Source organism: Anser anser, assembly GCF_964211835.1.
Source record: "Anser anser genome assembly, chromosome: 3".
NCBI lineage: Eukaryota > Metazoa > Chordata > Aves > Anseriformes > Anatidae > Anser > Anser anser.
In genome coordinates this window covers 69,752,802-69,884,716 of record NC_139722.1, presented here as the reverse complement: position 1 = coordinate 69,884,716, position 131,915 = coordinate 69,752,802, and the positions used below count along the sequence as shown (strand labels likewise).

General features: G+C 42.6%; 3 protein-coding genes across 7 annotated transcripts in view; all 3 read left to right on the top strand.

The window, feature by feature from the left end:
- The first annotated feature begins 12,294 nt into the window (after window positions 1-12,294).
- On the top strand, window positions 12,295-74,584 carry IYD (iodotyrosine deiodinase). 3 transcript variants are annotated; one of them, XM_083828438.1, is made up of 6 exons: window positions 57,413-57,562; window positions 57,855-57,998; window positions 67,560-67,754; window positions 69,756-69,915; window positions 71,799-71,955; window positions 73,962-74,584. In XM_083828438.1, the coding sequence occupies exons 1-6, from the start codon at window positions 57,550-57,552 to the stop codon at window positions 74,142-74,144; spliced, it is 852 nt and encodes a 283-aa protein (XP_083684564.1). In that variant the 5' UTR covers window positions 57,413-57,549; the 3' UTR covers window positions 74,145-74,584. The 3 variants fall into 3 exon arrangements, with proteins under 3 accessions (XP_083684566.1, XP_083684564.1, XP_083684565.1); XM_083828440.1 differs by lacking the exons at window positions 57,413-57,562; window positions 57,855-57,998 and adding an exon at window positions 12,295-12,618; XM_083828439.1 differs by lacking the exon at window positions 57,413-57,562 and having other exon boundaries at window positions 57,674-57,998.
- Window positions 23,482-57,285, top strand: LOC310896291 (uncharacterized protein). The gene is made up of 5 exons (XM_083828441.1): window positions 23,482-23,486; window positions 30,961-31,059; window positions 34,870-34,958; window positions 55,381-55,559; window positions 55,812-57,285. The coding sequence occupies exons 2-5, from the start codon at window positions 30,993-30,995 to the stop codon at window positions 55,840-55,842; spliced, it is 366 nt and encodes a 121-aa protein (XP_083684567.1). The 5' UTR covers window positions 23,482-23,486; window positions 30,961-30,992; the 3' UTR covers window positions 55,843-57,285.
- A 43,550-nt stretch (window positions 74,585-118,134) lies between the features above and the next one.
- Window positions 118,135-131,915, top strand: part of PLEKHG1 (pleckstrin homology and RhoGEF domain containing G1) — a 159,729-nt gene continuing 145,948 nt past the window's right edge. For 2 of the 3 annotated variants that reach the window (XM_083828423.1, XM_083828430.1), the window contains exon 1: window positions 118,148-118,285. In XM_083828423.1, coding sequence (XP_083684549.1) covers window positions 118,228-118,285 — 58 coding nt within the window. In that variant the 5' untranslated portion in view covers window positions 118,148-118,227. Of the gene's footprint in view, window positions 118,286-131,915 lie in introns of all 3 variants that reach the window. The other variant, XM_083828434.1, reaches the window with a different exon arrangement.

Genomic DNA, 131,915 nt, shown 5'->3' with positions numbered 1-131,915 from the left:
GCAGGAGCCGACTGTGTGATGTCTTCCATGGTTGCTCTTCCAGTTGGCTTAGAAAGAGGAGGAAAGTGCCCGTAATTGTGTTCAGTGCTCCCCGTGAGGCTGCAGTGACAGGACAGTGTATTCCTGTGGGATACAAGAAAGAAGATGAGCCATTCTTCTGCCAGCCTTGTTTTTTGCCCCTTCTCCCCAGTTATTCCTGCGGTGGGTTTTACTCCTACGGTTGCCGTTTGTGTAGGGGGTGTCTGGGGAACGCATGGGAGGGAAAGGACCTTGAATTTCTCTATTCTTCGAGAAAATGACCAGGAAAGATAGGAGTGAAACATCTGCTCCTCTTGTGCACTTTGAACTTTGACGCTGTGAGCCTCGGAAAGGCCTTTGGCAGCTTACCCTGGTAGCGTGTGTGAAAATGGAGCTACTCGGCAATCTACTTCTAAGGTGGTTTGGCTGTATTAAGACAGCCTTAATGCAATCATGCAGCTCTAGGGAAAAAAAATCCCGTGGGCCACCCCAACAGAGTGCTTGTCGCTTGGGAACTGGACGAAGGTACAGGTCTCGTTCTGTACGAAGAGTTGAACTTGGACTCCTGGTGAAGAGCTGCGACACAAGGATACATTGATTCTTGGCTGCTTAAGGTTTGCCATTGCCAGCATCCTCCCCAGACGCTAAACAGGTACTGAATTACTGCGTGCAATGATTTTTAAAGGATGTTGAGATTTTGAGAGGGAGAAAGGAGTTCAAGTACTAGGAAATCTAGAAAATAAAATCACTAAGGAAATTGCCCTGTTATATCTTTAGCTATTAAGAGGACTGAGAAGAGTCTTGTGCTGTTGCATATACTTCTGTATAGAGAGAAAATGAGAAATGTGTTTTCATTTATTGGAGAAAAGTATGAGGAGAAGGAATGCCTGGAAGATAAAGAAGAGGAGCTTGAGGTAAGGAAGGAGATGGCACACCTTGGTGGTGAGCGTGAGGAGCCCTCTGAGCCCACTACTGAGGGGATAAATGAGACCACCACTTATTAGTAGCCTCAGATCGAAATTGGATGCTTTTCTAGGTAAGTTCTTATTCAGTTCAGTCAGGATGATCAAAGACCTTAAAACTCTAAACATCTGCTTCAAATATTTTTTTTTGGAATTGTACAAAGCAGAGGAAATGAGACAAATTGATTCGTATATTTGTGTATTAGGCTTACACAGTGGCCAAATCAGATTACTAGTATCAATTATATATATAATACACAGGTCCGCGGCTTTTTACTTGACTTCCATGTTACTTCTTCCTTTTTCTTTATGGTAAGAAAATAGCAGGTATGAGTGTAATTAATGCTGCTATCAAAAGCTAGAGAGAAATTGAAGTGAAGAAGAGAAAATGTGCTTGGAAAGCACGTAGTGCTGCAGAATTTGTTCTTGTCACTCACTGGAGGACTCTGCCATCAGTGTAAATGCAGAGTGTTTCTGAAGTTTTGAAATTGCTCTTTATAATTTATTTAGTGATGGTGGGATTTTTTTTTTTTCAGCTTTATTTTTGTGGTAGAAATAATGACCAAGTTCTCTGAGCTATTATCTTATACTACTTATAGACTTTTCTGGTTTTCCAACAAAAGTTGACATTAGCTATTTAAAACTGAAGAAATCAAGCTATTTGGAAAGTTAGTTTTAAAAATATATCTAAGAATGGAAGTAATTTTGGAGGTGCAGACAACATATTTTGTTTGGTAGTACCTGGACAGCTCTCTGTGGGCAGGGAGTGATGGTGTGCTGCCTCATGACTGTGGCGGACCCCACAACTTGTTTGAGTTGGGCTCAGCCTGTGCTAGAGTGGGCCCTCAAAGCAGTTTCTCACCTCGTTCTTGCAACTAATGATCTTCAGCGAACTGCATGTCTTCTGTGTCTCTCCAGTCTTAATTCCAAGCTTACCAAAACAGTAGTTTTAGCGTTCGTTGCCTCCAGTACTGTCACGATGCACTTCTTTATAGGCTGCATTAATATTCCTCATTCCTTCAAGTTCAGTACCTTGATTATTTCTCTTAAGGACCTTTTACTGTGCGGTGGAAATGGGAAATGTGTCGCCTGATGCTATTTCTGCCACAGAGGCTCTGCTGCCAATACCAAATCAGTCTGAAAGACTAGAAAGGCTGCTGCAAATTCAAGTGTCTTATGAAATATGGCCTCATACTGATGAGACATATTCACTTGCTCCTTTTTTTCTTTACTTCACTTTCCCAAGTAAGTCTTCAATGTGTAAGTGCAACTAAGCCACATGCAGTAAGGAGAGAACGAAGCTCCTGGAACTGATTGCATGATTTCTCTTACATTCTGGGGAGAGAGAAGATAAATGTGGCCGTTGTTTTTTTTTTCATCCCCCGATATCTGAAAAACACTCCAGCAGCAGTTGCAAAAGGCCACAGAAATGGTCTTGTTTGGAAACCTGAGGGTGTAGGACAACTGAAAACAAACAAACCACCAAGAAATAACGGGTGGCAGGTGCACGAACTTGCCAAGTGCAGACCTTCTTTGTGTCCTTCAGAAAAAAGCCATCCGTGTCTCCTGAGCTCGGCACCCGTGAAGATGAATGTCCTCCCACCAGGCTCCACTGAGCTTTGTGCGGGGCCCAGGTAGCAGACCAGTGGAGAGGTGAGTACCAGTGCTCCAGGAGTAATGCAGATATAAGCACGTTTGTGTAATCACGTACCAGCTAACCTGCTCAACCCTGAATGCAGTGCCTGGGCTGCTAATAAGCCAGCGTGTCAGGCAGGTCGTTGGTAGGATGCATCACCCTTTGCCATCCTGCAGTGGCTGTGATGCGTGAAGTCTTTGCTCTTGCTGCTAGTGAGGAATATTGCAGCTTTCCAGCCTTGATATTAGAAAAAAATATGCTCTTCATTTGAAAGGGACACGAGTTTGTTGCCAATCCACACTTAAACAACTTGGATCCTCCAACATAAGTACCCAAAAACGAAGTATCTTGAATACAGGTATAATTGTACATATGCTATTGCCAACTGACAGCTTCTGTTTTTGATAGAAAATGAAGTTGTTCAATGGTTCTTTTGTCTGGACCTGTTTAATTCTTGCCTCCTACACTCCAGCTGTCCTTTTAATACAGCTTTCCCAGTCATCAGAGAGGCTTTAACATATTTCTTTTGAGAATTTTTCTGGTCCTGGTTTAGATCTAAAACAAGCACCAGATGATCCTAAGTTGGAAAAAGGCTGCCTGAGCTATAACTTGTTGCTAAGATTCCTCTATTTATACTTGTCCAAGGTGTTTCTGTTCCCATATCAACAATGTACCTCAGTAGTGCATGTTGTATAATGGTAAATCCTTCGAATGTTAATGGTCTACCTCAGTGCCTGCTCTTTCGTCTTCCTATGTGTCTTGGTCAAGAGTTGCCACTTAGCATATTATATTGATTATTGCTTCATCTATGAAGCTGTACATTGAGCTCAGCACGTAATCAGTCTGAGGCTGGCTTTTCTATCCCTGGCACAAGGACAAAGTGTTTAAAAATATGTCAGCTCTTGAAAAATAAGCAAGTAGTTTTAATGCCAGGGTTGAGTGAAGTGATGATTGTTTAACATTTCACCTTCTGGTTACCTCTCAAATCTGAAAATCTGAATGCTTTCTGAAATTAGTATGACTTTTTCAGCCTGATCTTGTTAGCTGCTTCCTAATTCTCTTAGTACTTATTTCTTACAGCTTTTATTTATGGCTGCAGTTGGTTCTGATCTAAGAAGCGTTCCCCCTCCCTCAGAATTTCTCTGTGTTGCTCTCATCCCTTTTGCAACAGAAATTCACGTGTCAAAATTATACCACCCCTGCAGTACCAGCAAAGATAACTAGGGAGGGGTTCAAGAGAAGTTAAATACATCAGACTATCCCACAATATTTCTGACTCTTCTTTGCTAAGAAAGTTAGGTTATCATGCCCAGCCCCAGTCCTGAGTTTCACATCTTTTCTTTTGTGCAAAACCATCCATAAGAGGGTGGGAAGCACCTGAAAGGAAGTACTTAAAGCCCTGGGAGTTGGTTCAAAAATCTCAGAGTGGGCTTGTGCATGAGGCTGTCTTTTAGAAAAAGAAATAAATTTATATATACTTAGAAGAGTGGGACCATCTATCCAACCACCTTTCCAGCTTTTCTATCCAACCACTGACTCTTGTTAATTAGAGATTGAGGAGCAGCTGTCAAATAGGCATCAGGGCTGGGAGCCCAGATCAAGTAGCAGATATGGCACAACAGTACGCTCCACTTCCACTTCTTCGAAAGTCTCTTCCATGTCTGAACTTTGCTCGTCTCAAATGCTCAAAAATCTGAGGTAAGTGATGCAGGCACTCTGAGGCTACCTACTCCTGGATCTTTCATAATGCATATTGGTTTGTGCGCTTGTTTCTTGAGATGGTTTCACAGGGGCCACTTGTGATTCTTTTCCTCTGCTGCTGATGGCCTGAAATTTCCCTTTAAATGAAGACTGAGACTTTCCTGTCTCCAGCAGTTTCAGGAACAGGAATCCTAGGAAGGATGTTGGGCTCATGATAAAAACATTAACGTCAGGAGCAATTGGGAAAACACATTAGGAGTTGCTGTGGTGCCCTTCTTGGTGTATCCCACATAGCCTGTGGAGGATCCCCCCGCACTGGTCAGGTTGTGCACAGAAACCCATGAGGTAGACAGGCCGGATAAAATGGAAATGTGCTGGCATCACTGGGGTTTCGAGTTGTAGTTTACCCTCTGTCTGGTTTAATGCAGGCTACTTGTTTATTTCATTCAGTAGATAGTAACCTTTCTTTAAATTCAGTTTAGAAATAGATGGCTTTTGTATTTCACTGCTGTGCTTTGTCGCACTCCGTAGGGACCTTGGTGGACAAAATGGTTCTTGGGTGGGTGCTGGAAACAAGCAGCTCATTTTTTGTGTAAATAATTGAAGACAGAAGCAAGCTGGTTTAAACAATGTGTTTATATTGCAAGTGTGTCGCAGTGGAGCCTAGCTAACACCCCGACCAATTATACTTCCAAATTTTGCCCTTTGGGGACAGGAAAAGGCTGTCAAGTGCTGGACTGTCTGCAAATCATAGAAGCCTTTGAGTTCTTCTCATTGTTAAAAGGGTCACTTACTGTGAGCAAACAACTCATAAATCAATGGTAGTTGACACTCAAAGTTTGGCAGGAGTTTTTGGAGCTGTGTAATGGCATCTGGGAGATGGATCCACAGCTCCTTGTGCCCCGCGTCTGTGGGCCAGGGGGAGCGAACTGAAATGGCAGCTCTTCATGACAGCCCTTTTCTGCAAGTGCCAGAGGAGGCGTGCAGATCAGATACCCACATGTCTTTCCCACATGTGTGCTTTTCCTTTTGGTCATGCAAAATCCTTCTCTCTCTTTCTGCTTTAAGGAATACCACAATTAGACCAGAAGGGATAACTGCAACTGTTCGTAATTTACCAAGGACTGCAGAGGGAAAAGACGGGCAGCCACTGCTTGCTTACTGTGCAGAGAGCTTCGGCCGTGGATTATCTTACACAAGAAGTGTGTGACTGCCACGGGGAGTTGTTCAAAACCAGCAACAGCTTATTCGGAGCCCCCTCTCAGGGTAGCACAGGGCATCAGAGCGGCTGCGAGGAAGGAGCAGGGCCACGGGGAGGGGGAGGTGGTCCCACCTGCCTTGTGTGCCTCGCGACTTGCAGCTGAGCTCGGTAAGTGCTTCATTCCTTTCCACGGAAGTGCACAGAAGTGAGCTCTTACACTCAAAGTAAATGCCACAATCATTTTTCCCTTACCTGTTGGCATTAATTAAATGGAAATGGGTTTTCTACTTCATCTATTGTTTTGATGCCCACTCGCCTGCCTCAGTCTGAATTTTTTTTTCCCCTCCAGCCTGTTGTGACCTCAGTGTCTCTCTCTCTGTCGTTTTGTTGTCTGACTGTTCTCTTCCACTTTGCAGATCTTGGAAAAATGTTTTCCCCCGAAGGGTGTAAGGCAGCACGTTGCGCTAACCAGCTGCCACGACAGAAACTGGCTGTGTCATCCCTCTTCTTGCCCTGTCCCCGCTTGGCTGATGGCAGTATGCTTTACCTTTTATCCATCACTGCGTAGGGAAAGAGCCCTAGGGGTGAGCACAGCATGCCTGCCTGTTCCTCCTGGGGCTCAGGTAAAAAGCACAGAGCCTCGCACGCTCATGCAGGAGCTGCCTGAAGTGCTGCCAGCGAGTGCCACAGCCAAAAAATCCTGGACACGGGTGGTGCTGCCTGCCCAAGCACTTCTCGGAGGGACGTGTCACCGGTGCTCAGTCAACAGCAGTGTCAGAAGGCAAGGCGCAGCACTAACAGTGGATGCACTGAAAGGTTTGTGTGCTGCACAGCCTGCTGCCCTGAGGAAAACGAACACGCTCTCCTGCATCCAGTGTTAGGCCGCATTGTATAAACAGATTGTGGTGATTCTCTCCGGAGAAGGGAAGGAGAAGTCTTGAGCTCAACCCTCAGTGCCCTTCACAGCTTAGGTAGCAGGGCTTATCAGCACAGCACCTTCCTAAACACAATGCTGCAATTATCTAATGGAATATCAGTATGTTTCCTCCCCCATTCCCTTTTTTCTAGTTTCCTAAAGGAGCGGCGTCAGTCCTTTTAGCAGCTGCCATGTCAAAAGCATCCAGGAGGAGACTGCAGGAAGCTGGCAGTGCCTGGGAAAAATGAAGCAAAGCTGTGGGGAGCCTCCTGGCTGATTCAGTGGCTTTCTAACATCGTTCCCTACCAGCGCTGCCCACTCCCTCTGAGCTGGACCAGCCTCCTGGCAGCAAAGGCCCCGTCCGAGCTGCTCGCGTCCCAGGCAGAGTCAGCACGCTGACCTCTCCGGTTTGTGAGGATCAGTGCTTTCCCCGGCTCACTGTGTGCACCTGGCCTTGCTAGTGCCTCTCCAGCTCTCCTTCTCTTCTCCATCACTTCTCAGTTGTTGACTGACAGGTGTCATAGAGACTGGTAACAGTTTTAAAATGCCTTTGAAAAAATAATTGATGTGAACTGTGTGGCGTGAGATTGCTGGTGAGGAACGGCTGTGGCAGATGTAGCGAGTGGGAACCCTGCTGAGGGACCATTGTTGTTGTCTGGGTATAGTTCAAAGGTTTAAATAGGATTAAGATATTGACGATTAGTAACAGTAAAATAATCTTTATCTCTCCAGAACATTAGTGGTGCCACAGAGGAATACTGTATGGGTAAACACAAGCTTCCTGCAGTCTAAATAGTCCGGCGTGAAGCTCACCCAGCCTAGCTGAGGATTTTCTCATCACTAACGCTACACACCGCTTATTCTGCTGCACGCTTGCTAAGGCCAGAGGCTGGGACGCCCATAAATTAGCTACTGGTTTGAAGGGCCTCGATTGTTCTCTGTTCCTGCATGGACATTTAAAAAATACCTTTATTTAAAAAATAACATAACTCTCTCTTCACAACGCTTCTCATCTGGAGCACTGTGAAGGCGAGGCTCCCAGACTCACTGCCCATTGGTACTGATAATGTGGATGAACAGTGGGCACCTGGTTAGGCAGTGGCTGTGAGTGCTTAGTGCCATAGCAGTAAGGAAATACTAATAACTAAAAAAAGACAGGCTTTATGGTTACATAAACTGTCATTTGCTGGAGGGACAATGTTAACATTATCTGATTTGTATAGTGGGCAGTGGGCTTTTTTCTCCTATAAAAGCAATGGTTTGAATTAGAAAACCTCCCAAACCACCCACTGTTACCCCAACAAGTCCTTTTCAAATGCATTTGCACTTGATAGTATTTGATAGATAGCACTGGGGCCACACGGTGCGTTTCTGAACTAGTGGTGAGGTTCAGAGGATGCCGGGGTTGCTACCAGATCTCAGGATGCTGCAGCTCGAGCGAAGGCCAGCTTCAAACAGTGTTTGCTGACAAGTGTGTGGATGTATTTCTGTGTGAGTGGGCACTAATGGATGTGAATGAAATAGGAAGCGTTGAATCCCATGCCTTATGATGGGTTTTGGTGTGAAGCAGTTAGCTCTGGGCTCTGCTGCCCGCTGGCTGGGAGGTGGCAGAGCACTGCAGGGCTCTCTGACCTGGCTGCGGAGGAAGGAAAAACCAGAGCGTGCGCCCTGCTGCAAGGTTTCCAGCCCAGTGGGCAACCTGAAAAGAGACGAGTGATTCAAATGTGTGAGGGAAACACTGCAGCTGCTCTGGGAAGGATGTAGCGTGTGCAGGATGTCTTGGGTGCCTAATCTGTTTTTAGCCTTGTGTATTGCTCTTTTTTTTTTTTTTTTTTTTAACTGGCTACCTCACGCTGCTTTGGCACCTCTCCTTTCAGATGGTGCCAGCCTATGTTGGACTGGGGCTTGGTCCAGCTCAGGAGGAAGGCCAGGCAGAACTGTCTTGCAAGTGGGGTTGGCTGGAATAGAGAAAAAACATAGCTGGTGAGGGACTCCACATGCCGAGATTTAAACTTGCTGTTGGGCACCCCATGAGACATTGAAAAGCCCCTTCTGCACGTTGGACCCCCTCAGCAATGTCCTAGGGATGATTTTGTCCCGGGGGTGTTATCAGGATAAACACAGGTGAAGCAGGGAAATAAGGCAGTGGCACGAGGCACTTGGCTGTCTTGTGAGGCAGGCAATGAGCAGGCCGCGTAAGTTGCCTGTGGAGCTTCACCTCCGTGGGGTGAACTTCCTCTGATCGCTTCAAAACTGTGCTGATGTTTTAATGTGGAGAACAAAACCAGACCCAAAGTCCGGTGCGCAGAGACGAGAGAGGTTATTTTTAACAGTGTGGGAAGTGCAGTACTTACAAGGCTAATGCTACCTACAGCACATGCCTCGCATTTTACTCTGCAGAAGCAGAGCCCTCTCGGGTTACAGGGCTAGAGGGGAATAGCAAGCCCGTGTGCTAATAATTGCCGTGTTACTATTTTTAAAGTTCTGCCTGCGTTGTTCATATCATTGTTGCCCAGCAGTGCCTCCCTTTACCAGGTTACCTGAGGCAACGTTGGGGTTTCCACTTAAGTGTCTGCATTGTTTTCCTGGGTTTTGTTTGCTTTTTTTTTTACCTCTTTCCTTGTACATAAGTACAAGTATGATCTTGTATTTATAATGATGATGATAATAATGATGATGATGGTAATGATGGTGATGATGGTGAAAATAAAAAAAAATATAAAATAATCTTGTAGCCAGGAGACTGATTTTGAGTTTTTGTTGTCTGGCTCAAATAGTCAGAGTTGCACTTGTAAAGGCATGGGGCATCCTCCACCTGCCCTTGTAACCTCAGCCTAGCAGGAGATGGCTTCTGTGACTCCCAGCCTGATGGCTCAATGTTTTCCTCATCCACTTCCACATGCAAGCAGTGCTGGATGCACACGGGCAGGCTGACAGGTCATGTAATGGTAGGCACCAAGCTCCCATTTGGAGGCCACCTGGCTGCTGCTGCGATGCTGCAGCGACAAGCAGGCATCCCCTCTGCATGGAGCAGACACAGCAGGGGGGAACAGGCTGGGCAGCTCCTTTTCTGCATCATGACTGCATGTCTGATGGACATCTGGAGAGGCAGAAGGTGTGAGAGAGGCAGCAGCAGTGGGGGAGGAGGGAGGTGGGCCGGAAGGTCTCTGCACCAGGAGCCGCCTTCCGTGTCCCCTGCCATTGCCTCCATGTGCCTGGGCAGAGGTGGGATAGCAAGGTTAAACCAATACACCACTGCAGGCTTCATTTTTATTCCAGGCATTTTTAAATTATTAACGTGCAGCACAGCAGTGACTGAACCTGCTGTTAGGCAGTGCGTCGCAAGCCCATTTTAAATATTTAGTACTTACTAGCAGAGCAAAGCAAACAAACAAGAGTAACTAAAGTGTCGGGGACGCACTTAATTTTTAGGCAGTTAAAAGCAAATTAGGCAGCACTTCAGCAGGCAACAACACCAAGGCTGTCAGCTGCGTGCAGAGCAGGAGCCCATCTGGCTGCTCCCGGCATCGTCCGGGACTGCCTGACCAGCGCTGTGTCGGTGCGGCTGGTACGGCGATCCTGCAAGGTCAGCTCTTCTGCAGCCCCTGCTTACCTTCTCTGTCCACCACCGTGGGAGCTGTGCACTTTCTCCCACCTTTCTTCCTTTCTAGAGACGCATCTGCTGTGGGCAAACCTCACTGTGGTATGTTCTTGCAGCCCTGGGCACCTCTCTGCCAGCTTCCCTCCATTGTCCCTTCTGCATGGGTGGATGTTGCCAAAGCGAACGGATAGCAAGCGCACTTCCCCCACGGCAAAGAGAAGAGAAACCATTCCTCAGAGGCTTGATTGATTCCTTATTCTGAAGTCTTGCTTGTCTGATCAATACTCATGCCGCTCTATATACTTTTGGGGTATCTCACAGGCTGGTGGGTGACTAAGTAGGGGCAGGAAAGCACCAGCTTCCCAGTCAGCTGGACCTAGAATCACAGAATGTCCCAAGTTGGAAGGGACCCACAAAGATCACAGTATCACACAGTATCACAGATTTCTAGGTTGGAAGAGACCTCAAGATCATCAAGTCCAACCTTCGACCTAACACTAAGTCCTCCACTAAACCATATCGCTAAGCTCTACATCTAAACGTCTTTTAAAGACCTCCAGGGATGGTGACTCCACCACCTCCCTGGGCAGCCCATTCCAATGCTTAATAACCCTTTCGGTAAAGAAGTACTTCCTAACATCCAACCTAAAACTCCCGTCGCAACTTTCGCCCATTCCCCCTCGTCCTGTCACCAGGCTCGTAGGAGAACAGACCAACCCCCACCTCGCTACAGCCTCCTTTAAGGTAACTGTAGAGAGCGATAAGGTCGCCCCTGAGCCTCCTCTTCTCCAGGCTGAACAAGCCCAGCTCCCTCAGCCGCTCCTCGTAAGACTTGTTCTCCAGACCCCTCACCAGCTTGGTCACCCTTCTCTGGACTCTCTCGAGCACGTCCATGTCCTTCCTGTAGCGAGGGGCCCAAAACTGAACACAGTACTCGAGGTACGGCCTCACCAGAGCCGAGTACAGGGGCACAATCACTTCCCTAGACCTGCTGGCCACACTGCTTCTTATACAGGCCAGGATGCTGTTGGCCTTCTTGGCCACCTGAGCACACTGCTGGCTCATATTCAGCCGACTATCAACCAGTACTCCCAGGTCCTTCTCTGCCAGGCAGCTTTCCAGCCACTCATCTCCCAGCCTGTAGCTCTGCTTGGGGTTGTTGCGCCCCAGGTGCAGGACCCGGCACACTTGGCCTTGTTGAACTTCATGCAGTTGACCTCAGCCCATCGCTCCAGCCTATCCAGATCCTCCTGCAGAGCCTTCCTGCCCTCGAGCAGATCGACACACGCACCTAACTTGGTGTCATCTGCAAACTTACTGAGGGTGCACTGGACGCCCTCATCCAGATCATCGATAAAGATATTAAAAAGGGCCGGCCCCAGTACCGAGCCCTCGGGGACACCACTAGTGACCGGCCTCCAACCAGATTTGACTCCATTCACCACAACTCTCTGGGCCCGGCTATCCAGCCAGTTTCTAACCCAGCAAAGCGTACGCCAGTACGATCATCGAATCCAACTCCTGGCTCTGCACAGGACCACCTGAAAATCAGACCATATGTCTGAGAGCATTATCCAAATGCTGACTTGTTGCTCTCCCTGGTTTCTGCCACGGGAGCTCGGCCTGGTGTTCCTGCCACCGCCACTGGCGGCACCCACAAGATGTCCGCCGGGAGGAGTGGGCCTGGCTCCACCTTGCCCAGCTGGGGCCTGCTCCCTCCCCATGGCAGCGGCAGGGTGCTGAGCGGCTCTGGATGGTGCTGGAACAAAAGGGGTGTCAATGAGAGGTGGGTCCGGCCAGAAGAGGTGTGTCTGAGAGGAAGGATGGAGATGGGAACTGACTGCCTGTAAGAGCGAGAGGCAGGGAGCAGTGTGCATATGGGAGAGAGGAGGGGAAACGAAGGGAGAGGGAGCTTGAGGTCAAGGGAGAAAAAGTGGAACAGAGTACAGGCAAGTGATATTAGTTACAATAAAAGACCAAATAGAAAACTCAGCAAGAGCTGGAGAGCATAAAATGAGGTGTGGCTGGGGAAAACGAAGATTAAAACCATGGAAATAGAGTAAGAAAGACTAGGGCTGCAGGAAGAGTGGAAGGTAATACATTAACCAGAGAAAGTGCACACTCATTTACTAGCATATATCAATGCTGTATTTATTTAGGTAACAGATACACATCAGGGTTGCTTAAAAGGATTGCATGGCTCTGGCCAGAGCACAGTGAGTGCTGGCTGTAATATGTGACAATAAATGATTATAGGTGGGAAGGGTAGAGTTACTAATTATTAAGATTTCCTGACCCTGCTCATTACAAGATGCTAGTTTGAGTTACTTACAGCTGAGAAACTGTGACGGGCTGTAATTTTCCATACCAGCTGTCTGCCTCAGGCTGACTCTTTGACAAACAGCATTTCAAGAAGACTGGGACAAGACTGGGAGCTCGCAGCAGATGGAAACAGGGACATGCAACAAAAGAGGAGCATAGAGGCATCACTTGTGTGCCTACGGACAAAATCCAGAAGACCAAAGCCCAGCTGGAGCACAGACTTGAGGCAGACTTTAAGGGTATCAAGAAGAAATCCTGCAGGTATGTTAGCTGATGAAAGAAAATCAGGATAAGTATGGGTCTGCTCACAGATCAGGGAGACAACTTAGCCATGCCTGACACAAAAAAGGCTGAGCTGCTCAAGTACTTGAAGAACAGTCACAGCAATGATGGACCCAAAAATCCCCTTTAGTAGTGCTGGCCCATATATCAAGGGGCAATGCCCAAAGGCTGTTCAGGAGGAACCTGAGGAACAAAGGGAGTACTGCAGCACAGGAAAGGTGTCAGAGAGGCTCTGGAGGTTTTTGGGACTGAGTTAGACAAAGCCATGGCTGACCTGACGTGGCTTTGGTGATAGCTCTGCTGTGCGTGGGAGGGCGGCCTTTGGTTCTGTGGAGCTGCTGGAAGTTGTTGCTGTGACTATGCCAGAAAAAAGTCCAGTTACTTTCTGAAGTCACTTTTTGAAGTGACTTTTTGATATGAGAAGCTTTAGTATCTCTGTACTTCAGCTTTGAGAAGCGAAAGAGGTTGAATATTATTAGGTCATGGGTAGAGGACCTAAAGCACTGTCCATCAAAGCAGCCTTTACTCCTTAGCCCACAATGAGAACCCAAGATTTTCTCTTTTGCTGTTCCTCTGCGGTCAGGAGACACGTTCGAAAGCCTCGGGCAAAATGTCCCATCTTCCCTGGTGCCAGAGATGATGAAACAAACCAGGCTCAGCTCCCGGTCATGCTTCTGTTTTGAGTGGCAGCAGTCAACTGTGTGTCTGAACTCCGGGTGTGTTTGCACATATTTTTCCCCATTTGACACGTGAATGTTTCTGACATGCTCAGAGATCTGATAGGGATGACAGCCTTGAAAAGAACTGGAGGAAACAACTGATTCTTCCTTCAGAGCAGTATTAAATTTTGCTCCATACAGAAATATAAAGGGAAAAACAAAATATTGTATAACTGTTAAGTGAAACCCAGCTGCTCCACACAGTAAAGAAGGCAACAGTCCTTTGGAGGAAAAAAAAAAAGGGGGGGACATTACAAAGACCATATAGTAAAAGAGAGGACCTGCCAGAACTGATGTCTTTTTCTCCCCGGGATTTGCTCACCCATGCTGTGCTCAGTTCAGGCAGGTCTGAGCAGGAAGGATCTCTGCAGCAGCCTTTCAGGCCAGGGTCTCCTTTGCCCCTGACACCAGGCGAAGAGCATCTTGCTAGCAATGCAGCGGTACATTTGTAGCCACCCCTTTTAATTTAGCAGGCAGTCGGTATGTGAGGAATGGGTGCAGGCAGACAGCCACTGTATCCGTGTATCTTTTATCTGCAGGGCAGCAATGTTAGTGATGCGGTTACAGGAATTCAGAGATGTGGTTTTGAATGCAGTGTGTGAGAGACACTGAGCCCAGCAGAACAAGCTCCAGACCCGGAGTCTAGCACAGAGTAGGGAATACAGACTTGCTGCCTCCAAGAGTACCCTTCGTGCCCTCCCCACAGGAAGGAAAATCCTTACATGGCTTTAAAGTCAGGAACAAGGGCAGGAGAAAATGTGCAGTTCTTGCAGTGCAGGGTTATCAGCAGGGGACTCCCTGGGAATCTGTGCAGTTCAGCACATTTATATGTGACCTGGAAAAGGGGGTCAGCTACGAGCTGCCAAAATTTGCTGATGGCCTTAAATTGTTCGTATTAGTAAGGAGCAGGAAACCAGCTGTGAAGACATGCAGAAGTGGGTGCCAAAAGTTCAAGGGATACTGAAGTTGAAAGGAGGGGAACCACTGGTTACTAAAAAAAGATAAACTCTGATTTGGGACAAGCTGGAGTTGGAACAAGTGAAGAAGTGGGACTGTCTTAGGGAGAAGAATCATATGTGCTTGTCTTATTCCTGTTTTTTCCCTAGGCATCTGCTTATAGTGACTGCCAGGGAGGGGTTCCTGGGCCAGGTGGCTCTTGGTCTGATCCAGTCGGTCAGATCTTACCTCCTGGAGACAGCAGTTCAAGGGGCAGGGCTGTAGGCCTGTTACAACTTGCCATCTCACTGTAGTGTATGAATTTCTCATGCAAAACGATGAACTGGTTAAAGAACTATGCTAAATATTTTTAAAATTATGTTTTGAATTGCTATTTTGAAATGTCTTAACTAGGTCTAAATGTTCCTGATCCTCTTAAAAGCACATCTGTGTCCAACACTCATTTCATGACAAAACAAGCTGCATGGCCCTCGTTCCAATGTTATGTAGGCAGCAAATATGGTACTTTTACTGCAAATACTACTTGATAAAACAACACTTTGTGCTCTGACCTTCATTAGACTGGTGTTTTCCTAGACTTTTCCTTGGGGGCTGGATGATGAGTGTTCACAGTCCTTGTGTTGTCTCCTTGTTTGAGAGTGAGAATGGGGAGGGCTAATAAAGGAGATTTTTCTTCACCTGCTGTATCCTCTTGGTTTTTTTTCAGTATGGAGAAGAACCTGTTCCTAAGCCAAAGGAGGCCATTTTTGCTCCATGAAAAGAAACAACATGAGCCCTCCTACAAGCACTGTGAAGGGGAACTCAACAGCCCCTACTCTAGTGCATCTCACTCCAAAAACTGTCAGGTTTCCTGTTGGTTGCAGTAAGGTCAATTCAGCAAAAACTAAACTCAGAGTGAGGCTACAGCTCAGGATGATCTTAGAAGACAGTAAGAATCTTCATTTTTTGTGATGGACATACAGCTGATGCAAGGCAGTCAGAAATGGTCAGGTGTAATGAGAAGGTATTGGAAGAACAGGCTTAAATAGCTGTACTGGAAGGAGTACTTGGAGGTCATTTAATCCAACTGCCTGCTGAAAGCAGAGTGAATTTCAAAGTTGTCTGGTTGCTCAGGGCCTATTTGTGATTCATTGACTGCTTTGTGCAATTTGTCTTTCCAGGCTCAGCCCTGGCAAGTCCCAGTGCAATGATCTGTGGATCACTATGTCTTAGTCTTGGTTGTGAAGAAGTCATGAATGTTGCAAGGCTGGATATTTTTCTTGTATTCACTCACATTACCTGCTTTTCACTGGGGCTGGGATGTTGCCAATTCACTCAAGATGTTGGGATAAAGGGACAATTACGCTGCCTGTTGGAGTTGGGAGAGTCAATGACAAACACGTACTATGAGCTGACTATTTGCGACACTTGAGCCTGTTCTCTCTGAGAAGTGATTGAGTAAGACTGATCCCAATTGCGTTGTGCAAGGCCAGGGAAAGTTAACAGCCTTTCCTTACCATAAGAGCTGGTTGCTGCCCAGTCACTGGGTGGAACTAGGACTCTGACTGGATCCAGACTGATTGCCCCGAGTGTTTTCTCTGTTTGCCTTGAAATTGTCATCCCTAATAGAAATAACCTTGGGCCTTGCAGTCTCCGTAGGTGAAACTCCTTAGAAGGCTGAAAAGGCCAGACTTTGCCCCATCTGGATCATTAGCAAGCTCCACTGCTGTTGTGGTGGTCCCTACTTCCAAAGGTAGGTTTGTTTTGTAAGCGAGGGAAGGTGTATGTGTGGGCAGGATTGAGTGGCTGTTCAAAGGCAGTGAACGCATGACTGTACCTTAAACACTTCTTTTGGCTGCTTTCTCCACGGTGTGTGGAACAGGATGAAGAAGCACGATGAAATCCAAGCACCTTTGTCATGATGTTTTTCTCCCCAGTCCCATAACGTGGCCTCCCCACTGAGCTCCTTCAGCCTGTGCTGGTGAGCGCTCTCGTGCTGTGACCCAGTCTCCATGCCGAGTGCACTCTTTGGTCCTTCCTCATTACACATGAAGAAGCGCTTGATCCTTACAGGCCACGCTCTGTAACAGCATGGGAACACTAAAAACACTAGGTCTGACCTTCTCTGCCTCCTGGTGTCAGAATTTCAGAGACTGCCATATTTCATGACCTGGAAACCCTTTTCTGGGGAGTGAACATGAGACAGCTCGGGAGGCCTGAGGCTCTGGTCTTCTAATCCTGAGTGCTAGCAGGGTGGTGGGCTTGTACAGCCAGGTCATGGCTGTGGATCTTGTGTGGCTGAGGGTGGTGGCAGGACAGCGTCCAGCCTGCTGCTGGCAGCTCCGGGCTTCATTTTGCTGTGGTGGCTCAGCCAAGAGCTCACGGGCTGGCGTTAGTATCTGTAAGCTTGCCGCCACCTGCTCCTGGAATGAAAAATTAATATGCTTATGCTCTGACCAAATTATGCTGTACTCTTAATTCCTGAAGAAAATGTTGATAAGAGTGCTTTTGAGAAAGGCTTTTTAATATCCTTTGCAAATGACTAAAGGAATTCCAATTAGACCTTACATGTCATTTTCATTTCCCTTGCCATTGCTGTCTAATTCTAAAAAATGCTCCCGTTTCTACTGCTTTCATGTATCATCTGCTCTTCTTATTTGTCCACCCGGCCATAATCCTGGTGGGTGACATGACAGCTACTTCCATGGCAAGAGCATTACAAATTCTAATAATATCTTTCACTGAAGTAGCACTTTTATCCTTGGTAGAGCTGTGCAAAATAAAGTTTGATATACATATTTTCACTACTTTGTGTGGTTTTGTAATCTCACATCTTGCAGCTTCTGGTTAGAATATTTCACTTAACTTGGAGAAAAAAAACAAAAACACAACTTTTTTTTTTTTCCTTTGTGCTTTTGATTCAAAGAAAAGTCTCTCTGGTATAAAAGTAGGATTTATCTAGTTTTTGGATGGGAAACAAGTCTATTCAGTGTTTAAAAATAATAAGGAAGTGTTCCTATGTGCTAAAATAGGCTTATTTTGCTTTGTGTAACAAAAAGTAAAACCCAAACTGACCCCTCTGAGTTTTAGCCAGTTGGCTTTGCATTTCATTACTGCTATCCCATGCATCTTCACTCTGAAAAGGTCAAAAAACCATTTTTGTTCTGAAGCTTTTACATTAAATACTTGTTTCATCTGCCACTGAAAGAAACACGACAATTTTTTAATTTTTTTTTTTTGGAAGAAATGTGGCCAGTGCTCAGCACGGTGCTGCAGCATTACAGGGTGCTTTATGGGATGCAGTGGCGGGAGCACAATGCCCAGGCGTAGTGGCAGGGAGGGCTTGTGTGGGCAGAATGCTAATGAGTCGGTGTGCAGTTTTCCCAAGATACGAAGGTTAACTTCTCTCGGCACTGAGGACAATGAACAAGGGATCTTCTGCTTCCTCTCCAAATATCTTGGCTTTCGAACAGCACAGATGCAGAGGGAAGGGTGCTGCTGAACCACTACCACCATTTTGGTTTTTGTTTTCTATTTTTTTCAGTACCTGTGATTTTTTTGTCCTTGCTAATGAAAAATATGCCCGTGAAATGAAGGACTGATGAAAAACTATCCAATGACTGCTTTGGATGGTGGCTTAGGGCAAAAATGATATTTCCTAGACTTCTGTAATTAGGTCTTTAGTCTATTCAGTGCCTGAATATGTGTTGTTTGAATTGCAAAACTCCTATCGAGGCTATAGCTCATCTGTTGAAACTCTTTGCTGTTACGTTTGTTCTTGTACATACAGGGCCCACCCTTGGCCAGATTAGTGTTTAATTGATGTTGATTGGGAATAATTTCACAGAAGTCAGAAGACTGATGCTGCAATATAGTTCAAAGGAGGACTTAGTCCCATTGTGCATTGCTATATTAATTATAATATGCCTTCTCGGAAGCTGAGAATATAGTCTGAGTCAGTAAAATGTCCAGTGAGTCACTGCCTCATAGCCCCAGCAACTTTCCAGGGGTGGCTGTGCAATTTATATTTTATCCCCAGAGAATCTGTGAGCTCAGTCATATTCAAACCAAAAGCGCTTGCATATTTAGTCCATATTTAAGTCCACTTTTATTAATCCATATTTAAGTATAGATTGCATTGTATTCTGTCGCATTACATCATTTGAAGGAAAACTTTTATTTTTAGCTGTCCTATATTTTGCAATGTATGGCTCTGTGTATCCCATAATGGGGCTATTCCACAAGGTAAAAGTACAAGCTTCTTTTTAAGGACACCCACAAAAGACACCAGTCAATAAAGTGCCACAAATGTAAAATGAATGCTCCGTGAAATGCTGGGAGAAATCCCAGCAGGATCTTTCTGCAGCTCTCACTGGCCTTGGAGACAGACTGCAAGAAAAACCCACGTGGTAATGGAAAATGAAAGACACAGTATAGGAGGGTGTGTTACAATGCACTGTGGCACTAGACAATGTCCTTGATCGTGCAGAAGAGCATTTTTGTATGGAAAACCAATGCATTTTCAAATTTGTATTGTATTTGGAAGGCACATGCAGAAACTGTAGCTGCATGAAAAAGCAAGGCAAATTAGATTACATGTTCTTCAGCAAGAGTGTCTCCTTTTGATTCTTCTGTGTAGAAGTTAAACACCTCTGAAAGCACAGAAGTTATCCTACAAAGCCCTCAGTCACTGTGTACTGGAAATTAGGGCTTTGAAGGACATTTAATTATGAGGTTAGAAATAATTATCTCTAATATTCTATTTGAGATGCTTCAGTTCATGCCTAAAACAACATACAATGTAAAAGAGACTACAAACCTCGTGGCAAAGAATTTGGGGCTAAAAAAAAAAAAGTGTAGCATATAACACCCTTGATCACAAGGTTATAAAACCTGCTGGAAAGGAATAATGAAAACTCCAGTTTTAAAACTCAGAACATTCTAGGGTTCCCCAAGGGTTTGGGGATGTTTTTCACCATTTTTTTCACTGCTCAGAAAAGCTGATTTCTGCCAGGAGGTGTGTACTGGGGGCAGCCCAAAAAGAATGCACCAAGACCAGAGCCTTTGGCTGCTTTTTCACTCCTATTTCCATTTTCCCTGCTATCACAAGACTTTTTTTTTTTTCTTAGCAGCTGGCTTTGCATCAAGTTGATCAAGATGAATCTCTCTGCTATGAAAAAAAAAAGAATCTTTAATTCTTATTCCTCCTTATTTTCCTCAGCGGAAGTAACATCTATTGTATGCTATAACTAGCTGTGCCAAAGCATGTCTCTGTTTCCAGCTTGGGATCCTTTCTCTGCTCTTCGAGGCCAAATCTGACATTCCTGAGGCCCTCAATTCAGTTGCCTAAACAACAGCCAGCTAATGCTGCTTGAGTGCCTGCGGGTTTCTAGCAGGTCTCGCAGCACTGGCAGAGGTGGCGTGGAGCCCAGCAGTGACCTGTATGCCACCGAAGGGCAGCTGGAGCAGGGTGGGTAAGCCTGGGTTACTTTAAAAGCAGTAGGTGAGCAGCTTGAGGGTGCAGCAAGCAGGGGAATTGATGCCGTTGAGGATTTGGTTTTGAATTTCTCAGGTTAGCATGGCCCCTCATCCTCAGCTGGGTGCTGCCTAGCTTAACACGGGCACAGTAAGGTATAGAGAGAGCACATTAATCAAAGGAGAGAAGCTAAATTTCAATAAGCTTTCAAACCCAAACAGACCTTAAGCTGAAGGTGCAGGAAGAAGGCCAGGAAGAGAGTGGCGGCTCCCCATGAAACTGTACGGCCTGCCCTGTGGGTGATCACCTCCTGGAGCAAGCAAGTGGATGACACCGGATGGGTGGGTGAACTGCGTCGTGACCTGACTGCCACGCAGAAAGGTAGGGGACCTCGCCCCTAGGGCTGTTCACCAGGGGTCCTAGGGGAAGCTGGTGGTTGTGGTCCCCACTGGAATCAAGAAATGGATGTTCTGGGGCCTGCCTTCAGGCTGGGAGGCAGGAGGCTGCTATCCCAGACCTCTGCGGTAATGCTGCCTGAAACACTGCCAGGGCCATAAACAGGGCCTGGGAGGCAGGCAAAGAGACAGTGCCCCAGTGCACAGGCACAGAGGTAGCGTTAAAGCATTTGGGGAAATTAGGAAGCTCCTGGGATAAGAGGGACCTGTACAGCCTGTATGGATGTACCACGGCTAAAATGAAGCCAAGCTGTGCACCTCTGAAAGGGCGAAAGGGAGAGGAAAGAAATGAAAACAGTTCAATTGAAATAAACAAGGAAAATGAGACTGCCTGTGGTCACCCTTGGGCAGCAGTGCTGAGCAACAGAGCTTGGGAACACATGCATGTGCCTTTACAGCAGTTCCTTGTGCCTAAAAAATAGGAAGGGCATGTGAGAATGCCTGGGTTCAAATGGCAGTCCTGAAGCCCAGGGACACAGTGGGAGGAGGATAATCAGTGGGATATGGTGTTGCCAGGCTACCAACCTTGCAGGGATGAGAAAACAGGACATATTGGCGGGGGAGTGCCACTGTGTTTGAAGGGTAATACTGAGTGTAACAGCATAAAAATGCTCCAAGAAAAAGGATGAGGACCTTTGGGATGAGGACCAGTAATCGTGACCTGACCATGAAATGTTACATGAGATGGGAGGAGATGCAGTTGTAAGACAGACAGCAAAGTGGGTAGTTGTAACCTCTGTCTATAGTTTGGATCGATGCTGTGTTAGGGCAAGGTGTAGAGGTAAACATTTTTCGCATTCTGTGTGGCTGCGTCCTGGAACAACCTGCAAGAGAAGGTGCTGATCTGTACTTGCTCCCAAGTGGTGCATGGGACCCACTTCAAGAGGTATTCCTGAGATAGATGCTCTACAGCAGCTGTCTAAACATGATTAAATTTCAGGGACGATAAGCCAAATGAATCCAGAACATGAATATTCAATTTCAAGAAAGGCAACAGTAAAAATGTGGCTTTTTTTTTCTTTCAAAAAAAGAACAAAACCACCTTGAAAGCAGTAGTCTAGGAAGTGAGAAAATTGGAGGCTTCTCAAAAGTGCTGTATTAGAAGCTTAGGTAAATTTTTCAATGAAATTAAAAAAAAGAACATAAGTCTAGTAAAATGCCTTCATGGGTTAATAGAAGAGTCAAGGCTATCATAAGGAGAGGTTCAGTATTAAAAAATGGAACCATGGTTCAAATGAAGAGAGAATAATTTATGGCAGGTCAATAATAAACAGGCAATTAGGAGGACTAAAAAACTCTCCCCCAAAGAACTACTTAAAGAGAGCCTTACAAAGGATACTTGAGCTGCTAGCAAAGAGTACTTCAGCTGCACTGGAACTGGGAAGCCAGACACGGAGTTGGTGGGACCACTTGCTGGCCAAAGGTGAAAGGTGCTCTCAGTGCTTCTGTGTGCTCTGTGCTCTGTACCTGAGAACCTCAGTGTATTTGTATTGGCCTTCTCTGCTGCTGAGGAGATTCCTACAGCCAACATTTTCTTCACAGCAGGAGGGTCAGGAGACCCAAATCAGGTTAGACCAAGCAGGTAAGTTAGTAAGTCCCTGGGTCCAGATAGCATGCAGCATGGGCTTCTGAAGTAACTCTGCGGTGAAATTACTGAGTTTATGCCTGTGCAACTCATCGTTGCAAGTGGCCACAGGCAGCAGATTAGTGGATTACCACTGTAATTCCTACCTACAAGATTGGGCTAGAAAGGATGCAGGGGAGTACAGAGCAGTGAGTCTGATTTCCACCCCTGGCCAGACAGTGTAAGAAAGAGCAAGGTCAGTGAAAGCACGGATAAACACAGTTGGCTTGGAAAGTCTCCATCTCTGCAGTGAGATCCTGCCTTGCTTTTCTTCTCAGGTTTTATACATGCATCAAAGGACATGGACTGGGGGCTCTAGCTGGCGTATTGCAGCGTGGATGTTCCAGACTCGGCGTGCTGACCTAGGTGGACCATCGCTCTAATCTACTGGGGCATTTCTTTGGTCCCGGACACAAGATTTAAATCCTTGTGACTCTTCACAAGTAGAATGAAGTTGATGATTCAGTGCATGGTGTAAAGTGAAGAGCTGCTGTGGGTTGGTGATATGATGCTGCAGTCTGTCTTCTCTAGTGTCTACCTGCTCATAGAGCAGATAAGTGTTTGTTCTTGCTCTCCTCCTTTTTGTGCTTTCTAATGACAGTGTGCAGAGGAGAAACTAGATCTCTTTCTACAAATTTACAGCTCATTTCCCCAGACTGGCAAATCACCAAATATAATTTGCCTGTTGCTAACAGATCACAGAGATGTCCCAGCAAAAGTGAACTCACAGATTAGTCAGAGCAGGATGTGGTGTTAATGAGGGTTTAGTTACCCAGACACTTGTTGAAAATAAAAGATGACAGGTCACAGATGGTTCATCCAGTTTTTAATGTGTGGGGGAAAGTTTTTATACAGAGGTGGCGAAAGCAACCATGATGGAAAGTCCTTGCAGATTTATTTCTAACTAGGAGGGAGAAATGACAATTTCATTGTGGAGAGCAATTTATGTAATGGTGATCATGGAATGACACAGTTCACAGTCCTCTGGAAGACAGAACAGTCAGGGAGGGTCCTAGACAACTGGAAAATGACAAGCGTGATGATTAACAATTAAAAAAAAGGGGGGGGGGGGCGGAACAGGAGGAGAATTATTTGTAACTAGTAACTTCATTTAAAAAAAAAATCTGAAACAGTTAAATGGTATTATTATAGGCACTCTTGAGGAAACAAGGAAGTCTGTAGCATCCATTATGAATCTGTCAAGAACAAAGTGTGCTAAGCCAATATAAAATCTTTTTACAAAATGGTAACACGTATTACAGGTAGGAAAGAATCAGCAGGAGTTGGCATTTGACATTATCTCAGATACTGTAATAAGTAAGCTAGGGAAAAACGGTCAAAATGAAATCGTTGTAGTGTAGGAGCAAAACTTATTGAATACCCATTCTGTCAGGTGGTGTCAATGGTTTGTAGCCAAAGTGGAAGGACAGATCAAGCAGGGTTTTGGGTGGTATGTATTGGGATTTCTTCCTTTCAGGATCCAAAATGACCCTGGTAAATTGAAGAAATTGCTGGTAAACAAAAAGAGGGAGATCAATAGGAGCAGGTGCGAAGTACTGCCCTGAGGTAGTTAATAAGTGGGAGCAATCAGTGTTTGCCTGGAGGCAATCAGTCAGCGTGTGCAGGAGGTGATGCAGGTATGGGAAGGGAGGCCAGTGCCAAGGGAGCAGTCTCTAGGAAAGGTCTGGGGGTTACAAAGGAGCCCAGGCTGAACAGGAGCCAGCACCTCCATGGGGAGAAGACAAAGCTTGCAGTCAGTGCGGGGAAGAAAGGGACACACCAGGAACCAGCCAGCCACCTGCTGCTTTGTCTGAATTGGTCAGGCCTGGGCTAGGGCTTTGCAGCTCATTTTGGGCAGAAAGATTTAAGAAAAATGAGGAGCACCTGGGAGGATGAATGTGAAGAAATGGAGAATGATTCGGAGGGCTAGAAAACATCACCTGATGGGCTGGAAGAAAGAGGTTAGCCAGTCTACAGTAAGGGGATGGAGAAGGTAGCTGTCTTTTTATGTGAAATGGTTGTAAGGAAGAAGAGAACAAAATATTTCCATAGTCATGGTGGTGAGGGCCAGAGTTAGTGGGTTTGACTGTACTGACAGCGTGGGAGAGATGATTCAATTCAGACATTAGGATAATCTTTCTGAAATAAGGATAGTAAAGGGTTGGGATAGATTCCAGAGTGGCAATGTTGTCAAGGCTTCATCATTGGAAGTGTTTAGGATTTAGCTAATCTGTCCTGGAGAAAAAAAAGAGGTACAATCAATCCTTCTGTGGGACAAAATCATCCTGAAGTTCCATTTTCTTCCTGTACTGTGTTGTTCTGACTTAGTATTTTTAGATTCAGAACCTTTCCTGAACTGTTTTTCCTTCTTTTGTGCTTGCAATTGCCTTGAAGAATAGCTCATAAATAAATAGTTAAGGCACCAGAGTAACTTTCAGTATTGGTTTTCTAGGTGTCCCTTCTTGTTCTTAGGATTTTACCCTTTGTATATTTTGACCCTCATCTCTTCTACCTACCCTTGCACTCTGTTCTCCAGAGCCAGTATGTTTATTGGCAGGGAATTTCTCAGTCCCTGTACTTGTGCAGTCCCATTACCTCTCCTCAAGCACTCTGCTGCCCTTAGAGCTGCCCTGGCTAAGCAGTGGAGCAAACCAATATGAACAGTCAGTGATGTTGGGCAGATCTTTGTTATCCATAACCAGGACTGTAGCTTAGCTGTTTATCCATCTAACTTTCCTTCTGCTCAGACATAAACGTGGCAAAGGCTTGTGCATCAGTTTATTCCCAAGGTGATATTTTTCCCTTGGCCAACTGTTATATGCCCACCCACTCTCGCCGTCCTTCTTGTCAGGAGAAGCTGGTCAACGTGTTCATCTCCTGCAGGTAAGTGCTGGGTTTTCCACAAGTCTTGCTGTTATGAGGCAGTATGGTGGAGTATCCGTAGCCTTTTCCATCACCATAACCTGGATTTTTTGTCTGGGAAAGTTGTCTCTAAGTCTCTCTATCCATTTGGTTCTGCTGGAGCTTATGAAAAAGGCTTTCAGCAGTGAGACACAGGTAACATGTTAAAGTTCGAGATGGACTATGAAAAAGCAATGGAAGGGTGTCTTGCCGCTCAGACTTTGCCTTTCCTGCTTAAAGGATGAAATGTGAGTGGGACTGATGCTTGTGAGTAGAAAGTGCAGCAGCTCCAGGGGAGGATGAGCAGACAGCTGGGCAGAGTGTAATCAGAAGTAATTTTTGATCTGCTAAAGGCCATGAAAAGTCTTGCCTTTGTCCTGAATGTAAATTCATGAGGAGGTTACCCTATCACCAGAAAATCCCTCCTCCGGGGCTGTTGTGGGCAGCATTCCCCATTAGGCTTGGAGTGGCTGGTCAGGTACACTGCTGTTGTTTTGGTGGAGCAGCTTTTTTGAAAGGTGTGCATGGGCTGGAAAGGGGTTTTATTCTCCACTTGGTACCTTTGTGGAGCAGCTACTACAGGAGGCAGGCCAAAACATTCAGCAGAGCAGCTCTGAATGGAGAAAGGGCTCTGATGTAGATATATGGTTGCATCTGCTTAGTCTTCACGCTGCAGTGGTAATGTTCATCAGGGAGCGTGAACTGGCTCAGCAGATGCTGTTGTCGTGGAGAGAGCATTAACACCGATGCCCTCTTATTTCTAGCTTAGATCAATGATTTCAGTAATAAAGGAGGAATCGGTGCTTACCTATTGATATTCTGCTGCGGAGAGAAGTATGAAAGACAGATGATAGAGCTTGGTGGGCAGTGACATTCATTTTCCCTAGTAAATGCAAATTAATTACATTCCTCACCCAAAGGCAAACTAAGAGATGAGGTGCCTGAGGGAAATTCTTGTCTCCTTGCACCCCAGGGTGCACAGAGAACAAGTTGCAAAGAACCTGAGCACCTGGGCTGCTGCTGGTGGGGGTGGGGAATTGTGGTGTGGGGCCAGGGTGGGGTGGACATGTTGATGGAGCTGGGGAGATGGGAGCAGGGAGGCCAGGTTGCTGTGAGCTACTGTGGAAGGGGGTAGGGCTCTTCTGTGCTCTTCTGGCTGTTTCTGGCTCTGGGGGAGCATGGCAGTCAGAGTCAGCGGAGATTAAATCACTGCGTCCTAGGATCACCAAGGAGCATTTGAAGTGAGTTCTGAGGCTGAAATCCTTATACAGAGCGCAGCTGGCATCAAAATGTCCGTGTTTGGGGAAACAAGAATTATTTCTGTGTTGCTTAGTTCTCTGTGACAGGGATTTTGCTTGCTTAGGTCTTCAAAATAAACAATTCCCCTCGCTTTGAACAGCATCATTTTAGCATAACGTATTTCCCTCCGCATAACCCTATTGCTCAACGAGAGGCTCTTCTTTCACAGGTGATATTTTAAGTTTACTGTGCAAGAGGCATGTTAAGGCATTTTCCCCTCTGATGTTCATGATTTAATAAGATTTAAATTGACTTGGTAAACCATTCTGTGGACTTTTCAGCACTGAAGCCTCCTATTTTATTTTTGTCTTGAGAGGGGAAATACCCCAGATCACTCATGCGTTATAACAAGACGTTCATTCAATGATTTCAGGCAAGCAAGTGCCCCTGTTCTGTGCTCTTGCTTTGATTAGCACCTACAACAATACTTCTGCGCATGAATGCGTTACGTCTTCCTCTAGCCCTTGAGAATCTAACGTTGCTCAGGCAGTGCTGTAAGAAAGCACTGGACCTTTTCTTTCAGTGTGTGCACTGAACTAGATGGCAGTGATTTACAGCATGCCTTAGAAAACTAAGAAGCCAAGGGACTCTGCGGATTGCATTCATAAAACTGCTGGACTGGCACTTCGTGGTGCTCCCTTCTGGGGAGCTTCCATTGCAGCTCCAGGCGTTACCCTTGCTGCTGCAGATGTCATCCTGTGTGATTTAACTGGATCTGCTCCTACGCCAGGCTGAAATCTGCCTGTTAGAAAGGAGACAGGCTTCAGAGTTCAGATCTGAATCCAGCCCCCTTCTCCCCTCAGAGCAGGGGCTGATGCAGGGAATGGGGGCACGCAGCAAAAAAAGGCTCCATACAACAGGGGAGGGACCTGTGTGCTGTGTGGGCAGGTAGGAAGGAAGCAGAAACAGCCACTGGTCTTGTGTGGGGATTGATGCATATCCAGAACTCTCTCTTCATTGACCTTGAGAAGCACCGAAGGAGCCTTGAGGCTTTTTCTTCAGAGGAGATCGCATAGCTGAGTAAATGGGCAGTACTACTTCTGTGCATATTTCATTGCATCCAGACAGATGAACGGTGCAGCAGCTTCTACCAATTCAAACCACGAGAAATGATGCAAAGTTCATATCACCTTGTTGGTTGCCTTTAGCCTCTCCCTTTCAAGTCCCTGTATCTTACTTATTTCTCCACTAAATGCTCTGCTGCACTTCCCAGCTGAGTTGTTGGCCAGTTCAGTGCATTTTTCATGATAACAAGAACAGTGTTTTAGACTAAAATATATGCTCTGAAACCGTGTGAGCTATATATTGAGTTGATGACTGCTAAATAATTGAGGCTGCACTACCCTGCATAGTTAGTGTGAGTTATTCCAAATTCTGCACAGCCAACTGAATGCTGTGCTTCAGGCTGAACTTGGTGCAGAATGTGCGTGATAGACAATGGCATTATTAGAGCAATTAAATGCTAGTAATAGACTGGCAGCGTAATTATGGTTGCTGGTTGCTCTTAAAAAAAAAAAGAAAAGAAAAGAAAAAAAAGTGACTTATTTTGGATGGAAATGTCTGCCTAACAACACTTTCTAGCTTCTTGCAGATCTTGAAATCAGAGCTGCAAGGCAGGAAAGTGTGTTGGGCAGAGTGTTGCTCAGGCACCTTGCTTACAGGCTTCTGTTAGTGTTTTTTGCTTTGACATCTGGAGCAAGCATGGTCTGGAGCCACTGGAGCTCTGTGACAGCGGTGCTGTGGTGCTCTGGCAGGGCACTCGGAGATGCTCTCTCATCTTGCTTGTTTGGCTGGTAAGCTTTTGGTGTCTTTTTGTGAATTGATTTGTATCAGATACTGTGTGTGAGCACGAGGCTTGAGTGTGAAGGAAGTGAGACTTGCATGAAGCATCCAGAGATGTGCTCTCTGTGGGTTCTTGCAGAATACACCTGTTCAAAAGTGAGTGTGAGGCTGTTTCCTGGGCCCATGATCCACATGGGGATCCCCTGGCTCCTATATTCAGCTGCATCCTTCTTAAATCCTCTGCCTCCTCCTGCACCATCCTCTTCCTTGCTAGCTTTAAGGACCTGAGACAGATCAGTTTCTGGCAGGAATAACCAGGTTCTGCTGGGAAGCCACCAGCAACGCTGCATTTCTCAATGCAGCCAGTAGTGAAAGTGTGTTACACAAAGATCTAAATTTGAAAGCAGTTACTATCACTGTTCTTAAACAGTCCTTGTGTAAGACCATTCATTGCTTTTCATGACTTCAATTAAAGCAATAGTCAAGTGTTGCAAAACCCGAAAGGCTGAGGTGCTGCACCTCAGGGGAAGGCTCACGGGCTATGTCAGGCACTGAGCTATACAGACTGTCCCAGACAGCTCTGAATGATATCTGTTTGCCTAATCTTCATCCATTTTTCCCTCTTAATGTGAAAACATTGGGTTCCTGCTGCACTACCTAGCTTGGATTTCTCCTTCCTTCACTTATGTCAGTTACTATGGGAACTGCTAATGGGAGAAAATTTGGTGCTTTCTGCCAGTACGATATGAAGTCATTTCAAAAGTTATGTTCACGTTATGCGTAGAATATCTTGGTTACTGAAGAATGGATATATGTGAGGACTGTTGTGTGAACAGCTTGTAAATTACAAGTATGTGGAGCGTTGCTCTTGCCTTCAGTATACCAGAGGCTGACTGCCATCATAAGTGTTCTAGTATTCTTGTATCGACACGTCTGCCATATAGTAGAGGGGTTTGTTTATGAAGTCACAGTTTACCTAAATCTAAAATATTTACAAAATGCATATATATCATCTAGTTAGCCATGACTGGCGTTTTCAGGGTACAGTAACAAATCCTTTCAAATTTCAAAGACATCTGGCATCTGAGTCTCTTCACATATAGTATTTTAAGTAAGTTTCTCCCATCATAAGCAGATCCGTGAACAGGAAGCAGACCACTACTACACATCTCCCAAGCATGTTCAGACCTTATCCAATGGCTTTTTTTTGACCAGAAGCAAGGCAAGAGACGGATTCCCAACACATCCCATTAGTGAGGTGTGAATTGCTGTTACATGGGGTCATTCACTGCATGGCACCAGGCAGCAGTTGAGGCTCTGAAATGAATTTTGTTTTATTTTTTTTTTCAGTAGATATTGCAGACAATAGAGATTTCAAGTGCCATTTCTTGATCAGTGCTAAGATTTTGTTCGTAGGTGCTGGTTTTACTACAGAGGGTAAGTTACATGGAAAGAGAGAAGGTGCTACCAGAATGAGTTCTCAGAGCTGCCCAGCACCAAGGCTTTACCAATTTGCTGGGACTGCTGGTAACTTGCATAGGAACTGTGGCTTCCAGGTGCCACCAGCAGGTCACCCTGTGCAATGGGTAGATAGCAGGGGACACAGTTCTGCAGCTGTTTGCCTGCCTTCTGCAGACCCACGTTGCACTGCCACAAAGCAAGGTGCAACCCTCTCTTGGCAGTGTCACCTTTGTTCAGGATCTGGGCGTTGACTTTGAATAAGGTGCAGGCTCAGTGTGGGTGGAGGAAGAAGAGGCGTGTGTTTTCAAGTGCTCTCAAAATTCAGCTTGCCCTGGGGATGCCTTAGACATTGGTTTCTGCTCTACGTTTTGCAAATGCTACCTACATGACTAAAAATTCCCCCTTCCCAATCCCAGAAATTGCATGTGCACAAAAAGAAAAGTGAAATTTGTACCCCTCCTTTTTTTTTCCCTTGTATAACACTGGTATCAGAAAAGGTGTTTGGGAGCTCTGTTCCTTTCCAACTGACTGGAAAATGTCAGCTTTATCTGCTCAGCCCTGTTTCAGTTCTGCATTGGTTATATTCCTGACCTTTTCCAAGTTAGCATTTAGGTATTAGGAGGGTTTTTAAATCTTGGAGAGTCTCTCACTTTTATCCTCTCTTCTTCTGTCAGTTGTTTCAGGTGGGGGTGGCTAAGCCTACATGAGTGCTTTTTCTTCCTCAGACTAACCAAGGTAACTAAGAAGAAAAAGCTGAAAGTCCTGCAAAATGGTGTTAACTAGCTCAACACTCAGAGTGCAAGGCCCTACAGGCCAGGCTGTGTGGGAAATGAAGAGTAACCAAGTTGCAGCAGGAGTCAGGATGACCCAACAGCCTGAGCTCACCACAATGAGGAGCAGGAGGCTGGGGGGAAGACAGCCCCGCAGTGCCCCTGGCATGGGGAATGCGCAGGCTCACCTGAGTACTGTGTGCGGTTCTGGGCACCACAGCACAAAAAGGACGTTAAACTGTTGGAGAGTGTCCAGAGGAGGGCTACGAAGATGGTGAAGGGCCTAGAGGGGAAGACGTATGAGGAGCAGCTGAGGTCACTGGGCCTGTTCAGCCTGGAAAAGAGGAGGCTGAGGGGAGACCTCATTGTGCTCTACAGCTTCCTCACGAGGGGGAGTGGAGGGGCAGGCACCAACCTATTCTCATTAGTGACCAGCAATAGGACCCGAGGGAACGGTGTCAAGCTCCGACAGGGGAGGTTCAGGCTGGACATCAGGAAGAGGTTCTTCACCGAGAGGGTGGTCGCGCACTGGAACAGGCTCCCCAGGGACGGAGTCACAGCACCAAGCCTGTCAGAATTCAAGAAGCGTTTAGACTGTGCACTTAGTCAAGTGGTCTAAATTTTTGGGTAGACCTGTGTGGAGCCAGGAGTTGGACTCGATGATCCTTGTGGGTCCCTTCCAACTCGGGATGTTCTATGATTCTGATCTCCTTGAACACCCCCAGGGATGGTAACTCGATCGCTTCCATGGGCAACCTGTTCAAATGTCTGACCACTCTTTCTGAGAAGAAATGTCTCCTAATTTTTTAAATTGTTGAAGACTAGTGCTCTTTGTTCAATTTTTTGTTTTAATTGTTGAAGACTAGGGGCATGATGTTTCCCTTTTTCCACTCACCAGGGACATTGCTCGACTGCCAGGACTTTTCAACTATGATGGAGAGAGGCTTGGCAACTACATCAGCCAGTTCCCTCAGGACCCTGGGATTCATGTCATCAGGTCCCATAGACTTGTACCTGTTTAGATTCATCAGGTGGTCTCGAACCTGCTCTTCACTTACAATGGGTGGGACTTTGATCCCCCAGCCTCCATCTATGGGTTCAGGGAAATGAAAGACTTGGGAAGCCCGTCTACCAGTGCAGACGGAGGCAAAGAAGTTGTTGAGTACCTCAGCCTTCTCCATGTCCGTCGTTACCAGTTACTCAGCTATAGAAACTCACTCCTAATATGAGAAATTAGACACCTATAATTGCTTACGCACTACTATTTTCACCCCTCAGTCTATTTTCACAAATGTTAAAGGTGCATGGTGGCCCTTGGGGACTCCTCCTGTCACCCCAGCACAGCAGCCCAAAAGAAGCTGGGTCCTCTCTTGTGCTCTTCCTTGAGTCTCTGTGCAGAAGGGATGCCACCTCTCGCACAAGGGCTGGGGGATGGGAAAGAAGCACTCGTGCAACCCCTGAGAATCAACAACAGAGTTCTTTATTGCCAGGACATCCCGCAGGTAAGCCGTGGTGTTTGGTGGCTCCAAGCTAATGCTAGGGATGGAGCCTGCTCAACGAGTAGGGAGCTCGCTGGGCACTCCTGAGACGCTGTTGCTGTGCTCGGATGGCAGAGAGCAAAGACGTACTGGGGTAGTCGCAGGTCTGATCTGGCCGAGGTGGATCCACTTCCATTGGTTCCTCCACATCTTTTGGTGGATCCACATCCATGGGCTCCATGGTGTTTGGCAGAAGGACAAGCCCCTCCTTGCCGGGGACTGCCCAAGCGGGATTCCTTCCATCAGGAATATTTTCAGGCCAGGGTGCCGAACCAGGGGGTCGGCCAGTTCCACCCCTAGGTCCCATGCCACTGTCTGATTTCCACCTGTGGGTCTCATGCTGCTGTCTGCATTACAGCCGTGGCTGGGTCCCACACTGTGTCCTGGACTATGGGCATGCCTCTGCTCTACCTGGCTGCCTGCCTGACACTCCTGCCTTTGCTCCATGCCACCGTTGCACCAACGGGAAGGCCCAGGCCCCCTGTTGCTGTGTGGCTGAGGGGGCGGCCTGTTCCCTGCATCATTGCGGTGCCAGTGGTACTGCCTGTAAGTGTCTGTGGGCTGCGTGCCAGAGGTCCCCTGGGCACTGGTGTCTGTTGTGCCGCAGGCGCGATCCCTCTGCCCATGAGACTTCTTCTCATTAAGTGCTTTCCTACTCAGTGCTTCCTTGGACAGCATTGCTATCCTCACACCGAGGAGGCCTGCCACTTGCCTTGCTGCTTCTGGACTTCTTCCTGCTGCACAAGCTGGCTGTCAGAGCACCTAGAAGCTGAGCGAGTGGTGGGCCAGCTGCGGGGGTCCTCTTTTATAGGGCCCCCAGCGAAGGTGGGGCAGTGGTGGCCACTGTGACCTCGGCAAGCCTCTGTGATGGAGAGACCCACGCGTGGCCAAAGGCGGCCATGTTGGGAGCGGCCTGGAAGATGCCCTCATGTGGACAAGGAGGAGGAGGGTTGGGGGGGCTGAGAGTCCTTTCCTGGGGCTGGCTCCCCTGGGCCATTTGGCTTGCCAGAGAGAAAGGCTGCCCCTTGGCCATAGGGACTGTCCTTTACCTCCCACCCTGTGCCTTGGTTTATTGTTAACACTGGTTTTTAGGTAATTTCGTTCTATTCTTTATGGAAAAGAACAGAAGCAAGGTGCATCTTCAGCCCTAATTCCCATGTGGGCTTTGTGCTCTGAGTGAAGAATTTCTTCCCCACATCACATCTAATCTAAATCTCCCCTCCGTTTGTTCAAAGCCATTATTCCTTGTTCCGTCGCTACACTCTCTGACGGAGTCCCTCTCTACCTTTCTTTTAGGTCACTTTTACGGGTTAGGTTAGGTGGCAAAACTGCAGGACCTTGCAAATTGCAGCCTTATCTGCCTTGTTCCACATGGCCTTCTCCAGCTCAGGCTCTAGCTTCTCATCAGTGTAACATAGAATCATAGAAATATTAAGGTTGGAAAAGACCTCCAGGATCATCTGGTCCAACCACCCCCCTACCACCAATGTCACCCGCTAAACCGTGTCCCTACACACCAGGTCCAACCTTTCCTTGAACACCCCCAGAGACTGTGACTCCACCGCTTCCCTGGGCAACCCGTTCCAATGCCTGATCACTCTTTCTGAGAAGAAATGTGTCCTACTTGTTTTAATGGTTGCAGAGCAGTGTTTACAGTGAGTCAAGGACTTTTCAGCTTCTCACACTGCCCTGTCAGTGAGGAGGCTGGGGGTGCAGGAGGAGCTGGGAGGGGACAGAAGCAGGACAGGTGACCCCAGCTGACCAAAGGGATATTCCGTACCATGTGGTGTGGTGTGCCCTGGTTTCGGCTAGGATAGAGTTAAATATCAGAAAAATAAAAACTGAGTAATTATGATAAAACAACACAGTGATAGATGGATAGTACACACAGATGATGGAGGCAGGGATAAAAAGTGACGATAAAAGAAATAGTGAGAAGCATAATTGGAAAAATGATAACACAATAAAATATTGGAATTGTTTCCCGGTACCAACTGGAACAGTTACCACTGTGGCAGGCTCCAGTGTAGCTTTGTCATGATCATCCTGGGAACTTTTATTCAGGAAAGTGCTTCACTTCTTAAATTCAGTATTGCGTTATTTCCCCCACTCAGCTCTAGAGCAGCACATGCTATTGCTGACCAAGAACCAGGAACTGCCTGGAAACGTGATCTCTCGCTTTTTATGCCCACTTAGCTTTGGGTGTAAAATAACCTCACAGGTGCTGTGAGAAGAGCTGGGTCAAGGATCCATTCGCTTCCTTGCCTACGTATAGTCAAACTGAGACAAGCAGCCCTCCAGAGCTTGCTCTTTCACTCTTCATCTCTTTCTGTTCTGCTTACCATGAAACAGTGACACTACTGAGGTTTTTCCAAAGCCTTTTGTTTTGACATGGAAGGCCCTGTTCCCAATCTGCCTGCATTTTTGGGGAGCCCTGGCAGCTCAGGCTGCAGTGTTACTGCTGTGGCCATGGTCATTGATGCGCAATGAGGTGTCCTCCTCTGCTGTGCCTGCTGTGGCAGGGCTCCACCTATGGCATCTCAATGCCTGAGAGGCTGCAGTGGGACCGAGACCTTTGGACTTTATTCCTGCTTCATTCATGCAGAATGAGTGTAACCCAGACCCTGCATCTCATTTTCTGCTAATAAAAAGAAAATCTGAATTTTGCAAGAGCTAACCAAAGTCACAGTTTTATTTATGCACAAGCAGTTCCCCTTCCCCTCTCCTTTTGAGAATGCTTCCTACTGCAGTTCAGCACAGGGAATTTTCACTTCCGAAGAAAGTCATCCCAAAGCACTAAAATCTTGAAGAGATACTTCATCTGCCCCATTTATGGTAGGAGAAGATGTGCTCTCAGTGGGTGTTCTCCCACCGTGGGTAGTGATTGAGCAAATTCCGAGCCACGAGTTCTTTTATGACCCTGGCTTTGCCCAAATCTGGATAGTTTGAAGGGATCTTTCAAAAGAACTATGACATATGGTTTGCTTTTTATTATTATTACTGCATCTAATGCAGAGAAACTTGCTGTTGCTTGCCTCTATTATTGACATAAAGCTGCACTAGGGTTTTCTAAATGCATCGTCTTTCATTTATATATAGTAAGAATTAATTCTGATTGAATACTTTGCTTCACTGAACTGCAGATAAGATGAATGGGGAATTGCTAGCTAAAAAAGGGCTCACACAATGTGATTCAGACCTCTGTGTCCCTGGGCACTTGATCTATTGATGGGTTTTGTAATGCTGTTATCCTGCTGTTCTTGTTGCAGGATTTTACCTCACACTGCAGAGCATCCGCAGAAGAAAAAAGGGAGGAAGGACTGGTGGTGACCTAGTTTTCCACATGCATGCACACAAAGTATGTCCTGGATACCCTCTGAGTCATTTTGGTGGACAATGTTCCTTAAGCTGGGGCTGGTCCTGAAGTTTGATACTCCTACTGATGTCTGTGAGGAGAAAGCAGCAGGACGGAGCCTACGGTGTGCTCTGGATTTGAAGCATGTCCTGAGAAGTTTTATTTGGAAATGCTGGCAGCTGTGGTCTTGGTACTGCCTTGCAGTCTGAGTCCCAGCTCTAGTTTTTCATCTCTGCTTTAGCAACAACCTCAGACATGTCTCTTGAGGCTTAATACCCCTTGTTTGGGGCTGTGCATAGTGAGGGAGATGACCAATTTTAAGTCCTCTTTAAAATAAATAAAAATGGTGGCTAACTCTCAAAATCTTAATGCTGGAGCTTCATTTAGCTTCTTCCAAATGTTTTCTTAAAGTATAAGCTTAATATTCACTTAGAGGGAAACCAGAGAGATGCTTAACTGACGAGACTAGGCTGCAGGGAATGCATGTTTAGCCTAGGATTATGAGCGCTTGGTGTTACTTCTTGGCTTCAGCCTCCCTGAAGGGAATCAAAAGTTATTTGCTTTGTGCTTGTATTGTTACAGCACCACAGCACCACTAACTATCCCGTTACCTTCCATTGTTCTCCCAGGCTAAATATTTCTTTAAATCTGTGACCTACAGGGCAAGAGTCCCCAGTAATGTGCCACTTCATCAAACAGCGGAGAAAATCCAGAATGTCAACTGCTAACATGACATGCAAATTTTGCACAAATCTCAAATGTTTTGTTCATGTCCCAAGCAGGGGCTAGCGTGAGTCTGACCCTGCTGTGTAACCTATGTGGAAAATAAAAAATTACCCATGGCCCAAAGTAAGATCCCGTTCAGGTTCATGGCAACCCTGCCACTGATGTCAGTGGGGACAAAGCTGCAGGGCTGAGGTATAGCTTCTGTGCCTGTCAAAATTGCTGTGGATTTTTTATTTTTTTTCTGTCAGATATGAAAGGTGCTTGATACATACCCCAGCTCCTTCAACAAATTGTCACAGCTGGTGTGTGTGTGTGCACATATATCAATCCTTTCTAGTAACTGGATGGCTGCCCAAATCACTGAATAGAGCTACAGCCCTATTTGAATTTGAACACAGGTCTTGGCTCCTCTGAGAGAATGCTAAATAAGTCATGAGCAGTTGGAACAGTCAAAATGGTGCTCATCAACCCGCTTGAGAGCAATACTTGGCATTCTCCAAGACTTCCCAGGACTCTGCTGGTGGGGTTTCTTGGTCAAATGTTTTTGCTGGGGGCAGAAAATCTCCACAGTTTAACTCCGTGGTAGTGCTATGAGGGAGATGCATCTTTACAATATATTTTATACTAGGAGCACTGCTTTGGTTGCAAAGCTACAATTTATTGTGGGTGGTTTTTTTTGTTGTTGTTTGTTTGTTTTTTTTACCACCAAAATGTATTGGCATTATCTGGGCCATGTCAAGGCAGATGGCCTGCCTGACTTTCCCTTCAGCATCAGTTGGCTGGGACATCCATCTTTAGCAGGTTAGGACATTGGAGGAATGATATTAACTTCCTGACTGTGCATTTTAGACTGAAAGAGGGTGAGGCTCTGCTAGAGACAAACAGGGCTGCAGTCCTGACTGACTTCCCAAAGGCACTTCCAGTTGAAGAATAACACAGTGGAGCTTCCCATGAAGGATTCTGTTGCTATTTTGTCTGCCATGGCTCTCTATATTGATTAGGTCAGAAATTTCTTTTTGAAGGCTAGGTATGCCTAGCTTTGACTTTCATAAAGGCCCCAAAGGAGAACTGTATCCTGGAGAGATCACTTCTTCTGCAGAATTTTTACAGGAGTATGTGATAGCTCTAGGAGAAGCATGGGAGAGTAGTTGGGGGTTTAGGTGTTAGGACTGAGAGATCAGGAGAAGATGGAAAGTGAGCACAGAGTGTGTGCTGAGAAGGTCAGACCCAGCAGTATGGGGATGCCAGTGGGACAGTACAGCTGATGCAGGGCTCAGTTACCACCACCACCACCACCAATCTCAGACCAATCTACACTTCTTGATTTTGTCTGTGTCCTCTGTGACAGAAGAGCTGCAGAGCCCTAGCAGGGAAGCTCTGCTTGGTGGTGGGGTGTGGTGCTCATCCTGGGTAACCCCAGCAAATGGCTGCTTGCCAAACAGACCCTGAGCTGCACACCAAGGGAAAAGGGAAAGCCCACTGTTTGCTGCTCTTGTTTAACTAGATGCAGTCATCTTAATTTTGGGTGCTAGTGACACCAAAGATGGCCAGCACCTCTCTAGGAAGCCTGTTCTGGTGTTTGACCACCCTCAGGGTAAAGAAATTTTTCCTGATGTTCAGGTTGAACCTTCCCAGGTGCAGCTTTGTGCTATTCCCTCACATTTTACCTCTCGGTTACCACGGAGAAGAGCCTGGCATCTCCCTCTCCATTTCTGCTCTGTGCGTTTTGGACCTTACTAGGGACCAAAAACCCTAGGGGTTTCAGTATGGTAAGTGTCTCGCATTGACATTAGCTTTGTGTGTAATAACTTGCCTTATTCCAGAGAACGTGGAAGTATGGTAGCACAGAAACAAATGTTCGGCCAGTGTGTGAATATATTTCAAAGTTGGTGCTTGCCAACATGCATGTTCCTGTCTGATCTATACAGCAGTCTTTGAAATTGAAAAGAAAGCTGAACGAGGTTTTCTTGTAAGTGGGGCATTTTTAGAGCTCCCTTCCATATGGCTTCCCTAGTTTCTAATGAGGTGTATATTCAGCTAGGCTATATAAAATATCACTCTATTCTGTGACTGTCTATTTTCAAGCAACTTGAAGTAGCTGAAAATTACTGAGCCTGCTTAAGAGTATTTTTTTTTTTTGCCAGATTTGGTTTAATTTGGCCTGAGGGTTTAAGAAACCCCTAGCATATATGCGCATGTGCACCCAGTGTGATTGCACCAGCCGTGTCTCCACAAAAAATTGGGCTAAAAAGTCAGGCTGCATTTGGCCCAGAGGTCAAACGTAACAGACAGGAAATGGAGCCTCAGTTCTTGATTTAGTTCTAAATGAAAAATATTTGTTCCTAACTTCTAACAATTCCTAGTGCTGCAGTGTTTCCATGCTTTATTTGAGAATTTCTGCAATTAGAACAAAATGAATAATGCAAATATGGATTTGCAAATTAATGGACTGACTTTATTATGGTGCTAAAAATGAGGTTGCATTATGAATTATTCATGCATACCTGTGTGAACACTAACTTTTAAAAAAAATATTTGGGAGATCCAGAAGATTCAGTTTCTTTCCTTAACAAAATAGGCTTGTTTGGTAGTCAGAAATAACAGCATGAGATCACATGGGAATAATGGAAAAAAAAAAAAGACTAAACAGGTTATATGAGTCACAGTCATTAAATAAATAGAGAAACAATTATCTGTTTTAAATACAGTCTAAATTTGAAGGAAAAACAAGGTCTAAATATTAGAAAAGTCAGTGTGAATGTTAGTCTTTGTAGAGGGGAAAAGTTGTTAGATGTTGTCATGAGTTATTAGTTCAAAAACCTATGTTAGGAGATCTTTAAAAAGATTCAGCATTTTTATGAAAGGGCAGAAACCGTGTTCCCTGCTTCAGCAGCTAGGGACTTGCCATTGAGAAGTTTAAAGTAGGTTATGTCTTACTCGGTGAACAGCTCCCATGCTGAAGAAACATTTGCCAGAAGAAACATTTGCCACATGGCCAATGTGAAGCAGACTATTTCCAGCAAATTAAGGCTCATTTGAGAATAATGAAGGAATAGAAAGAAATACTCTATGCCTGGTATATGTAACTATGCCATACCAAAGAGCATGACTAGTTATAGGAAACAGCCAGGTTTGGCATTCAAATGCCCAGTGTGCATCTACTCAGCACTCATCTTCTGCAGCTCTTCATGTTGTCTGGGGATGGAGGCTCCATGACCATGGCAAGTTCTGATGGAGGTGAGTCCTGGCTTCTGTCCTGCCAATTCAAAATGGAAAAGGAAATTACCACCAAAGGAAGGTGACACATGAATGTAGATTTACTAAGAGACCTAGGTTTAGATGTACCGGGAGTGTCTTATGTGTTGGTTAGTCATCAGCTGATCCAGGGGTTCCCTATCTGAGGTACTGCCCTTGTTAGTGCCCTATTTCAGGATCCTGGGCCTGAGTGACAGAGTACTATTATCTCTGTGGACTGCTGGATGAGGCAAAAGGCCTTAGAGTTTTTTTTCTGTTTTGCTTTGCATGCATGTGGAGGATTCTTGAGCTCATTTGTAGAGAGGAAAGTCAGTTCATGTCCTATTTCTTTCCAAATCACCCTCTAGGTTGCTCCTATTTAAAGCCAGACCAGCTTTATGGTCCCTTGGGTAGCCTCTGCAAATGCCAGGCTTGTTCACACAGCTTCCTGAGAAGCTGAAAACCTCAAATTTACTATGTTTCCTTTCCAGTAAGTCAGTGTCCTCAACTTCATCTCAAATAATCCCTTTCTCTGGGGCAAAGTGACTCACTCGCAGCTGCTATTGAAAGTGGCAGTGACCATCTGGACTGAGAAGCACTTCACCCTCCTTCAATGCTGGGGTACAGAACACAGATGGCTCTTGGGGTGCAGACTAACAGCGTGCTTCACCCAAACCTCTTTCTTCATGCTGATAAAGGGAAAGGAAAAACAGAGAGGGGATACGGTTAAATGCTGTTGTGCTTTCAGATTAAATTTTTGAATTACATCTTTTTCATTAGTAAACATTGTAATATTTCACCAGTTATCTCTAGGGTTATAGCATCGCAGACTTCCGTCAGTGCTGAACTCCCAGTCTGCCAGGTGCTGGGCAGTGGTTGCCAAATTGTTTATAGCCTAATGAAGCCAAGATGCTATGAATGGACACTGCAAACTAGCGAAAAGAAAGGCGAAGCACGAATGGGAAAAGTAGCCATGGGAACAGATGCATGCTTGCAGGCCAGAAGCAAACATAACTAAGTGGCTTTGAATGATTTATAATACTTGCATACAAATACTACCTCTCAAACTTGCTTTACTCACTTTCTCCCTGGATGTCAGCATGCGGCCCATCAGATGGATGCCCAAGCAGAATTTGGTATAAAAGGATGCAGAGGAAATAAATATTATAATTTGGTCACACCCAGACGACCCTTTACTCTGATTTTGCGAATGCTTATTGGCAGAAGGGTGTTTTTCGAGTGGAGAGAATTTGGTCGGTGCTGTGTTCGTGCTCCGTCAACATGCTGGGAATCTGAGCAGCAGCTGCTGGATGAGCGTGAGGCTGGAGGAAGGGAGAGGAGCATTGTGAGCTCTGGACTGGGAACTGCTGAGGAAAGCAATCATTTCCAAATCACTCTTTTACTAAAATGGGATGGCTTTGCATTAGAGACACTAACTCCTTCTGAAATGTCTCTGCACCTTTTTTCCCTTTTGTAATACTAACCTATTTCTGAGACACTGGGCACAGCTTCCTCTTCTCTGTCTCCCGTGATGTTTTTCAGTGCTTTTGCAGGCTTTGGCAGCTTCCCAGTCAGTGCAGGTTCCCTGCCAACAGGCTTCCTTCACGGCTTGTTTTATAAAGGGCTGACTGCTTTGATAGATGATAAGGCTAAGGAGAGTGAGGGAACAAGGGATTTTTTTTGTTTGTTTTTTGTTTTTTTTTTTTTTTTTTTTAAAGAAAAGAAAACCAGAAACGCACAAAAACCTCTCTCTTGCTTCTGAAGGACACATTGCAAATAGAGTTGGTCCAAACCTTGCAGGTTTTAATCATCGGGGAGCCCATCAGGGATGAAAGCTGTTTGTGTGATGCTCTGTGTGTGATACTGATGGGGTGGAAACATTACGCCAGGAAAGGCTAGGAAATAGAAAGGAAAACAAATGAAAATCTGAGGCTAGGAGAGAAAAACATGCTAAGTGGAGTGACAAGGAAAATAACCAGCCAAAGGAGAGGAATGGAGCAAAGAAGGGAAGAAGTTGGAAAGAAGAGATGGAATGAGGGAAACAAAAATGGACTGACAGTAGAAAAAGAGAGAAGCTGAACAGAAGAGATGGAGGAAGGCAAGGCTGGTAGATGGCAGCCATGTGTGTGCTCTCTTGATAGAGGAAGGGGGAAGAGCTGGAACAAGGCTGAAATAAATCATTAGAATAGATAACATCTTAAAATCAGGCAATAAGAGAGTGAATCCAATATGAATTGAAACATCAGCTGAGGCAGGAATTAGCAAAAAAAAAAAAAAGCCTAGGAAAGGACTAAGTCCTTCCTTCATACTTCTGCCACCCCTGAAAAATTTACTTACAGCAATAACTTGTGGACATTTCTAAAGCACACATTTTTCCCTGCCAAATTTTCCATGGCTTCCTGCAGGATGCTTCGCTGTTCCTCATTACTGCCGGGGCTGGCTAGACAGCAACAATTCATTTCAAGGCAGTTTTTGAAACCTGTTTTCATTCTGTATCGATTTGGAAACAAAACCTTTTGACTGTGTTTGCAAATCTTTAGTTGTGCTAATTGCATCTTCTTCAATGCCAAAAGTCCAACATTTGGATGCAAGTGTGTAGTATCCAGGTAGGGATAAGGGAGATCCAGATATCAGCTCTTGAACTCTCACACTATTTGGAGCTTTTAAAATTCTGTATTCATCAGAGCATGGATATGTTAAGCCTGGGAGTGGGAAACTGTTTCCCCTTTCCTTTGCCCCAGCTTTGATGAAACCAAACAGGTTCCTGCACCTTTTTCAGTAAAACCTTTAAACCTTTTTACCTTTTTTTTTTTTTTTTAATGCTCTAACCACAGTTGATGATGATTGGTTTCTATGTTGCTCCTGCCAAAAAGGTTTTGTTATAAAGAACCTGTGCTGTTTGGTGGCATCCCATCTCAGCAGTCTAGTTTGTACTCCAGTAACATAGCCGGTGTCTTTCAACACTGAACGTGATATTGACGTTTAGCACTGTGCAGATATCTGGTTGAGCCTTACAGGCCATGATTAGATCCGTCCTGTGGAGTTTTGCCTCAGTACCTGCACTTACTGCAGGCAGAGCAGGAAATATGTATCGTGGATCTGTTCAGCCAGGGTGATGCAGTTTGATGGCTCTTCACGGCTCCAGTGCAATGCAAACCTGTCCTGTGGGCTGTTCTTCACATCCTCTGGCTGCATAGGGTAGAAAGATAAAATGAAATGTTCCTTCAGCGTAGACATGATCTTTCAGCATCATCAATACAAGTCAGCTGATTTCCTGCTCATTTCAGCAAAACCACCCATATGAGTGCAATTACTGAGGAGCATGCAAATGGCAATTTAAGGGACAGACTGCCAGAGATGTCTGGGCAGGAGCATGCAGTCCTGTATGCCTGTGCAAAGCTCTCTTGGGTCCCAGTCTAGACTAGCTCATTACACACACTGCAGTCACACTGCCTTTTCCAGAGGCAGTGCACAGCATATTAATGCATACTTTTAAAGATTTTTTTTTTTGTAGTGGACGAGGGCTGCAGGACTATTATTGATTCAGGGTAACTCCAAGCATCTAGTAATAAAGGTAACTCTGCCTTCAGATTTGAACACCTTTTTTGTCTCTACAGCTGTAGCTCCCGGTGGCATTACCACCCCTTTCACATTTACTGTCACAGTACAGAGAAGAGCTCTCTAAAAACGGTGCAGGGTGTCTTCTCTATTTCATGGCAGATTTTCTTTCCTTCATTGTATTCTCTATTTCCTCACAGCATCGGTGGAGTTGCCTGTCTGCTGCAGGCTGTGCTGCAGAAGTTGCCCAATGCCAGCAGGAATAGCACTGGGCCTTGCTCTGCTGGAGATGGCTGCAGCACCAGAAGGGCACAATTTTGGGAGAGGGGAATGTGGATGTGCTGCAGGTGACTGGAGGGCTGGCCTGGCAAAGCTGGTTTGTACTGAAGAGAGAAACCTAGGGAATTTTCTCTCCCTTTCCAAAACATGGTTGAAGCAAGCTGTGCTTTTGACAGATACTGACATTTTTACGTTTTTGGGGACGCTGATAACACTGGCTGTTGCAGCGCCTAGATTATCTTGGCCCCGACTTGTCCATTTTGTGATATGATAAACCAGAAATGTGTTCATAACCCCACTCAGACTTTTTCCCCTCTAACCTCAGGATTTTATCCCTGCTTTTGTTATTGATATACACAGGTTTATGAGTCTGTTTCTTTAGGATATAGAGGGGTCTCTTGAGGTTTAAAAACCAGTTATCTGCTTAGGCACCTCTGAGGTTTTTGGACACAGACACTGACCTGTGCACTAGGCTTTTCTAAAGAAGCCCCTGTTTTTTGGTGAAGGTGGCAAGCACTCCTGCTTTCATTCTGAAGGGTAGGTATTCAGGGCTGATGTCTAAGTTGTATAGATACGTGCAATTCTTTCCTGTGACTGATAGGGCATGGTAAGAAATTGTGTCTTTTGGGATTATGCAGGCTTCAGTTTCGAAAGGGCTTGCTGTAACCATCTAGTCTGACCTCCTGTATGCACAGTCTGTAGGGTAAGCCTAAATGTCCTGAAAATAAAGTAACTGAGTTAAAAAGACCCACAAAACCTAGAGGGAAAGTGAAATTCATTGCATTTTCCCTATCCTTATTTTGTGGATCTTTTGCTTTCTCTGTCAATCAAAAAGAGATTAAACTTCCACACTTGCTTAATACTTGGTTAAACATTATATAGTCCATTGGCTCCAGCTAAATATCTCCCCAATTATATGGGACTTCTAATGCTACTCAAGCTAAGCAGCAGTCATTAGAATAAATTGGACATCTCAATAAAGTGGCCTTCAGCTGAAGTTGCACTCAGTGTAATCATGGCCCTAAGAGCACAGCTTGATTCCTCACAGCTTTGCATGTTTCATTCTATAAGTGCCATATTTCTAAAGGTAAAATGTCTGTCTTTTTTTTTCTGTAGGTCCTTTCAACTCATAACGAACAACCTCAAGTGATCCTTGAAGCCTCCTAAAGGGAATTCTGTTTTTACTGATTTTTATCTTTTTTTGAGGAGAAATAAATGGGAAAATAAGGCCAGCCAGCGCATGTGGAGTGGGACAGGATGGGGGACACGGGACAGAGGGGAGGCTCTGGGGGACAGTGGCAGGAGAGAGGCGGCTGGAGGTGGGGCTGTGCTAGGGCTGTAGAACATTGGTTGGCAGGAATCCATCTTCGTTCATCCCGTTGGAAATGGGACAGTTTGTCACTGCTGTGTGGAGGGAGGGAGGAGATAGGGCTCATGCATCTCTACGTGTATTTCTGTGGACGATTGGCAGATGTGGGTCAACATCCAGGAATGCAAAATAATACTCCGGTCCCTTCAGCCCCTTCCCCTGTTTCTGCTGATAAAGCATGTGAGGAGAGACCAGGCTGTTAAAGCAGGGCCAGGAAGGCACAACCAGGACTGGGGGGGGGGAACCTGGCATGATGCTCCCCACGTCTGCGCTAGCCCTGTGGCCACCAACAGGGCTGTCACCTGCTTGCAGGGGTCACCCAATCCCTTGATCCTGTAGCTCTGCCTCAGCATTATTTTCAACATATATATATTTATTTTTTCCTTCTAGGGGAAGAAGGTGGGATGCTGCTGCTCAGCAGAAACCAGATCTGTTCCAATTAGAGCTGCTCCCACATTGTTGCCTTCCCCGTGAAGGTCATGAGAAGGAAACCAAAAATGCCAAGTGAGCTTTGCTTTGAGGGATAACCTCTGTGGTGTCCCTTGTATTGCATCGGAAATGTGCAGATAGAAAGCAACAGCCTTCTTTTCCTTTTTTTTTTTTTCTTGTCTTGCTGCAGTACAGTTTCTGCCCTGCCTGGCATACTGATTTGCTGGAGAATTCAGGCAGCAACACAGTGGAAAAAAATCATTAAGTACAAGCAGGCCTTGCTCAGCACTGTATCACGACTAGACTCCTACCGTCACTTCATTTTCTTTTTTTTCCCCCTCAGATCTCGAAACTCTTCTTGTGTAAAATAGTGTCGAATTTCAACAGTGAAATCCATTTCCTTCCTCTTTTCGACCTTCAGCCAAGGAGAATGGCTGGAATAGAACTTGCCAATCATCTTGTGTGTGTGTTAGTGATCTCCTTTTCCTTATGTGTGCCACATAGTTCTTTCTCAGAGCCTTGAGACAGCAAGTTGCAGTGCCAGGATTTCTCAGTTTTACGTTTTTTTTTTTTCTTTTTTTTTCTTTTTTTTTTCTTTTCCCTAGGCTGAACAGTGCATAGAGCTTTATTGCTAATGCTGAGCCTAACAGTCATCAGGAGAGAAGCCCAGAAGCTGTGAGTTGTGAGAACTGTGCTCATTTGTGGCTGTGTTCTTACTTCTGAACTGGGGAGGTGCACCCAAGCTTCCCTCTGCTTTGAGAAGAGCTATCAACTGTTAAAAAATGGGCAATTCAGACAGAATTATAACATGCCTGGGGGAGGAACTAAGGAAAATGGTGTATTTAACACAAAACTCGAGTGCGAGTTAATCCATAAAGATGTTGAAAGCTTGTTATAGGAGAGATTTTAGTGCTTTCAGAAGGTAACTGTGGTGACGCAGAGCCTGACCCAAGGTTCGGCTCACCTGGAGTGCTGTTCCTAGGTGTGTCAGTAGTTGGAGACCTAGGGAAGAGACTGAGCGAGACAAATACGAGCGATGCTTGATGCTCTCCTTAGAGACTTCATAGGCAGATCTGGTCCCTTGGGACTTCTTTTTTTTGCAGGAATATATCCAGCCTTTCCTTGAAGCCACAGAAACATTTAGCATCTGCAACACCCTTTGTGAAGGCATTCCTGCTGCCCCTTTTTTGCTGTTTTGAATTTGGCTCCTGCTGCTTCAGCTGATGCCCCCTGGTGCTGGTGCTGCAGGAGGTGAGGACAACCTGTATTTATCCACCCTCCCTACGCACAGTCACCTTTTTGCAGACTTTTTTCTGTGCCCAGCAGTCACCTCTTTCACACTCTGCTGTGTCCTACCTCACTGATCTGTTCCTTGCACAGCAGCTTTCTCTGCCTTTGATCTTCTGTGCTGCCGTTCTCTGAACATTTGCCACTTGTGCTAAAACCTTTTGAGGGATTTTCTTGTTCAGTCACAATACCATTTCTCTGCAATCCTTCTCAGTTGCTGCCTATCCTTAGTACCCTGAATAACTTTGTCTCATCGGTAAGCTGTGTCAATTGCCTATAAATACATTGAACAGCATAGGTCCCAGCACAGACTTCTCTTGAACTGGCTCTCCTTTGAGGAAATGTTGCTATTTCCTAACTGTGCCATGACCTTCCATGGATGCTTGGTTTGGTGACTATTTAATATCCCCACAGACCTGTGGAGATTTCCATTGTCAAAATGCTGCCCTTTCGCGGTGTGGTTCAAACAGGTCAACTTTTGTCTGGCCGCACCATCTCTATGTGAACTTTTGGGCTTAGGACTGTAAAGCCACGCCTTCAGGTATGTTGGCAACCAGAAGGAAGTTTTTTGGGGTCTGGAAGTGAAATGAGGATGGTTGGAAGAGGTGGGCTTTGTGAAATGCAGACCAGCAGGTCTGAGCTGTCACAGAAGTGCATGTTGGCTTCAAACGTGTAAATAGTAGTTAAAGCTGGCTGCAGCACAATTATCCCTTATGTTGAACTAGACCTCCAATTTCAGCTTCCACATGGAAATTACTTTCAGCAGGAAGTGATTTGCACAGAAAAAAAAAGTTTTACTCAATGTTATGAAAGAAATCCTAGGCTGTATGAGGAGCACCAAAGTGTGTGCTTTCACCTGCTGTGAGGGTTGTGCACAGTCCAGCCACACCTAGCAGAGGCATCTGCATGAATAATTAGCTGTCATTTCCTGCAAATCAAATTACTTTGCATTAGAATTTAAAATGACTTTACAGTTACCGAAACGTACTTGTCGGTGAGAGAGCGAGCAATGTTTTTACAGTGCCACATTTAAAAAGGGGCAGAGGCGCTTAACTCTTTTAAGAGAGCAATTATTTCTGAAATGCGTATTCTGAGAAGCACAGTGTGTGCAAAGATACAAAGATATTTGCTTTATGCTGCTATCTACAACTGGAACTGGTGATGCTGATCTCACAAATGAGATAAATTAATTTCCTTCTTAAACTTTATGAGCAGAAGACCATAAAATGTCCCACATTAGTGTCATATTTTAGCAACAGTTGTATGGGCTTCTATATGGAGTCAATTCTATTTTTAAGATACCCATGTTTTTTGTTGTTGTTTTTTATTTGTTTGTTTTTATTCATGATAGGTCGTATAATTGTATGTGTAGCTGTGCGTATAACTGTAAATGAACATGTCCTTATGATCACTTACATAATCCATTTAAATTACCAATAGGAGCGTTCCACTTGTATTACAGAACTGTATTTCCTAAAAAGTATTATCTGAAAATTCACAGACCCTGAATTTCCTCATGTCTTATGTTAGAGGAAGATCAGAGAGATCATCTGTCTATTTCTATCTAGCTGAAACACACCAAATAATAAATGGGATTATATATAAGTGATGAAGGTTTTATCATAGTTTTTTTTTTGTTTGTTTGTTTTTTAATCATATTTTAAAGTTATGCCATGGTGACTTTGAATGTTATTCCACTTTAATGCAGTGAAGGAAATAAACGTATTCATGTTTATTAGTCCTTGCAAACCAGATCTTGCATGTAGCATAAATGACTTCCTGGCTATCAAGCGCAATTTCACAGAGTAAAAGCCTTAATACGAGTGTCTGCGTGGAGAAGGCAGTGCCCTGTTAACTGCTAATAGGAGTCAATGAATCCTGATTGATTCAGCAACCAGGGAATATTTGATGTTCAAGATCATAAAATGTTATGAGAATAGACATTAATTTTACTACCTGTTGCATAGAAAAGGGGCGGATTTAGTTAAAAGGAAGAAAACAAGAACTTGTTTTTCCATATTATAAAAAAGCATAAGGATATTGTGTAGCTAACTTGCAATGACAAATGCAATGAGCCGTAAGGCCACGATTCTTACTACCTTGCTGCGGCTGGAGGTAGTGCAAGGCACTGAGCCATAGTACTGTGGAAATACAGAGATACCATAGTTATAAACAGAAACATAGCTGTATTCTGGTGGCTGAAATAGGAGAGTGCAACACGTTTCTTGTCAGATTTCATGGCAGGACGTTGGAGTAACATTAGAATAACAGAATTTGTCTAAAATTGGCATCATTTTGACCTGAATGTCACTGCTAATTTGCCCTATTAAGTTACAGGATGGATTTGATGGGGGACTGATGGCAGGAAAGATGTTTCAGCAGTGCTGTCCTCCTGCTCCCAGGACCTCTGCCGAGCTGTGCAGCTCAGGTAAACCACTGGTGTGGTGTGCGTGGAAGAGAAGGCACCATTCGTACCATTGAACAGTATTCAGATGTGTTCTGGAAAGATGCAATGGAAAATGGGTTGTGGAATTGGGTGGAAGAGAATAACGGGAAAGGGGAGAGGTGGGGGTTCGAAGCAGGAGGACAGAGAGAAGCAGCATAGCACAGGGGGATGGCCGGCAGTGAACGAGTAGAGCTGCTCGCTGCCAAGCAGCTCCCAGAAGATGCTGGGGAAGAGAAACTTGTCTCCGGGAGGCCTGAGCTTACTGCCTTCCGCCAGGCTATGGCTGCTGCTGCCAGCTTGTGTCAGCATGTTGTCAACACGTCCCCAAGAGGGTTTCATACAAATGTAATTAGCAGCGTGGAAAAAAAGACCTAGTCTTGTGCCACCTTTTTTTAGGCTCCTGGCACAAGAAGACCGTTAATGAAAGGTCCATGATAATTCAAGTCTTCACCTTCTGAAGGGAAGACCGATGTATTTTCACAGGCCCCAATTATCTGCCGGAACCACTGCCGGAAGGGGACCTGGTTTGAAGGAGCAGAGGATTTGGCATCATCTGAGGCATTTTGTGCCGCTGTTGCCAGGATGCTGGAACAGCTGGGCCAGTGCTTGGGTCTGTCCATGTGTGTCTGTTCAGAGGCTCGTCACGTAGCTTTGCTGGACAATTAGCTCCTTGAAGCTTCTCTAATAGAAGTAATGCAGGGCAGAAACCAGAGGAGACAGTGCTGCAGAGTGTGTTTAGACTGCTAAATGGTTAACAGCAGAGCTCCTGTTGCGATTCAGTCACAGCAGCAGCATAATGCCGGCTCTGTCCTCATCTGACACTTCCCTGCTGCTCAGAAGGAACCGCTGGGGAAATATGCTTTCACAGGTTGTTGGTTGTACATCTACATCCCTCAGAGCCTTGTAGAATAAGCAATGGGCTGAGGGAAGGGAAATAACCAAGCGCTGGTCACATACCAGCTCTGTTTTTGCTGTCAGCACAACCTCAAAGGCAGCCGGCACCGAGTGTGAGGTAATGCTGCTCGGGGGTCACCTCAATTAACAGCAGGGCCGGGACAGGGCCCTGCCTGGTTTCATAGATAAAGCTCAGCTACTTTTTCATTTACTGAGAAGAACCTGACTGAAATGAGCAATTGGGCTCATAAGCTACAAAAATCCGCTGGCAAAGTGCTAAAGCAGGATCCTTGCTGTGTGTGTACTTGATAGCAAAGCGCGTTACGTGATGGCAGGCTATCTTGTGGTTAGCAGGAATGGGAGAGTCCATAGCACAGGGAAAGCAGTATATAGCTCCTAATTCTGTTTTTATTTTGGAGAGAAATTACGCTGAAAAGAAAACAGTTGCAGTCAATATTGAAAAATGAGCTTATTTATCTTTTCGGATGCAGAAGACACTCCAGCATTGATTAGCTGTAACAGACCGAGTGCATGAATTGCAAGGTAAGGTATGACTGATCACTGCTGGGAAGACCCTTTGTCTTGGGACAGCACGGTGGTGGTCTTTAAGAGAACATCAGCCACAAATGCAGAGCTGTCCCAAACTAAACTTATTGTATCATAAATAGGGACTGTTGCTGCTGGAAAATAATCCAGGAGCATCATGGACTGCAGCAGCCTGGTCTGTCACTGTGTCAGTACCAAAGAGGCTGCAGTGACACAGCAAGGGGAGGGTGCTGGCAGAATGCCTGGATCTCTGAGTTTACTCATTAATAGTACACATCATATTTTTTTCATAAATGCCAATTCATAATTTTTTGAGTAAAATAACATCTATGGAGCCTGAGCCTCCACTCCCTCATACCAATGGCTGAGGCCATAACATATCTGTGGTGGAGAAAGGTTTTGAACATGAGGTTCTCCAGATCTTTCATATATTACTGGTCATCATTTCCCTTTGTGAACTTTTCCTCTGATATCAAGGACCACACTGCTATTTTTGAAGTAATAAGAGGTTGATTTTGATTCTCATTCAGAAAGCAGCTCTTATCCCTGGAGGTATTTAAGAAATGTGTGGATGTGGCACTAAGGGACTTGGTTTGGTGATGGGACTACGTAGTCATGTTGATGGCTGGACTTGATGATCTTGAAGGTCTTTTCAACCTAGATGATTCTATGTTTCTTTTCAAAAGGCTGTCATGGCCTGAGCTTTTATATTCGCAGTGAGATGCAGAGAGGATTTTGCCTATTAATTAGTCTGAACTCTTCAAAGACTTTAGATCCCAGAGATCCCAAGGAAAAAAATCAGCTGAGCCTGTTTCCAAGCTCTATATGCTTAAATCAGATTTAATCCCACATGAGAAACCACACACAAATCACTGGCTGGTGGAGAGGCAAACTTCAGTTTACTTGTGCTACATGGTTTTATTTTTCAAACAGTCCACTAACATCCAGTTTCAGGGAGTGACAAAGTGTTAGCTGTGAGTGAGTTGTCTGAGAAGTGCTGGGGTTTTGAACTAAGCGTTATTGTGAGAACTGGCTGCTTTTCTGCAGACCAGCCAGAGAAAGCTGGTCTTTCTTTCAGCTTCTTTCTCCAGGAAGGAAAAGGGTAAAAGTTAAACACCCCTTGGCAACCCGTCAGGTGGTGGCACTGCAGCCCGAGAGAAGCAATTTGCTGATTAACTGATGTCACAGGTTATGAAATAAATATTTATGCACAGGGTAAAAGTAAAATTAGAGAGCAAGAAGTCATAGATCAGTGACTGGGGGACTATTTCTTTTTTCTAGTCCTAGAGCAAAGGGTGAAAATATCTTTGTCAGGTTCTTTGAGGTGGTGCTTTAAGCTTCTGGGTGCTTCGGATCACTCTTTGAAAGGCTGCCTCAAAATGGGAAGGAGATCTGTATCCTGGGTGTCTCCAAATGTGGTTTTCCAGTCTTGGGGACCCTCTGGAGCAAGCTGACCTGACCATCCAGCTATCTCACCCTCTCCAGATACCAAGGCATTTCACACCATCCGGCTCTCTAAAAAAGCCACCCACATTGCCTGACTGCTTCTGAGGTTTACCAGTCAGCATGTGTTGATCTAGACTGTGTGTGTAGGGTCATGGCCAACTTTGCTTTCCATCTCAACTCTGCAAGCAACAAACGTTGGAGCAATGCAGAGGGAAATGCTGGAACAACATCATCCTTGACACAGCTGAACCAGAGTCACGGTGACAATTAATGTTCGGCCACTGGTGCTGCTGATCAGGTGGAAGAAAGGGTCTTACCTGGAGGCATTTCCAGGGTGGCCAATCGACAGCCCAAGTGAAACTGTGGACTGGGAGGCAGCCCCTGCAAAGGAGAGAAGTTGGAGGAAGATTGGAGCTAAAAACGGTCAGACCCACCCGTGGAGAAGAAGGGGCTGTGGATGCCCTCCATAGCGAGGGCAGGACTTCAGCATTGTGATGGATTTCCTTGGGAGACTAGGGGGAGACTGAAGAAGATGAAGCTATCATTCAAAGCATTTAAGGGAAAAGAAGAAGGAAAAAACCCTTTGAACATTGCTGTTTATAATTACATAGGAATTGAAGGCTTTCTTCACTTTCATAGCTAGAAACCGCTTCCCTAGATGAAGTTTTTAGAGGCTCAGATGTAATCAGCTAAGGAACTCTTCAAACAAGCTAGCCGTGTTTTGATTTGGTGCAAATAAGAAGTGAAGTAATAGAAATAGCTATTCCAAGAATAGCTGGGCTTTGAAATGCTGATTTTAAATGCTGCATGCTGCCATTCGGCTGTCCCATCATGATAATTTGGAATGAAAGACAATTTCCCTCTCTGTAAGCACACGCACACAAATATATAAACAAATGGAAATAAAAAGCCACCTCTGAAAAATAGGGTTTTTCTATTTTTATTCTTTTCCCCCCTTTTATTATACTTTCCCTGTATTTCTTCTTTACTTCAAAATGACAGTAGCAGTGTTTCTTACGTCAGCTCCAAAGGATATCCAGTTATCATTTCTCTACCACTAACAGTTACCTGACTTCACATCACCATTTGAAGTCTGCTCATGTAGGGTGCTGCTATGAATTCACTGTAAACACTCCTCCCGTGCCGTGAGCTGATGAGGAGAGATCAGGGATGATGGCTGGCTGTGCTGCACTCAGAAGCACAGACAGAGCACGTACAGGTGTACCAGTGTCAGCGTGGACCTGGGGATGAAGGCTGGAGAGCTGCAGCTGCAGGGGTGCCCGCATGGGGAGCTGCTTGAGTATGCACCTGGGCTCTTGGTACCTCAAGACTTTGGTATCATGATGATTACATTCATGATAATTACATGGCTCTGATAACAGAGCTGGTTCAGGTCTATATCCATGATCATATATATATCTATCTCTGTATTTGTGTATCTATTTATGTATTTATTTATGTATTTATCTGTATTTATGTATCTCTACTGTTGGGGCAAATAACTTTCAAGGTCTATTGTTGTCTGCAGACCCCTGGTGGCTTTTCATGTAAGTTTAGTGATGTTTTTCAGGATTCCTGTTTAGAGACCTGAAAGTTTTTGTGGATTCATGCAAACTCACCTGTGCAGCTTTGCTTCAATGAGTAGTATCATTAATGTCTGTCATACTGCTGCTATGGGTAAACTCAGTCCTACAAGCTCATTGTGGTAGCAGTTGTACAGCAGTAGCAAATTGCAGTGGTAAATTCTGGTATGAATCTGAGGGTAAATTAGTCTCTGAGTTAAAATTTAAGTTGTTTTCTGAAATCACAAATATTTTTAGGACCACTGTTGTCCCCTTGGGTATGAGTAATGGTTTATCTGGTACTACAGATCCTAATAAATGCATTAGTTTATTTAGAAAGATATTAATGAATCATGTTGCCTACTGCTAGGTTATTTTTCCTGTCCTGTAATGCATAAATAGAGTGAGCTTGCAACTGAAGGGCGGTACACTGAGGACAAATGAAAAGAATTACTCTATTGAATTGTGCACTGTTGTCTCGTGCTTTCATTGCTATGGGATGTAATCGTATTAGCTGCTGTACTCTTAGATTTCAAAAGGCTAGTTCATAAGCAGTAATAACATTTGTGGCAATCTGAGCTAAGTTAATGAAAAAGATAATCAAATCTAATGCTACAGGGCATGATATCTGATATCTTTAGGGGTCATGAAGAGATCATGCAACTGACTCGGGGGAAGGGAAGGAGGCGGTTGTGTGCGTGGAGTGCACAGGAGGCAAGAGACAGCAGTAGACTGAGGGTCACCTTGCTCAGAAGCACCGTGTGCTGGTCACCGATGGAGGCAGGAGGGCATGCACTAGATGCATCACAGGGATGAAGAAGCTTATCAGGCTCATGATATTTTTAGTAATGCCAATACCTGGTGATGTATAAGTTTCAATTGATCCCAGACATTTGTCTCTATGTGTTGATTGGGAAATTGGATTACGTGTTTCATGTGCACTTTTGCCTTGCCCATAGCAGGTATATACTGAGTTGGTAGCTGATCATGGGTGGCATTTGAATAGGTTTTTTTTGGTTGTTTTTCAGTAAACACCAGCGCTGATCTGAAATTCGCTTGTATGCTTGAAGACAACAGAAAATTCTATTCCCTGTTAGCATTTTTTTTCTGCTATAGCCTGTGTCTGTCCATGGCCAAAGAAAGGTAGAAAATGAGTACAAATGAGATGGCTGAGGACTGCATGAAGTGGTCCCTCCTTCCATATATCTTTCCAAGTTAAAGCTCTCCAAGAAAGCACTGTTAGGAAAACACAGGTAGGAGAGACTGTGGGAGCAGATGGTTCTGGTTCTGCCTGGCTGTTCTCAGTCTCTTTCCCTTCTGCCTCTGTGCCTTTATGTAGCCTGCATTCAGCCCATACAGGTAACACGTTCATTGATAATTTGAGCATTTGGAGACTCTCCTATCATTTACATCTGTTGCCTGTGTTAGATGGACATATTCATAAAAGAATTCAGCAAAAACCTTGTCCAAGCCTAGCCATGAGTCGATCCCATAACAATGCCTTAAGACTCCCCACAGCAAATTGAGAAGGGTGCACCAAGGTCATGGTGATGATCGGAAATACTGGGGGGAAATATCCAAAGGGCTGGGTGCTGATAGGTAGCTTTGCTGTCACTCAGTGCACCTCCAAGAGAAGGGTGAAACAGCAGACGTAGTCAGGCAGTCCCACAGCCCTCGCAAGTGGAGTCACACTAGCTTAGGGCAGAGATAACACACTGCGCTGTGCCATCATACACATATATGGTTTCAGCCTATGTGTGACATCTGCTCGTTACACCTGTTTGCTTGGAAAAAAAAAAAAGGCCGTATTTGAATGTATTTATTTCTCCAGAACGACAACTAAGCACAGAATAGGAAATACATAAAAAAAGCTTTTGGTCCAAAAGCTTTTAGTATGATGGTTTGTATCTTTTAAGAGTGTTTATATGGATTTAATGCAATAATACTTGAGTACTTTGGTGTCTGCAATAGCTGTATTTCTATTTAAAAATTCTATCTTCTTTCCAACCTTTCAGAAAAGCTTCATTAATTCTTAGGAGTAGGGGTATTTGTAGTGTATCTCCTTATTTTTTTGCAACTCAAAAAAAAAATAAAAATCCATCTGCTAGGCTTCAGGGCTTACAATAGAACAGAAGAGATAATCATAATAAATTTGCTTGAACTGGTAATGATAATAATCATTATACTTATATAGAGCTTGGATTGAAGAAAATCCAACAGTGCATTTAGGAAAAATGATGAAAATCTACTATATAAAAATTGACTGTTTCCACCCACCCCTTCCCACAGTTCCTCAGAGCATCGCCATGTTTATATTTTGAATGTCTGCAGCATGGAGTTATTGAAACTAAATCAAATTTTAATAAAACATGGTATTGTGGGATTTCTGTGGGGCTAAAGTTCAAATTAATGGCCTTGAATGTATAACATCAAATGCAGACTTTGCCTAAGTTAATACTAAAGGGACTTTTATTTAGCTTTCTTTCTTTCTCTGCTCTGCAAGAGAAAAAATAATACCTCATCACTTCTAAGAAAGTCAAAGTTATTCCAGACAAGTGAGAGATTATAAAGTTCCCAGCATTGCAAATAGAGGTAGTTATTTTAAACAATAATATTCAGCCTTCTGTGTTGCTTCCCTCTCTCTTTCAGCATGGACCTGTCTCTCTGCAGGATGGATTCTCAGCTGCAAAGCATCCAGATACTAATTTATATGTATGCGAATATTCAAGGTTAATAAGAATATGTTCCCTGTGGGAGAGACACAGTCGGTGCCATTCAGACTGCATTCCTCTTTCCTGCCCTGCTGTACAGGAGGCTGTCGAAAATGTGTAGGTTGAAACTGTAGGTCCCTTGCTACTCACATGAACAAATTTGATGTTTCTAATTGGCATTAGATGAAATATCTCTCTCCTTGACTGGATGGCTGGCAGGCAGGACAAATGAATTTAAATATCTGCTCTAAATCAAGGAGATAGAGGATAAATTAAACTTTTTTTTTCTTTTTCTTTTTCTTTTTTTTTTTTCCCCCCACATTTCTATTCCGGCACAGTGCAAATTTTATTTATTTATTTATTTTACAGGCGACCAAGGATCAATGATCCAAGCCGGTAATCCAGGTCACACCTGTATAGAGAAAGCAGAAGAAAAAATTCACAGCTTGCGTTTTCAAGCAGGTTACCCTTTTAATCAGAGGCAGGTGACAATCTATTGCCAATTTTGCTGGATTAGATAGCAACCTAAGCATGACTTTTGCATGTCCTCTTTATTTGATCTCTGATGGATTTATGCACACATCTGGCTGGTTCTGAGGGACGCCCTTCTTACACAGATCCCACACGCTGCCTGGAAGGACCACCAGCTATCTTGGACGCAGGGACTGCCTGTTGGGGTAGGACACCCTGGAACAGCATGGATGTATTTATTGTGTTTCTGAGCTGGGAAAGCCCAGCCTGGGTACAAGCTGTGAGGCAGTTTCATTTTGCCTCCAAGTACATCTAGAGAACATATGCATAGCTCGGCAGTTTGCTTGGCCTGCAAAGTGTGGTGAGGAGCTTGTATTAAAAGAGGATACATGATCAGACCATCAGCCAGACTGCCATCATGCATCGCCTGCTGGTATGGCCACACGTTCCTCTTCCTGTGCACCAGGCTGGTCTTTACCCTGTGCTTCCTGACCCACAGACCCTTCTTCTGGGCAGCTGGCAGCATTTGCTGAAGCATGGGAAGGCAGGGAGTGGACAGCAGGGAGCCTTTGGGACAGCGGTGTCTAGCGGGACCAGCAAGGGTGTGCTCAGCGCTGCAAAACCAGTAGGCCGAGAGATGTGAGTGGTGAGGATATAGACTGAGAACTTGCCAGGGTGAAACCTGTGTGTATCCCAACTTCTGTCTCCCCTGTGCACTCAGGTTTCCACACCGACACAAGCGGGTTGCCCTAGGCAGGACAGTGCAGGTTGCAGTGCATGACATGCCAGGGCCTGGGGGCACACCATCTCCACAGACTGCTCTCGCTTACCCTGGGTGGGCTTATCCAAAATGCAGATTAACTTGCAGAGGCTTCAGAGCTGGCCCCGAGCAGCAGGAGATAAGGCTTGGCAGGGCTGGTGCTTAGCCGGTGCTGAAACAGCCGCTGGGTGCTAGTCAGTGCCTGCAGCCTGCTCCCCAGCACGCCCCTCAGCACCCACCGGCCTTTTGTCATCCAGCACGGCCCAGGAGCCTCAGGTAAAGGCACCAACTCGGTGCTGCTGTGTTGTTTCAGTTCCCAAGCAGCTGACTGAGGAAAAAATGGGTTAAGTCCTTAGACACTGGCCATTCTTGGATTAGGATTCTATCACCTTTTAACCTTTCCTTTGGTAAAATAGCTGAATGACAGTTTAAAAATTCACCACAGCATAGATTTCCAGCCCTCAGATTATTCCCTGAATTCTTTTCTCTTCCCCCCAAACATCCAGAACAGACAGAGGGTTCTGTGGCTGATCTCCTTCATGCTTCACACGGAGGTAATGCTACTGCTTTAGTTATCTGTGGTATTGACCAGTTTATCCAGCCAAGGGTGGCACTGCAAGCTCGCATTCACTTTGTGATATTCTGATTTCCTGGGGTTCACGTGATACAACTAAGTACAGTGAGTTAAACATTGAAGAGATGCCATCAGTTTTTAAAAGTCACATTCCCACTTGGTACTTATTCATACTTGTTGTTAGAAGTAGGATTACTGGGATCACCGTAACTAAAAAAAATAAGGGGGAGAAGTGTTTCTACTCAGTCTGGGAATCCGGAAGATCTTATTTATTTATTTATGTTGTACTTGTCAGCATTTATATGTTTGTACAAGGTCAGTGCCTCTGCTTGATGTTTCCAAACAGTTTCTTTCCAGAAAATAGCTAAATCTGGGTCTGCTTAATAGCAGAAGCTCATCGCAGATGAGGCTGTGGGGGCAGTGGCTGGAAAGTAGAAGTGGGATAGGATTGAGGAGTGAAGCTTGGGTCCACCCCTTCCTGCTTGCTGCCCTCCTGCTCTTCCCATTTCATCCTCTCCTTTTCAGGAGAGGAACCTGAACCTGGAAGGAAGTCTCCATGTTTCTGTAGGCATGGCACTCTTTTCTTCCCTAACCCCAGTCTTTATAGCCATTATATGTGTTTTGATTGGGGTAATACTGAAGAAGTCTGATGGAGAGAAGGAAAAACGTGAGACTAAAAGCAAGCCCGTGTCTCGCCCATGGGTAGATGAAGATTTAAAAGATGGCACTGACCACCCTGTAGAGGAAGAAGGTAAGAAAAATCTTATCCAGCTGAGCAATTCTGTTGTTTGAATTTGTCTGCTGATATGAACAGAGGTGCAAGCCTCTAGACTTCTCCACTGTGATGGAAATGCATAGAGCTGTGCTGCTGCTGCGCCCTGAGCGTGTCAGCTGGGTGGAAGGAGGCTGCCCTGGTGTTGTCTCCCTCTTGGTTTAAATCTCTGTTTCCTCCAGAGTCTGCAGGTCAGAGTGCAAGATTAAAATGCATTTCCAAAGTCCACTGTCTGCCCTGTACCCAGTGGATCTCAGACCTGTGAGGAATTATGTGGGGAATGTAGGAAAATAAGGGGATTGCTGCTAAAGTCCCCCCAGCCTCTTTCCAGGCTTCATTAGGGTGAGGTAAGAAAGGATTTGAGCAGAAAGTTTCTGCCTGCAGGCTGACTTTGTAGACATCCCCATTCCACTTTACCTGCTAGAGCTACATGGCACAGTACCTGTTTGATCTCAGCACCCCCAGAAAATATGGAAATGTGTTTGTTACAGTTTGTTACAGTATTACAAAAGTCTTCGATTTGTGACTTCTGTGAGTGTCCACAAGAGCTTTAGCTGGATTAGCACTGGGATCATTCTGGAGGTATGCCGAGTCAAATATTTTAGAATAAAATGTAGTGATTGTGGTAATCTCTGATCACTCAACTGCATATTTGAAACAGTATATTGAATGCCTTTTTTGCAGTAGTGGTTTCTGATGCTCAGCTTGGACAAAAGCATGAGCATTAGATATAGCATTCCTTCTTTTTGCTTCCTGACTATCCTACATGAGTTCCCTTCATTTATTCCTATAAAATCTTTAAACTTGCAGTTAACACAACTGTTTTACTGGTTTTAAAGACTTTTTTTTTTTTTGACACATTCTCCAAGTTATTTTCTTGGAATCTTGAATCTTGTGGTTTCTGTCATACACCAATTTCTGAGAACCATTAGTTCTCTCTATTTCTTAATGTTCAGTATAGTTTGAGTTACTGTTGTGTATCAGTTTCCAGAAATAGTTGATAATTGGAACCTTTTAAACCATGTTATTTCCCAAATATACAACTTTTGCTTAAAAGTTTGTTCATGTGTTTTACCCTCCTTTATACGATGCAAAAGAGTTTCTATTAAAAAAATCCCATATTTCCTTTGTCTAATTGTTTACTAGTTCAGTTAAATTGTTGCAAATTAAACTTCCTGTGGGTAGTTCAAGTGAAAAAATCTATGAATTATCATTGTGACATCTCTGACTACAGTCATTTAGATCCTTTAAATAAGCAAACCTATTAGCACTTAACAAGGAGCCTCAGTGCCGCAGCTCCACATATAAAATGTTATTCTTTTATGACTTATTTTCCCCCTATCTTTTATTCAGGTGCTAAATTCAAAGCTGTACTAGTTTAAAATTGCTTACAAAAATTGACAGGTAGATACACATCTATGCTCTTGTTAAAAGGAGATTTTGTTTAAATAAAACCTCTCTCAATGTACCTTATAATTCAACAGTAAATTAGGCTTTCTTGCTATGTTGCTTTTAACAAGAAATAATCATCTTTCCCTTAATGCTATTTGATTCAAAGCCAACATCTTTGCAAAACAGACATGTCCTTTATCTCCAGATAAAATAAAGTAATTGTACCATGCTTGGGGAAATTTTTCTTCAGCAGGAAAAAGCCCAGCCTAAGTGAGGAGAGCATATGGCCACCTTGGAAGGGATTTGTTACTCTGCTACTGCTATAATAAAAGATCAAACCATATTCACCTTGTTGTCAGTGTTAAAACTTTCACTGACTACAGTAGATGCCAAAATGTAAACATGGAATGTAAACAGTTTTTCTTAACAGTACAGAATATTTTACCCGTCTTACAAATTCTACTAGTTTACGAATGTATCTTTATTAAAAAACTCATTTCTACTTGAATGTCTCAAGTGGGCTTGTGCTTTAAGACAAAGTTCCTCTGAAGAGAATTTGATTTAAAAATTGAGTTAGAGGAGATGAAGCATTTTTAAGTCCTTGTCTAAGACTAGGGTTGCTTTGGGTAAACAAGCTGAATTTTGAACAGCCCCCTAGTAGGAAAATGCAGCCAAAGACCAAGTCTTTTGATGCTTGGCTGTGACCAAAGGGCACTTTGCCAAGGGAATGAAGAAGTCCGACCCTGCACAGCCCTCTTACAGTGCTGGAACACTCACTGCAAGGGGCGAGTTGTGCTCTTCAGGTCTGTAAGAAAGGCACTGAGCTTGCTCGAGCGTCATCAGCCTTGTGAACCTCCCTTCAAGTGGCACCAGCAGGGGATGTTTTCCCTGAGAGGGGCATACCTTTGAGAAATAAAGCGTTAGGTGTAATTAGCTGATCTGCTTGGTCAGGCTCAGTAGAGCCTCTTAATGGAAGAAGGGGTAGGACCAAGTGCTCCCAAGTCTGTCTCTGTTACGCTTTCAGCAGCTGAAGAGAAGGATGTTTGTCGGAGCAGAAACCCAGGTCTTTGGTTAAGTGGCAAGCATTCAATCAGTCTATTTGTTTAATGCCTTAGCTGGCAGTACTTCAGATTTGTTTGCATACCCATCTGTCCTGTATCTTTTTCCTTAATTTATGAGATCCAGAACTAGAGACTGTTGTGCTGCAGATTGGTAGGAATGGTCTGTATCCGTGGCCATGTCTTATAGCAGGCCTTGTCTGATTACCAGTTAGACACATCTCAAAAACATGTTCCTTCAGCCTTGTCTTGAAGCATGAATCACAGGGGGTCTCTCTTAGTGGTGGGCATCTGGTCCCAAAGTGGTGGTACCTGGTCTCCCACTGCTTCAGGTTTATACAGTTAGATCTAGATTGTTGCAAAGAGGAGTTCTGGCAGATTATTCAGGCCAGGGAGCTTAGTGTACATTCGTTCTGAAATCACATCCTTCCCTAGTTAATTACTACAATACACCCGGCTCAAATCAGGAACAAACATAAGTTAGTTTCTGGGTCATATATTCAGATCAATACAATTGATGGATAAGGTAAATACAGACCCAGTTTACAGTGGTGTGGAGGATCAGAATGAATTTTATTTACACCCTTATTACTCTGGGGGTCAGTTGCAGAGATTATCAGCAAAGGCATTTTATTGCTGTGTATTTAATTGTGGGGACTTCACTTGGTGATGTTCATAGGGAGTATAAAACAATGTTCAAAGGCCTAAATATTCCATCTCTTCTTGGAGTTCAGTGCTTGTTGCTTATGGTACTTTTTACAATAGGCCTCTCCCGCTTAGAAGTATTTTTCCTCTTCTCAAGTTCAAAGGTTCCCTATATATTTTAATAATGATAATACTGACACGAATGAGACAGTATCAATTTATTTTTCAAATTTAATTACAGTTCATATTTTGTGTCATTTAAGAACACAAGACTTACATGGACATCGTGCATCACTGTGTTTATTTCCTTGCTGCTGCACACACCTCTGGTCTTTGCCATTAGCTGACTGAACTCGAAAACTGATCCCATTTCAATACCTTGCTGTAAGGCTATTCCAGAACTTCATGCCATGGGTTAAAAATCCTCTCCTGCCTGCCTGCCTAAGCTTATTTAATAGTAGTCTATACCCATTTTTTCTTGTTCCATCTTCTTTTAGTAGTTCCAATGCTACATTTCCAGACCTGGAGTATAACACTCCTGTGGTTTAGAGACAGAAATCAGATTCATCCTCAGCTTTCCATTTACTGGTTAAAACAGCCATTCTATTCCTCTGAAAATCTTAAGAAACCTTCTGCAACTATATTACAGCTTCAAGTCCTCTTCACAATATTTTGTTCCTGACTTCTTTCTTCCAAAGTCTGTCTTTCCCACTTGACACTTCTTTTGGTTAAGATCCCTGACTAAATCTTGGGATTTTGAGGGTCAGCATGCTAACAACTACTTATATCCCACAAGTAAGGCACTCCATCTCCTTTAGCTTCCCATTAGTGACACGTTTAGTTCAGGATTGGATTAATTACTGGAATTCCTGTAGTGGCATATTAAGTAGCAGTCTGCCATCAATCAAGCAAAAAATCACACTGTCAGTTGCCCAGCACTTTAGGTCCAAAAATCCACAGCCTTTCTTTGTATGCATTTAATTACGTTCCTATACGTTGTATCTTTACACTGGAAAAGAGGATAGGAAGAGGAATTCTAAATTTAGGAAGCAATTCCTTAGAGAAGTAACTGAAAGAACTGGTTTGGAAAGCAAACACTTCAGTCTAGACTGAGGTTACTAGTGAGCTTTCTCAAGGATTGGTCTTAAGACCAATCGTTAATATTATCTTGTATCCTTTCATAAAACCAAGGATGTACAAGTGAAATTTCTTAATGACATAGAATACAAGGAGCCAATAACACAGAGAACTATCAGTGTGAGTAAAAAAAGTGGCCAACAGAAATGAGGTAAGATGTCATTGTACTCAATGTGAGTTTACTTTATTTGGAACTCATAGTAAGAATTTTTGTTACAAACAGGGAAAATTTATTACATGATTTGTAGGCTGTTTGTAAGTTTCCATGTGAAATGCTGGGAACAACACAAACATCATCCTAAAATCTATCCAGAGTGGAATTTCTGGTAGAGAAATAGCACTTCTACTATGAGATTTCACTTAGGATATCTAAGCCAAAATCATTTCAGATTTGCTCAAAAAGCAGGAAGCCTGATGACTGTTGTAGATGCACAACAGAACTGAATTGATGGGAATTTTGATAATGTGGTTAACAAGATAATAGACTGACTAGCAGGATGTCTGTTGTCCATCAAACGATAGAATACACAGAGATGTAAACAAGACATTTGTAGTATCATATAACGTGACCATACAGACAGAAATATGTCCAAACATAGATATTAAAGATACAAAGAGCATGCACTAAGCAGATGGTGCTGATAATGATTTTAGCTTAGCATATGGATAAGATTAACTGCTAAGAATGAATGGTAGACACATGGTAGAAAAGAATAAATAATAGATAAATTTATTAAAAAGAATATTTCCAGGAGAGCTTTGATTTTGTACATCAGTTCTCTCATTTCTAGGTTCTTCTCCTGCCTCATCCAGTATTCCCATTTTGAGTGCATGCAGATTTTTTTTTTTTGCTTACAAAACTTGAGTTTAGATAAGATGCTTCTCATATTTTAATTCTCACTAGTCACCTCACCTTTGCCCCAAGTTCAAGATTTTTGAAAATATATTCATTTTTTTGCTGCACTAATATTATGCTGAACCATCTTAGCCACACAGCAGCTGCTTTTCTTCTCTTCTGCTTACAAGGAAAAAAATCCATGCAAACAAACCTCATAAAATTTAACTCAGCTTGACCGTAGGTAATACTTCAAATTTTATACTTTCTAACTTACAAAGTTTTACTTTCTGTGCTAACTAATAATTTTCTTCCATTCCTAGTTGCCTATAGATATTTTATTTGATATTTTTATTCAACCATTTACATGTAAGATGAATTTTATATCTCTGATTTAAAGAAATGCCAAATCTCCCTGATTTCTGATCTCCAAGTTCTTCAATCTGAGTTCTCCAACTCATTTTTATTTAATTCCCCATTTTCCCCAAGTTAGAGACTTACTTTTCCTTAACTTGCCATTTAGTCAATTAAATTGAATGAACTGATAATCTCAGTGTAGAGATTTTTAAAAAACATTTTTTTAGAATGTCATCCCCTCTCACTGAAACCAAAGCTAAGATAGTCACCGCATCATGAAAAGAACAGGTTATTTGATAAAGGTATTCAGTGGTTCAGCTGGGAAGACTGGTTTCTAGTATTGTCATAGTATTTCCTCTTCAGTTTGTACCTAGCAAGCTGTGCTTCCACCATATACTTCATAACAATGACACAGTTGAGGCAACTCTCTCTTAAAGATGTGGTCTGATTCAAATATGACTTGTTTTAGCCATGCTACTTTTGTATTTCTTTGCAATCTACCACGACATGAATTATTCCCTAATTTTATTAATTCATTTCCTGAACATGTCAAAGCAGGTACTGCTATTGTTGCTGCACCCTGATTTTTCCCTCCATGTCATGTCTTTTTTTAAGTGAGAAACCTGAACAAAATTTTTCTGCTAAATCCCAGTTCTAGAGTGTTCTGTCCATTCTATAAAACTGATGGAGAGAAGATAGAGAAGCTTAAAAACGTAGTCCTTAGAACTTATACTGCAATTGATTACTCTAAAATATCCAGGGCTTCAAGGGAGCTGGACTCAACAATCCTTGCTGTTCATCCTTCTGTGTTTCAACATTTATGTACGTATTGATGGCTTATCATCTACCTGATGTTCCTCTCCTTGTGTTTCAAAATCAGATAGATTACATAAATTTCCTCCAGCCTTTGCTCCCATTTGACAAACCTCTTTTGTAAAGGTTTCAGTAGTTTGTGGACCAGTCCCACTATCTATGACTCAGAATGATTTCTGATGGTTTTGCAATAATAGTAGAAAAAGAGGTGACCAAGCAGGACATGGATTAGTTTAGGAGCCAAGGTTAGCCTCCTCCATCAGTGGCTGAATAAAAAGGTACAAAGCATTGAAAGTAGTTCCTGCTTTCTGAACTTTGATAAAACCTCATTAGAAGAAAGCAAACAGTGAGAGCACATAAGAACTCTTGGGTCCTGGAATTAAGTTTTTATTTGACTATTTCTAAGTTATTCTAGAATAGAATAGAAATAGTCTATTTCTATTTCCCAGGGCACTCAACTTTGTAAGCTTGAGAAATGGGTAGGGATGATCACTACAGCATGCTGATATGAACACAAGTAGTGTAGTTTGACCTGAAATTTTCACCAGGACAGTATTGCGATACCTACTTCAGTATAGTTTTCTGGTCAGATTCTGCCTTCTGATACACATGTACAACCTCAGCTGATTTAAGGGATTTTTTTGTTTTGTTTTCATAAAAATCTTTTTACCTATGTAGAAAATCCTCTTACATACGTGCCCATAGATAAAATTAAGACATGTTTCAGTCAGTGTTATTGTTAAATCTTAGTTTGGCAACGAGTATCTTGATTGTAGTAGAACAACCACTATACATAAGACGAATTTGGAGAGACCAGCTGCAGTATGCAAACCATCTTCCAGGCCCATAGGACCTTCAAGAAAAGCCTTCAGGAGAATTCATGCACTCAGAGCATGTTTTTCTGTCCTGTCTGTATCAATGGGCCTGAGAAAGAGCGTTCTGTCTGTGTAACCTTCCCCCTCTGGGTCACTTTTACAACACATGATTCAAGTCCACGTATATACAGCTTAAGACTACAAAGCAATTATGCATTGGCTAATACACATGGTGGACAGGTAGGGCTAATGAGTTACTACACTGAACAATGATACATTTATCATTCCTAATGAGACACCTTCTGAATTTCTCTACTGGCAAGACAGTCCTCAGACAAGTCAGAATGGGTTGCTGATTTGCTATCCAGCAGCTCCTTGTTTTTTCCCTTAGGGTTTAATACATTTTGGTTTCATCAGTTCTTCTCTCAAATCCTTCATCTGTCAGCGATCACTGTCTTAGCTTATGTCTGTGGAAGGTTTTTTACTTTTACATTTCCCTTTTTAGTCCTGCTGGTGCAGGGGGAGTGGGGCCAACCTGTCCTAACATACCTGTATTTACCAGCTTTCTGACGTGGTGCCCACCTTTTTCTTTGAGAAGCATGTGTTAAGGAATATGAAAAACAATTTATTTGGGCTAGAGAAAGGATTTTTGGATGCACCTGTGTGTTCAAATATGGATAAAGCATTTAGATCAGATTCAAGGGAATCTCCTTATTGTCTTCACTTCTTTGGTTCACATCTGATTCCCTGTTGTAATAAGCAAACTGGACTACTTCAGAATAAAAGTAAACCACAGATGTGCTCCCCCAAAGCACTTGGAGTGCTCCAGCTACTGATGGATGTTCAATTCATTAGAACAGCTTAGGCCTCCCGCAGAATAACAGCTCTAAAACATGTACAGCGTTGAACACCGGGTCCTTGGCAGAAGCTCTTTCTCTTGACATACCCACTTGTGTTGCATCACACTACTTGCTAGTGTAAACATAGCCTCTGTAATCCAGTGGTATTACCTTCACTGATTGTGGAGGAGGGACAGCAAAAAAGAGGGCGTGAAAGTTTCTGAAAGAGAAGGTGAAGAGAACCCTAGCAAAGAGCAAGTTCTAGGAGTTAATTGCTATTGAATAATGAATAATTTACTGGACTAAGTGTAAAACTCAAAGGGAATGCTAGGAAGAGCCATTTTCTTCCTTCTTTTCAGTTTGAATGTGCAAGATTCCCACAAAAATAATTTTTACATCTGGTCTCTGCTTCCCATTATCCCAGAGCCAGGTTCTTGCAGACTTGACTTAATGCAGGCATGAAATGCTAAAAGGAACAAACTTTCTGGGTAACTACTTTGTATGTAAAATGAAATTTATGTTGTTCGGGGTCCAGAATCACTCTTTAGATTCAACATATGAAACTGGGTATATTGCAGCCTCTCACACATGCTAAGCCACTTTTGTTAGTATTTCACTGCTGATTATAAGGTGGACAAAAAGATCAGCCTGGTCTCTAAGGCAACTGCATACTACTAAAACACAGAAGTAATTGCTGTTTGAATTTGCACTGCAGATTGCTGTGATTTTGGAATAACAGCCTAATTGCAACCGAAAAAGAACTGGAATACTTTTTCCTGACTCAGCCCTTTGTAGCAGATTGCTCAATACTATTGACTAGCAGAAATGCAAAATTTAAATGGCTTTAACTTCCATGTCATAGTTGCAAAAAATGTTATCCTTGCTGATTCTAGGAATGCAGGGGAGAAATAAGAAATTTCAGAGACAACAGAAGATTCATTTTATGGTATAAGAAAGCCAAAGGGACAGCTTTCAGTGAAATGAGGAACCATTTTGAGTTCTTAAATTAAAGACAAGAAACACGATATCCTGCATTTGATATGTTGTTATCCTAAGTATAGATGCCATTTCCCCTTATGCTGAAAGTATTGTGAAACCAAAGAACTTAACCACAAAGTCACATTTGCACAGAGCCTAGATTGTAATGCTTCTGCTATGAAACATAAATATAGGAAGAAGCTGACATTCAGCTCTTCAGAGGAAATTTTACATCTCAGTAGTTAGGCCCTCTCAACTTCAGTAATTTGACTGGTATTTTTTCTTACTAGACTGCATGGGGATGCACATACATGTTCACATTTGCTTACTGAGAAAAGTACCTTTTCACTACTGTTTCAGCTTGTACCCTACTTTTACAGGCACACCTGCAGACAGAAGTACAAAAGGCTGTAACTTCTTCCTAGATAGCACTTGGCTACAGCCAGCCAGGACCCTCCTGCCTCTTGGTATTTAAACAATGTGTTTGTTCAGTAGCTGGAGCTTGGGATCAATGAGTTGTGTCAACTGGAACCTCAGACTTTGGCTTTCCAGTAGCGTAGAAATGCAGTGTATGCCAATGCAGGCCAAAGTGCATTACAGTGGAGAATGCCAAAGATATAAACAGCTTTCTCCAACAAAAAAAATCCCTAACCAATTTTATTTTCTTGCAGAGGTTGATGAAGAGTGGCAAGGACTTGATGAAAATGTTGCCCATGTCCCCTTCTTTGCGGACCGCTACTCTGAGGCTGAAATGATTAAAAGGTCACAGGCCTTTTATGAACTTCTCAATAAGAGGAGGTCTGTCAGGTTTCTCAGTGATGAGCCGGTCCCCAGGGAGGTTATCGATAATGTCATCAGAACAGCAGGTGGGTACTGAGCAGTTCAAGGTCTGAAAGAAAAAGGCTTCAACATAGCTGCTCAACTGCTTAAAAGTGATATGGAAAAACCAAGGGAATTGGCGCTTGGATTATGGTCTTTCTAGACTCCACCTGGAGCCACAATAAGTAAGCACCCATTGATTGTTTGAAAATTACTCAGCTTGAACAACTGTATGTTGGGGACTAGTTTGGAGCATTTCCAATTCTTTTGTATTTTCAGTGCACCCAAAATGTAAAGAGAACATTTCAACAGCATGAAACAAAATCTTTTGTTTTAAGCTTTAGAAGATCTTTTTAAAACTAAAATTTAAATACAGTTCAGTGAAACATCTTTCAAATATAAACACTGAAGTCCTTTCTCTCAGAAGTGTCAAATCATGTGTACTTCACGTACTTTAAAATTTCATTCATCATGATATTGTCACGTGTTTGTTGTCGCTGTTTTTCCCCAGACGAATTGTCCCAGCTATGTGAAGCATTTTGGATGACATAAATGGTTAAGGATTATTATAGGAAAAAGGTTTTGGTCTGAGAACAAAACAACTTTTCCAGTCCTTTCAGCATCAGTGCCAGGCCCCTATTATATGACCGGAGTGTTATGCTGAGGATCCTGATTGAGGTTGCTTAAGGATCAGATATGAATTTTCATTTTTTTTGAGAACTTGTATTTCAAATCATTACTGTAATGTCCTCACCTAATCTCATTTCTGCTTTAATAACATTGACTTCAGCCAGTATTGGATTCGACCCTCATTATTTCTCTTATTCTGTGAACCAGTCACTGTTAGTATAGCGAAATATTCACAGGCTGCCTTACAGGAAAATTCAATAGCCTCTAGTAGGATTAATAATAAAGAGATTCTTAGCATTTGAGGTGCATTATTTTCCCTTTAAAAACTGTAAGCAGCTTTGTTACAGCACTGTAATGAGTCTCCATCTTCCTCTAATTAGCTGGGAGTCATTAAAACACTGAACATGTTTTGGCAAATGCAGCAAAGTGAACAAGCCTGGAGTGCAGACGAAGTACTTTGTAACCCTGAAAGCTTTGGGCTGTGCAGAGGAAAAGAAAAAAAAAAGCAAAAGAGAAATGTCATCAGTTCTTATCCAAAACAGAAGAGAGATGAGGTTCTTGATACAAACACATTTTAATATAAGAGATAGGTAGTTCAAGCTGCTTATTCAGTGCTTCTCAGGCTGAAATCAGTGCTTACATAAGCAAATATAATATGTATTCAAGACCTTCACATATTTTTAGAATGTTTATGAGGGTCTAGAGAGACCTGAACAATGTCCTTAGCCTATTTCTCTGTGAGCTAGTACAGATAACTGTGTTCTTCAGCTTCTGGCTTTCGTGTGTTAGGCAGTTAAAATATTCTCTGATAGTGTTGGTGTGTAATGATCAGGGCTGAATGAGCAAGTGCAGATTTAATATGTGCACACCTACGTGCACCAGCTGTCTTTGGGACAACAAATGCAGACCTGTGTGCTATATGGCAGATGTCCGCATTGTGCAGTTCCTCATCGTTGTCAGCCAGCAACAGATTCCTGCGGATGGTTCGTTAGCTGTGTTTCCCTGAAAGCCATTAGCTTTGCCCTTCAGCTAAAATCATTTCTCAGAGTTGGTGGCATATTCAGACGATGTGTTGCTTTGGGTATAATATTTGCATTAACATTACTGCATCGTCAAATTGCCTCATCATAAAGAACCACAAAGGAATTTTTACAAATCCCTAACGTTTCCTTCCTGTAAGATGGCTACCTGAAAGGACTAATCTGTCATTGATTGGGACTTCACATTCTTTGAGAAACAAATGTGTAGCCTGCCTGCCAAAACTTATCTCAGTCCTTTATTTCCCCAGCTCATCAGCTTGCTTTCCCATTGCTTTGATGGCCAGTCTGAAAGCCCACAAAGAAGAGCTGATATCTTTCACCGCACACCCTCACTCATCACCGTGCCAAGTGTTTTTTCATCATTGTTCTTGTACCAAGGTACTTCACCCAGTGGAGCGCACACTGAGCCCTGGACCTTTGTGGTGGTGCAGGATCCAGATGTAAAACATAGGATTCGGGAGATAGTAGAAGAAGAAGAAGAAATAAACTACAAAAAAAGGATGGGAGACAAATGGGTTAATGACCTGAAGAGACTAAGGTATGAAAAAATCAAGTGGCTAAGGGGTTTGAAATTGTGTTTTGGTCTAGAAAAGAATGTATTGAGAGGTTTTGATCATGCTTGTCTTTTTGAATTTCTTCCACATATTTTCAGGAAGAGGAAAAACCTCTGAAAACATTCAGCTCAGTTTAAAAAGAATCTTATTTTAAAAATCTTCTTTCAAGTCTGTGCTCCTTAAACTCTCCCCAGTTTTCTGGTGCTGCTTAGGAGGGCAGCTGTAAATATTTCCCACTTCCTGATTACAGAAAAAGAAGGAAGATGAGATCAGAGACTGTCCCAGCTGGTGAGTTGCCAGGGTCCCTATATTGTGGTCCTTTCGCTAATTCACATCTGGGAAGAAGAAACTCCTGTCTGAGGAAAGTTGGAGCTCCCACCCAGAAGGAGCTAACATTTTTTTTACTGTCTTTGTCTTAATTCTGGCTACCTTGCTCTATGGGTCAGGTGAAATGCAGCACCTGACAGATACACACAGATTACAAAACATAACAAAACAAAAAAAAACAAAACTCACACCACCTGTGTGCTTCAATTTTACCAGAGAAAGAATGAAATATGTGATTCAATATTCACCTCGCCCATCCATGTTGTATGGATTTGTCTTGATTCTCAAGATGGTGGGAATCTTACTGAAAGCACTACAGTCTAGGAAACTGAAGTGATGAAAGAGGCGCGTCTTGATTTCTCCTCGTATCCTTTTCTTCCTCTTTCCCTCCCACTTTTAAGATATTTCTAAGACTTATGATTGCAAAGAAAAATGTAAAAATATTGGTAAAGTCTTGGTGTCTGATCTGTAAAATTGCCTCCAGTAAAAAGTGATTACATATTCTCCATTTTGAGACTTTTCCAAGCATTTGGAACCATCTTTTTTTTTTTTTTTTAATATATATATAGCCTTTATTTCCAGAACTTTTGTCCTATTTCTTTCCTGTTGATTGTCAAACAATGAAACTCCCAAAGTTATTAAGAGTTTTGCAGCTGACTGTGGTAGCCCCAAGGCTAGATCCTATGCAAGTGTTGAATTATGCAGTATTTAATTTTTTGAAATGCCCTGCAAAGACTGCCTGACTTGCTTAGCTAAACACATTTGGAAGACATCTAGTAAGTCTTGGCTTGTCATATAAAGCATATGCACAACCTTTATAGAGTTAATTTACCCTATTTGTTTCATAATGTTATTATTTTTCAGGTGGTTTTGTGCTATGTAAACATATGCTATGCAAACTACTAAAATAAATTATTTTTTGTATTTTGAGTGAGAGCAGTACAAAAGAAACCTTTTTTTAAATTTAAATCTGACATCATTATTGTATATATTCTCACAGTAGAAAATTGGGAACAAAATAAATTCTAACAGGGCTGAAATATCCAAAAATAGAATAGCAATTTTTGCTGTGAGAACATATTCAGGTTTAGACATTAGACCAAGTAGTTTTGATATTTTCTGCCAGTAGTTTTCCCTGCAGTTACAAAAAAAAAGAAAAATGGCACTGATGGTAACAGGTAGAGCTGCAGGTTTGCAAAATTTCAGGAATTAAATCATCTCAAGGACAAATGCTCATGACGCCAGTTCAGAGATAAGAGGTCAAGACCTACCTCCTACTTTTATGCAATTCTACTCTTCAGAGGGAGCACATCAATTCCTCAGCGGAATGTGTTAAACCTCAGAACTCTATTCAAGCTTTTTGCAGAAATGTTTCTATTTAAGCTGATAATACTTAATCCCCATACAGAATATGTTTTAAATTTTAGCCTACTGCTATAATTGTCATGTAACTTTACTGCAACATTGCAAACGGTAAATGTGACTTACAGTAAAGTGAAAGGGTTGCAAAATAAATGTCTTTAACATTTTTCTTTTGCAGAACAAATTGGATCAAAGAGTACTTGGACACTGCTCCCTATCTGATCCTCATTTTCAAGCAGGTATATGGGAGGCTTCCAAATGGCAAAAAGAAGACCCACTACTACAATGAAATCAGTGTTTCTATTGCCTGTGGCATCTTGCTTGCTGCTCTGCAGGTACGTTGACAGCACTGGCACGCTGGGCTGGGAGTCAGTATACTGGTCTGGATTACGTACCAAAACTACTCTGCCCAAATGAGGAGGAAACCCATTTTAGATTTTAACATTATGAGTTCTTTGGATTGCTCCAATTCCTGGCAGTGTCTTAATTTTGAGGTTAAAAGTTATTCTGCATAGGTCCACGTCTGTGGTGACTCCTATCCTCAGTACTGCTTCTCAAGAGGAAAAATGTGATGCAGCTTACTTCCAGAGTTGTCACTGTTCTCCTGCCACAGTGTCAGTAGCTGCAGTTTGTGCTTTATGTTAGCAGGGACAGCAAGGGTCTGCAGGTTACCAAAGCATGGCTGTACAGTGCTGCACTAACACCATCTTTTCAGTAACCCCTAAAAAATGGCTTGAGTCCAAATCATTGTAGTTCGCAATACTGGAAAAATATCAGGGACATATTTTACAGAACAGGCTGTACTATTTCAATCAGGTTTTTGGAGGCATTTCTGAAAATGAACTGATTTCTAAAGCTCAGCATGCTTGATACCAACCAATTGGATTTTCTCAGTGGTTTCTCAGTGTTCCTCTCTGCTCAATGTATCTGATGCACTCACACAAGTGCTTAACTAGTGAAGTTATTCTGATTGTTAGCCTGGCCTGTCAGCATGGTAACAGCAAGCTGCCACCTCTTTTATTAGGCCAATTCCCTACCAGGAACTGCCATTTCTCCTGCATTCTGTTCTGAGTGACATTTCCCTGCCTGCACTGCTGTTCCTTAGGAAGTTCTTCAGGATGGGAAATCTGAGAGGTGGGCAGTGCAGATGCACATCCCTGGGGTACGGCTGTTCTGCAGCTGCACAGGGGACTTGAGAGCTGAGAGCAAAGAGGATGCACAAGGAATAGGGCAGAACCAGCACTGTGTCACTAGTACCTTAATCAGAAGCAGCAGGAGAGACAAGGCCCCATTTTCCCCTCAGCCGGCCCACCATCAGGTGAGACTTCTGAGGCTCCCTACCAACTGCTAGGCTCCTTAGTGCTGTCTCTTTCCCAGCTCTTAGAAGTTAATTGACAACATTAAAGGATACAGTGCCATGGACTCATAACGTTCAGCACCACCACTACCAGCTCTTCTCTTCAGAAGATCATAGATGTTAACATGAGAGGCACATTGCCTGAATAAATCTCCCTGGCTGCTTTTTATATCTCAAAGACTCCCCAGATGCTTTCATTACATACAGGAAGAGACTGAAATCCACAGGCACAACGCTCAGGAAGCACCTCAGCTGCACGGTCGTATTTTGGATAGTGTCAGCTCTTTCCTTTTTGTCAGATCATTTAGCTTTTAGCTTTTACCTAAGAGCATTTAGTGTGTTTTTGTTTGTGTGTGTGTGTGTGTGAGAGAGAGATTTTGTATGAAGGGAAGGAATGATGCATAGACTTATTCTGGGGTTCTGATATAAGCCAGGACATTGGCCATGGTGAGAGATATCAACAGACTCCTGGACGAATTCTGAGGCACGGCCTGTGCTCCCTATTCCTGTGAGGTACTACACTTGAGCAGGAACAAATGTTCACAAAGAGATCTTCCTGCCAACTATATGAGGGCAAGAACCAAAACATCTCTCTGTGTGAGCCAGATGATCCCCATGGGATGACACTCCGGTGATATCCCCACAACTGCTTCCCAGGTTCTTGTAGCCACGGGCCCACCATCATGCTGCACGCTCCAGGCAGGCTCCCGCTGTACAACACACAGATATGTCAGACAGAACAGGGCTATTTCCATTAGCCCATGCTATTGCTGCAGTGGAGAAATGCTGTACGCAAAACAGGCATCTTTCGTGGTACTATTGAGGCAATTAGTAAATCAGTTGTTCTAAAGCCTGCAGAAGAGCGTAATGAAACCAGTATTTCTGGGCTAGGCGATAAGAGAAATGTGCAGAGGTCTCACAGGAGTAATGGATGCAGACAGCCTCCCTCACAGCCTCATTCCCTTCCTGTCGGTCTCACTGCAGAACGCAGGCCTCTACACCGTGACCACCACTCCCCTCAACTGCGGCCCCCACCTCCGGGCGCTGCTCCGGCGCCCAGCGAACGAGAAGCTGCTCTTGCTGCTCCCCGTGGGCTATCCGAAGAGAGATGCCACCGTGCCTGTGCTGACCCGAAAGCCACTGGAAGACATCATGGTGGTCGTGTGAGCCCAGTGCCACGAAGAACGAGCACACCCTACTGCCAGATAGTAAGCAGCAGCCCGCTGACCTGGTTGCTGCTTTTCCTGTGTATCGATGCCCAGCTTTCATGCTCGTATGTCACTGCCGCTCTGGCTGTTTAGACCTGCATGTCTTTTAGTGCTAATAATCAGGGTGACTGCTTCTACTAATAGCAGCAAGCAGTCAAGCACCGTGTGCTTGACGGGTGCTATATTATCAGTGAACCTAGCCAGTTCTTCCAGTGGATACATACAGTAGCATTTAAATGACCTTCATCACTTGATTTTTCTTATGGATCGTAGGGACAAATCTTTCCTTGAACTGGAATGTGTCTTCTCCTTATGTTTTTGTCATTACCATTATACAGCTATTTTTACTTCAGAATTTTAATGGAGGTTGTATTTAAAGGTATAAAGAGGTATAATCAACTCGGTTGTCTTGCTATTGATCAGTGTGTACTATTTGAATGTTACTTCCACTTTACTGTGTTAGGTTTTGTGTAGGAGGAAGATATTTTTCCCATATACAGTAGTGTTTTCCCTACTTGATTGAGTTTAAAAGCCTTGTCTATACCAGACAGCAGTTTCTTAAACTACTGCTAGTACAAGCGCCTTCAGCTGTGTGAGATCTAGCATGAACAAGGCATCCAAATGATTTCCTTGTTGCCATTTATTTATACCTGTGGCAGGCACAGTTAGATCCCAGGGCAGCTCTCAGCCATGCCCTCTGTATTTGCTGCTTCCACTGGGAGAGGCCGAGAACCCTCTGATTATCCTTTTTGTATCTGAAACGAGACCCATGTAACACTCTGAAATTTAAACTGCTTTACAGACTCTAATGCATGAGGGGTGCTCCATGTCATATTATATCAGGCATATTTTTGTCTATTTTAAGGTCATTTCTCACAAAAACAACGCTCCTTACTAAAAGCCTTGTCCGTGGGCAAGGTTTGAACTGGCGCCGCTCAGAGTTACTGCACTGGAGGAATTTGCGTTGCTGATGCCTGTGTTGGCAGAGCCCTCTCGTGGGCTCCAGGCTTCTGCTGGCTATGTCTGTGTAGCCAGTTCTGTACCTACAACCCTCTTTTGTGAACAGCGTGGGATAAAAATGCTGGAAGAGAGTAGTCCTTTCCTGAAGCTGTTACACACGTTCACTCCCTGTTACACATACCTGCAGGCAAATCCAGCTAGATTAGCTTCATCCTTCCTTGTGGATTGCTCCAGTTAACTCACTTCACTTTATCTGAAATCATTTAACGTGATCTGTCGTCAGCTAAGCAAGTAGAGGTGATATTTTGCAGAAGTACCTTTTTTTTGTGTGTGTGTGTGGTGTCAATGTCTCTGTCACCCAATGAGAAAAAAAAAAAACTCTCTTTGGCAGATCATTTTGCTGGCAAGCATTGATATGCGTTCATCCATTTTAACAGTGCCATTTCCTCATTCTCTTCCATGTTCTCGATAGCATAATAATGGCAGGAACATTTTCTGATGCAGACCTAGCCTGAAATGAGCTTTTATAACTACAGTAAAATCAAAGAGAAGTTGTGTATCTACAGATTTGCTGCACTTCAGCCTAAATTCAATTGATTTCAACAAAACTAGAATCTGAAATGAGTCCTGTAGAAGAAGGCCTCACTGGGCTTAAAAGCTCGTCAAGGACACAGCAGCAGCACCAGTGAGAGAGCAGTGACCTGAACAGATAGTTGTAAGTGAAGGCTGATTGACTGCAGATCCCCAGGTATCAGGAGCACAACTTGCAGTTGGTATAAAAGTTTCCTTCTGTACAGACATTGCTCTGCCAAGCTCAGGCCCCATCATAAAGCAGTTTACATCTGCCGTAAGTATATATCAGCTTTTTTTTTTTCTTCTTCTTTTTTTTTTTTTTTTAATAGTTCAGTGCACCTATTGGTAGTGGACTGCTTCTGCCTGGCCTCAATCTGCAAAATAAACTGTTTATTCCACAACAGCACTCAGAGATGCTTTATCAAATGAATTCAGTTTAAAGCAGCATGAGTTTGTGTATCTAAGTCTATTTCTTACATATATAATGCTATTTTAGTATGGCTTTTTAATTAAGAAATGAAGAATCAAACCATATTAAAATACACCCCAAATTGCCACCATAACAAATATTGATATATACCAATATATCTATTTATTAATGGTGTTTTTCTTTTTCCCCATGTGTTGATTCTAGAAACTAATATACACATAGTAGCTGAAAAAAACAAACTCACACATCTATTGCATATGAAAGATTCTTGCCAGCAAAGCATTTCTGGTATCACAATATACATGTATAAAATATGCATTTTTTCATAATACCTATTCAAATGCAAATATCCCAGTAGCATTACAACTGCTGATGATACTGCAAAGTCTCTTCCAAATTATGTTAGTGCTGCTGTTGTGACAAGCCTCCTTGGAACTACCAATATTCTCTAATAAGTGTGCTGTCTTTAGTTAAAACCCAAATGAAATAAGAAGAAATTTTGCCTTTCCATGCAGAATGTTATTAAATAAAATTAAGGTTATCATTTAAATTGTTTTACACTTAACTAAGAATTTTTTCATTTGTTTGGATGAGCAAAAAAAGCAATTTTTTTTTTCCAGGAAGAGAACATTCTGGGAGGAATCAGTTGAGATTTAATTTTTACGTTCCTCCCCTTGTTAAGTTTTAAACCCAGATTAAAAGATACGAGAGGATTAGCAAAACAGGATGGAATTTTAGCATCTATTCTCACAATATTCTCTGGACTTGGTATACGTGCCTCTTTTAGAAAATGATGTGAACAGAACTCAGATGAGAACAGAGCCCTTTAGAAAACTTAGCTCAAAATACTGGTTTTATAGAATCACAGAATAACTGAAGTTGGAAGGGACTTCTGGAGTTCATCCTATCCAAACCTCTGCTCAAAGCAGGCCTACGCTCAAGGTCTTGTTCAGTCAAATCCTGAACATCTCTAAGGATGGAGAGTCCACGGCCTCTTTGGGCAACCTGTAAGTATTTGTTTACTTCCATGGTTAAAAATAAATAAATTAATAATAATAAAGAAGTCCTACTATCTAATGGGTATTTGCTATATTTCAGCTTGTGTCCATTGCCACTTGGTCTACTGCTGAGCACTTGCAGGAGAAGTCTGGCTTTGGCTTCTCTGCGTCTTCCAGTAAGGCAGCAATCAGACAGCAATTAGGTCTCCTCTGAGCCTTGTCTTCTCTAGACAACAAACACAGCCCTGGCCAGCTTGGTGGGCTTGCTCTAGCACGTCACTATCTTTCTTGTTCTGAACAGGCTAAAATTGGACACAGTACGCCAGATTTGGTGTCAAAAGTGCCAAGTAGAGAAGAAGGATCATTTCCCTGGATCTGCATGCTCTGCTTTTACTAACGCGGCCCAGGATGTGGTTGACCTTTGCTGCAAGGGCACACTGCTGACACACTCAGCTCGTTGTCCACCATGTACCCTGGGGTTCTTTTCTGAAGAGCTGCTCCACAGACAGCTGGCCCAGCCTGTACTGTGACACCGGGCTCTTCTATCCCAGATGCAGGATGTGTATTTACTGTTGATGAAATCCATGGGGATCCTATCAGCCTATTTTTGCAGACTGTTCAGCTCCTTCTGAATAGCATCCCTGCTCTCCCAAACCTGCGAAAGGTGCGCTCTGCCCTGTCATCTTTTGCCCTTGCTTTTCTTCAGGTTATGGTAACCCTACCCAAAAAAGAGCTTACAAGCTGAGTAAGCAGCATTTTGTTGGGGCAGGGGGTGTTCCTCTCTGGGAAAGGGGGAGGATGGAGCAAAGCATGGCCAGGGAGGGAGGACAGCTGTGCTCAGCAGCCCTTTGCCTTGAAGGCAGTGAGGGTGAAGTTACAGCATTCACAAGCTCAAGTGCAGGTCACTGGGGTTCCTTCTAGTTGGCTTGAGGAGGGAAGAACCAAGGAGGGTGGGAGAAACATCACCATGGAGCACCAGGTGCCTGTGTATGGCTTTCTATATCTGTGAGAGGACTGCTGGTAGCAGTGATAGTGTTCACAGATTCTGAGTGCCTGAGGGATGCTCAGAAAGGCATCACAATTGTTTCACAAGAAGGAAACTCCAGGGTGAGACAGGAAGAAGTGTTGTCCAAAACCAGGCTGTGCCTGAGCCTCCCTTTGGTGAGAGGGCAGTGTTGGCAGCCTTTTTGAGCTAAGTGACGTTCCCACCCTACTGGGGGGAATATATGGCTCAGCTTGTACTCTTGTGAGAGCAGATCTTTCTTCCTTAAACTGTGTGGACAAATCTGTATGCATTCAAGGACCCTGGTTGTCTGAAGTTTGCTGAACAAGTGGGCTTGAAATCAGGTGTTTGCGGTAGGTGGTGGATTGTATCACAACCCACATGATTAAAGCAATGGGTGTCACCTGTTGCTGGAGCTTGGAATCACAGAGAACTGCCTGTTTCCTCTTGCAGCGTGGATGGCTGAAGTGCCATTGGTTTCAGTTTGCCCTTGGATACTGAGCTATAAGCTATTGCCTGTCACAGGAGCAGCAGCATCCCTGCCTACTCCGTTGTCTTCCTTTCGTGCCAGGTGAGCCAGAATCCAACAGATAGCTGATCCTGCTAGAAAAAAAATGTTTTGTTTAAATTAATCTCACTGATTCAGAGTGCGAGCTCTGAGGACTCTGCTATGCTGGTATATGCCCATTTCTTCTGTAGCTTAGAACTCACCTATGTGATCAAGATTTTAACAAGCTAGCTGAGCTGTAGTAACCATCTAAGTGCACTGCTCTTAGCTTTTAAGGCTAAGTGGTGTTATCTTGCACCTGATGGAGATGACTGTGCCCAAGAACATCTGCTGGGTTTGAGCGGCTGCATGGGGTTGTATTAAGCTGGAGATAATCAGCTGTGTATCTGAGCACTTCTTACCATGTGAATTTATGCTAATACAATAAAAGCAAAGCAAGTTCTAGGTGTAAGTCGCCCAGAAAATGAAGTCTTAACTTGGTGCTGTGTATCCCAGATGAACAGAGGCATGCAAGCTGTAGCCTCAGACTGTGGTTTTGCTCACAGCCACAGCACTGCAGAGACCTTTAAACAAGTAGATGTGCAGTCAGCATCTAATTGATTTATTTCTCTAATTGCTACATAGATCTCATGGACTCTTGAAAAATGAGTCTTGAGGAGAGTGTTCAGCTCCCACTCCAAGGCAAGATCCTTAGTTCCTGAATGCTAGGTACTGATAGAACATGCATCCACAGCACTAATCCATTGCTCTGAGCAAAGCACTTGGAAGAAATAAAGCATAAAAGCTAATTCTGACAGCACATACAAATGCTGGGAATGTTTTTTTCCAGAAGGGCTCAGCCTTGGTTTCATGCAGCTGTTGCTGATCAGACAGACCTCCATAGACATCATTAGGAAGAGATTGGCTGCTGTATTACTTTAGGAGATTTCCACCCACCTGAGCTTACTCATCCACTCGGCTTTTGCAGAACAGGCATTGCAATCATGACTCATAACTCTCAAGGCATTTCATTATTTCTTTGGTTAATATGACCTATATAAGACATCCAAGAGAGCTGTAACCTGTTGAGTGTTTGCCTCATATGGATGGATCTCCCCTATGTCTGTGGAGTGTAAGTGATAAGGAGAACACTTAATGGTATGAAAGCTGGAGCTGGCCAACATGTTATTTCAAATCTAACACTGAAGAGAGTCATTGGAGCTCAAATCAGCAATGGAACAAGTTACCGGCTAAAAATTGTATCCTGTGATGGTGTGGGTGAAATCACTGTTAACCTTGGCTACAAAACTGGAGCTGCATTGAAATTCTGGTAGAAATGCAGACAACAAAAGTAGTCCAAGACCCAGGTAGCACAGTCTAAGACATGGGAAAACAATACTGATCAGCAAGATATGTGATGACCATAATCTTAAGCATCAGTTACCCAGTCCTTTGACACATAGCAGACGATGAGGAAGTGTTTGAGGCATTTATCAGAAGAGAGCTATGAGTTACTTGGAGTTATTTATGAGAGGCTGCCCTGAGCCCTCTCCTACCTGGTGGTAAGATCTTGTCACAAAGATCACTAGTGACTTGGCTTGAAAGGGAGAGACTGGAGTCACACAGTTTTTCCTGGAACATTACTATATTGGTGGAGTTGTCCAGAGGAACAGCTCTTGCAAATATCAGGTTCAAAGTATGTGTATTGAGAGTAGGGTAGACAAAAACACAGCTATGGAGAACCGCAAAAGTCATAATACAGGTGGGATTTAAATCTGGAGCAGATCTCAGGATCTGCTTTAACAGACTGACTTCTTTTCTGTTGGATATGCAGTGGGGACAGTGTTCTGTAAATTACTTGCTGCGTTTTAATGAAACTTTTTTATCATTGTTTTATTGTGCAAATGGTCCAAACATCACAAGGCTTTTAGTGTTTTCATACAATTCATTTAATTTGATCATGCGATAGCAATGATTCATGCACCTTGCAGAAGGCTGTCACAACCAATTCTCTGTGGGACCAAGGCAAAGGTACCAGTCTTTGGTAAAGAGAAATATGTTTCCCACGAGCTTACTGTAAACCACATGTACACAAAAGTAGTATTGTAAGGTGGAAGGGGTAATAAAAACTATTGGCATTGCCTTCCAGGGACAAATAGGTATGAGATGTGATGTAAGTCTCTTGCAGCAACTATTCTTGGTGATGTGAGGTAATCACAGTCAGTTGTTCTGACTTCTGTTTTTGTTTAGTCAGCACGCTCAATGTTCATCTGAGCCACTTCCCTCACATGGTGACCTAAAAGAATAGCTTTGGATAGACATAACTATGAATCAGTAGCCAGAGAAAAAAGGGAAAAAAATCCATTTTGTTAAACTTGCAAGAACCTGTGAGAATGCTTCCTCTGCAGTGGACTGAGAGGTCTTGCTGGAATCTCAAGGTCTAGCAAAAGTTGACCGTGCACAGTACCTGCTCACATGAAGTTAATGAGGGCCAAATGGCCTAAAGGCACAAGGCTTTATGTGGGGGAGAGGAATTTGGGGTAAGGGGTGCAAAAAGTTTTCGCACGGGTATTTTCAGCATCGTAGTGTTAATTAGTAATATTCTGTACTGGTGTGGTCAGCCCTTTTTCAATCTGAAGGTCTTAGGCCACTTTCCATAATAGTTTAACCTCTGTGCCCCAGTATACTTGTTCTTCAGGTTTTACACCTGAAGAAAAAAGAAACACAGGGAGACAAGTGGAAACTAGTAGGCAATGCAGAAGTATCCACATAAAGGGGTGAAAGAGCTGAGCAGAAAAAGAGCTTTCCCACACTGTCATAGTGGTGAGGGTTCTGGCCATTCTGTTTGCTCCTGTTGAAGAGTTGGGACGTGTTAAATTTAGAGCAGACATAATTTATGGAGATTATGGGGCTACTGAAAAATCTGTGTGACTCCTGAGATAGTGTGAAAGGGTACTATTGAGTGAAGACTTAGCTGCTGTCAAGTAGGACAGTTATGGCACCACACCTGTTTGGTACAGTGCCTTTTATTTCTCAGAGTGCTTTATAGGCTTAGTATGGTACTGTGCCTTATTCTCTAATCTTGGTTGTAATTTCTTTTGGATGGAAAATGGAGACAAGGCATGTATTGGGAGAAGAATCATTTTAAATCCAGTGAAGTATAAGTATTGGTCAAAACAAAAAGGTGGTATAGTCTATAAGCAGAGTATTGAACAGTTATATGTGGCTTTATAAATTTAAGTACTAAGTAATCAAGTATTTTGCATAGTTCTCTAAAATATTATAAGGTAGAAGATTCTCAGCTTTTTAGAGTGTATTGTCAATTAACTTTGGTAGTAACTGATTCTGCAAAGGAAAGAAAAGCAAACTTCAAAAGGAAGCATTGAAATATTTATAAATGCACTATCTCTTCAGAAATCAAAAGCCACTGGAGATACTGACTCATTTTCATTAACTGCGTTTTTTGAGAAAGCATGAAAAGAATTGTGATTATTTCCTTTTACTGCTTTGGAGACCAAAGCTACATATGCAAGTGTAATAACTTGAAAGAGATTTAGGATCTGTTTCATGCTGAACTGTATTTCAGCCTACCCTTGAAATGAGAAATTATATTTCCAAGCTGTCTGCTATGTTAGGAAGTCAGGCCTACAGCTGATCATCTGTATGTAGGATTCTAGACTGCATTTCAGCTTATGGGTATGCTATGAGTTGAATGGGGCTTGGTAGCTCATTTCTGTAGCTCAGTGTGATCCGAGAGACAAACCTGATGCACAAACCTCAAACAAGCTGTGTCTTGAACATCTTGCTTTGCTACAATAGCTACAATTTCTTTTCCCTTCCACCTGGTACACCTTGAGTGCCTTCATGTTGAATGAACAGCGGCAAAGTAACGGCTGCTTCTTGTTTATCCATTTTCTGGTGTGATCTACCTCAACCTCTTCTCTGCCCTTCATTTCACATCCATTTTATACTATATTTTTGATGTAGGTACTTTCTGAGCTTTGTGCATTTTGTTCCTTTCCTTTTCTCTATGTCAGTACAGCACCTGGACTCCATTCACGTACATAACAAAAAGCAATTTTTATTTCAAAGTTTGTCTTCCTCTCTACTGAATTTGCTATATCATTTGCTTATAATTAGACAATGAAACACAGAGTAGAAGTATGAATGAAGTAATAAACAAAGGTTACAGCAAGCTGCTGTTAACTGTTGTCTATTTTAACTGCCAGCAGGATATTTGGGAGATTCTAAATACCTCCTTTCCTGCAAATAGAATAGAGTGCATCTCTCTATGGTATTACTCTCCAGTTTCATTTAGTAAGTTGTTGATGAACAAATTGCAAAGTTCAAGAATGTAATTATTTGGAATTAGGAGTGAATTTCTTTAGCACATAATTGATATTCTGTGGATCATTTGATTAGCAGCTGAAAACAGTTTGTAGTAGATGCTGTAATTAGCTAGTGCAGTGCTCACTCCAAATGACTGCAGTGTTATAAATTTGTGCTGTTTGGTAGAACCAATTACCCATCCAGAATACAGAGTCAATGCAGCTTGACTTCCAACCAACTTATGCTGAACATAAGACAGACTTTATAACTGAACATGTAACTCGAGGCACTCTTTCACTGAGCATTCTTGAGACAGGAGACTACACGATCACCTGCAGGAATCAAACATGGAAAACTCTCAAACATGCTTGTATCAAAAATTGAATTCACTTCCTATGAATTGTGACTGCGCTAACGTTACATGTCTGTGGGTTCCCACTTCACAGTTTCACATCTCACTGGAGATTCAGGGCAGAGTGATTGATCGTTGTGTGAAAAAGAGCATGGAGAGCAGCCATGAGGGGTGGAAGACTCTTTGAATGACTAATATCTGTGAGATTTCCTTGCAGAGCATGAAAGTCCTTCTGGATCAGAGCCCATGTATGTTCACTTGCATAGTTGTGCAGATTTGTCTGACTAGAGGGACACGTGTTTCCTTCTGTCTCTTTTACATAGGAAAGGGAGGAAAAAAGTTTTTAAATGTATTATTTAGCTTCTCAGAGAAAGTATAGTCCTTTGGAATGAGATTTACTTTGTTTTTATGTAGATACAGTAATCTTTTTTATCTCCATCTGCTTCTGCTTGTCAATAAAATACATGAAGTTCTTTACTACCATTTCCTGGTGGCCGCTAGATGGCACAAGAAGACTATGTACGAACAGAAGACTTGCTTTCTTGGGAGTGAGTTGGTCAAGAAGTCTGCTTACTGCTGTTACCTTTTACCATAATGTTACCCAAGTCACAGATCTAAGAATATCTGAGGATAAAACCTAGAGTTTTGTATGTGATCCAAAAGGGATTGCACTAAAAGCACAGAATACTGTATGTGCACAAAAAACTTAACTGCACTGTAAATGCAAAGGGTGAGACTTGCCTCATTCAGGCCGTTGTAGGTGGGGTTTTGCCTCCTTATATATGGGACCCAGCTTTATCTAGTCACAGTCGTATATTACCATATGCCTATATAGTGATATAGGTACAGAAAATTTCATGTTAGTCATCCACCAGACTGTCATGTTCAGCAGGTGTCTTTAAAAAATAAAACAGTCCCTATTTTCCAGCCATTTCCTTTCATTGAGTTCATTCACCATTTATTTCCCTTCCTCTCCCATGTGTCTTCATGCTCAGGTTCAGAGCACTGCAAGCCGAGCCAGCAAGCAGCTAAGTCAAGGCATGTTGTCACTTTTCTCCCAAGAAGCAGATCCAGCTCCAGTTGACTCAAAGGCTCTTACTTGCTAATGTGAACCACAAGGCATGGCTTGTCCTCTGGGTAAAACACACAGGTGCCCTATGTTTAATTTCTGCAGTTTGCTTGAAAGAAGGTAACCACAAAGGAGTTTCTTTCTCTTCAGACATTGATATGAGTGAATTATGTAACATTGGACTGAGAGGAGTTGTAGAGAAAAAGCTTTCCCCAACTTTCCCCCAGCTTCCCCCAACTTGTATCCTGCAAATCTTCACCTACTCTCTACTCAAGTGAAGGGCTTTTGGAATGAGCCGTGGTTGAAAACTAAACTCCATTTCCATAAGCAGTGTAAGAATTAAGCTTGGAGCTTTAAACAAATAGGGAAGTAAGTATAAGTCACCTTATAACGTAGGCTGTGGTGGCATTAGAAGCCTAATGGGAGCACAGAAGGGCAAAAAAGCCTGGGGTGGAAGTACAGATTTGAAGGCAAGGCATGTCTGTAACGCTGTGTTCAGGCTAGCTCTACTGCTGTGTTACAACAAAGGAATTGCTTTACTGGGGGAGGTAGGCTTGGGTTTGCCTTCAGGTGCAGAGGAGTTACTTGGTTGCCCAAGTAGCAAGTCAGATGCCAACATAAAATGAAGACACATCTGGTGCATTATCCTTAGTGAAGATTCAGCCAGGTAGCTAAGGCAGGGGATACTGGAACTCCTGGCCTTATAAATCAGACAAATCACTCAGTATCTTTTTCTCTGAAGGGGAAAAACTACTAGAGCAGCCTGAGGTAATCTTGATCAGATAATATCAAATTTGCTGCCTCCATCAGTTTTCCAGTCTTCATATTCATATTATCAGTGATTGAACCTTATCTGTATTTGATCATTAATCATGAAAGTATTCTTCCCATAATAGTCATGGATGCTGAAAGAATACTGGGAAAACAGGAGACTGAGAAAGAATAGATAAACAACGCAGAAATGTTTTAACCCTGGGCAGACTGACAGCAGTGAACTCTGTGCACTTGGGGAAGGAAAGAATGAAGGTTCAAACTTCAACTCCTCTTGGCTGCTGCTTTCAGCCTTTCATTGTCTCCTGAGGACTATGTCAGATATCTACTTAAAAATAGAAAGCCTTCTTATGCAGGGTTTTCTCTCTGTATTCTGTGTTCCTGTTCTCACGAGGAAGAAAACAACTTCTTACAAAGGCCAGGCACTGGGTGAAAGACATTTTTTTTTAAGTGGGATTCACTTAATGAAAGGTTGCTTACCACAGTGTTTGCATGATGCTTAGAAAAATGACTGATTTTTTTTTTTCCCCATTAATGTGGTTAATTCGTACTTCCTTACTGTGTAACTGTCTACACTGCATTGCACGCATGTCACTGGAGGCAGTACAGAGCAGTTGATGGAAAAGTTGTAGACTTACATGAAGAGTAAAACATTTTTCATTTTTATCTTGAAAGATTCACTAAAGGGAAAGCAGAAGCAGAGAGAGCACTGAGAAATAGGTGAGGAAAAGGTTTTATGAACCCATGGCACATGGGAATAAGCAGTTACTGTTTTGCAGATCTGCATTACTGAAGCGAAACAGTTTACAACAATCTTACCAGGTATTCCTTTGCATTTTTGTAAATCACACTCATTACAAAATTACCAGCTCTATGGCCCCATGACAGAAGCTCCCCTTGAATATCTTTGTCTGGAATTTGTCAGTTTCCAGAAATCCTTGAACACATTGGGATCAGAGGGGCTCAGATTTGTTAGCAGAAGTTAGCAGCAGTGCAGTGAGGCTCCCAGCGCCGTTTGGTCAGTGAGGAGAGTGCCCTTGCAGGGCAGGATCCCAGAGGCAGCATCTGCAGTGCTCCTGGCAAAGCTTCCCCTGCGCTCTCCCCGTCCCTGACTGCACCTGGAGCTTGGGACAAGCCTGCCTTGGCTAGCATGGCTGTGCCTGAAGTGGTTAAAACAAAGGAGGAGGAATCATAGCAATGCTGAGGAATGCAGGGCTGACCACTGCCTCACCCAGACTAGCACGTGGCTCTTAGTGAGCTTTCTTATGTTCGGTATCAGGCAGCCTATCAAAGCTGGTGGTGATGCAAGGCAGAAAGAACTAGTTCTGCCACCTGAAGAAAGAGAAGTTTGGCTGAAGGAGGAAATAAAGCACCGATCCCACAGTCTTAAGGCAAAACTCCCATGAAAGGCTGAAGAGTTGAGTATTTTTAGCAGGGGAGAGCCTAGGGGAAGGGCTTGTCAAGTAGATTAAACCATTGTTAGAAGCAGACCAGAATTCTCCTGCAGCACTTTCCTTTCCATCACACCTGCATCCTGATGTGAAATAAGATGTTGGGGGGGGGAAGGAGGGAGGGGGGGATGTGGGGAGGAATGTGGAGGAGGGGAAAGCTGAACTTGGAGAGCTGAAGTACTAGCAGCCAGCGATGCAGTTGCTCTTTCCTGTCGTTGCTTCTCCTATTAGCTTTTCTTAGGCCGACTTCTTTCTGTTAATCCCCAGGGTAGTCTCTGAGAGCTGTTTATCATCCTGAGGCAAAACATTTCAGCCTCCTCTCGCCACCCTTGCTTCCTGCACTCAGTGGTGTTGATATGTCTAAGTGTCCAGAAGAGCCTGAGGACAGAGTGGGAGGATGTTTTCTCTCTTTCTCTCTCCCTCTCTCTGCCTCTGCTCTCTATGCCCATTTCTCTATTTCTCTTGCTTAGTCTGGGGAGAACTGTTTTATTTACCCTTATTTTCTGCCAGGCTTCCAGGCTCTGGAAAGCAGTGCTGTCATGCTGCAGCAAATAAGATGCTGCACAGCTGTTGGGGATTCAACTCTTCTGGGCCAGGTGCTGTCTAACCTTACCTTTTGGAGCACATGTTTAAACATTGTTCAAAGCAGTCTGGTCACTGTGGGATGGTATGGGTGGGTTGGGCAGGATAGGATATTCAAGGCTGCCCTTTGCCAGCTAGTTGTTACTAATTTCCCGGCTGTGCTGCATGGCTTATCTCCCAGACAGAAAGAAGGAAGAGGCTGAGAGAGCATGTTTGCCCCAGAGAGGAGGTATTTGGGAGGGCAGCTGGAGCTTCAGCTGGCCAGGCCTGGCAACTTGCAGGTGTTGTGGTAACAGAAGCTGGCTCTTTTTAACTGGAGCAAGAGTGGGAATGAGAAGGGCCTGCACAGACAGAAAAGATCCTCAGAGACTGGGAATTATGGTCTGACCCTGTCTGAGTCTCTCTTCAGCTCTTCTGTTCAATCATTCAGGTCACAGCCCCTCACAGCAGACTCTGGTGATGCATTAGTCCTTGGGCCATGCCCTGTTTTTTGACCTTGTAGGTGCACTAGCATAGGACATTTCAGTCTAGAAGCTGAGGCTTGTACATAAAACAGCACTATATATTTGCTAAGAACTAAACTTTGGAGAGGAGGACTGAAGAAAGATGAAAACAAATAAACCATGTAGAGACCTGTCTTCTTTATAACCCTACCTGCTAAAAAATGGAGGCCACTGGGACTCTGAACTGTGAGCGGAGGGAAGGTGGGACTGAAGTCTGTCTCCCTTAGCAGTCTGATTCCTTTAGGAACTGTTCCTTTAAAGCTAATCAAATGGTCTGTCCTCCATAAGTTTATTCTGCTTTTTACTTAGTAGATTAGCCTGACTTGTACAAGGCTCTTCTACAATTGCATGAAAATGTTACTTGCCTTGTCCTAGAGTGTTCCCCGACCTGGTTTGTCATCACAGAGCAGAGCTCAGGCCCCTCTGAAGGTTCCCAAAGTTCCTAAGTGCGAAAACGTCCTCCTGAAGTGGTAGCCAAATGCCTGAGCTGTATGAAAATTAACTGTGCTCTTTCCTGCCTGGTGCAGGCAGGCTGCTTTTCAGTTTAACTCTGTTTTTATAGAGTAAATTGCCTTTCAGTAATCAAACAACCCTTTAAAAGATTATACATAAAATCACAGGCATCTCCAAATCCATCACAGATGTCCTTGGGGTTTCATATGCCTAAGGGAAAGACTTGGTTTTTAAAGACGGAAAAAGCAGGAGAGATTAAAGGAAAAAGACTAGTTGCTTTCACAGAAATATGGGAATTATCAGACTGAGTCAGATTTAGACTGTGTAGACCGGGGGCTCTAATTACCACAGTTTGCACCCACTGGCACAGCGCATGCTTTCAGTCATGTAGACGGCTCATGTCTGAAAAGCTGAGCTGTCTCCTTGCGGAGCTGGGCGCCCTATAAGCAGCACTGCAGCCTAATTACTCTGGCTGCACGCGTGTTCCTCCTGGGAAGGAGTCCACACGTTGACGTCTGCTATCAGCCCGGCTCAAAGGAGGAGCAGGGGCAGAGGAGCTGTTGCATTTCTCTGGAACAGCTGCAGGTTGGGATCGGTGCCAGAAGTGGGGGAGGAGATCTTCGGCAGGCCCGAAGAGATCAAGGCGGATCCCTCCAGGTCTGGGGCTTCGAGAGACCAGCGCCGTGTGTGGGCAGGAGTCAGGACGCTGTGTGGGAAATATCTGCAGTTTCAGTAGGAAGGGAGTTCCCTCCTGGATCTTCACGCAAGCTGCTTGCCAGTTTGCTTCATGCAAACCGCATGCCAGGCCTTATCGCCGATCTAGGCCAGTGCGTGGGATGGGCTGCAGAGCTGCAGCCTCCAGCCCTTTGCAGCCTCCTTGGCACTGGATACCTGTAGCCACCGGACTCAAAGGTGCCCTGCTCTCGGCACAGAGGGCCTCAGAGCTGAAACCAGCGGGGGGCTGTCCGACTGCCTCCTTGGCAGCGTGAGGAAGCATGGTATGGGAAATTCATGCTCAGGGCGGAGAACTTGGCTAGCCTGTGTAACACAGCGTCCAGTTCTTGGCCTTGCAGTGCTTGCTGCTCATGGGGTACGAGGCTGAGGGTGTTCCAATGGAGAAGATAAATATAGGGTTTAGTAATATTGCCAGAATTTTTCCTCAGCTGGCTGCTTAATGTGAAGTGGTGAGCATAAAGGCCACGTATTGTTTCTACCTTTTGGTATTGGATACCAGAAGGGCGCTTTGCAAGTCCACGGACACGCCTGTGCTTCCTGTGACTTCATTTGGAAGTATCCAACCACACCTGGGGGGAGCTGTAAAGTGCAAGTTGGGATGACAGCATCTTTTGTAAATACAAAAGGATTTCCTGGGATTATGTTTGAATGCCTGGACCTCTTGAGGAGGGGGAAAAATGTATTTGGTCTCTGACAAAGCCATGAGAAGGTTTTCTGCATTATGTAATTTATAAGGCCACTGGCAATAGTCCAGCCAGCAACCTGCTTCAAAGTGAATGACTTCAGAGTGTCCATGTAGTTCTGCTGAATAAACCCAAATGGCATGGGATACAAGTACATTAAAATCCTAGCCACAGTCTAAAATATTTCTGTCATTCTTTTCTGTAGGCGTTAAAGTAGTACAAAACAGTTCTCTGCGTGTTACGTCTCGGAATGTGCCATAGGATTACTTTGTGACCAATATAAGCGATTTTTCAGTGACTCAGCTTTCTGGTATATTCTCCATAAAGCTTTCTTCCCTTTTTGTGTTTAAAATTTGTTCTGACTCTGAACAGGGCAGAAGAAATACATCCTAACGAACAGTGTAATGAACATGAAGCTACTTTGGCTTGGGCAAACCAATTCATTTTCATGAATCTCATTGTTATTGGAATATATTCAACAATTAGTACACGTCTCCTTTGAAGGGAAATGCTTGTTTCAAAATTAAAGCCATATTTTGTAAGCATGATGCTTAGCTTTTGCTAAGTGGCAGTGGATCAGGTAAACTATGCAATGTGTTGTGCTAACCCTATTTGGTGGTGTGCATAAGCTCTTTTACATACAATTAAAGTGGAATAGCTGCAGATTATGTGTGTAGCTTTAAAATAAACTTTGCTAAACAGTCAACAAGGCAGCATTTACCCGGACTGTTAGTGAGGTGCAAGCAGGAAAGGACATGCTGTTTTTGAATTTGCCTGCTATATTAGAAATAGTACTTGTGGTATTTATCCACAGTTGTGCTACTGATCCAATCACTGAAGCAACTCACTAACATTTTCAATAATTGGGGCCAATGCATATTATTTCTGTAACTCTGAGAAGGGGTTTTAGGAAAAATGTTTTAAAGAATAAATCTCACTTGCAGTAGTGATTGTGGTTTCATGCATTGCAGCATAGCTGCTGGTACCACTCTGAAGTCTGTGTTAGTAGGGATTGGGACCTAGGAGCCAGTCAGTATGTGTAGCATTCCTGTAATATCATTAGGAATCTATCATCATTAGCATATACACTGTCCAGGACTAGGCGAGGCAGTCAGTTTTGATTGCATGAAGTTATTCCACTTCTAAAGTGGGTGGACTGAAGTGTTCCAAGGATGGGGTTCAAGTGGTTCTTTGTTTTAAACAGCCTTCAGATTTCAGCAAACATCAGAGAATTTGGGGGTAGCAGACAGTTCCTTTCCTGTCTGAGCTCTATCTTTTCTGGCATAGGATGCTAGAGATATAATATTATTTTCCAGTGTAGTGGAAGGAAGTATATATTGGTCAAGATTAATATTGGCAGGAGATAACATTTGCTTGAGAATGAAGGTGGATTGTTCTAACACAATATACTATAACTGAAATCATTCCCATGCAGTTTCTTCTTTGGGTCCAGGCTGTAAAGGAAACCAGAAACTGGTGTTTCAGATTTGTGTATTCAGTTTCGAGGTGATGAATACTACACATATCAGCAAGAATTCACATTTCATATTGTGTGGCATATTTCTGAATTTTGAATAACGTCTGTGGCTTTTTTGTTTTCTTTCTCACTCTGGAGACTTACTGTAATATGCTCTTAATACCAGTGTTCAATATACTCGTCTCAGCTTACTTGGTTTCGCTATGCTATTCACCACCTATTTCTAGTTTAAAAATTATGTATTCTTAGAATCTGTGTGAGGGTACTTGAAGCTCATTGTTGCAGACTGAGCTGAAAGAAAGGAAAATTAGCTCCTTCTGAAGACTGTGCTAGCAGCCTCCATTGAACATCATCTTCCTGCAGTAAGGATCAAAGGATGTGACAGCATAAGGAATAAAGAAATGGGTTCAGAAGAAAACTGAATGAGGTGGAGTTTGCTAGAGGCTCAGTGATGTTGAGACCTCCTTCCTCCGTATCTTACATGTTTCTTCAGAGTGCCTCACACTGATAAAGGCACATGATAGAAAGGTGATAAAAGGCCTTTGCTTCTTTATCTAGATGTTCTCTGAAAGGCAGTTTTCTTCCTTGCACATATCCTATTTATACGTACTGGATTAATCAATGTCAGTCCTGCCGTAAGGGGTTACGGCCTTCCTCACTGTAGATTTAAACTTGCCTTGGACGTGGGTGCCTGATATCGTAGAGTACTCTGAATCTGAAATACATCTGTGATGTGCAGAAGTTGGCACCTGAATGTGGCCGCTTCCTGAAAACGTGCCCATTAGTGCTCTGTCCTGGGAATGGGGCCGCTGGCAGGCTCCCCATGTGCCAGAGGTGCGCTCCTGGAGGTCGGGAGGCAGCAGAACAGGCGCCGTGCAGGGCACCGAGAGGCTGGCTGGAGTCCCTGCTTTCACTCCCGGCTGATCTCGCTGCAGAGAAAAGGACTGTCTGTCTCCACGCAGGTAAGATGATTGCCACTCAATCCTGCCTTCCTGGCACGAGTCCATGGAAGCCAGCTTCTCTTTCAGCCTGTGCAAGTAATAATTCTGCTCGTTTGCTTTGCCAACCTATCCTGGCAGAAGGGAAGCAGAAAGGGAGCAAAATAGGCTAGAGAAAGTAGTGGAAAGTGACGACAACTGAGTGCTCAGTTTTAATGTGAATTTTAATAAAGCTTAGTGGCTTTCCTAGCACTTAAGAGCAGCGTTTGCCAATATTTTATATTTTTCATAATTGGTTTGCAGCCTGCATGGCTGCTGTGTCTCTTTTATGTACTTCTCATCTGAAAATACCTCCTTTGAGGAAAGCAGTGTATGAATGTAGGTTCCTATAACGAATAGCCCTATTAGCAAAAGAAACCTTCTATGTTTTTGTCCCCCTTTCCTCCATGTTTTTCAAGTGTAATTTTGTTTTTAATCTCCCATCTGTTGCCCATTTACCTTTTCCACTATCTTTCCTAATGTGTCATTTTTACTTAATGCGACACCATTTGGATCAGGTGATTCAAATATGTACTTCCCCGGTTGAATAACCATCATGAGACAGGAAAGTCTACCTTCTGACTAGTGACGGCTTATTTCCTACTTTGCCTTTTTCAGACGTTTTGGCTGGAGTGGGTTTAAATCCAGTTATTAATGGAGAGAAAGGGGAGGAATTATGCAGTTCCACCAAGGTAAATTTTTACTCAGTTTTTGTCTGCTGACTTCTACTAATGTTAGAATACACACTGAGAAGACAGAAACCTAGCATATTTAGTCATATTTAGAAGTTTTCTTTTAGATCCGTATGTCATTATTATAGTACACATTAATGGACTGCAATTCTTTTTTTTTTTTTTTTTAACCAAGACTTAGCATTTGCAGCCATGTTTTACTTTCACTTTCTTTACATTAACTGCTCAGAGATGTTTCACGGATGTATAAAAGCACTCACTTGTGCTCTCACAGAGAGCACTCATGAACAAGTTTGTACACAAAGAGGACTTCTGGCGTTTCATCACTATGACATCTGAGATTACAGGGCTAGTGGAGTTAGTGTACCAGCTTTTTCTCCAGCTGCTGCTACTCAGGATTAGGCAATGAAGGTCTACCTACTAATGCTTGGGATTCTGACAGGATATAAAGCAAGACCAGGCTCTGGAGCATGATGCCTTGTAACTTCGAACAATATCCAGAGGACAAGCTCAATGTATGTGCTTGATGTGTAGTACTGGACCTTACAAACCTTTGTGTTGATGTGGCTGTGAGAGGTAAACCTCTCATTTCCATTTTACTCTTTTCTATCAACTGTGATGTTACTTTAAACTCACCAGCTGCAGGGACATACTTAAGTTTGTTTTCTTTCAATGTTTCCTGCATAACACCAGCAATGCTTTCTGTGTGTTCTAGAATATCTTTTCTGTCTGATTTCATTTCCTTTTTGTAGGGATTACCGTTCGGTACAAATGGCTATAATTTAAGAGCTCACACTACCAATTTGAGTTTTCTATTAAGTGAAGGCTAAGGAAAAAAAAGAGACCACGAATCTGTGGGCAGACACATCTGCAACATTTTAAACAGTGTTGATGTTGACTGTAAGAAAGGCATATGTAAGCAAACAGAAAGCGTAAGCAAAGCCTATTTAGTTTCTAATTCCATCAAAACAGTAACTCCAGGGATACAGTATTGATTAGTTCCCAGTGAATTATTTCTGAAAACAACTAGCTTTTGTGTGAGTTCATTTAATATTAGTTGCTCAAATACATCACCAGGAAAAAGCACTTTGTGAAGCTGCTTAAAATAATTGTTAAGTTTGGCGTGATTGCCTAGTGTAAGCAGCAGGATGGTGTCAGGATGGCTTTCCACTCGGTACATGAGTTCTCAGAATGAAGAAGCTGGGAGACTTCTTTTCTCAAATAGTTTTCCCTCTATACAAAGCCGGGCAAGGCTCAGCCTTTGCACTTCAGCCACATAACCCCTTATGTGTGGATCACACTGGCTTCCACATATTATTAAGATCTTGTCTATTGGTTTCTGACTGCATAATTACTTGTAATGGTGATTATTAATAAAGTTAACAGCCATAAGGAGCTTGATTGGTTTCATGTCCCCATAACTCGGCAATGTTGGCAGTTAAAAAATTTATTCGTGTAGTTGCCAGCTAAGTAAAGTTGTTACTGCATCAGCACAATGAAACAAATATTGAATGTGTTCAATTTTCATGGCATCTTGTTTTCTCTGGTGACATTTGAGGGATTTATTATGCATGGCTGCAGCATATGAAAAAGATCATAGACTCATTTAGGTTGGCAAAGACCTCTACGATCATCAAGTCTAACAATTAACCTAGCACTGCCAAATCTACCACTAAACCATGTCCCTAAGCACCACATCTACACGTCTTTTAAATACCTCCAGGGATGCTGACTCAACCACTTCCCTGGGCAGCCTGTCCCAGTGCCTCACAATGCTTTCAGTGAAGAATTTTTTCCTAATATCCAAACTAAGCCTTCCCTGGTGCAACTTGAGGCCATTTCATCTTGTTATCACTTGCTGCTATCACTTGTTGCTTGGGAGAAGAGCCTGATCCCCACCTCGCTACAACCTCCTTTCAGGTAGTTGTAGAGAGTGGTGAAGTCTCCCCTGGATCTCCTCTTCTCCAGACTAAACAACCCCAGTTCCCTCAGCCACTCCTCATAAGTCTTGTTCTCCAGACCCTTCACCAGCGTTGTAGCCCTTCTCTGGACTCACTTGAGCACCTCGATGTCCTTCTTGTACTGAGGGGCCCAAAGCTGAACACAGCACTCAAGGTGCAGCCTCACCAGAGCAGAGTACAGGGGGACGATCACCTCCCTGGTCCTGCTGGCCATACTGCTTCTGATACGAGCCAGGATGCCGTTGGCCTTCTTGGCCACCTGAGCATACTGCTGGCTCACATTCAGCTGGCTATTGACCTGTATCCCCAGGTCCTTCTCAAAATGCTGAGGCTGAAAAGGACTAAAAGTCCACAGGTGTGTATTTAATGTGGATCATCCCACAAATTGCTGTTCTGCTCAGTGCAACGTACAATGAATTTTCCATTTAACAACTTCATGACAGTATAGGCTAAGGATAAATCAAAACTGGAGGACTCAGTAGTGATCCCCAGGTCTTGTGTAAGGAACTGTGCTCAAGCAGTATCCTGTCTCCCTTCATGAACCAACTTCCACTTTTTCTTCCTCACCCCATGCTCGTGAGCTTCTGGAAATAAGAAACCCAAGCACATAGGCTGAGTGGAGTTTCACTGTGTTGCAGTCAAAGTCATGAAATCCAGACTAGGGGCCGCTCTGGTGGAAGCAGCCAATATAGGCTGGATGTGTAAGCTGTTTAATTTGTGTAAGAGGGGCTGTCCCTCTAAGTAATTCTGTCTTTTGAGAAATGGGAAGCCTCAGGTGCCTTCTGGCTGGCACTCAGGAGGGTTTGTGCAGAACCAAAAGATGGGATTTGTGGTATCGTCAGAGAGATGTGACTCTCAGGGATTCTCCACTCCTTCTTCCAAATTCAGTGGAAGTGTCTGTTGTGCACAAAGACACAGATTTGTGTATTTGAGAGTTGTGAGCATTTTGCCTCTTTGAGAAGCAGTATGTGGTTTATATCTAGTTGGTAGGAAAAAAAATCTGGCTTGCCTTCCTGGAAAGGTTGCTCGGCCCCACCTGACCTTCTTTGACTTGAGGATTATAACATGGGATGTTCTTTGGCAGCACTGAGTGAACAAAGCAAGCTGATCACAAATTACCGGCTATACATGGACAGAATGAAACATAAAAATAGCTCTTTAAAAATAAATTCCTTTTCAATGACATATAATAACCTTCCTTAAGTAGCCTGTCATAGACCTCAAGAGCCATATGACAAGTCATCTCAGCTTCCGCAGTTTTATCTGTCTTTCCAGACATATTAGTAATGCAAGGTTGACTAATGCAAAAAAATGCACATCGTAACATTAATTGTTGTTTTTTTTTTTAACTACATCGCTGGTTCTGAAGATGTGCCTATTTTGTGTCCACTCATCAGGAACGTCAGCCAATATTTACTGATACACCTGCTTACCAAAATGCCTTTTACACATTCCCATTTGAGTATTTCAGGCAAAAAAATACCAGTTACATATGGATGCAAACATTTGCTTTGGAAGTGCTTACATATTCATCAGATCAGGGGTGAAAATGAAGAGCAGAAAGTAAAACTTACCTGTTTGATGACACTGAAATAATACAGTTTGAATTTCAAGCATCTGTTCTGACTTCATAGAATATATATATATATATAAAAATGTATATTTGAATAGTAAATGCTTATAAATTCATGATCTATTCATAATCAAGCAGAAAATGAAGTTCTTCAGCTCTGGGCTGAAACCAGGCTGAAGAGATTTAACTTGTATTTAATCCTGTTCAGAGGTGAATATGCAGATGGTGAACTGTAAACAGTTCTGATACCTGATTAGCCTGGCAGAGAGGAGCCAGTAAGTATATTGCAGTGTTTCAGCAGCAGCAGTTCCACTGATGGGGAGAAACATCTGAATGTCGCATACACCAAATGCACCATCAAATTACCAGTAAGAAGTGGCTACAGGACGGGTTCTGGGGAGTGCTGAGACGAACAGCTATCACTTGGAGATAAAGCTCTCTGTGGGTATTAAACCTCAGGTTCTTGGCATGACAGCTACTTGCACTACAGCACATTTCATGGTGTGAATGAGGGAGACAACAGAATAGTTTAAAAAGAAACAACAGGAGAAATCACAGAGTTTCTTTACGGTTTCCAGGTAAAAACTCAACTTTCAGAGCACTGGTCATTAATTGAAAAGACTGTTCTGGGGGTTAGTAATTCAGACTTCTCAATGAGAAAGAAAAATTGTGTTGCACTGGAACAGACCTTGGTTTTATTGAAGCAACAGTCTAGAAAATCTACTGCTCTAGCTCATTACCTCCCTGATGGCAGGTATAGCTCTGGGTTTATGACAGACAATGAGAAAGCAAGTTCGTTGGGTGATATTGTTTGTGAACAATTTTTATTGTTCTCATAAAAATCAAGAGGGCATAAAAACCTCCTAGTGACTCCTCTACCAGCAGTCTCACATTCTTTGTCCCCACAAGGATACAGTGAAATGGCGGTCATCAAGTTGTATTCCTTAAGTCAGCTTTTACTTAGAAACAGTGAAAATAGGACAAGAAGAAGAATGTGGAGTTTTGTGGATAGAATGGCAATATGATGCACTTTTTTTGCAAACTATGTTCTCCTTCTGTGTCCTTGTGTGCGTATTTCAGGACTGAAGTCTGAGTTAAGACAAAGGATTAAAATTTTTATTTTTTTATTTTATTTTTTTTTAATAAAAATTGTGGAAAGATCCGCTGAAGATCCTGTATCTTAATTAGTTACAAGACAGCTGCAAATTACAGCTTCCAGTGGTAACCTTTATGTGTTACTATACAGCTATTAACTTAAAACCTGAGACAAGGTGGCAGGAAGGAAAGCACATAAGTAGTTTTATTTTCTGTGTTTAAAACTAATGAGACTACAGATTTTCACTTTACAATACAAAACGCTATTAGCTACCAGGCTGAACAATCTTCCAGATCTCGGGGGGGGGGGGGGGGGGGGGGGGGGGCGGGTTGGTGGGAAACAAACACTGCTGATTTAACAGCTCTTCAGAGTCCTATGGCTCATTACAGGATTGTCTTTGGTTTTGTTGCCTGGAAGGTGTCTACATCTGACCTATTGTAACCGTGGGCTGTATGTTGACATCAGCGGCATTCCTAAGCATCAATAAAGGAGATTAAACTAAAATGAATGGTTTCCTAAAATTATAAAAGACTGATATGGGAACTAGCTTCTTTTCCCTTACCTCACTTTTTTATAGCCTCTCTCCTGTCTGCTGTTTGGCTGTTTTAGTTATGTTGTAGAAAGAATCAGGTAAAGGATCACTTATCTAGGATTGTTGTAAGATCCAGAAGAGCAATGGAAAGAGACAAGATCCTCTGAATACAAAGCTTATGTGTTATCTACCGATGTGTACAACTGCACCAATAAATTCTAAATTTTAATGAAGTTAATTAGAAGCAGAAGTTTAGATGGTAAATTCCTAAAACATTCATGAATATTCATTGGGAAGAAAGAAAGTTTGAGTTCAGTGCTTATCTTACCTGTGTGATCTACAAGCTTTGCTGTTAGCACTCATGTTCTGAACTGTCCATGATCTGTGCTGCCTCTTGTCCAGAAAAACAGGTGAAGTATGTAGGAGGGAAATGGAAGTATTGCAAAAGTCAGAGGATGGGGATGGAATATGGGATACTGAGAAATCAGCGATATTGCAGTGGAAGGGATTTGAGGGACGTAAGAGGAGCTTGATTTCGCAGTGGGAGCTGTAGTTACTGTGATGGGGAGGCAAAAGTCTTTTAGCGGATATGAGGACGTGTGGAAGATGTGTGAGCATTGTGGTAGCAGGGTTCATGGATAAAGAGTTCCTTTTCAGCAGCGCTGTCTGGATAACAGCTTGGACCTGAAATAGAATTTAATTTTTTGCACATTTCCCCCTCCTAGCCACCACACTCCCTTTTCTCTCCACCCCCCACCCCGTTGATAAGCTTCCCTGCTGACGTCACTCCCAAGGCAGTCGTGAGTTAGCTGAGAAAAGAGAAATGACTAAGTTCCTTCCCTTTGGGGCATTGGCACACTGCTGCTTTGAAACACTTAGGTCGCCTGTCTTCCTAGCAAGGGACAAGTACTCAGTGTAATCCAACAATTTCAGTGCATCCGCCCCCTTTGGAGGAGCCACTACAGTGGCTACAGTTATTATTATTATTATCATTATTATATACTCTCAGTGATTTCCACTGAATTTTATCCATAGGATTTTTTTCTTTTCAAGAAAAGTTTTCTCAAAAGCTTCCTATTTACAGATACCTGTATGGAACCCCATGTTGTTTCTGAAACACTGCAAATCCTGAGTCAAGAATTGCAAAGAAATTAGATATTAGCAAAGGAAAGAATGCACTGATGTATTGAAGAGAAAATGGAAGTCATGTCAGCAAGTGGGTGAAACAAACAAAGGAGATAATGGCAGAGATGGATGAGGAGAAAAGGGAAGTATGCAAAGTATAAAGAAACTCATGGGTGAGTGACATCTGCTTGAGAAAAAGAAGTTAGAGATGAATGAGGGAGGGTAGTACACAAACAGAAGGGGTCGATGATGGATAGAAAGTGAGGTTAGAGGGTAAAAAGACCTCAGGCAGTGTTAGACTACAAGGAGAAGGAAGGAGAAGGCAAAGGGAAAATCAAGTAAAAAAAGGTGACTATTTGAAGAAGAGGAAATTGTGCCGGATCAGGGAATAGAGTTCATAAAAGTTTTGGGGAGTATGAATGGCGAAAAAGCAATGGGAAAAGAAAAGAGAAGCAGGGGTGGGAGGAGAAGTAGTGGCTGCTATGGTTATGGTAAATGTGCTGGAAGAGGAGAAAAAGCAGAAAAGCTATGTCTGCAGAACAGTGTAAAGCAAAGTGGGAAACATGAAGTGAAGGCATGACTGAATGGTGGTTGACCTTATAAGGGTGGATTTTGAGCCCTGAGTAGGTTAGAGTTTGTTCATGTAAGTTACTGCAAATGTGTTACTGTATCGTATCAGCAAAAGGACCATCGACTCTAGGCAATGGCTATCGCTAAAATATCAGCCTATGGGCAACATGTAGACAACTTAAAAATGAAGAATAAATTGTAAGACACAATGCGTTTTCCTCCTTTTTAGCTTTGCTGCAGCAATGTTTTCCTGCCGTGGCAGAGCTGTCCACCTGCCCTTTGTGGAATGCAAGGGGAAAGCTGCACCTGAATGCAGCGACAACGCCAGCCCTTGTCAGAGAGAAGGCTCAAAGTTCATCAGCCACCGGCCCTGTGTCCACACCTTAGCTGAGATGCAGTTGATTTGCTCAGAGACAGGCAAATATTTTTACAGCCATAGGCTGCTCCTGTAACACAGCAGATTTCATGCAAATCTGTCAGGGCATTGCCAATGGAACAAGTGAGTAATAGCCCATCTTGCTACCTCTCTGCACTCATCCTGCTTTTCTTCTCCAGCTTCCCAATTAGAAACAAGATAATAACAAAATGGGGCTCAGCTGTAGACATAGAGATTCATGCTAGACCTTAAGAAAATGTCCTGAACGTAAGCCTAGGTGATTTAGAGAAATCAAGTCTCCTTGATTAGAGGTGTTTTAAGAACATGCTAACAGCATATAAATTAAAACAGGATTGCAGGTTGGGGCTTTAAGAACAAGGCTGGGGCTTTAAGACAGGAGGACAAGCCACTACATGATCAGGCAGGTGTGGAAGCGAAATCAAAGGGCTGTTAGATTGATTAATTATAAACCACAACAGAAACAACTGGGGAGGGACTTCCTCATTCAGACTCAAATAAGGTAGGGAATAGATTGCTTTACAACATGTCTTTGGGAGATTGTGTGAGCAAAGTGAGAGTGGAAGAAGGTACAATGTGATAGGCTGCAGTCGTCAGAAGAGAAAGGACGAAGACTGGGCTGTCTGAGCTAAATGAGAACAGATATAAGGATGTCTACAGACCAGGGATTTGTAGTTCAGACTCTGCTATAGAACATACTTTTTTTTTTTTTTTTTTTTTTTAATTTCCTCTTTGCCTCTACTATGGGAAGTGTCTTAACTGTAGCAGGACACTTGTTTATATTGGTATTATCCTGGTTTCATTCTATTCCACAGAAGGCTGTAGTTCTCAAGGGGCCCTAACACTTGTGCTTCCCATCTTTCAGTATGGAGACCATTTTGGTCTGCAGGGCTAGCAGCTGCTGTGTAAGTTTATTCCTTTTTATTCAGTCTGTCTCCTGTAGCAAACTACTGTGAACTAATTCTTCAAGGCTTATTATCCAGGCTTCTTTACCACACTCTGAAAAGAACAAGAAGTGCTGAGGAACATGATTAGCCCCTGCCTGATGAAACTGCTGACCCTATAGAGCCGTCCCTGCCAACAGGAGGATGGAGGGGTCAGGGCTGGGATGCATGGTGTTCTGGCTGATAGCACACCGGAACAGATCAGAGCAGCCACAAAACTGCTCTGCTTGGCGCTGGAATTCAAGGCAGTTTTGAGCGATATCTGGAAACAGAAAGATAATGATGCTGAAAGCTTCCTCTGCCCGTGTCCTTCTCACTTAGAGTCTGCAGTGTTGAAGTAACTGACAACTGAAAGAGCAGTAACTGGAGAGAGGAAGGAAGCCCAGTATCTCTGCTTTTGGTTGGGGTTTCCTTGGATTCCAGGAAATCTGACCTTAAGAAGCGTGCCAGGGTAGAGAGGTAGGGCTCATCACGGAGAGCAGCCACCCGGACTGAAGGGAGGAAATGAGATTGCATGCCCTTGTATCCCAGTGGATGGAGGTAGCCTACCTCAACACTGCAGATGTAGAGCAAAGAGCTATCTGACACAGATTTTAAATTGGACTGTCCTTACCTTCCCTTGCTAGCCAATGTAGGAGCAACAAAAATCCTCGCTTATTTTTACAACTGAAAAATAATTCTTCCCTGTTCTGCTTTGTGGTTGTTACATGCTGAGAACCTGTTGAGAACAAGCAATATGACATAAGGGTCTTTTCTCCTCCATCATTAACTGGACCATATTAGTTAAGTGCAGGAAATAGTAGGAAATAAGCAGCTGTAATAAATACTGAAGGTTTAAACTCAGCCCAAACCTCTCTATAGACAGGAGACCCATGCTGCTATTCCAGGTTTTTATTTCAATAAACCTCTAAAGATTTGGACTCATCATTAAACATGCTAGTCCTAGGATTACTTTTTCTTTGTTGCAGTTGTTAACTCACCGGTGTTGTTGCCTGTTGCTCTGACAAAGCCGTGCTCACAGGCACAAAGCATGGGAAAAGGAACCAAGGGAAATTTGTTTTTGCGGTCTCAGGGTGTGATGCAGCTGCTGCTGGGAGCTTTCTTGCTGGTGTAAACATCTGTTCAAAGTGCGACTTTGAACTGAATCAGTTTCATATGAACACCGTTATAAAGACAGAAAAGTACTCTTATGGATACGGTATGTTTCTGCATCTGGTGTGTCGGTGTGAAGCATGCAGAAAGGCACACCAGCTGCACCATGTTCAGCAGCAGAGCTTTTGAACATGAACAAGGCTTTGGTCTTGGTTCTTTCCTTCTCTCCTTGGTGAATGAGTACATCTACAGTGTCACTCTTTATGTGGTAACAGTGGGTGGGAATTAGCAGTTTAGGATTACTCTTAGATTATTGACGTGGGTTCATGACCAAGCAGAATGACTAGTGTCAGGGAATCACGCTTGAATTACCCTTCAGCACTATCGATGAAAAGCATGATAGAGAACAGCAAATATACCAACAACTTTTGACTGTTGTTTCATTATTGATTATTATGACTAAAAAGAGCAAAATTGGGGAAAAAAAAAAAAAAAAGGTTTCCTGTCTGACTCTGACACCTTTTCTAGCGAGTGAATGACAGGTGTGTTGTAGTTATTTTTTGTCACAGTCATTGCTAGCTGCTCAAAGGGTAATGCTGGTTCCTCTGTGGGGTGAACAGATCCCACTCTGATACCTTTTGCCACAGACATCCTCTCTGTTCCACCAAACTAGTAACTCTGGAGGTCCTCCCTGATGCCTGCTGTGGTAACGAAGCAGTTAAGTAAGACCTGCATGAAACCCAAGAGAAATACACTGATTAAAACGCTTTAGTTATCTTCTACTATTCTTCTAGCTTGGTCTTTTTCACCTTCTTCCGGTCTTGGCAGTGCATGCTCTAGTGGCTTTTTCATTTTTTTTTTTTTTTAAAAAAAAAGCTGGATGGGAAATTAGTAAACACTTTACTTGGTTCAACATATGTTAAGGAAGTGGAAACAGCTGGGGGCCAAAGGGAGAATGTGGCTGGCAAGGCAGGTTGTTATTTTTACACAGAGTCGTTCAGTTAGATCTCTTTGTATAGAGATGACACTCTGCACAGCCTAGTTTTACCCTGATTGCTCCTGTTAGTCCCCTTGCCTTGGAGCATTTTGTCTTAGCTGCTCGCACACCTGCGTGTTTGTTCACTGTGATCTATTGCACAACAGCTTCTCCTTATCTCCCCCCTTCCTCAGCTCCTTTCTCTTCCTTTTCCTTTCGTACAGCTGTTGCCTTTGTCGCACACCCCTGCAGACAGGAGAGCAGAGGCAGAGGTCTGCCCTGGCTTTGTCTGCTGCCTTCCCAGCCCTTCCTCTTTCAGAAGCAGAGAAACCCAGGGCGAGAGCTTGTCTGAAGTGAGAGAGCCAGCCAACTGCCAAGTTTGAAGAGAGAGACCGAGCATGTATTCAGAGAAAAGTATTAGGCAGGGGGAGAGAACATGATGTCTGTGGTGCCCAGGAAAATGGTCTCACTCAAGTGATTTACATGACGTGATAATGAGCCAGAACTGAAAGCTTTAATTTTATATGTGTGCGTTCTAATATATAATGTTATATCTAATTATATGTTACATTATTGTGTGTTCTAGAGTGATAGGCAATAGGACAGAAGCTACTAATCCTCTGTCCTGTGGCAGGACAGAAGAAGTGATGTAGTAAGTGATGCTGTAGCAAGGCAAAGAATAAAATGATCTCTCTTTTTCCTCCCCTTTTCCACTACGTTTTAAAGATTACCTTCTTCTCTGTCGCCGCTTATTCCTAGTAATGAACTCAGCCAAGCAGACTGGCACGTGTTTGCCTATCACATGGAAGTCTCGCATAATGTAGGTTAAACAAACAGATACTCTTGGGCTGTGATTATACCAAGGCCACTTAATATGGCTAGAGGGATTGCTCTTGGTGTTTTTATTCAGACATCAAAGACCAAGGCCACTCTGTTTATTTCTTCCTGGTTTGCTAAGGAAAGTGACTTAACTGCAAAGCTTTTATTACTGTTTTATTACAATTGTATATTAACCCTTTTAAATTCCAGGGAGCTGAAAAACACTTCCAAGCAACGCACAGTTTTGATTCTGGGCTTTGGTGTGAGGGTTTCATAGCCTAATTCCTCTGTCAAAGGTCATGTAAGACTTACCTAGAGACTTAGGAGAGTCAACGCAGAGACACTTCATGTTGCTTTGCAGCACTGACTCTAAAATTGGAGCTCAGCAGCTTTACGCAGAAAGACATGAGGGCCAGAGCCACCTCACTGATCCTGTTGCCATGGAAATGTTACGTAATTATCACAGACGATAAAATGTTCCAATGGCAAAGAGCAAATATGTTAAACTAGTACAAGAAGCAAAGCTAGTGTCAGTTTGCCATTTCTTTCTCCCATTAGGCCTGCATGGGTCTTAGCCCTGGTTGTTGTGCCTTTTTTCTTTTTTTCCTTCAGTGTTTTATTTAAGGATCCTGGGTCACAGACTTGCTTTTGTTAGTACTGATACGCTCCTCTTATTGATGCCAACTAATCGCTTCATTCCTACAATCAGATGTTTTTCATTTTAGCATCCTTTGATTTCCTATCAGTCAGATGGCAAAGAGGAGAGAGGCTGTGTAATAAAGCTTTCAAAGAACAAATAAAAATATCTATTTAAAGTCTGACAGTGTAGTTCTTGCCTTCTTTTTAGTTCAAAGGACAAATTACCAGCGGCCTCTGAAAAACCAGAACATGTACAAGATTTCATTATTGCCAAACATTTCAGGAAATATTGACAGGTCTACTTATGAGACAGAATTTCCTGCTTCCTGCCGTGATGGATAAAATACTGACACACATTGATTCATCTGTTCATTTTGAATACGTGCTGACAGAAGCAGTCTGACTTTTAGAGCAGTATACACTCCAGGTGTATACGCTCGGGATGTCACTGACTACATAAAGCAAGCCTCTTGCATCCTGTTTGGCATCCCTGGGGACTGAGAAGAGGAAATCATAAGCTGTCAGGGACTCAAGATGCCAGGGGTGTGAAGGTGACACCCCGCTTTGTATGTTTTCAGGAGAAGGAGCATTGCCTCCTGCCAGCCTTCAGACCATTTGTGACTGGATGAAGAGAAACTGGCTCAGTGGATAAAGATTAAATGTGGTACATCAAAGTGGTTTCTGTCCCTTTCTTCACATTTTTGGTCATTTGTTGCCATCTTGTTGCCCCTTGGTCCTCTTTCTTGAGAACTACTTCTGGTCATCTGAAAAGCCTTTTAAAGAAAAATCTGAATTTGAAGTGACTGTGGTAGCATAATATACCTAATTTTTTTTTCTTTTTTTTTTTTTTCTGGTAATCAAAAAGGATTCAAGTGGTCCTAAAAATAGCAGCCAACTTCCTAGCACTGCATTTATTTTTCCATAAATTTGGCATGAGTAACATTGGTCAAACTTACCAGACCATCTCACCTCAGGCTGTCACAATTCCCAGGAGCTACTCCATGCTGGAATGAGGGACCTGTCAATGGAAACGCGTGGTTAAAGCTGAAGTGAACAGTCAGGGACAAAGATCCCTTAGGAACATATTTTGGATATAGGTTTTTAGAAAAGCTTAATTTTTAGGAAACAATACATTGTCATGTAAGTTGTCTAGACATGGATGGCTACTTTGAGTTCATTTTGATGGGACTTAGGCCTCTGGGTGCTTTCTAGTTGCTCAAATACCATTTAAAAAACAAACAAAACAATAACAAAAACTAAACAAAAAAACCCACTATGATTATCTTTTGAGGGCATTTAAAGTAAATAGCCTGTTCAGACACTATGCTGAGAAAGTCTGTTAAAAAGAACCTAGACAGACTTTGATAAAGTAATATAGAGCAATTGTAGTTGCATACAGCAGGGTATTTTTTTTTTTAATGATAGAGGAGTAAATTCTATTCACGAGCATGGTGGGAGTAGAAACTTCCGTGAGAAGATAACATTTAAGAAGCAGCAAAAGTTTGGGGTATGGTCATGACTATTGGCACTTAAAGCACATCTAAGTTATGCCTCTGAAAGCAATTCAAAAGGCCCAACCTGGATAAGGAGGCCAGGAAACACTATTTTATTTGTAGACATCCTGGGCAGCTGTTGGCAGACTCTAAAGAAGAAACAGAGAAGGCACAAAAAGGGAAAAAAGCCTAGATACGCATTGCATCTTTTGCACTGACAGCACGGTTCTCATTTCTGAATCATTATGAGGGTAAGGAGACTTCAAATAACTAAAAGGCTGTAATTACAGCCTTCTTCTGAAACATGAATTTGCTTCCCTGATGTTATGCAGGACAGTTCCTGTTTTCCTGTTGTTTCCTGTGGCATAAACATTTATTTTAAATTTCTTTTGTCATCTGTATAGATTGTGTCTGGAAGAGACATGCTTTCATGTGACACTCTTCCTTCCCGCTGCTGTTTTTGTGGCCTCAGAGGCAAATGCAGGATATTCCTCTTCCATTTCCTTCACTGCCTCTCCTTTCTCCAGTATCTCAGATCAATTGATCTGTAGTGATGTCAGCTTTTCCAAACAACTTACATAATTACTTGAGAAAAAATATTCATGCTGAATATACTGGCTCTGACTTTCCTAGAAAAGACTGAAATATTTAGTCTGGGCTATATGATCCCTTAAAGTCCCTTCCTTGCCTGTGTTTCTGTTACAGTCAAGTGTGTGACTCAAGTGGCTTAGCAGGAGGTTTTCTATAGTGACACTAAGAATGGAAAAGGTGTGAGAACTTCAACTAGCTGCTGGTTTGGCTGTGCTGATAATCATTTTTCAAGTTGCCTTTACTACATTGTTTCTTTACAGCTGCACAGCACTGATTTCTACGGAGCTACCCAGAAGGTAGGTTGTGCTAGCGCAGATCTAGTGGGAAATGTCTCACAGTTCCATAAACTGGGAACTGAAGAGACCCCATTTAAAATTTGCGCACAGGTGTATTCCTACAAGAAGTACTTGGCCAGATTTACCACATGGCTTAGTGACTCATGACACATGATTGAACACTGCTGGATAATCTAGTTTAAAACTATAATCGTTGCAGTAAATCATTTAGGGAAAAGTAAAGTCTTAAAAAAGACAGGTTTAAAGAAAGAGCTGTTTGATTGAGGTTATTACAATCTCAGAAAACATGAAAGAGCAACATGAGGAATCCTGTCTCTTTGAATGACTAATAAAGTCCACTTTATTTAGGATTTACAAGGGAAATGCTTTCTGATGGCTGTTATTGATGAAAGCACTGTATTTTCCGTTCATCAGGACTGAAAAGGGAAGGGGGGGCTGTCTTACTCTGACTAAATGGTCAGGCACCATGCTTAAAGATCATACAGGTTTATCTCTGACCAGGAATTTCATAGCATTAGTTGACCTTGGCCTCCTGTCTGCCTCTGTGTTTCATTCATCAGTGCTCTTTTTCTGTAATGTTGTAGATGACCGTTCAATTGTCAGCCTCCCATGGAAGAGAGAAGGTAGTGGCAGAAGGAAAATGTGAACACATGGCACTTCCATTTTGCCGATGCCAGGCTGTGACAGCTGAAGTGACGACAAACCAGCCATAAATGATAAGACGTTTGCTTAGGCTCTGGCATTTCCATGATTTATAGCAGCTGGCAGGAGCCCGTGGTCTTTCAGTATGGTGTGCTTTGGGGTGCAGGGGGGAAGCAGGGCTCTGGCAGCCTGTAGGCAGAGGAGGACAGGGATTTGGGCTGTGACTGGTGGGAGGAAGGGGCTGCCTGCCAGTCTGTGTGCTGATGATACAGCTCAGGGTACAGAAGACAGCAGAGGCTGACGTGGTTTGGAGGGGGATGTCGGTGGCCTGTTTGACCAAACCATGCCACACCAGCTCCAAGTGAGGCCCCTTCAGTTGAACGAGGACTGAGTATTTGGGGGGTAAAGTAAGATACGAATTTGCGGCGTGGGTGTCAGCTACTCAGTACCTGCCTGGGTATGTGTTCTTGCTACATGATAAATTTTATCTCTGTTTCGGTGATGATTCACTCTCCCTGAAGGGTAATGTACCTGGTATTAACTACAGAGAAGTGGCATGTAAATAAGCAATTAATGTAAAGTAGCTGGCACTAACTTGCTAGTACTTAAAACCTGAGAAATGTGATTTTTACTGGTGAAAGAATTAGCTTCTTTTCAAGTGCAGTATTGAAAGAAAGGTGCCCATTCCCTCCCCTGTGAAACTTCTTTACCGGAATCAGTAGGCTATGGTTTTGCAGTGTGGAAGAAGAAGAGGTTGAGGAGATAGATGCCAGAGCAATGCAGAGTAGGAAGGAAAAGTCAGTATGAAACAGTTTTTTTCTGTTGCTTCCATTACCAAAGCAGGTGAGTGTGCCATGAAACCACCAGGTGGCAGGTTCAAAACAAACAGAAGGAGGTACTTTTTTTCCCAGGCTGGATGTTTAAGCTGTGGAAACCTTGGCAGCAGCCTGTTGTAGGGTCCAGAAGTACTCAGAGCTTCAGGAACAGACTCTGAAGGTTCACAGATGAAAAACCTGTTGAGGGTTAGCAGGCTGAAAGATAGCCACTTTGGTTCCAGGAGTCTGTCACACACAAGTCCCTGGAAACAGGGTAGGAAATCTAGCAGAATGTCAGTATGAGCATGCTGTGCTCCTTTATTCCTCCTTGGCATTCATTGCTGGCTGCTGTCAGACACAGAAGTTTGTGCTAAATGCCATTTATGATCCACTGTTGCTTTTTTTATGTCCTTAACTATACTGTTATATGGAATTTTTGTACCAGTACTATACTTGGGGAAGATGGGAACATCTTGCACTATTTTTACTATTGTTAAAGGGACACAGTTTCTCTGTTTGGATGTGACTGCAAGAGACATTTCAGTACCAGCACATGGGGTATGAATAGAGCAAGTGAATCAACAGTCCCTCTGCAAATAGAAATGTAGTGGGAAATATTTTAAAGTGCATTCTTTAATAACAAAAATAAAAGTCCTAATGTTTAAAGTCCATGTGACAGAGAGAATTAACTCCTGGACAGAATTGTGATTTTGAGAATTTGATGACTTGTTTTGGGTAAAGGAAAACACTGTTTAGATTTTGAATGCATGGGGAAAATTGGAGACATTCAAATTAGTTCTGAGACATTTTTTGTTAGTTAGTTAGTCTGTAGATGCCAGCTAAGTTAATTTAACTGGGCCTTCATTTTCTGTTGTCACAATTGTGCAAATAGGAGAATCATCGTTGCTGCTTCTAAAGACTGACTGGAAATATTATCAGTTTGACAGGAGGTCCTAATGGTTTGCACACATTTGCACACTGCAAGCTTCAGGCTGGAATAAGCTGCCTGCAGCTTAAGATAAGAGAAGAAGAGACCTTCCAGGCATTTTCATCACAGACTAACTAGGATGGAGTAAGACATCCTTTCTCTGACAATTAACAGGCTACGGGTCATTTGTTGTGCACAAGAAGAGGCTCAGAATCACCTACTTGGCTCCTCTGTTACCATTCAAACAAGAGAAGTGGCCTTGCGCCAGGTAAGGCCTCAGCCATGTTACTGCTGTCAGGTGGAGTTGGTTGCCTGCTAGATCTGCCTTCAGTCTGGTCAGCAAGACATGAGCAAAGTGCAGACAGGAAGATGCTAGGACTACCTCCGTGAATACTGATGTCCATGCTATAAATCAGCTAGGGACAGAGAAGCCAGGAAAGTTTTCCTGGGACTCTAGAGCCCTCTCTGCCTCTCAACCAAGAACCACATAAACCCTTTGCTGCTCCCTGCCTGGTGCTGGGGTGTCCTGTGTGCTAATGAGGAATCCATGGAGTTCTAGGGAGGAACTTGGGCACCACTGGCAAATGTCCTGCACCCAGCACCTTCCTGGTACCTCCCCTCCCTCTTCTTTGTTTAGCTTCAAGGCCCCTGAGTGCCAGGTACCTGGGATATAGTGTCCCAGGAACAACTGCTAACCACAAGGAAGAGCTCCCTGTGTCAGGCCAGTGCTCCTGCTGGTCCCTCTTTGTAGTAGGATCATGGAAATAACATTCCGCCTCTGTTACCTGCACAGGCTGTAGAGAGAAACACAGCTGCCAGAAAGGTGGCCATGGATGCAGCAGTGACCGCTGAGGCAGGGAGTTCCAGTGGTCTGTTAAAATGGAAAGGGAACAGGAAGGAAGAGATTGCACCATGGTCTGCTCAGCTTTCAGTCTTCCCTGAGGCAGCAGCCTTCTTTGAGGCTGATGGGATGTGAACTTATTGTAACTTATTGCAACACCCACCTCAGCTTCATGTCCTATCTTTGACTGCTGTGGTGCTCCTGTCATCCCACAAGCTCTAGATGTAAGATAAAAGTTAGGAGGAGTGGGGATGTGAGAGGGGCGAGGGGCTGAGTGAGGGGCTGACAGTTCAGGGAATTGTGAGAACAAGCGGACAGAGAGGGGACGGTGTCATGTTCTCAGCTTCCCTAAATGCAAGGATGCTGTCATAGCCCTGACGCTAATATAGTGATGAGGTTCTCAAATCTAAATGTTTGTTGGTTGATTTCTTGTTTGTTTGTTTTTGTTTGTTTATTTATTTATTTATTTTGATCTCAGGTTCAGAAGATGGGTATATTTAGTACTGAAGTACCTGCAATAACCTTGGGACCATAAATTTAAGAGCCACAGAGTGAATTGGTGGTGAGGGAAGGGGGAAACAGAACAGCAATTTCTGAGCACACAGTGATATGCTGATCCACATTTAGGAAGTTGCTTGTGTGCCTTTCATTATCTTGGTTCAGAGGAACCATGATAGGAAATATGTAGGTTTGGTAAACAAACTAATAGCACTAAGAAAATACCTGACTATACGTCACTGATTATGACTCCCAGGGCAAAGTGACTTCTAAACCTTGTCATTCAGCAAAACTATGAGGAGCTATACTGTTTTTACTTGGTAAACATTCCCTTACCTAACAAAAGCTATTACCAGTGAGGAAAGAAGTGGCCAGGTATACTCTTTCTGTGAAGTGAAAGCCTTCAGGCAGAATAGCTGACGTTCACTTAAAACCCTATAATTCTGTGAGCGAAGAAAAGAAAATGCACTGAACTGGCAGATGAAATGTACTGCTTTCCTTGTCTTCATGTAAAAGGTCAAGGAGGAAAAAAAAAAGAAAAGAAACAAAAAACAAAACAAAACAGGAGGTCAGAAATAAATCAGGAACAATAAAAATAGCCCTTAAGACACAGTGGTGTTAACACAGTGCTCTTCTTCCTGTAGCCCGATCTCACTGTAATGCCAGGAGAAAAAATATTGAGAACATGCCAAAGTATTACAAGCAATGCAATTGCATTTTGGGGGGCACAAATGCAGACTTTGTTGGTAAAGGGCTATGTCTTTCACCTTGCATCTTTTTGATAGTGACCTAAGAATCTCCTTCGTGATTGCAGAGTGACTTTTTAAGACCATTTATGTTGCTTGGAAGAGTTATTTGAACAGTATCTGTGCACTGCTGAGGTGAATTTAACTGGGTTCCTGTTTATGCAATGCAATTAAACTATTGCCCTCTGATGGCAAACTATCCAAATGAAGTAGTATTGTTTGGGTAAGGGCTGATAAAAAGTAAAGTGGCTTATTGATGTATTTCAGGTTTATTGATCTAACCTTCTGAAGTTACCTTTTATAATGTATAGAAGTCCCTCTGCACCTTGCACTCTTTTCATATGCTTCTTTCTCTTGGTTTGTTGGGAAGAAGAGTATTCTGACCAGCTCACGTCAGCCTTTGCTCCCTATTAAGTGAGGGAAGATCCCCCTGGAATCGGGCATCTCCAGGTTCACTTCTTCAGTTGAATCATGCCATTAAGTTTCAGTTTTAGCTTTCAAAGCAAGCTTTCAGCCATCCCTTGTAGAAGGAAGCTCAGCTCAGACATATGGCATTTGATTCTCAGTTTTATGTAATGAGTTACAGACATCTTTTTTTTGTTTGTTTGTTTTGTTTTCTTATCAGACATGCGTAGTTAGAATAGCTTCTCATACCACCTTGCTGGTTTGCTAACATAGAAGCATTTGTATGTTTACACTAGATGCTCTGATCAGACATAGATTATTTTGTAATGGTTTTCTGTTTGGAGCTAGCCTCCAGTAAGGAAGAATAGAAGACTGAGACCTGAAAGCTGACATCAGTGAGAAAAAGATCTGTCCCTTCATAGCTGTGATTGGCAGAGATTAACACAAGCTAAACGAATTGACCTTTTCCTCCCCAGCCTCCATGGGCTAGTCTATATTCTCTGAATTTTGACTAATTTTTTTTTTTATTATTTCCCTGCAGACAATGTCCATGTGTCTGAAACACACTACACAATCTCGTCTGCTCTTGACTTCTATCTATCTGCACCTGGTTCTCCCCTTGGTCTGTATCTGCTAGTACTCTGATGAAGAGACTTGTCTTTGAGGCCTCCTCCTGCTAGAGATGTTTACTGTTTGTGATGTAGCCTTTTGTCTTTCTCAAATCCTTGTTTGTTTGTTATTTTTAACTTTTATGGTGTCAGATGGCAGTCTTTTTCCATCCTTCAGCTGTTGGGCATTTCTCTGGACCTGACCAACTAGTTTGCTTCTTTCTCTCTCCTCCTTGACTGAGCCAAAACAACTTTTCTTGCTAATTCAGGATGCCTTCTAGCTTCCTGATCATGCCTACTCCTTTCTCTGTGGGGCTATGAAAGTTTGTCCTACCCGGCTGCTGTGAGTAGGCAGGACATAGTTTTAAGTTGTATTCTGGAAAGCTCAATTACACGAGCTATTTTTTTTTCTCATCTCCACCCCCAAACTGCAGCTCAAGCCAGAAGAGAAATGAATCCGACAGCTCTTAAAACAATTTGGTAACTTTTGGTCATATTCTCACCACAACAGTTTCAAATCCTGTTCTTATCAAAATGGATGGACCTTTTCCAGTGGAACCAGGTTTTAGGTGAGCATCACATTAGAATCAGAAACCAAAATGTAGCATGAACTAGAAAGACATAATCTTAACTGTTTTCTTCCCAGTTTCCTCTCATATGGCAAGTTCTGTTGTACCACGTGTGAAACTTCTTGTATGGTTATTTTCCTGAAGAGAGTCCGGATGGGCAGTAGCTTAGTGCTTGCTCTGCACTTTAAACTCCTGCTTTACTAAGTTAATAAAACAGGCTGTAAATAAGTTAAAGAAAGTGTGCTTTTACAGCTCTAGTTTCCTGCCAAGCCAGTAGTGTATGACACATGGCTTCAGTGTGTCATGTGCAGAAATGACAGCTCCTCACTGGCGTAACGCTCTGCCCCTGAAAATGGGCTGTGCTAAGTAGCTGGGGACATTAAGCTAAGAGTCATGCTGGGCTGGCATGGCTATACTCCCTCGGGGACTTGAACTAAGGCTACTTTTACATACTTGCTCCCTCAAAACTAGTCTGTTCAGAGCTGTCCTCATTTCACACACAGTAATGTATTGTTTTGTGAAGGCATAACCCAACATCTCTTTGAAATAATATCTGAGGAAGTCAGACATAGCAGGAAGTCATCAGACCTTGGTAACTCTACAGGCTTGAGATCCATATTTCAAATAGCCATGACTCCTTTTTGGTACCTACAGGAAAACCACACTAAACACAAAATGGAAAATTAAGCAGTTTAAACCACAGTGAAGGGAAGCCAGTTAATACTTTAACAAGAAAAGAGGGTTTCATTTTTTATTTTATTCTATTTTTTTTTTAATTTTGAGCTGTCTGGTGTTGTATGTCTGAAGACCCAGTTGGGAGACTTTGGACTACACGATTAGAAAGATTTTTGACTTAAAAATGTTCCTTATCTTCCTTCAAAAGCTAAATTATGGCATAGCACCAGGCTCTATAGAATTATTCAACTCTTATGTAGTTATCTTCTTGTTTTGTCTGTGAACATATGTGAGGTCTGGAGTACATGTAATTTATACAACATAGCATTGGGACTTCCAATGCTTCAGAATGCTTTGCTAGACAGAGAAATTACAAAACCAGTGTTTGAATCACTTGTGCTGCCTCTCTCTTCTCCTTCAGTTGCTTTTATACGCTAAAATGCAAAGGAAGATGTCTGTTTTGGATGCAGTTGAACTTATTTACAAGTTACCCCCTCTGTCATGAGCTCCAGTTACTCATTGCTACCTGCCTCCAAACTCCTTCCCACTTTCCTTGCCCAAGTTGCTGGAGATGAGTGGTTATTACTCCTTCAAATACGCTGGGATAATTTAAAAAATACTTTTTTTCCCCTCATCTGATTCAGTTCAAATGATCCCTAGTAGCTCAGTACCTAACAGTTTTTGAACCTAGACATTTTAGAGAAAACTGGGTTAGGAAAGAACAGCTAGTGACATATTGACAGAAAATCTGAGTTTTCAATATTTTCTGTTGGAGGCATCTTGGGGTATGAGAAGAGGGGTGTGTAAAGTCGCCTATGTCTATTGTATGTGACCTAAAATCTCACAAAAGATACTCTTTCTCCATGGAAAGGTACTAGTGTTTAAAGAAGAAAGCCAACATGGAAAATTTTTCAAAAATCAGACAAGGAAAAACAGAACATAAATCGGTATAATTGCCACAAATGTTTTATCTTGCAAAAATTGCTAGGCTGAGCTTGTGGCATTATTTATTTATTTATTTATTTATTTATTTATTTGCATGCTGATTGTGTTTGCCTTCAGATATATTTGTAACTGGCCTCATGTAAGGACAAGGGATGTACAGGCTAAGAACCATAGTTTTGAATACCTTTCATGCTCCCTTTATGTAAGTTTAACTATCACTACCTGTCATTTTCAGGGTAAAATAGTTCCCTGCAGTAGTAGCAACCAAGAGCAGCCCCTCAGAAAGGAAGGAATTAAAATAATTTCCATATAATATTTCATTTGAGAGTTTGACCATCATTAAAATGGGATTAATCAATTTTCAACAACCCTGAAGGATTACGCATACCTGAGGCCTGACAGGTTTAACTGTGGAAACGTGTTAGTGCAGTCGGAAGGGCAGACTTTTAACACCCAGATTAAAAACCAGCAGCTCTGGCCATGAGTGCAGCCATTCCCAGACGCTCAAACTGCTTGAATGCACACTTACAGAGTGTACCCTTGAAATAATACAGTACCTTCTCAGCGTTCCCCAGCAAAATACATCTTTAGGAGGGCTTGCCATCAATCATACAGCAGGGAGGAGTCTTCTCTGCCCCTAGAGACAGCTTGAGGGTCCGCTTCTGTCCAACAGCATCCATGCACGTGGGCGAATCTCTAGTGGCGTGTGACCCTGCTTGCTCTGCTTCCAGAAGAGGATTTTACGGCATGTGCTTTGGGAATCTGGAGGCTGTTTGGCATTGGAAATAAGATAATGCAAAACACAGTCAAAATGCTTTCATGTGAGCTCCTGAGGAGAGGCCATGGCTCTTAAGAGTATGTGCTGCCTTGGGTTTGTTTACGAGGAGAAAGAAAGAACTGTTGTGGGAAATGGCCACGTCATTGTTCCTATGGTGTTCTGTATGTTGTTTATAGGATTGTGCCAAGTGGCTAGCACAAACACACGTGGTAGTTCATCTTGGGAGCTGCAGATCCTCCTTTTGATCTGGTTCAAAAGCTAAAACGGGGAGAGTTGTTTAAATGTGTACAACTCACTGCTATTTAACAGTTTAAACCCTTTCCCCCCTTATGTTTGCTAGTCTTAGCACAGGTGAGTTTCTAGAACAAATGAGAAACATCCCAAGCAATATCAGTGTTTGAAATCCATGCTTGTATCTTTGAGTAAATGTTTTACCACAGATGTTCTGACTGGTGTGACCGTAAGTGTTCATAGCCACCTCTGTTGTCTGTGATTTTCCTTTTTCTAATGTTCTTAGTTCATAAGTATAATTCCAGATTAAAATGAAAAGTATTTCTGCTCATGTTTTATAAGAGCTTAGTACATTGTGTGAGCCCAGGAGTGCAAGAAGTGCTGACTTCTCTATCCATATTTTGTGGAATTATTTTACATTGTCAGATTAGTTTTATTCCCTATAGGTATGTCCTGGACTCCTCTGTAGTAATTATTTTTGATGACTCCACTAACGCCTACTGCTCAAGGCAGAGATGATCTATTTCAGACTCCCCCGCTGAATGAATTTAGCCAACAATCCACTTATGACTCTGGCAGATGTTTCTGCTTTCTTTCTTTCCTTCAGGCCAGTAAAAACTTTATAAATCTTCCTTCTACCATTCCAGAAATGTGAGAACTTTCCCCCTTGACACCTAAAACATCTCGCTGACCTTGTCTGTGTAAGACAGAACTCATGTTTGTAGATACTGCAGACACCTGAGTTTAAATGAACTCAAAACATTTGCTCTTATAAAAGGTTGATTCAAATTAGTCTAAGCTCTGCAAAACTGGATTTTCTATAAGAATATTTACTTTCGGTGCTCATACATCTACAAGTAAAAAGCCATCAACTTGATTACTGTACTGCAGTTAGTCCAAAAGTTTACATTGGTTGCTCCTATTTGTATAAGATTGTGCCTCCTGTCTTTAGCATGCACACCAGTAGCCATGAAATCAAGGGGTTATTTCCATTGATCTCAGCAGATGTTAGCAGAAGGTCTGTAGAAAATGCATGAGATTCTGCTCCACAGCAAGCCTGAGGCACGTTCATTAGGATCCTTTGTCTCCATTTCCAGATGCAAATGCATTCCTTGGTTTGCTTTCCCATTGAAGAAGACCAGAGAGTTAAAAGAAGCTAATTCTCATGCTCAGTTTTCAAGTATTTTAAGGCTTTTCCTGTTTGGTTGGAACTGGAAAGCATTTAATCTGTTGACTATTCCTGGGAAATGTGAGGTGAACTGATTACTGGAGTCCAGCTCTGCGTACACTACTGGACACTTTATTGTTGGAGCTAAGTTTTGCTAAGAAGCCAAAGATTAATTGGTTATGGAGACTAAATTATCCTTTCACTTTATAATTTATTAGAAAATGTCATGGTGTTGTAACCAGAGGCTGTTAGAAGCCTTCATGAAGATGAATAATTATGACATGATGAGGCATGGCTGAGGAGGAATTTTTTAAATTGCTCTAACATGAATAAATAAAATGGAGATTAGTATTCTAGGAAAAATATGTAAGCTTGTGTAACTGCAAATGGAGATTGGCATAAGCTTTTGTATTTTATTTTTTTATTGTGAAGTTGTTGGAATATATCCAAAGCAGTAGCATAAGTTACCTTTTTTTTTTTTTTGGTTTTGTTTTACATTGTATTAGGCTCTGTGCTAATTGTGGCTTTAAGACTCCCATCATGCAGCTGTCCTTTCTTTCTGTTGTCCTCATAAAGTAGTGAGGTGGTGATCTTTCCCTTGTCACCCCTATCTCAGCAAAATTATTTTCTTCTGTTACTCAGTGAGCCTGCAAGCTGTCTACTTAGAAGTTACAGACTATGATTATGAGAATTTATATTTTGTTTCTTGGTATCTCACACCTACCTGGGTATTATGTGCATTTTGTGCATGCTCTGCAACTATAAATCCCAAACGCTCAAATCAATTAAAGGTCAGTATTGGTCAATCTATGGGATAGATTTGCACATAGAATCACAGAATATCCCGAGTTGGAAGAGACCCACGAGGATCATTGAGTCGAACTCCAACGTGATCTGTGCTGTGCTACTTGAGGAACAGCCATTAATGGAAAGCTCACAAAAATGAGAAAGGTGATGAACGCTTGGTAAAAATAAATAAACAAATAAAATGAGGAATAACTTGGTTAGGACAATTGTAGAGTGCCTCTTCCCTACAGCCACAATACAGTAAAGCATAATAAAAATGAAAAATCATATCCCTTTTTACTTCTTTTTTTTCTTCTAAATTGCCAAAAGATAGAAATAATCATTACTAACATGCAGAAGGGACTATAATAGCTGTGGACGACAAAGAAAGAAAAAAGATGAAATAGCTGTGTGCTTATTGCCCTTTAACACTTATTTTATTAATAAAATTTCTGTGTATATTGTGCCCACTCTATAGACTTAAGAGTGGGTAGCCAAAGCTGTGATGGGTTCTACAGGCCAGTATGCCCACTGTGGGGTACCTGGGCAGCTAATAACCTTCAGATTATCCAATCTGGGGCAGCTGTCCATGTCATCATTGCCTTAACTCTTCAGCAACAGCTTGACCACCTTCACCTGTAGCAGATTTTTCCTAAAGTGACTTGCTGACTTTGAGCAACTTGACTCTATGTTGGGTTAATGGGAGTTTTCTCTGTGACACCAGTCAGGCAGTTGAAGTTTTGATGTATAAGAAACAGCCACTTAGCTGTACTGATGGTTCATGGTTTTTTGGAAGGATTATCTATTGGGTGTATGGGAGCTCAGAATGCAGAGACCAGGTACGTTACATGAAAGGGTTCTTTTTTTTTGCATTTACCTCACTAAGAAAAACATACCTTTAGCCATTTTATAACTAGAAACAATGTGTTTATCAACAGTAGAAATATGGCTGAGCCTTATGAGCCTTAATAGCTGCTCAGGGTTTAGGTGATTCACAAACATTCAGCCTAAGCCTCCACAAGTTGGATTTTTTTTTTTTTTGGTGCATGTGTGCGTGTCTGGCATAAGTAGTCAGTATTATTCTAGCATTGATATTGTTACTGTAATCCTGTATTATTTGTCCATGTTTTACACAGTACAGGTCTGCTCCCTGAGGTTTAGGCTTTGGCTAGTATTGCATTCTCATCAGTGAGAGATGACTTGTGCATCTGGGTTTTACATCAGGAACACACGCTTTTGTTTGTGTGAAACTCATTCAGAAAATTTACTGAACTGTTTTTTAAGTGGGACAGTGTATTTTTATACCAGTGGAGTGCCAGAGGATTTAAGTTCATATGTCCTTGTTCCTGGTTGCAGGAAAATACGTTAATACAGAGCACATGTGAAATTCTGTCTGTGTGATGATGAGAATACTTTGACTACACTATTTTCAGTGTTAACGACTGAACTTGTGAATACCAGGTTGTGTGGGAGATAAGCCAAGGTGATGAAGACTAAGCAAGATAAAAGAAAGAGGTGGTAAACACATTATCTTCTTTTAAAGGAAGTGTGGTCTAAAGGTACTGGGTCTTGTCTTCTCTTATTTGGTAAGAATAGGGTTAGGTTTTTCTTACGTCAAGTGACAAATTTAACAGGGAAAACATCCACCAAAGAGCAGACAGGCCAGACTACCTAACAAAAGCTCATTTTCTGTTGTTCTGTGTGGTAGAAGCCTGAACAGTGTCCTCTTGAAGTCAGTAGCGAAACTGTTTTTTCAGCAGCCCAGCAATTTATCCCAGGTGTTTTGCTGCCATAGTAACTGGCTTATCCACATGTGCAGAGTGCAGCTTGGTCTAAATTAAGAGCTGCTGTTGTCAGACTGGTTTTGGAAAAAAAGGACAGTTACAGTTGAATTAAATGTTATTATCATTATTATTGTTAGGAAATATTATTATTTTTCATTACACCTTCTGGAAGTAGGCTAACACGTGATAGGGAAAAAATCTCTTATCTCCAAGCTGTAACCATTTATACAATACTTACAGATCACAGCAAATACAACAGAAGTATATATATTAAAGGTAAATTTTACTCTCAGAAACTTGCGCCATCTAAGAACATAGAGCTCTGTGAGTCCATCAAGAGAAACCAAAGTAAATGTGTAAATTCACATAAGTGCATCAAGTGGGAACAGGGCAAATATTAAATAAACCTGCTGTTAGGACACCCCATTTGTTATAAAACAGCCAGGTATCAATCGTGGTAGATCTTCCTGTACTTCTGAAGAGACTGCCTGCTAAAGGAAAGTGTCTGTTTCAGTTTCTTTTAAGTTGTGGGACTAGCCTATGTCCTTATCTCTTTGTGTGTTGATTCAGCAAGTACTAGCGGTCTGCCTCCTTCATCCCTCTCTTTGCTACTTTTAGAACAAGGATGTCCTGAACTAATTCATTCTCTTCATTTGGAGCACTGGTGACTGGACCTGATAGTAAATCAAGGACACTAGGAAAATTTGGGGACTACCTATGCCCCTGATATGTTTCTGACAGTGTTTTTCATGTTCTTATGATATTTGATACTTTTAGCTCTTTATCAATGTCCTTCCTTATTGATCACTTGCAAGTATCCAGTCCTAAGAATATATCTAGGCTGTGTTCAAGTTCTTCCTTGCCGAAAGGCAGTTAGAGAAAACAGGACATGACAGTGCTCTCTTATTCCTTCCTGATTCACAACCATGCAGAACACTAAAGCTGTTACCCTGAAAAGATCGAGTCACCTCGTGCTTCTGGCAGTGCTCTTTTTATCCAGTTGTTTATAACAAATTGGCTTGGGCACCAGCTGTGGTCCTGTCCCTGATCTTCTGTATCACTGTACATGGAAAGCAGTCTGGCATACTTCAGAGATGTAAGGAAAGGTACTGGGAGGTGGGTGCTGGGCTCGTTTGAGCCAGTTTGAAAATCCTAAATGGAAAATGAGAATAGCCCTTCTGGTCAATTAATTTAAAATAAATAAAAGTTAAGAATTTGAAATAGTTCATCTAGGTCATCACGTTGTAAAGCAACTTTGTTTCAGTCAATGCAACTCTATTAAAATAAGATTTTGAAATTAGCTATGTTGGGGGCTTGGAGAGAAGGAAAAGAGAAAGGAAATAATTGATTCACATGGAAAATATATATATATTTTTTTCACAGTCGGTTTTAAACCAAAAATCTTTAAGTGTTGATCTTATTTTCATTCATTTGAAGATAGGGATGATAAACCACTTAAGTATAATGGAAGCTTGAAATCAGAACGAAACATTTAATTTAGTTATGAGGTGACCATTTAAAGTAATACATTTTAAGATATTTTATGAATGTAATTTTTTTTTTAATATAGCTTTCATTAATAATAGGTTATACTGACTCCTACAGCATCTGTCTCAACCTGTAAAGCCTGTGGAAGTGGAATTCACATTGGAGTCATTGGCTGTTCAGTTCAGCGCATGCAAGCTATAGACATCTGTATCTCATTCTTTTTTATTGTGGTCAGAGGCATAAACTGGGAATTTGTGTTTTGGAGATGCAAAATTGTTTTCAGGCAAATGGCTCCTTTTGATGGATCTGACTCCATATCAGTTTGATTCATAATGATCTTGAATATGCCACTTTTCAGTTGCCATTGCAGTTTCCAGGAACTGGTTTTTAATTCTTATTTGCTTAAAAATAAACATGAGGTGTTTATATCTTTGAATGTGTTTATTGCATCAACTGTGAAGTCATTTAAATGGCAGCAGTGCTAGGAAGTGCAGTGGAGTGCCAGACAAAAATAAAAGAATATTTTGAAAGATCAATAGGGTTTTTTAAGCTCAAAAGAATCTATTTAATTCAAACCACACAATGTGTGATTGTGATATCATTAAAATAAATACCCAAAATGAGCCATCCCTCACCCTCCATATCAAAGGGCTGACATAATTTCTGCATATTGTATTGATAGTTTTTGGTATTCTGTACAAAGGTCAGACAAGTAAGCAGTGAAAGCAAGCTGTGTTCCCAAACGCCACTCCAAGTCCCAGCGTGAGCTTTTTTATCTTCTTTGAATATAAGATCATAAGAAGTGAACTTTTAATCTGTTTTGTCCACCTGTGTTTACTGTAGCTAGGGGACCTATTGCTTTCCTATTGCTATTTCATTTATTTAAATGAATGAGAGAAGAGGATATGGGAAAAGTCCTAATAAGGCAGATTAGGCAAAAGGAGTCTATGTTGCCATCCCATGCTGCAGCAGCTTCCAAGGAGACTGTTGGTTGTTTGCCTGGCTAATTTTATACTTTAGTATATGGCTCCCACACCATCAGTCTCATACTGTAGATGTTATAGAAACGGAATTTGCATTGAAGTCAGTGACAGCCGAGTGCATATACAGTGTAAAATACACACAAGCGTTGCTTTCATTATCTCTCCCTTCCTCCATGATGTTCATTAAACTTTTGCTGTTCTTTTTTGCTCACAGAGGTACTGTGAATATCTTTGGAAATTCTGTCTTCTAGCCCTTTGAAGGAGGGGCAAGGAATCAGTTTCGTATTTTTAAGTTTTTAATAGGGGAAGAGTACCAAGTCACTACTCTGAAACTTGTTCCACTATGAAAATAGCCAAGCTGAGAACATAGCATGGCTTTGTTTTGCTATTCCACAGAAAAATCAAGAAGCTGATGAGTAAACGGAAAAATATGTTGACAAAATGTTTTTTTCTTACATTATCTTACACATGCTTATGCTCAAAAACATTTGCAAAATGTAGGTGTATTTTGTTAATGCATGCCCTAAAACAACTCATTCACTGAACAATAAATAACAGTTTAGACAAATGATGTCTGCTTTTCTCATAGTAACAGCAGAATACATCTGACCATGCTTGTAGTACTATCTGCAAAGAAGCATATGCAAATACAGATACAGAAAGCATTCTTTATGGTGAAATAAATTAGTTTCCATTTTTATGCAATTTTCTTCTGCTTTTTGGCTGTAGAGATCTGCTGTTGTGTTTGGAAGGGCTGCATCTTAAACGCTGGAGAGGCCTTGCATTATTTCCAGAAATCCCACTGAGATATGTGGGTGGGTGTGAAGCAGAGGCATAAATTAATGCCGTTTCTTTTTGTCTTCTCTGTATTTCTTCATTGAATGAAGAAACAATGGGACAAAGATTTTGGCATCTCTTGCTGCAGTAGTATGTTTCACAGAGCACTGTTGTTCACATGGCTTTGTATGTAAATGTATTCATCATTGTGTTTATCAGGCACAAAACCTCCAGCAGAGCCGTCTCAGATTGCACTGTGTGGTACAGACGGCGAGGGGTAGATGAAGGAGGGTTGCTGTGTTCAGCACAGAATGAGATCTTCACTGCTGGTTATTTTATTTTACGAAGGGTTAGAAGAGAGCAGAGAGAATGAGGGGAGGAACAGAAAGTCTGGCTTTAAAAAGTCTGTCGGAGGGACTGCCTGTTTGTCTAACAGCCTTTCTGTCCTGGGATGCGAGTTCATGTTTCTCTCCCTGCTGCAGGGGTTCTGGCTCACATCTCCTCAGAGGTGCCGTCCAAGATGAGGCCTCCCCAGGCTGTAGCAGATTCCTGAATCCTTCCTCCTAGAACTGCCCCAGTGGCCATGGCAGTGAGAGGGACCCCAGCCTTGTCCCCTCCCCTGGGTCCCAGTTGCTTTTTCTACTTTAGATTTAGACTGGAAATTCAGGTCTCTGTGTGTCCTAGACATTCGTGGTCTGAGCCTTTTCTTGAAAGTGAAGCAGATCTTCATGTGGTCACAAGCAGAGGAGGGAACTGGTCTGTGGTTTTCAGTGTCCCAGAGAAGGGCTCACATCCTCAAGTTTTTGTTGGGGGGGTTGGTTATATTCCTTGGCTGGTTTGCAGCCAGGTAAGTGTTGAACGGGAGACCTGGATGGGAATCTAGAACAGCTTATTCCTACATGCCTTTACAGTTGTGGAAGCGTTTATTTCATGTTTTACCCCTTCCCAATCTCTAATTTAATAAAGCTTGTGAGTTTATTAGTTATTTTAGTACAACTAAAAGTTACACTAAAATATATAAAAGTATTTTATTAGTTATTTTAATAGTCTTCGAGACTTTTATTCTACATTTAACTTTGGTTGAAATATGCCAGGAGACCCCAAAATGTTTCAGAGTGGGAAATGTGATTATGTAAGCTTTGCTTTCTGAGAAAACGAAGAACCTTCCACCTCTCCCAGTTTTGTTCCTGTGACTCGTGTTATTTTTAACAAGCCTTTAGCATTTTGTGGAAAAAAAGTCTTAATTTGACCCTACTGTTCATAGATTTTTTTAAAAATATATTCATACTTATTTTTAGAAGCTATTTATAAATTTCCTATATAGTATCTGAACCCCTGAATAGTATTGCAAGTAATGCAGAGGAATCGTGCTGGGCTGAAATAATCACCTTGCATCTTTTTTTGAAAGGCTTTCAACAAGTGCGTGACACTCAGGTATGTCATTCCTGAAATTTATATGCTTCCCATATTTTGGTAGAAAGGTACTCTTCTTTATTTGTTTATGATTACCAAATAAACAAATTTTGATTCCTTAAATGTTCTGCTGCAGCTACACTTTTAAGTTAATTTGTATTGCTGAAAACTCCACAGGTGGTTAGCAGACTGTATTAGAAACCATTCATACCATTTTTCTGTTGAAAGTGTTTGGATTTCCGTGGAGGTGCTTTATGTAGACTGGTTCAATGGAATCTGTTTTTGTGTTGGCATTTTAATATCTCATACAATTTGACTGCTGGAGGATATATATGAAGCATTGTGTAACACTTAAATGATACAGCATTTACAATATATAATGTAATTAAAATGCTAACTAATAGCTTATCATTGTGCGATATTTTTATTCTTGATTTTTTTTGAAGTTAGGATGTCTTTAGGTGTGTTTTTATTCCCTTTACAATTTTGTGTTCTTTTTTCTTCAAAATATGAATTTATTTTTAATGTAAGAATAGATATAGAAATCATCTTTCAGTTGCTTACTTTATATAAATCTAGCTTTAAAAACAATTTTTGTTTTGGCAACAAGTGTGGTCCGCTGCACACCTTATCACTTTGATTTTATTGATGTAATTAGTATGAATTTATATTTTTCATGCAGTTTAAACTTGTGATTTCCCATGTGATGTTATTTGTTGCTGTCTGATTTTTTTTTTAAAATGGAACCTTGCATTCTCTGGTAGAGATGGCAAGCTCTCCACTGGCCCATAGAAACTAGCCCAGCACAACTGGGTGACTTTAGTCTTCATTTCCTCATTACATGTTCTCTCTTCTGAACTGTTTTCTATTTTTCACTGCAGTTTATTTTGCATTGTCTCTTCTCTCATGAGTAAACATAAATGATACCATAAAAAGGTCAAACTGAACTTTTGATCCCATCATTTCTATGAGGTCAAAATTAGGCCGAATGAATCTGTCTGTCTTAACTGAAAACCTCTTTTTACTGCCTACATTAATAGCACTGGGAACAAAAATAGGTCGGAGAGACTTTTAATCTGTAAAATGCATTATCAAGTCAAAAAATCACAGTGAAATATGGAAATAAACAGAACAGAAGAGAAGCTTCTTGTCATTTTTTGTTGTTGTTGTTGAATTGGCAGAGCCCAGAGAGGCCATAAAGACTTCGTTGTGTATTTCAGTCAAGTTTCAGATCCAAATGGTTACAAGGCAAATTCATTCTCAATATACAGCCTTTGAAACAATGACCATAACATTAAATTAATGAGATGTGATCGAAATGTCAAGGCTCTCATAAAGAAATCATTCACTCATTTGGGTTATTTTATCAAGAGATTAATAAATATAGGGCATGGAAGGAATTGACTTATTTATAAGAAGTGGCCTTCTGATGTCATGCTGGTAGTCCTCACCATCCCTCCTGTGCTGCTGCAGAACTCCTTAGCTAGAGAACATAGAAGTTATAGGAACTGCTTCACCGTACTTGCTAGTGTAAAGAGCAAACATAAAAGGGTCGGGTCCAAAACAAGATCCAGAATTGTCTCTGGTGCTCTTTAGCTCTTTACTCTGTGTAATAGTTTACCATTACTTTTTTTGATGTACTCTATTGTCGAAATCTATTAAAACACAGATAAGTCACTGGAAACTCATAAAAACACCAACTTAAGTACCACACTGGTTGATCATCCTATTAGACAGTCTCAGACAACAGCCAGTAGCCACAGCTTAGAGAAAGAACTTAACAGAGCAATGATCCTTTCCTCTTCCCTTTCTTCTAGCAATCAATGCTACAGGCATTTCCTTCCCCTGATATTACATTAGGGCCATTGTTTGGTTATCCTTGACAGACCTTTCTTCCATTGGCTTGCCCAATCCAATTTTGGACCTGTTAATAGTTTTGGCATCCAAACTTCGTGTAGTGGTGAGTCACGCAGCTCAATTTCTTGTTGGGTGGAAAATGTTCCTTTTGTTTTTATCTGTTTCTAACCTTGCCATTTGATAAATTCATTTGTTTATATGGCGAGAAATAATGAACAATTGTTCCTTATTCATCATGATTTTTTAAACCTTTCCGCACACACGCAAGTCATCTAGACCTGAGGAAAGCTAGCCTGCTTTAGCCTTTGCATGCACAGATGCTGAGCCATACTTGCATTCATCCTTGTCACTTTTTGGCATACTGCTATTTCTGCTGTATCCTTTTAGAGGCAGCGTGATCAGAATTATACCAACACGCTTGTCAGATGTGAAAAATATGCAAGAACTGAAGGACCGCAGATGTCTGGGTCCATGTAAAATTAGATTTTGAGGCTTGTCTATAGATAGAATGAGTAACTGGTTTGGGGGCTTTTGGATGGTCCTATCTTGAATAGAACAGTGTTTTTTTTGTTTTGTTTTCACTTTTTCTGAATGAGATCAAGCTGCGTTACTTTTTTGGACTAAGCAAACCAGAAAAAGTCACACAGTCCACTCACAGAAGTAGTCCAAAATAACTTTCCATTTAAAACTGTCTCCCTATCCTGTTATGTGTTGATTTTCACCTACAGGTAAGCCCTGAATCTCAGACCTTTCTGCATTTCTTTCACAGGAGCACTGTGTGGATTAATTAATGCACACAGTGGGTTGAAATTCATCAGTGCCAAAATTTAATTACCCTCAACACCAGTTGCTTCTTATCCACACATTAAGAATACTATAATTTTCTGTTCCTCTGGGACACACTTCTTCTCATATGGACTGCAGATGTTTTATAAATTAAAATGTGATGGAGGTTCTCCTTATTCTGGGAAATTTGTGTGGTCTGCAAACCAAAAACACAAGTAGGAGTTCAAAAGGCTTCAGCAGAATAGTTTGCTCTGACAGAGGAGATATTCAGGTCAATAAACATCTAAGTAAGGTACCTAAGTGGATGCCAACTTCTCTGTGTGCTATTTTGACAGTGGTAAAAGATGAACTGCCTTTTAGAATAGTCTCTCTCTCTCTGTGTGTTGAAACATGAATATTCCCCATAGTTTTAACTCGGTAGCAGGCAACTGTTGTCCATTCAGTCCTGCACAAATCTGTAACAAGACACAAAAAAGCTAAATAGCAAACCCCACAGGTCCTCCTAATTGACATTTCTGGTATTACAGTATGTTGTTTAAATAAAAATAGTCATTGAACCAAATCTTTTTCTTAAGCCCTACGTCTAGTGTTCATTTTTCATTCATTTGAATGGTTTCTTCTGGAGCCTTGATGGATTTGTTACAGACTCTACAATACAAACTGGTGCAGCTCTGACTAGGTCCAAGCTGCTGGAAAATAGATACCTAGTGGACAGTGAGCCAGGAGGGGATTTGAGTTCTGGTGTTGTTGTTGACCTGTAGTATAGACACAGTCTTTTTTTTTTTTTCTTTCTTCTGACTTTGTTTGGTTTGCTCATCTGTAATCTATTTGCAGAAGACAATTCTGTTACGTATTTGTAATCTAGCACAATGCAGTTCTTCTTGGCTGCATGTCTGCTGGTTAGGTTCTCTGCTGCAAAGCAAATAACACACCCATATGGAAGATTGTCTAAACTTGCCAGCAGGACATCTTTATCCACTTTGTAATTTCATGGAATTAGTAAAATCAAACTGTTAGCTGTGGTCAGCAGCAAGTGTCCTTTCTAGCAGCTGAGGTGAGTGATGCTAGGAACTCTTATTCTTTGTCTCTTGTCGTGATGCTGCTTAGTTAGTTCTGGTTCCTTGGGCAGCTGGACAAACTAATGGCTCACAGCTACCAAGAAGGAAAATTCTTGCCCTTGCCCGTGGATGTGCTGCCCTGGGCCTTCCTATGCATCCATTTCCATGCACAGGGGAGGTTAAGCCACTAACTAGCCCAGCAGGCAATCACTCAGCAGGAGACCTGGGCAGTTTTCTAGTAGCATTCAAAACAGTCCAAGGAGCAAGGAAGCCATCACAAAGTAAGTGTTAGGTGTGTGGAATGTCTTTGTTGGCTACCACAGGACACTAGGTTTGTTCAGTGGCCTGTGGAACCACAGGTAAATTGTCTCCAATTATGTCTGCAGAACTGTAGCCTAGAGGCTTCTAAAACTCTAGGCTTGCTCAATTTCTGTCTGAAGTCTTGCAGTTTGTCCACTTATTGCTCATACTAGAGGCTTTATTTCAAATATTCCATCCCCAGTATATCCCTATTAACAGTGACATAAAGCAGTAAACATATTTCAGTAACGGGGCAGTCTATTTTGTTAATCTAGGATGCTGATCTTCACTTTATCAATATACTTTGTTTTTCAGAGCTGAATACCATGTAACAAAGTTAAACTAATGGTCAGTTTTAAGTTTACTACTGGAGATTTCAACCTTGCAGCTACAAGACTAAAGGTCTCAGATTTTTTTGATGTGATCTGTTGACAATGTTTGAGCATGCCTACCAATAATTGATGTTCTACAACCCAATGAGATCTTCCAGCACATACAAAAAGCTGCCTTCAGTACTGACATCATGCAGATGTTTGTTTGTATTTTCTCAGTAAACCAGTTTTGTCACAATAGGGTGCATACTTTGGCTTTTGGAATACAGCAAAGAGCACAGGAAATCATATGTGCTGACAAAAGAATTACAAAGTTTTGTTAGAAGGAAACAATTCCAGAACCTCCACTAGGAAAACTCCACCCGTCTTGGTATCTGGTGTTTTAACCAGCATCCATTTAGTAAGAACGACTTAAATATTATGAAGACTATGCATGTTTTCTTTCAGAATAATTTTGTACTTCATAGTTTCAACTCATGCTTATACACAAAAGTGTGTGGTTTAAATTAAATCAAAACCTCTTCTGTAAATATTTCTGAAAAAAAATACTGTATTGAACTTTGCTGTTGAGTTCTGTGTTTTTTCAATGTAGACAACTCATCTTCCACGCTGTAAGAGAAATCACTCCTATTAACTGAAGCTTCAAAGAGATGATAATGATTTCCATAGTGCAGTGTGGGGTCCCTCCCTGTAGTATCCTCTAATACAGAGAGGGTCTTTTTCAAACAAGCTTAACATATGTTTCTTATTAATATGTTTTTCTTGAAGTGATTTAAAGATGAAGGACAAAGCACTGCTGAGTACAATGGAACTGAAGATTCACTCAAGTGAGTGAGGGACAGTCGGAAGACTTCTGTCTCAGGGCTGAGTTCCCATCCATGCTATGTACTCTTGGCTGGGACACTGACCATTGTTTCAAGTGGCATGCTGTCCTGGCTCCCACACAAGGTGATTTTTAATGTGTCCCATAAGTTGTTCTTAGAGTGTCCGGGATACCGTCTCGTTGTGGCTTCCATGAATACAGGGGAAATTCCTGGCAGATTCCAAGAACAAGGAAGTTGAAGGCCTCTCAGTGACGGAAAATGGACTGAGTTCTTGTTGAAGGCATGTGAACTGTGGATCTGAAAGCCAAAATTACCATCTCCCCTACCTCCCGCTGGGGAAAAAAGCTAGTCCTATCATTTGGATGTCATTGTCGGTATTCTATCTGCTTTTCTCTTTACAGCAGTGTACATGCAGTTTTGTGGTTACAGTCTAAAAATATGTGGTATCAAGCATCCTTGATTAGCAAGGATAGAATCTGGTATAGAGCCATGGTACCTTGAAGTTTTCCTTATTTTGAAATGTTTTTTATATCAAGGAAGCTGTACCAATCCAAGTACCCCTTAAGCATTACTGACTATTTAAAAAATAAAAATAAATAAAAAAAAAGTTTGGGGCTGTGGCCGCTAGGGAAAGGAAATTATAAGTGTGTTTAACTTTTTTTAGCCAATCTGCTTGTCTGAGAGTTTTGGTTTTGTCCCTTTAATTTTGATATATTCTTTGTTGTACCCTGAGGAGGTAAACCTGCGTGATGGAAATGAAGACAGCAGAATAATGGGCAAATGAGTCTACAGGCTTTCTGTACTAGTTAAATAAATTGGCATAATTACTACTTTAATCACACATTTATTCATCTGCTCTCTCTCTCCTCCCATGTTAGATAAACTCTAAGGGCTGACATCTGTTTTGGACATTTGATATACTAGAACAAGGAGATAAAATATATCAAATATAATAACTTGATCAATACATTAGTTGACTGATGTATTAATAAAATTGATTAAAACTAGAAACACTCCCCTTACTTTACGTACGACACTTCCACGAAACACGGAAGTCTCCCTGCATAAAGGTGGGGCTCCCTCTTGATTCGTTTCCTACTTCCAGATTTCCTTTTTAAACATTACAGGAAGATGGTGGTTATGACAAGAGGAAGAGGAAACATAAAATTACAGTCAATAGCAGTAAGTTTTCTCATGTTTAGAAATAGCCTCCATGTGCAAAAACAATTGTCAGCAGCTTTCACTGGTTTCAGTGATGGGTCTTTTTTACACAGACATGACCACCCTCTGCTCACCAGTCTTTTCACATGCATCAGTCATGAGTCTGAGTCTTTCAGCATCCCTATGCTGAGCTGTCATTAATCTTTCTGTGCTTTGAAAAGTGCTTATGGCTCTCCATGGTGGGCAGAGCTTAGGCAGCAGGGACCAGCTCTGTTCAAGTTGAGGCCCTCATAAGTACAGTAAAGCTTTCTGCTGATGTGTGTAAGAGAAAAGATAAGAAATGTAAGTTCTCCCAAACCACATGTGGTGAGCTGCTTTCAGTCATTCCAGAGAAATGAGTAAGAGAGAATCAAGCCTTACATCCACTCTCCAGAAGCGGTACATATAGGATTGTCTGTTTTCTGAAACCAGATGCAAACTTTTTCGTGATATTCATGCCTTATAACAGCAATATCAGATAGTATGCAAGGTCATCGGTGGGGAGCAGGATATTTCTGGGCTTCAAACACATAGCTAGGAGTCAAGAGACCACTGCTCAGATTCCAGCCTGGATAATATTAACTCATTACACTATGAAATTTCAAGTTAAACTTTCCTATCCTTACATCTCTTCAGTGGGTGGTGGAAGCTGAACAGTACCGAAGACTCAAACCATTCTGTTGTGTATTCAGTCATGCTACACAGCGGTAAAGTTAAACAGCAGAATAGTAAACACATCCAGATCCCATCTGTGTTATACTATCCACCAGTGGGAATGCAAATACCATGGGATCCTGAATTGCAAGTCCTCTTAAAATTTAAGGAATATACATCCTAAAGGATGGTGTCATTTTTTTCACTCATTGTGTTACATCAGTCCATTGTGCCATGTTGACTGTCCAGATCAGTTCTACTTTCTCATCTGCTATGTTTTATACAATAGTGCTAAAAAATCTAGCACTTTGTCTTATGTTCATGTAGAGAGACCATCATTCTTCTTTACTGGTGTGCATAAATGTAATTGCATATGTCTCTTCCTATTTTTGGCATTTTGTTGGTGGAACAATGGTTTTGCTTTGCACAGTTCTGTCCTGCATGAAGAACCATCCATGAATACGCTGTGTTTGTTACATGTGAAATGGCAGATAATCAACACCTTCTTTCACGCTCAGTTGTGAAGCAGAGGTGAAAGGAAAGGTACAGCTTCAACAGTCTTTGGTGCTTCAACTTTCTGCGCTAATGGGGAAAAGATGCTTGACTGCATCTGATTTTGCTTTTTTTAGTAAATTTGCATTATCATGTTTCCCTTTGGTGCTGGGGATTGGGTGGAAGGTTTGCTTTGTCTGATGGGATTCTGTTTGCTCCCATCTGTAATTGAAAGACTGATGTACCACACCCTAGGTCCTGATGAGAGCTCTCTTTCTTCAGTGCAGCAGACCCCTGGGAGGTGTTAGTTTCTCAGTGTCAGGTGGAAGAGAGATTGGGGGGGGGGGGGATCTACATCCAGCCTAACCTAGTGTGTTTTAAAGTTTTGGACATGCTGTTACTTTGATTAATGAACTGTTCTGCCCCAAATATTTCTTGGATGTCTACATTACCATTTTCAATTGTGCTAACTCAAACAAACCAGCAATCAATTAACTAGAATTACAGTATGACCAAAACTG

Excerpts from the sequence above, each read along its gene's own strand:
- LOC310896291 (XM_083828441.1), top strand. The coding sequence starts at position 30,993 with ATGATGGAGAGAGGCTTGGCAACTACATCAGCCAGTTCCCTCAGGACC. Across the intron at positions 31,060-34,869 it reads CCTGGGATTCATGTCATCAG|GATTTTACCTCACACTGCAG; the intron begins GTCCCATAGACT and ends TTCTTGTTGCAG. Across the intron at positions 55,560-55,811 it reads CAGGAGGCTGTCGAAAATGT|GCGACCAAGGATCAATGATC; the intron begins GTAGGTTGAAAC and ends TTTATTTTACAG.
- IYD (XM_083828439.1), top strand. The coding sequence starts at position 57,818 with ATGGCACTCTTTTCTTCCCTAACCCCAGTCTTTATAGCCATTATATGT. Across the intron at positions 57,999-67,559 it reads CCACCCTGTAGAGGAAGAAG|AGGTTGATGAAGAGTGGCAA; the intron begins GTAAGAAAAATC and ends ATTTTCTTGCAG. Across the intron at positions 69,916-71,798 it reads AATGACCTGAAGAGACTAAG|AACAAATTGGATCAAAGAGT; the intron begins GTATGAAAAAAT and ends TTTCTTTTGCAG.